The sequence below is a fragment of the Aotus nancymaae genome, unplaced genomic scaffold, assembly GCF_030222135.1.
Source record: "Aotus nancymaae isolate 86718 unplaced genomic scaffold, 86718_ANA_hifiasm-v0.15.2.pri h1tg000036l, whole genome shotgun sequence".
Taxonomy (NCBI): Eukaryota; Metazoa; Chordata; class Mammalia; order Primates; family Aotidae; genus Aotus; species Aotus nancymaae.
Genome location: NW_026988450.1, coordinates 46,724,709 through 46,846,604, shown reverse-complemented (window position 1 = coordinate 46,846,604; position 121,896 = coordinate 46,724,709). Strand labels below are relative to the sequence as shown.

Genomic DNA, 121,896 nt, shown 5'->3' with positions numbered 1-121,896 from the left:
CTGTTGACCAGGCTGGAGTGCAGTGGTGGAATCACAACTCACTGCAGCTGCAACCTTTCAGGCTCAGGTGTCTCCCATCTCAGCCTCCTGGGTAGCTGGGACCACAGGCACGCACCACACCTGGCTAATTTTTTTTTTTTTTGAAACAGAATTTCACTCTTGTTGCCCAGGCTGGAGTGTAATGGCATGATCTGGGCTCACCGAAACCTCCACACCTCCCCCACCGGGTTCAACAGATTCTCCTGCCTCAACTTTCCGAATAGCTGGGATTACAGGCACACACCACCAGGTGTGGTCAGGCTGGTCTTGAACTCCCGATCTCAGGTGATCCGCCTGCCTCAGCCTCCCAAAGTAATGGGATCACAGGTGTGAGCCACCACGCCCAGCGGAATGGAATTTTTTTCTAGTGGGCTCTTCTGTCAGTTATCTCTATGGAATTTGAGCTCCACTGAGTTGTTTTTAATAATCTGTTGCAGTCACTGGGGTGGGATTACAGCTGGCTTTAATTTTCCTTTTGTGCTTATTTTATTCTAGTAAATATGTTGTGAGTTCCTTCTATCTGCCAGACATGTGCCATGTACCAACAGAACAATAAGTAACACGTAGATTCTCTATGAGTTCATAATCTATTGGGGGACTATAGACAAGAAAAGCAGTAACCATAGACAGTAAGATATGCCTTGATTGGGGATGCTGAGGATGCCACGGGAGAACAGAAAATGAATGCCACCCAGGGCCAGGTGCGGTGGCTCATGCCTGTCATCCCAGCACTTTGGGAGGCCGAGGCGGGTGGATCACTTGAGGCCAGGAGTTCAAGACAAGCCTGGCCAAGCTGGCAAAACTCCGTCTCTACTAAAAATACAAAAATTAGCAGGACATGGTGGTACACAACTGTGGTCCCAGCTACTCAGGAGGCTGAGGTGGGAGAATCACTTGAACCAGGGAGGCAGACGTTCCAGTGAGCCGAGATCGTGATACTGTACTCCAGCCTGGGCGACAGAGCAAGACTTCATCTCAAAAAAAAAAAAGAATGCCACCCAGATTAGTAGGCCATAGGCTTCTAGAAGGAAGTCATTTTCAGATGGACACCAAAAGGATCTTTTTTCTTTTCTTTCTTTCTTTTTTTTTTTTTTCAGACGGAGTCTCACTCTGTTGCCCAGGCTGGAGTGCTGTGGTGTGGTCTTGGCTCACTGCAACCTCCTGGGTTCAAGCGATTCTCCTGCCTCAGCCTCTCAAGTAGCTGGGATTACAGGCCCCTGCCACCATGCCCAGCTATATTTTCTGTTCTTTCTTGCAATGCATTATTTATGTAATTTTATTAAAATCAGGTTTGCAATGTGTCCTGATGCCTGCTCATACCTGGATTTTCTATTAAGATATTTAAGTAAGTTTAACTCTCAGAGACACAGATGATACAGTGCATTAACTTCAACGGGGCAGAATAAAGCCTACACTCCCATGGGAAATGACTATTCTGTCTCTATTAGATAGGTGTGAAAACAGACAGCAATACTGGCTTTCTGGGGCAGGGGCAGGGAAGGCAGTTGGGTCATAAGGTGGTTCTATACTATTCCTCCAAGACAGTATAAATTATATTACTGTTCTGCTTACTTACTAGCCCGAATTATGCTTTAAATCTTAATATGTCTATTCTTCTCAACAAAGATAGACCAGTGCAGTTTAAAATGGTGCCCAATTTCCTCAAAAGGAAGTTGCTCCCCAATTAACACTGTAAAAGGCTCACCTCTGTTGATCCTTCTTCCTGCCTGAATACATTCTTTATAACAAGGAAAAGCTGATACTTGCAGAGCATTTTCCAGTCTAATTAAATGGGAAATTGACCACTTTACTTATGTAAAACGAACCTCAAGTTGAAGATCTACCCCACGTTTACAGTTTACACAGCTTTGCACAAACTGCTTTCCTTCTTGACATGTATTAAGTCAAATTAGTAGAAATTGATGGTTATTAACAAGAAGCAAGAAGTTATGTGTACAGAATTCTGAAATTCTAAATGTCTTAAAGATATGCATTAACCACTTTGATGTATTCAGTCTGCATTTTAAGTCCTCTGCCACTTACTATATGACTTTGGCCCAGTTATTTTTCTTTAAAAGCCTCAGTTTTCTCACCTGTAAAATGGGGATAGAGTTAATATATCTGAAGTGCTATGCAGCATGTCTGCATACAGAAAGGGCTCGGTAAATGGTAAATGTTACTCTACCTCATAAAAAGGTAGAAGCCACAGGTAAAGAAAGAGCAGCAAGGCAAAGAGGACCTGTGATCTTAAGTCAGGAAGATGAAAATGATGGGGAGGGCACCGACAGAGACACACTAAATCAACAGGAGCATATCTGGGCAAAAGGGAGGATAATTTTCCATTTGGGGCACAATGAATATAAAATGTCAACAGGTCATCAAGATAGAGAAGACTGCTAGGCACGGTAGCTCACATCTGTAATCCCAGCACATTGGGAGGTTGAGGCGGGTGGATCGCCTGAGTTTGGGAGTTCAAGACCACCCTGACCAACATGGAGAAACCCTGTCTCTCCTAAAAATACAAAATTAGCCAGGCATGGTGGCACATGCCTGAAATCCCAGCTACTTAGGAGGCTGAGGCAGGAGAATTGGTTGAACCTGGGAGGCAGAGGTTGTGGTGAGCCAAGATTGAGCCATTGCACTCCAGCCTGGCAACAAGAGCAAAACTCCCTCTCAAAAAAAAAAAAGAGAAGACTGGAATTTAGAGCTGCTATTGTTATTTACTGAAGGCAACTAAATGTAGGAAAGGTAAATTTAATAAAAGACCTATAGTTAAAAACAAGTCAAGGAACACCTGTGAAGTAAAATAGAGAAGGAGAGTAATTAGAAATGCATTCCTTGGTCGGATGTGGTGGCTCATGCCTGTAATCCCAACAGGCCAAGGCAAGAGGATCACTTGAGCCAAGGAGTTCAGGACCAGCCTGGGCCACATAGTGAGATCCTATCTCTGAATTTTTTTAAAAAAGAAAATAAAGAAAAGAATGTTTAAACATTGCTTTAGTTAAAATGAATAAAATGGGGGGCCGGGCACGGTGGCTCACACCTGTAATCCCAGCACTTTGGGAGGCCGAGGCGGGTGGATCACGAGGTCAAGAGATCGAGACCATCTTGGTCAACATGGTGAAACCCCGTCTCTACTAAAAATACAAAAAAATTATCTGGGCATGGTGGCGCGCCTGTAATCCCAGCTACTCGGGAGGCTGAGGCAGGAGAATTGCCTGAACCCAGGAGGCGGAGGTTGCTGTGAGCCGAGATCGCGCCATTGCACTCTAGCCTAGGTAACAAGAGCGAAACTCCATCTCAAAAAAAAAAAAAAAAATGAATAAAATAGACCAGGTGCAGTGGCTCACACCTGTAATCACAGCACTTTGGGAGGCTGAGGCAGGAGGATCACAAGGTCAGGAGTTTGAGACCAGCCTGACCAACATGGAGAAACCCCGTCTTTACTAAAAATATAAAATTAGTTGGCCGTGGTGGTGGGCACCTGTAATCCCAGCAACTCAGGACGCTGAGACAGGAGAATCTGTTGCACCCGTGAGGCGGATATTGTGGTGAGCCGAGATCACACCATTGCACTCCAGCCTGGGCGACAGAGCAAGACTCTGACTCAAAAAAAAAAAGAAAAGAAAAGTATAAAATGGACATCACACAAAGCCCACCACACCAGGTGCAAGGGGGGTCCCTGCCACATGTGACAAGATGGTCCTTTATGCTGTCGCTGGTCACAGAGAGCAGACACATTGTTCCTTGTCTTCTCCAAGCCAGGACTTTCCTTAGGCACAGGTGAAGCCTCATCTGCCCCTAAATAGGCCTAGCTTGGACATCCCCATCTAGGAGCCCAGGAATTGGAACGTGTCACTTGGATAGCAGGGGCTAAGACACCGCAGCCCAGACCTGTGACTAGCAAGTAGCAGCCAGGATGATGCCACACTCGGCCTTTCCTGAGAGAAACGCGGCTCCAACCCTCATTGCTGGTGAACTATGAGCAACCCACGCTGACTCTCACAGTGCCTTACAAAACTAACTTTGCTCTATCGAAGCAATATACCTGCTACGTGTTGACATACATCAAGGGACATAGAATTTTTATTTCCTGGGTTAAGAGGTTTCTGTCTTAATAAAAGCTGTGTTCACACTATTGATGACTTTAAAAAAAAAAAAACAAAACTATCTACTTCTGCTACTCCTGGTTTGGTGAAAGCCTGATTTTTTTTTTTTTTTTTGAGACAGAGTCTTACTCTGTTGCCAGGCTGGAGTACAGTGGCACTCAAACACTGCACGCAGCTCACTGCAACCTCCACCTCCCAGGTTTAAGTGATTCCCCTGCCTCAGCCTCCCAAATAGCTGGGACTACAGGCTACCACACCCAGCTACTTTTTTGTATTTTAGTAGAGACAGGGTTTCCCCATGTTGGCCAGACTGGTCTTGAACTCCTGACCTCAGGTGATCCACCCACCAGGGCCTCCCAAAGTGTTAGGATTAGAGGCGTGAGCCACCGCTCCTGGCTGTGACCTGATACCTCTTTTGTGAAGCGGCAGCTGAGGAGATGCTGGCCATGGCCAACAAAAAGCCCGAGGAAGGAGTCAAGATAAAGCAATGATCATATTATATAGAAGGTAGCAGGGCAGGATGGTTCTGTGGTGCAAGTTCGCTCCGTCACCCAGGCTGGAGTGCAGTGGTGCGAACTTGGCTCACTGCAACCTGTGTCTCCTGGCTTCAAGTGATTCTCTTGCCTCGGTCTCATGAGTAGCTGGGACTACAAGCACATACCACCACACCCGGCTAATTTTTGTATTTTTAATAGAGATGGGGTTTCACCATCTTGGCCAGGCTAGTATTGAACTCCTGACCTCTAGTAATCTGCCTGCCTCAGCCTCCCAAAGTACTAGGATTACAGGCATGAGCCACTGCGCCCAGCCTGTGGTGCAGTTTAAGAGGCATACACCACTTAGTAAACTAGTCCAGGTGCAATGGCTCATGCCTATAATCCCAGCACTTTGGGAGGCTGAAGTGGACAGATCACTTGAGGTCAGGAGTTCGAGACCAGCCTAGCCAACATGTTGAAATCCTGTCTCTACTAAAAATACAAAAATTAACCGGGCATGGTGGCATGTGCCTATAATCCCAGCCACTCGGGAGGCTGAGGCATGAGAATCGCTTGAACCTGGGCGGTGGAGGTTGCAGTGAGCAGAGATCACGCCATTGCACTCCATCCTGGGTGACAGAGTGAGACTCTGTCTCAAAACAAAAAACAAACAAAAAAACCCATAAAACAAAACAGAAAGAGGCATACACCTTAGCAAACTAATGGGAGCTTATTGTCTAGGACGGGGTTTGTCAATGAGGGAGATCAGATTCCAATTTGATAGGCAACCAATGAAACAGACACACTTGCACACTTGGAAATGGAGGATGAAGATACAATTGATGTGTTGCAGCAGCAAACAGGAGGCGTCTACTGAAAAGGGAACCTGCTTCTTTACTCCAGAACTCTGTTATTACAGACCAAGATTATATTCCCAATTAGAAAACTGCAACTTGGTTCCACCACATCCCGACTACTACCGTATAAGGGATCTCTACCGTATAGGTTTCCCTGTTTCATTTACCCCTTCCTCATTCCTTTACTGTACATAAACTGCTGCATGTGCACAAGCATTTTTTTTTTTTTTTTTTTTTTTTAATGAGACAGGCTTTTACTCTGTCACCCAGGCTGGAGTGCAATGGCACAATCTTGGCTCACTGCAACCTCCACCTCCCAGGCTCAAGCATTTCTCCCAGCTCAGCCTCCCGAGTAGCTGGGACTAGTAGGCTGCTCACCATAACCAGCTAATTTTTTGTATTTTCTGTCGAGATGAGGTTTCATCATGCTGCCTAAGCTAGTCTCGAACTCCTGAACTCAAGTGATCCACCCACCTCCCAAAATGCAGGGATGACAGGCATGGGACACCGCGCCCTGCCTGTTGTGTCTGTGCTTTTTTTTTTTTAACTAAACAGCCAATGGTATGTTTTGATTGACATCAAGTGGATATGGGATGGGGAAAAATACTGTTTCTGTGAAAATATACCCTTTCTCCATTAGAGGCATGCTCATTCAACTCTTTATATTCCAGTAAGTCACTTTGCTCTTGTTTTAACAGCAATGAAAACAAAAATCCTTGCATACCTTCTTCAACTGGAGAATTTTAATTGTAAACCCAATGACAATTTTATAACTTTTTTGTACATAGCTGTTACATGTAGGGCAATCTGTCTTTAAGTAGGGATAAATTACTCTAAAAAAAGAATCCTAAATAGTTTTCCCTTCAAGCCAAGTATCTTGTTGTTTAAATAAACTTCTTGTTTAAAAAAAAAATCTAAGTTTTAAGTGAAATAAAAGAAAACTTAAGTCTGTTGTGCTGTTTTAAGCCAAATTCTTCATTCTAAAGCAGCAGCTGCTCTTGCTGGTAAGGGTCACAGAGATGGGTATATGGTGCTAAGACTTTTTCTGGGTTGGCCAAGTGACAGCTTCTCGCCTGCTGTCGTGGTACTCCAGTCAGCAGAAGGCCTGCATGGGCTTCTGGGCAGAAGGTTGCAGATCTGGCTGGTTTCCACACCATGAGCCACTTAGCAGAAAACTTGGCCAGTGTGCAGAAACACTTTAAGCGATTCCATGGGTGTGGAGACATCCTTGCAATGCCTCCTTTTTCCTTTCCTTTTAAAACATGTATCTGAGCTGCCAAAAACCTTTTTAATATGGGCCATGGGCACTATTTTTGGTGTTTGTTAGGTCTGAATGGGGAAGCTTGAAAAGCCTTAGCCTGGGCTTCTGCTGGCAGTTCTTCTGCATGATTTGCTCTTTCAACACCTTGGCAAAGACACCTGCCCTCTCCCCTCCAGAACCTGAGACTGCCCATGTGACCAGCACCAATGCAGTTTAATGATATTTAAAACAGTTTCCAGACCAGCTGCAAAACCTAAACACATCTCGAAAAAACAAAAAGGGAAAATACATGCTTTTATAGTCTCATTAGTTTTCCTGTCACAAAAAAATGCTCACTTCGCACAGCAAGAGTTTCCTCAAATGATGAATAATTCAAATACAATACATCCGTCTATGGAGAAAACTTTAATGGTTACAGTTTATATAGATAGTCTATCGAGATCATTAATAATCAGTATTGTTGGTTAATGAACTGAGGGTAGAGAGGAAAGACAAACAGAATGAGATGTGGTTTGGTTAAGCAGTCAAACTACACAAATGTTAAGGACTAAAGTAAAAAATGGGGAGGGGGGCCGGGCGTGGTGGCTCACACCTATAATCCCAGCACCTTGGGAGGCTGAGGTGGGCACATCATGAGGTCAGGAATTCGAGACCCAGCTTGACCAACATGGTGAAACCCTTTCTTTACTAAAAATACAAAAATTAGCCGGGTGTGGTTGTGCACACATGTAATCCTAGCTACTCAGGAGGCTGAGCCAGGAGAATCACTTGAACCTGGGAGGCGGAGGTTGTTGCAGTGACCTGAGATTGTGCCACTGCACTCCAGGCTGGGCAACAGAGCAAGACTCCATCACAAAAACAACAACAAAGAGAACGGGAAGGGGGCAGACAGGCTCAGAGTAGGGGAACTTTCTTCTTTCTTTCTCATTTTTTTGAGGCAGAGTCTCACTCTGTCACCCAGGCTGGAGTGCAGTGGTGCGATCTTGGCTTGCTGCAACCTCGGCCTCCCAGGTGCAAACGATTCTCATGCCTCAGCCTCCTGAGTAGCTGGGATTAGAGGCGCGTGCCACCACACCCAGCAAATTTTTCTATTTTTTAGTAGAGACGGGGTTTCACCATGTTGGCCAGGCTAGTCTCGAACTCCTGACTTCAAATGACTCGCCAGCCTTGGCCTCCCAAAATACTGAGATTACAGGTGTGAACTACCATGCCTGGCTGGTTTTTTCATTCTTCAGGATGAAAGGAAGGGGGCAGGAACAAGGACATCAGACTCTGGAGGAGCCGCTGCACATAGTATTCATGTGGGAAGAGGGTGCAGGAAGGAGAAGGACTATAGGCCTTAAGACTCTTTTATATAACTTGGCATCCTGGAAATCTGACTAGCTTGTTCAATGGAAGCTGTTTCTAGCTAGGGTGGACAGACCATAATTTAAGTCAGAGGGTGTATGTGTTTTCCTCTTCCTTCTACCCCAGCAAACAGACTTGAAAAGCTGAGGGAATAACTGTTTGTTTCTCCGTGGACAACAAAATAGGAAAAAGGGGCTAGATATCAAAATGGATTTGAAATACATTGAAGAGGCATTCATCTGGATTAGCAATGAGACAAATAGATACAGTGAACTGCTAAGGCACGTAATGTGCTCTGCTAGGTCGTTTTAATCCAACATCACAACCTTCCCATAGTGGAGACAATTCCTTACTCTGCAGAGATAAATATGGAGGCAGCTTTTGACCTTAGCCTGGGTTATGCGACCAGTTAGGAAAAGCCAGCACCACCACCATAAGGGATCTCTACACGAAGGGATATCTGAGTCTATGGTGCTATTTGAGTGCTGCATGAACAAGATCAGCAGTCTTGTTTCCTGTCCGAGAACCCTACGTGGACTCTCAAAATCAGCACTTCCTTCCATTTGATCATGCATCATTTTTTTTTTTTCCAGAGATGGAATCTGGCTCTGTTGCCCAGGCTGGAGTGTGATGGTGCAATTTCAGCTCACTGCAACCTCCACCTCCTGGGTTCAAATTATTCTCCTGCCTCAGCTTCCCAACTAGCTGAGATTACAGGTATGTACGACCATGTCCAGATAATTTTTGTATTTTTAGTAGAAACGGGGTTTTGCCATGTTGGTCGGTCGGACTGGTCTTGAACACCTGACCTCAGGTGATACACACTCCTCAGCCTACCAAAGTGTTGGGATTACAGGCGTGAGCCACTGAGGCTTACCTGACCATGTACCATTTTTCATACTGCAAAAATGATTAGGCAAAGAGCTATAAAATCATGGTGAACAACATACAATTAACTGTGATTTCCTATGTGCCTTCCCCAGGGATCATGAACTACCTGATAGGCCTTTCCCATTCTTTGTTTTGAGACGAGGTCTCAGTCTGTCACCCAGGCTGGAGTGCAAGTAACATAAACATGGCCACAGTTCACTGCAGCCTCAACCTCCTGGACTCAAGCTGTCCTCCCATCTGAGCCTCCTGAGTAGCTGAGACTACAGGAACATGCCATCGGGCCCAGCTAATTTTTACACTTTGCATAGAGATGAAGTCTCACTACGTTGGCCAGGCTGGTCTCTAACTCCTGGGCTCAAGTGATCCTCTTGCCTTGTTCTTCCAAGATGTTGGGATTATGGGCATGAGTCACTGCCCCAGCAACCTCTCCATTCCCAATAACTCATGTGTTTAACTCTTGAATGCCAATGAGATACACCAAAAAATAAAAAATAACTTAGGCTGATTCCTTGGGATAAAAATCCTCCTTACCTCTCTTATTTTAATCTCCCTTGGAATGTAGCAAAATCTTAACTGCTTATTAAAAGTGCATGTGGACATAAAGCAATCATATGCAAAACAGCTGAACACATGGTTAGGAATGCTGGAAGCTCAAGTCTGTTTGTCCTCCATTCCTCTTGACCTAAGATGCTGATTTTATCAGCACTGGGATATTAAAAACACTGTGTGTAAATCAAACCATAAAGCCTACTCCTTAGGCTGAACTGTGTGCATCTACCTGGCCACATGTGGGGGGAAAGGTCCTCAGACACAATCAGCAGAGTCACAAGGTCATCTTGGATGTGGGCGAATCTCTTTTTAATTGCAAAAGACTTCATTTATAGCACATTCAATAATGAACCAACAGGAGAGTTGCTGACTTTGGAATATGTGAATATATAAAAATCCCTTGCAGTTCAGGTAGTCAAGACAATAAGCGCATACAAGGAAAGCAACCTTCATTTTTCTGAAAACGTTGACATTTTAAAAGGTCACTAGGTAGACTTGGAAGTTTAAAGCGGTAGGATGTACCTTGGAGGGAAAGGAGGAGGAAAACCCTTTTCCATGTTGTCAGGCAAATGTATATCAAATATATCCCAATTCTGCTTGGTAAAGTCAGCTGGATGACCTCCTTGAACCAGGCTAGGGCAGAACACTTAGTGAAAGCGGGCCCTGGGTCGGGATGTGAATCCAGGAGAGGAGCACCAGACCCCATGCAGCGCCAAACACACCCATCCCACCCTCTAACACAGACGAGGCACATCGCCCCATGTCCCTGGACCCGGATGCACGAGACAGTCATCAGATGGTTACTGCTCCCACGGACTAGCGCTTTCTAATGGTCTTGATTTAGGCCATGGAGAAAAATCCCCTACCACCAACTGCAAACCGTCATTGAACTTAAGTCATAAGGGATACTATGGGGCAAATTCTTGTAATACATATGTAAGGACTTCTATTTACCTAATTAGAACAATGATTACACAATTGACATTCCTGTTTTCATAAGGTTTGTTCTCTACACTGGAATGGCTTAAGAAAAAGTGGTCTACTTTTGCTTTTATTTTACACTTTCAAAATAGAGGGAGTAGAGAGAAAAAGTGTGACTAACTGCCTAACGTTGGAGCCCAGCAGTTAGAAAAGCGAACTTCTCTGACTCTGGGTCCATCAGATTTGGGGGAAGTTTCAGTGCCTGGGGAAGGTTAGTGAAGCCCGTTACACCCCGAATCCTACAGAAATAATTCTACAGCTCATCTATCACAGTGTTCTAGTAAAGCATATGTTGAAAAGTACAGGTTTCAACCTAACATCTAAATTTTTAAAAGTAGCATTTCAGCAACAAACAAGCTCAGAGAGCTCATTGCAAAGTGAATAACAGAACTACTGCTCAGATGTCAAAAAAGTCAAGCTGCTGCCCTCAGCTCCGCTTAGGCAGACACATAAGGTGGCGGCGGCTCCTTGGCAGCACCATTCACAGTGGCATCATCATACGGGGGTAGCAGCACCTGAGAAGAAAGAGGGACGGTAAGTTAGGGTTTAAAGAGCACGCACGTGCCCCGAGGTTTAGCTGTCACTGAACTTTTATGCAACTAAACACGTTCCACAACTTGTACCAAGTTCAGTTTTCTAGTAAGTGGATACACTTCATTAAAAGACTTTCTGAAACCTGCAAGAAATAAATGGAGAGAGACTCTCAAGCCTGAGTTTTTCTAACCTTGACCATGCGTACCTGGATGGCCAGAGGGCTTTGACTCTAGGAATAAAGAAATGGTCATGGCTTTGAAGAGGAAAAAGGACCCCTAGGTGAGTGTGTCAGTGTGCACACACAAATACGACAGGCACTTGACTGACCACCAGCAAACACTCATGGTGAGAGCTGCAAAGTGTAGTGAAAACACCAAGCTTTTGGTATCAGCCTGGACTCAAAGCCTGGGTCAGTCATACGTTATCAGCGTAGCCTTGGGTAAGTTACTTAACATCAGTTTCCGTGACTATGAAATAGGGATACCTGAGAGTTAGCGGTCTATACACTGGCTGATTTGGGCTTTCTTGGAGTAGAAAATGGAATATAGAATAGAATATCAACTCAATATAATCACCCTTCATTCAGTAAACTAACATTTATTATGCATCTAGTACAAAACAATCATGTGGGTACAAGATAATTAAGATAAAAGATAGTCCCTGACCTTTAGGAGTTCAGAGATGAGAAGACAAAGTAAAACCTCACCTACCTCAAGTGATTGGTGGAAAGGGAAAGACTAGTCAGAAACAAAACCACACTTGGTTAGATTTTCTATTAGGGATATCACTTATGCTCAAAGTGGTATTCATCAATTTCATGAATTTTCATTTATCTGTCCCTTTAGCTCCTACAAGAACAACACTAAAATTTTAAGTTTCTGTTTCAAGTTTCTGTCACATTGCACTCTCGCAAACACACACACACACCCCTCCTCTCTAGCTCTACACACTTCATTACTGCTCTTCTCCCAGTCTTGGAGCTCCTGTGGGGCTGAAGCTGGGTCTCACTTCCCTGAGGGTGGTCCAGTGCCTATTTGCCGAGTGACAGAAGTGCCATTTAGGCTGGCCCCTGAAAAGCCTGTATGGTTCCTTCAGCCAACTAGACAGGGGGCATCTGTATTAGCTGGGGTCCAATCAGAACACAGAAGCCACACAGTGATGTGAATGAAGTTTAATGAAGAATTATTAACAGGGGACTGAGGAACAGCGAACTGACTAACGGGGGAAAGAGAGCACTAATGGTATGAGGATTGAAGGAGGGCACTCAGGGAAGGAACGTGCTAGGACGGAGGTCCCCGAGGCTGGGCTGAGACATGGCTGGGGAAGGTGTGGCTGAAGCCCACTGGATGTGGAGAAGCCTCTGGCTGAACCAGGTGTGCACAGAAGCATCCGCAGGAAGCCACCTGAGAGGCAGTGGGTGCTGGCAGGTCTGTTATGAAAAGGTGCTGCCACTGCTGTCCCCACTTGCACTGGGCCCTGGGGGGCACTGCCAACAAGGTCCGAACACCACAGAGGCACACAGGAACGGGAGATGGGCTTCCTCCTCCAGTGACCCCTGCTGGCCTGGCTGAACAGGGTCATGAGGTAAAGGAGAAGCATTCGCAAGGCCCAGCCCAAGTCAAGCTAAATGAGACTCTAGAACTGTGATGCAAGAAGCAGATAAACGGCCAGCAACACACAGGCAAAGGTAATGCACTAGAGTCACACCCGGCAGCAGCTCCCCAGCCTTTGTTCCTGAAAGGGGTAGTGGCCTTTGCCTATACGCGAAATACTTTATACATCCGGTATTACCCAAGGTACAGACGCTGGGGTAATGTTCAGCATTGCCCACGTGGAAAAGGAATGGAGTAGGCAAGATACGCTCAGGACAGAACACACGCCTGAGGCAGGGAAGCACAACAGGAAACAACGCCCAACAAACCAGCACCCACTGAGCACCTACGTGTCCAGGGCACTCAGTCACAGCGACTCGAGCCTGAAGGCATGTCTCTGCCTGCTCAGGGACCTGCAGTCTAACAGAAGGCAGACACAGTAAGACTCAACATGAGCCACGTGTGGATATTGACAAGATATTAACCAAGGAGACAGGGATGACCAATATAGGCTGCAGAGTCAAGGAAGCGTGCTAAGTAGGATGAGAAGGAGGTTAGCTGGTGTGGTGTGGCGTAAGGAGGATGACATTCCAGTGGGGAATTAAGAGGAAAGCACATGACCAGGCACTTTCTGGGAACTGCAAGGGGTCTGCTACAGTGAACACTGAAGGGAGAATGTGGCGAGATGAAGCTGGAAAGACAGGCGAGGGTCAGCAAGTGAAGAGAGCCTCACGGACGAGCTTGACGAGTTCTAGCCAGTATCTAACAACAGCATCTCCACTAGCAGTTCCACAGGGTCAGCTTGAGCTGAGGGAAGAAAAAAGTATTCTCTAAAACTAAGCAACAGCTCTCTTCTCTGCGTCTGCTTATTTGAGTTTAGGACTGAGCCTCCAGCGCACATACATGTGTGTACATTAGATACAGCAACTTGATAACAAGTGGAAACAGCTGTGTCCAGCACCAGAAATATTAAATTTAGCATGACTGAGCTTCAGCAAAAATGCTCCATCACTGCGTTAAACAATTAACTGACTCATATACTTACTATTAGATAAATTATCCTAAAACACAGTAGAGCTACTTAAATGTTTAACACATAGAAATGGGGTCTTCCCTGTTGCCCAGGCTGGTCTAGAACTCAAGTGATCCTCCCACCTCAGCTTCCCAAAGTGTTGGGATTACAGGCGTGAACCACCTTGCCTAGCCTTTAAAGCCACTTAAAAGGTAAAAATCAGCCATCATAACCCACCATTTTTTTCTGAGCAAAATACAATATTCAAATTTAAATCTCCAAAATGTTCACAGAACATAAAATATTCTTAAAAAGAAAAAAAAAGGTGCTGCAAATCTGCCTTTTGTCAAAATAAAATTTTCACATTTCATTTGGCAGTCTGTCACTATTTCTTGTTACTCATCTTCAAACTAAAGTTTCATTTTAAATCAATACTTTAACATCTTTTTTTTTTTTTTTTTGGGACAGAGCCTCCTGAGTAGCTGTGATTACAAGCATGCGCCACCATGACTGGCTAATTTTTGTAAATTGTTGTAGTTTTAGTAGAGATGGGGTTTCACCACATTCCCCAGGCTGGTCCCCAACTCCTGACCTCAGGTGATCCGCCCTCCTCAGCCTCCCAAAGTTCTGGGATTACAGGCGTGGGCCACTGTACCCAGCCAATACTTTAACATCTTGATAGTCTTTTCTTTCAAATATTCTATTGCCTTGACCCTTAATCCAAAGCTCAAGAGGCCTGGAGAAGAATTTCTCCTTTCATGGAAGTTTCTGACACCCTCCCTTGTTTTCACTTTTCCTTCAACATGTACTAAATACTGATTGCAAAATATTCTCCAGATGACGCCTTTGGACTAGTTTCAAAAGGTCTCCACGTGGAATTGGTTTTAAATCCTTGTAGGGGCAGCATCATCTTTTTATCTAAGTGATGCTGATACTAGTCATGATATAAAAGAAGGGCTGGTGAAGGAAGCATTGCCACAGTTTCCACTGCAGTCTGTTGACTAAAAGCACTTGCTATTTCTCTTTACTACAAGGAACTGTAAAGTACTCCAAAATCTGAGAAAATAACTATAGGATCAATGAACACAGAATGTGCCCACTAAGATGCCATATAGCTAGGAGCAGTGGCTCACACCTGAAATCCCAGCACTTTAGGAGGCAGAGGCAGGCAGATCACTTGTGGTCAGGAGTTTGAGACCAGCCTGGCTAACATGGTAAAACCCTGTTTCTACTAAAAATACAAAAACTTAGCTGGGCATGGTGGCGAGTGCCTATATTCCCAGCTACTCAGGAGGCTGAGGCAGGAGAATCACTTAAACCTGGGAGGCAGAGGTTGCAGTGAGCTGAGATTGCACCATTGCACTCCAGCTTGGGCAACAAGAGCAAAACTCTGTCTCGGGGGGGAAAAAAAAGATGCCATATAAGAAAACTGGCGACAACTCTATTGTTTCGACATTTGTGGAAGCTGGTGTTACTTAAAACCATTCTTTTTAATTTTGTTTTTAAAAACTTAATCATTCACAATCAATGACCAAAAATAGTCTCCAAGAACTAAGAATATAGGTCATGTCCTACTTCTGAAGTCACTTCCTGACAAGCAGCAGCTACTCAAGGGGCATCTAGATCAACATACTCATGAGCTTAATACCAAACCACAGACTGCTTTAGGTCAAGCAATGCTCAATACAATCAAATTCTAATCTAAGTTCAGTTTCTCGGAGTTGATCTTAACATGAGTTCAGTTATGGAATGGCTGGATGACAGTGGAACTCTCTTCCACACAAAAGGGAAAATCCCTCTTGCTAATGACCTCAGACGTTCATTAGAAAGACCACCCTCTATCTATACATAATGCCTCTTCTATTGAAGTTGTCACGCTAGCTGACAGCCTGCTAGTGGGAAAGAAACTCATCATTCATTTCATTTCAACTCAACAGAGCTTCAGAGTATTATCAGAGGTAACTTCATTCTCCTCAGTTACATCAACATATACAACAGTTGGGGGGAGAAATAAGTCAAAGTCAAAGGTTGCAAAACCTGACATCCTAGAATAAAAGTGATTCTAACTAAAAAATCCACAAGATATTAATAAGTTGGGGGAACCGGCTGGGTTCATGCCTGTAATCCCAGGAGTCTGGGAGGTTGAGTCAGGTGGGTGTATGTTTGAGCTCATGAGTTCGAGACCACCCTGGGCAAAACAGCAAGACTCCATCTCTATTTAAATTGTAAAACACTTTTGGGAAAACGAATTCACTCCATCAAATAATAATAAATGACAACATGCTCAGGAGGAAAGAACTATTTACTGGTAAAAATAGAAAATATTTGGAAACTATGGTTGGAACTGGACTTTTACTGTAATATTAGTTAAGTCACAAAAGGCTTATTTGGAATTCTACAGTTGCTAACATTCCATTTCCCAAAGTATGAAGTTCAAGTTACACAAGGGTCTTCAGACATTCAGAAAATGTTAAAAGATATGATTGTGTTAGTGTGGTAGCTCACACCTGTAACTCCAACACTTTGGGACGCCAAAGCAGGAGGACTCCTTGAGCTCAGGAGTTCCAGACCAGTGGGGACAATATAGCAAGACCCTGTCTCTACAAAAAATACAAAAATTAACCTCAAGAGGCTGAGGTGGGAGAATTGTTTGAGCCCAAGGGGTTGAGGCTGCAATGAACCATGATTGTACCACTGCTCTCCAACCTGGGTGACAGAGCAAGACCCTGTATCAAAAAAAGAAAGACAAATAAAGAGATGCTGATTGTGATCATGGAGTCTTGGGGATCCACAAATGGACTGCAAGGAATCTATGAGCCCCCTGAAATTGCAGGCCAAATTTTCCATCTACATGTTTATTTTCCCAGGGAGGGTGTTTTCATCAGACTTTCAAAGAACCCCCTTGGAGTTTTCATCAGACTTTCAAAGAACTACCTTGGAGAGTCTGAGGTCTAACACTGGGTGTGGGGGCAGTATAAAGCACAAGGTAATTGCACCGAAAGTCTGTGGTCCCCCACATCCTGATAAGGGTGAGGTAAAGCTATAACAAAATCAATGCCCAGATGACAACTGTGTGGGCCCTCATCTGGCCTGGAACAGGGTGAGGCAAAGCTTCAGGAAAGAGAACTGACAAAGTGTCTTACAGAATCAAACCTTTGGAAAATAATATTAATAGGTAACTGACAGCTCTGAGAGCCACCTAGAAAAGTCTAGGGCTAGGTAAAAGGTAAAAAAAAAAAATCTTAGGATCAACTCTCGATCCAAGATGGCTGGTTAGGTGCAGCTCAGGATTGCAGGTCTGAGTGAAAGTGCAGAGGGTGAGTGGACGCCGCATTTCCAGATGGATTTTTATTGCCCACAGACCAGGAGATTCCCAGGCGGAGGAACCCCACGGGTCGCCAGGGCGGCTGTTTTGGCCAGCGCGGCTGTTTTGCCTGCTCCCCGGCACAGCGGTTCCCAGTGCAGAGTAAACGGGACTGTGTCCCCACTTAGCCAGCAAGGGGAGCTGAAACAGGGAGCCAGGCCAGGAGATTCCCGGGCAAAAAAGTGCCACGAATCTCAGAGCCACGGTTTCAGCTGGTGCAGTGGGTTGCCACACAGGAAATCACACAGATCCCAATGCCTATTCAACAGGCGACCAGGACACCTGGTAGAGAGCCGACCGTTCAACCAAAAAACAAAAGGCTCTGAGGCAGGGAGCCAGGTGATCAGGCCAGCTGATCCCACCCCCACAAAAACAAAAACAAAAAAACAGCAATTGGAAACGCTCTGGGTTGAGGCTTTCACAGCAAGCACAGCTGAACCCAGGACGGTCCAGCTCTGTGGGGGAAGGGCGTCCGCCATTACCGAGGCACTCCACCACTACGGAGGCAGTCTGCCATTCCTGAGGCAGCCTGCAGTTGCCAAGGCAACCCGCCATTACAGAAAGAGTCCGTCATTAAAGAGGCGGGCCACCGTTGCTGAGGCAGTTCTAACTACACCCATATAAACAGGACTGCAGGGAAGTTCACATGGCAGCTGGGCGGAGCCCACAGCAGCTCAGCAAAGCCTCTGCAGGCAGATAGTGACTAGGCTGCCTCCTTGTGGGCAGGGCCGCCCTGAAGAAAAAAAAAAAAAGGCAGTAGCACAGCGGAAACTCATAAAGCCCTAACTCCCCGGGACAGAACACCTGGAAAAAAAAAAGGGGGTTATGAGTTCTGTTGCTGCAGACTTAAACTTACCTGCAGAGCAGCTCTGAATGAACAACAGGGCTCACAGCTCAGCACTTGAGCTACTATAAAGGACAGACTATTTCCTCAAGCAGCTCCCTGACTGACATTTGGCAGGTATCCTTCTGGGACAAAGCAGAAGAAGAAACTGGTAGCAACCTTTACTGTTCGGCAGCTGCTGCAAGTGATCCCCAGGCAAGCAGGGCCTGGAGTGAACCTCAGCAGTCCTACAGCAGAGGGGCCAGACAGTTAAAAGGAAAACTAAGAAACAGAAATAACTTCATCATCAACAAACAGGATGGCCACTCAGAGACCCAATCAGAAAGTCAACAACTACAAAGTCGACATGTGGATAAATCCACAAAGATGGGAAGAAACCAGTGCAAAAAGGATAAAAACACCTGAAACCAGAACACCTCTCCTCCTACAAGGGGTCACAACTCCTCACCAGCAAGGGAACAAGACTGGATGAAGAATGAGTGCAATGAAATGACAGAATCAGCTTTCAGAAAGTGGGTAATAAGAAACTTCTGTGAGCTAAAAGAACATGTTCTAACCCAATGCAAAGAAACTAAGAACCTTGAAAAAACATTTGACGAAATGCTAACAAGAATGGACAACTTAGAGAGGAATATAAGTGAATTGATGGAGCTGAAAAACACAACACAAGAACTTCGCAAAGCATGCACAAGTTTCAACAGCCGAATTAACCAAGCAGAAGAAAGGATATCAGAAGTCGAAGATCAACTCAATGAAATAAAATGAAAAGGCAAGATTAGAGAAAACAGAGTAAAAAGGAATGAACAAAATCAACAAGAAATATGGGACTATGTGAAAAGACCTAATCTCCGTTTGATAGGTGTACCTGAATGTGACGAAGAGAATGAATCCAAGCTGGAAAATACTCTTCAGGATATTATCCAGGAAAACTTCCCCAACATAGCAAAGCAGGCCAATATTCAAGTCCAGGAAATACAGAGTACACCACAAAGATATTCCTCAAGAAGACCAACCCCAAGGCACATAATCGTCAGATTCACCAGGGTTGAAATGAAGGAGAAAATGCTAAGGGCAGCCAGAGAGAAAGGTGGGGTTACCCACAAAGGGAAGCCCACCAGACTCACAGCAGATCTCTCAGCAGAAACCCTACAAGCCAGAAGAGAGTGGAGGCCGATATTCAACATCCTTAAAGAAAAGAACTTTCAACCCAAAATTTCATATCCAGTCAAACTAAGCTTCACAAGTGAAGGAAAAATAAAATCCTTTGTGAACAAGCAAGTACTCAGAGATTTCATCACCACCAGACCTGCTTTACAAGAGCTCCTGAAAGAGGCACTACACATAGAAAAGAACAATCAGTACCAGCCACTCCAAAAACATACCAAATGGTAAAGAGCATCAACACAATGAAGAATCTGCATCAACCAATGGGCAAAACAGCCGGCTAGCATCAAAATGGCGGTATCAAATTCACACATAACAATATTAACCCTAAACGTAAATGGACTAAATGCCCCAATCAAAAGACACAGACTGGCAAATTGGATAAAAAGACAAAACCCATCAGTGTGCTGTATCCAGGAAACCCATCTCACATGCAAGGATACACAAAGGCTCAAAATAAAGGGATGGAAGAAGATTTACCAAGCAAATGGAGAGCAAAAAAAAAGCAGGAGCTGCAATTCTCATCTCTGATAAAATAGACTTTAAAGCAACAAAGATCAAAAGAGACAAAGAAGGACATTACATAATGGTAAAAGGATCAATGCAACAAGAAGAGCTAATGATCCTAAATATATAGGCACCTAATACAGGAGAACCCAGATACATAAAGCAAGTTCTTAACGATGTACAAAGAGACTTAGACTGCCACACAATAATAGTGGGAGACTTTAACACTCCACTGTCAATATTAGACAGATCAACGAGACAGAAAATTAACAAGGATATCCAGGACTTGAACTCAGACCTGGACCAAGCAAACCTAATAGACATTTACAGAACTCTCCACCCCAAATCCACAGAATATACATTCTTCTCAGCACCACATCACACCTACTCTAAAATTGACCACATAATTGGAAGTAAATCACTCCTCAGCAAATGCAAAAGAATGGAAACCATAACAAACAGTCTCTCAGACCACAGTGCAATCAAATTAGAACTCAGAATTCAGAAACCAACCCAGAACCGCACAGCTTCATGGAAACTGAACAACTTTCTCTTGAATGTTGACTGGATAAACAATGAAATGAAGGCAGAAATAAAGATGTTCTTTGAAACCAACGAGAACGAAGACACCACATACCAGAATCTCTGGGACACATTTAAAGCAGTCTCTAGAGGAAAATATACAGCAATAAGTGCCCACATGAGAAGAAAGGAGAGATCTAAAATTGACATCCTATCGTCAAAATTGAAAGAGCTAGAGGAGCAAGATAAAAAAAACTCAAAACCTAGCAGAAGACAAGAAATAACTAAGATCAGAGCAGAACTGAAGGAGATAGAGACACGAAAAACCCTTCAAAAAAACCAGTAAATCCAGGAGCTGGTTTTTTGAAAAGATTAACAAAATAGACAGACCACTAGCCAGATTAATAAAAAAGAAAAGAGAGAATAACCAAATAGATGCAATAAAAAATGATAAAGGGGATATCACCACAGATTCCACAGAAATTCAAAACATCATCAGAGATTATTACAAACAACTCTATGCACATAAAATAGAAAACCTGGAAGAAATGGATAAATTCCTGGACACTTGCCTCCTCCCAAGCCTAAACCAAGAAGAAGTCGAAACCCTGAATAGACCAATAACAAGGTCTGAAGTCGAGGCAGCAATTAAGAGCCTACCACCCAAAAAAAGCCCAGGTCTAGATGGGTTCACAGCCGAATTCTACCAGACATACAAAGAGAAGCTGGTACCATTCCTTCTGAAACCATTCCAAATAATCCATAAAGAGGGAATCCTTCCCAAATCATTTTATGAGACCAACATCATCCTCATACCAAAACCCGGCAGAGACTCAACAAGAAAAGAAAACTTCAGGCCAATATCCATGATGAACATAGATGCAAAAATCTTCAATAAAATACTGGCAAGCCGATTGCAACAGCACATCAAAAAGCTTATCCACCATCATCAAGTAGGATTCATCCCAGGGATGCAAGGCTGGTTCAACATATGCAAGTCTATAAATGTAATTCACCACATAAACAGAACCAAAGACAAAAACCACATGATTATCTCAATTGATGCAGAGAAGGCCTTCGACAAAATTCAACAGCACTTTATGATAAAAACCCTCAATAAACTAGGTATTGATGGAATGTATCTCAAAATAATAAAAGCTATTTATGACAAACCGACAGCCAAGATCATACTGAATGGGCAAAAACTGGAAGCATTCCCTTTGAAATCTGGCACTAGACAAGGATGCCCTCTCTCACCACTCCTATTCAATATAATACTGAAAGTTCTAGCCAGAGCAATCAGGCAAGAAAAAGAAAGAAAGGGTATTCAATTAGGAAAGGAGGAAGCCAAATTGTCTCTATTTGCAGACGACATGATTGTATATCTAGAAGACCCCATCATCTCAGCCCAAAATCTCCTGAAACTGATAAGCAACTTCAGCAAAGTCTCAGGATACAAAATCAATGTGCAAAAATCACAAGCATTCCTATACACCAATAACAGACTTAAAGAGAGCCAAATCAAGAACGAACTGCCATTCACAATTGCTACAAAGAGAATAAAATACCTAGGAATACAACTAACAAGGAACGTAAAGGACCTCTTCAAGGAGAACTACAAACCACTGCTCAACGAAATAAGAGAGGACACAAACAGATGGAGAAATATTCCATGTTCATGGTTAGGAAGAATCAATATCGTGAAAGTGGCCATACTCCCCAAAGTAATATACAGATTCAATGCTATCCCCATCAAGCTACCAATGACCTTCTTCACAGAACTGGAAAAAACCACCTTAAACTTCATTTGGAACCAAAAGAGAGCCCGCATAGCCAAGTCAATTCTAAGCAAAAAGAACAAAGCGGGAGGCATCACACTACGGGACATCAAACTATACTACAAGGCTACAGTAATCAAAACAGCATGGTACTGGTGCTAAAACAGAGATATAGACCAATGGAACAGAACAGAGGCCTCGGAGGCAACACAACATATCTACAACCATCCGATCTTTGACAAACCTGACAAAAACAAGCAATGGGGAAAGGATTCCCTGTTCAATAAGTGGTGTTGGGAAAACTGGCTAGCCATATGCAGAAAGCAGAAGCTGGACCCCTTCCTGACACCTTACACTACAGTTAACTCCAGATGGATTAAAGACTTAAACATAAGACCTAATAACATAAAAACTCTAGAAGAAAACCTAGGCAAAACATTCAGGACATAGGCGTAGGCAAGGACTTCATGACCAAAACACCAAAAGCATTGGCAACAAAAGCCAAAATAGACAAATGGGACCTAATCAAACTCCACAGCTTCTGCACAGCAAAAGAAACAGTCAGTAGAGTGAATCGGCAACCAACAGAATGGGAAAAAATTTTTGCAGCTTACCCATCTGACAAAGAGCTGATATCCAGAATTTACAAAGAACTAAAACAGATTTACAAGAAAAAAATAAACAAGCCCATTCAAAAGTGGGCGAAGGATATGAACAGATACTTTACAAAAGAAGACATACAAGAGGCCAACAAACATATGAAAAAATGCTCATTATCACTGGTCATTAGAGAAATGCAAATCAAAACTACATTGAGATACCATCTCACGCCAGTTAGAATGGCGATCATTAAAAAATCTGGAGACAACAGATGCTGGAGAGGATGTGGAGAAATAGGAACACTTTTACACTGTTGGTGGGAGTGTGAATTAGTTCACCCATTGTGGAAGACAGTGTGGCGATTCCTCAAGGATCTAGAAATAGAAATTTCATTTGACCCAGCAATCCCATTACTGGGTATATATCCAAAGGATTATAAATTGTTCTACTATAAGGACATATGCACACAAATGTTCATGGCAGCACAGTTTACAATAGCAAAGACCTGGAACCAACCAAAATGCCCATCGATGATAGACTGGACAGGGAAAATGTGGCACATATACACCACGGAATATTATGCAGCCATCAAAAACGATGAGCTCACATCCTTTGTAGGGACATGGATGAACCTGGAAACTATCATTCTCAGCAAACTGACACAAGAACACAAAATCAAACACCGTGTGTTCTCACTCATAGGTGGATGTTGAACAATGAGAACACATGGACACAGGGAGGGGAGCACTATACACTGGGGTCTGTTGGGGGGAAATAGGGGAGGGACGGCATGGGGTGGGGAGTTGGGGAGAGATAGCATGGGGAGAAATGCCACATATAGGTGAAGGGGAAGAAGGCAGCAAATCACACTGCCACATATGCACCTATGCAACAATCTTGCATGTTCTTCACATGTACCCCAAAACCTAAAATGCAATTAAAAAAAAATCTTAGGATCGAAAAAAAACAAGGCAAATGATGGTCTTGGAAAATCGAGAGTTGTATGAGGAAGGAAATGTACACTACAGAGCTCTGTGCTGAACGATATTCACATATTCACAGAGGCAAAGTAAGCACTAGCTGATGACGCAGGCAAAGCATGAGAAGAAACGAAACGAGGAGTATAACGCAGCAGAGAAAATGAGAAGAATGAGAGTTACATCCTATTCAAAAGGCATCTCACATTGATCATGAGCAACTAGCAGGGGAGACTATTTTAAACTATGGAGGTAAGTACAGAAGAAATGTGTGAAAGAGTTTTCTGCTGGGGTGAAAAAGTGGAGGATGGGGGAAGGAGTGACGGGCAATTAAAAAACAAATCTTTTGATTCTATGATTTTTAGGGATGGGTGTGCAATACAGTGTTAAAAGCAACATTTTTTTCTTTTTCTTTTTTTTGAGACAGAGTCTTGCCCTGTAACCCAGGCTGGAGTGTAGTGGCATGGTATCGGCTCACTGTAACCTCTGCCCTTGGGGTTCAAGCAATTCTCCTGCCTCAGCCTCCTGAGTAGCTGGGATTACAAGCACCCACCACCACACCTGGCTAATTTTTGTATTTTTAGTAGAGATGGGGTTTCACCATGTTGATCAGGCTGGTCTCGAACTCCTGATCTCTTAATCCACCCGTCTCGGCCTCCCAAAGTGCTGGGATTACAGGGGTGAGCCACTGTGCCCAGCCTAAGTATCATTAATAAATGTATTTATGTGGCTCACACCTGTAATTCCAGCACTTTGGGAGGCCAATCACCTGAGGTAGGGAGTTCAAGACCAGCCTGGCCAACACGGCAAAACCCCATCTCTACTAAAATTACAAAAGTTAGCCAGGCGTGGTGGCAGGTGCCTGTAATCCCAGGTACTGGGGAGTCTAAGGCAGGAGAACTGATTGAAACCCAGGGGCAGAGGTTGCAGTGAGCCAAGACTGTGCCACTTCACTCCAGCCTGAGCAAACAAGCAAGACGGTGCCTCAAAAAAAAAAAAAAAAAAAATTTAAATTGGTTATACCACACTTGCCTATTTTGATGTGAGATTCCTTTACTCAAGCCAAACAGGAAAGGAGAGGTAAGTATACAACATCTGGGCTTATCTTTATGATATCTGGTTGAAGTAGCTCACACCTCTAATCCCAGCACTTTGGGAGGCCAAGGCAAGCGGATCACCTAAGATCAGAAGTTCAAGACCAGCCTGGCCAACATGGTGAAACCCCATCTGTACAAAACTACAAAAATTTTGGTATATGCCTGTAATCCCAGCAACTCAGGAGGCTGAGGCAGGAGAATCGCTTGAACCCAGGAGGCAGAGGTCACAGCAAGCCAATATTGTGCCACTGAACTCCAGCCTGGGCAACAAGAGTGAAATTCTGTCTCAAAAAATAATAGTAAGATATCTAGAATAAGCCGGGTGCGGTGGCTCACACCTATAATCCCAGCACTTTGGGAGGCTAAGGCGGATAGATCAAGAAGTCAGAGGTTCGAGACCAGCCTGACCAACATGACGAAACCCCATCTCTACTTAAAAATACAAAAATTAACTGGATGTGATGGCAGGCACCTGTAATCCCAGCTACTTGGGAGTCTGAGGCAGGAGAATTGGGAGGCGGAGGTTGCGGTGAGTTGAGAGTATGCTATTGCACTCCAGCCTGGGTGACAGAGCAAGACTCCCTCTCAAAAAAAAAAAAAAAGATATCTAGAATAAGGTTTCCAAACTTTTTGAATGCCCCCACCTATGATATACACTATAAGTAAGTACAGACACACAACTCTGTATTTTTTATTCGAAGGTATACATTTTTGTACATCTTAACATCTCAGAATTTTGGCTGTGCCTTGTAACTGACAGCACCTCACAGTTAGAAGCACCTAAAATAAGTGCTATTGACAACTGGTAACATCTTGTATTCAACGAATCTAAGACACCAGGAGATGAGAATATAAACACACTTTGGGGAGTTCTAATGAGAAACTCTCCTCTCACTTGAGTAAGGAATCATTTCCAGAGGCAAACAAGACAGAGGTTGATTGTATCCTCAATTTACTGTAAAACTACTGTTTTCTTCACTTCATAATAGGAGGGAGTCTATTAAAATGTAAGGAATCTTAATTCTCAGCAAAGGAGCTATCCAAATTATTTGATACAGATTGTACCCAAAATATAGAATTCACATTGCAAATATTTTCAATTGACTCCAAAAATTAGAAAATACCAAAATAATAGTGGCCCAAACGGAGTTAAAATGGTTCTGCACACTTAAGTATTATAATAGTTAAGTAAATACTGGATATTTAAATATTGAGGAAATGGAATAAGCAGTGCGCTATCACCTCGGTAACCCTAACAAAGGCATCCCAGCAGCTGCCTCTCCATGTTCCCGAAGCCCGAATGCGCTACGCCACCTGCTGTACATGACAACAACCGTTCCAGGGGACTCCAATCCCACCATGCCCAGCTGCTGACGCAAAACGTTGGCTGGAAAAGGAGGGGTGCAGGGACTGCTCAGAACCTTGGATATCACACTCCCATTTCACCTGACTCCCCACCCCACATCCTTCCCTGCCACCTCCCTTGCAGTAATGAAAAGGGAAATACATTCCCAGAAACCTTTCCTAAACTGTAAAAAGATAAAATTCCATGCCTCATTTGTCCCTAGAGTAAAATCAATATGGACTCTGAGGCACCTTATTAAATAAGTTCTGTGTGTGTTTTATAGTAAAATGGTTCACAACGAAAACCAAGTTTATTTCAAGTTCCAGAACTTTAAGTTTCAAACATCCATGTGTTGATCTGACTGCTCCAAATGTCTTCTCTAACACACTGGGATCCCCCAGACGCAAAGCCTCCTGACGTTTACAAGGGCTCATGTAGTTTTCTCTAATGTTGCTCTGGGATGAAATAATTGGAAAGTTAGACGGCTCGGAGATAATTTCCAGCAGACCAGATTTTTTAAAATTTTATTGTTGGAAGAATGTTATGCAGAAGTAAAGAAATGGGAGCCGAGTTAACATCACATGCTGTCAGCTTGAACCTCAGAATCACAGCCAAGGAAAAGGTTTTGGGAGAAGAATCTCAGGGGCATGTAGTCCAATCTCACCCACGATGCTCTGATACCGGAACCAATAGGTAAGTCTGTCTGAAGCTGTGTGCGTGTATGACAACGTGGGGAAACGGAGGGGCTGGGAGGTGGGAGGCGGGACTGTGGAGCACAACTATATAGATAAGAAAGCTGCCCTGGTATGCAAAATTTACATACATTTACTTACTTACTTACCCTCCCTGGTTCAAGCGATTCTCCTGCCTCAGATTCTCCTGCCTCAGCCGTAGCTGGGATTACAGGCGCCCACAACCACACCCAGCTAATTTTTTGTAATTTTAGTAGAGACGGGGTTTCACCATGTTGGTCAGGCTGGTCTTGAACGCCTGACCTCATGATCCACCCACCTCGGCCTCCCAAAGTGCTGGGATAACAGGTGTGAGCCACCACACCTGGCCGCAAAATTGACTTTTAACTTTTCTTTTTCTTCCAACTCTTTTCTCTGAGTCACCCGCCCCTGCCTTCTACTGTGTGAAAAGTTAAAAACTAGCAAACAAACAAAATCCAGAAAACCCCACTGCTTTTAAAGTTTGTGACAGTACTCAAGAACTGCCTAAATGAACAAGTGCCCACATGTTTCACTCCGCATCCTGGGCAATACAGCCAAACACTGCAGTGAGAACATGTGGCCCCAGCTGCAGTCCCACCTAGACAACAGGAGGAGGTGAGTGGGTCAGAACAGCCTGCAGCCAGGCTGCTAAGGTGGTAGTCCCCCTCCTGCCACTCAAGTAGAAGGGTGACCTGAGGAAGTTACCCTCTTGGTGCCTCAGTTTCCTCTTTTGCAACACAGAAATAGGACCTAGTATGTGAAGGACTCTTGTGTGACTGAGTTAATCTATGTAAAGCACTCGGCACAGGGCCTGGTGGGCAGCACCCCCACATGTCTGTGGAGAAACCTACGATACAAACGCTAGAGCAGGGAGGTCTAAGAGATGCAGAGAGGAGCGGAGTATCACTGCAGTCACTCAGCCCTCGCTGGATGGCACCAGTGGGCACACTGTTGAGGAGGGCAGGACATCAAAAGGTGGCTGGAGGTCGGGCCCAGTGGCTCACACCTGTAATCCCAGCACTTTGGGAGGCTGAGGGAGGCAGATCACCTGACGTCAGGAGTTTGAGACCAGCCTGACCAACATGAAGAAACCCCATCTCTACTAAAAATACAAAATTAGCCGGACGTGGTGGTGCATGCCTGTAATTCCAGCTACTTGGGAGGCTGAGGCAGGAGAATCGCTTGAACTCAGGAGGTGTAGGTTGTGGTGAGCCAAGATCACGCCATTGCACTCCAGCCTGAACAATAGAAGCAAAACTCCATCTCAAAAGGAGATGGCTGGGTCAGATGACGTTCAAGGTGTTACCCTACCCTGCAAGTGCATGATTATATATGTTAAGTGATAGTCACACACAAGACAGCTCCTGTCACTCCAGCTCCCTCAATGATCAACTATTAACTACCTCCGACAGCTCTCCCACCTGCCCGCCTCACTCTCCGCACTCTTGCCCTGGGCCACACCTTCACCGCCTCTGAAAACAGTCTCCTAGTGCTCTCTCAGCTTATTTGGGATTTTACCAAATCTATTCCATATCAACCTGTCACTTTTATTTTGGGCTTTTAAAATCAAAAGAAAAGAAAATGCTTGGAGAGATTACATTACTAAATTACAAGGAAAAAGTGATACCTAAAATTGAGATATTGGTAATTAGATCTCTCTTCTATATTACAGTAGTCAGTAGGCAAGAAGCCTGAAAGGCAATAATGATGGGCTAGAGTTTCAAACTCTTCCAGTCCAATTCCTGAAGAATCTTCTTGCTCTCCTTGCTCCCCTCACTGTCCCCTGGGCCCTCTGCTTCATTTACACAGATGTCAGTGGTAAAACTCTGTCTCTTTGTGAGCTGTTTTAATGTGCATGAATTTGGTGTCTACGAGACTGAAAGGCATGTTAAATTAATAGCCAACCTAGTAATCACTCTTAGGCAAAGCCTTCTTCAAACCGTTTTAGAAAGTTAATTATGACTTTCATGATGTGAAAAAAATAAACATTATGCAGTCAAGAACTTGTTTCTAACCATATCCAACCTATACTAGGAAGTAATAACCTGCTATTAAAAGTGGCAGGAGTGCATTGGGAGGCCGAGTTGGGCGGATCACCTGAGGTCAGGAGTTTGAGACCAGCATGGCCAACATGATGAAACCTGGTCTCTACTAAACATACAAAAATTAGCCAGGGGTGGTGGTGTGCACCTGTAGTCCCAGCTACTCAGAGGCTGAGACAGGAGAACAGTGTGAACTCAGGAGGCGGAGGCTGCAGTGAGCTAAGAACACACCAAGGCACGCCAGACTGGGCAACAGAGTGAGACTCTTATCTCCAAAAAAAAAAAAAAAATGTGGCAGGAGGGAAAACATCAAATTTTTCATGCACAATTTTTGAAAGTCATTGCGACCACTGCTAAATCTGACTCTATTCCCATTCTCCTTAGTCAGGCAACACCTTGTTCTGTGGTTTTTGACAGCCCAGGGTCAGCCTTAATTAATCTCAGGTGCCTCAAAGATAATTTATTGGGAGATGGATACTGGGAAGATAATCTGGCCTTTGCCCCAGTCACCACTCACCTTATATGTATGTATATAAATATATATATATTTTTTCTATTTATTTTCTGAAACCAAAGCAGCCACACTCACCTTTTTTCAACTGCGTTTTTCAAGGAGTTAGACTCAAAAGAAGGCCCCTATGTATTGAAGGGGTCTTTGAATTCAAGGTGGAATTGAATTGTTTTCATTTTTGAAGTCAAAACAATACGTTTGCACGTAATGTTAATCTGGATAAGCGCCTACAATATGACATGGCATAATAAATACCATGAAGTTAAAAATTTTCTGTTTTTCCCTAAATAGGAATTTTCCTGTATTACCCAAGACTATGATTCTTTTATCCAGAATCAGAATTCTTATACTATGTTGGCTAAATATCAATCTCACTGCTTTTTCAGCACCACAATTCCAGAGGAATCAGATTCCCTATCTTTAGATTTAACATAATACTGAAGAAGATAATTAATAGCAGTAATAGTAAAAACAAACCTTATAATTTGTACTTGCTATATAATAAATTTTGCTGTGTAGTGTATTGTTCAATAGAAAACCTAACCCCCAACTCTGCTTAAAATTAACTAATTCCCTGTAAAACCTGCCTTATCTATTCTCCTCACATTCTCAGCAAAGTTCCCAGGCATCTCAAGACTCCAGTTTTTCTTGCTGACCAGCTGCAAGGTCACAGGGCAAGATAACACCCAAATACTGTACAGTGCATTTCTAAAAACGCTATTTTTCAAATATACATCACAAGACATGTTACAAATTACTTAACTGTTCTTTGTTCTGGCTTCTGTAAACCTATTAGTGGCTACATCATCCTGGATGTATAAAAAGTACCCCATTTTCTTTATCGGGGCTCCACCTTGGGATGCTAATCTGCTGAGCCATTGGCCACCTTAATAAAATCCTCCTGTTTCACCCATTGGTCTCTCCAGTCTCCTGGATATTCTATAACAATATTGAATGTTACCATTATGTAGGCCTTTTATTAGTGTTAGTAAATAAGGTTGCACAGGTTTAAGAAACAGTTTTAGAAACGTTAATTTGTGTCCAGGCACAGGTAGCTCACGCCAGTAATCCCGGCACTTTGGGAGGTCAAGGCAGGTAGATCATCTGAGGTCAGGAGTTCGAGAACAGCCTGACCAATATGGTAAAACCTCATCTCTATTAAAAATACAAAAATTAGCCGGGCATGGTGGTGGCATGCCTGTAGTCCCAGCTACTTGGGGCTGGAGAATTGCTTGAACCTGGGAGGCGGAGGTGGCAGTGAGCAGAGATCGTGCCTCTGTACTCCAGCCTGACAGAGCAAGACTCAAACAAAACAAAAACAACCCAAAAAAACTTAATTTGCATAAAATTAAGTTACCATAATCTACATCAGCAGTCCTCAACTTTCTGGCACCAGGGACTGGTTTCATCGAAGACAAGTTTTCCAAGAGGTTGTTTGGGAGAGGGTGTGATGCTAGTTTCAAGATGAAACTGTTCCACCTCACATCAAGCATTAGCTTCTCACAAGGAGCATGCAGCCTAGATCCTCCCATGTGCGATTCACGATACGGTCTGTGCTCCTATGAGAATCTAATGCTGCCACTAATCTGATAGGTGGTGCTCAGGTTGTAATGCTCGCTGGCCCACCGCTCACCTCCTGCTGTGAGGGGGCCCGGGACTTGGGGACCCCTGATCTATACGATTTGTATTTAAATGTTTTTCCTTTTATGGCCAAATTTTGGTAGCAGTAGAGAGTGTGGTATTACACAATATACACCCACCATGTCATTTCCATAACACTTCCCTAAGAGAAAGGGTGTTCCAAGGCACTGCTGAGGCCCCAGGGAGCTGCAGGGACTCAAAGGGCACCTTGGTATACTTTAAATGTTCAAGGAAAATGTGCCAGTGCCTGTTAGGTACTGTTCTAAGGACTACCATTAAGTCATTTGGAGATGATTACTCAATAAAATGAATAGCTACATATTTATTTCAAAGGCCTAGGGTGCTGGGGGGCAGTTGTCAGGGGATGACTCTAAAGCATCATAAACAGAGTTTGTGACCTTCTGTGTTAGGCATTTCTTTCAAAACATGTGGTTTGGTTTAGCTGGGAAACTGGAGGAGACATTAACCCAGGGAATGACCTCCGATATCTAATAACTCTTCTTTATCCTCCCTCTGAGAAGAATCTGGGAAAGAACACATATGGATAATAATATGCATACTGTTTTAGAGAAGAGGAGAAAAAAGCACTTTTTCTACCAGCAAAAGCCCCAGTATCTTTCCACAGAGGTCAACCCGAAACTATTCAGCCTGGGAGAAAAGCTATCTGGCTTAATATTTAAAAGTAAGTGAAAGCAAGGCATGACACGTTACTATATAACTGTAGATTCCCAGCAAAGATGTGAACAAAAGACAAACACTATTACACATGGTGAGGTTCTTCACATAGCTATGGAGACCAGGGAAAATGAGATCTAGATCATTCCAACCCCCATTAGAATCTCGGGGGAGACTTCAGTAACTTTGGTTTTCTTAATTGATAATACTAACATTAACTGCTTTAGTTCTAAGCAATCTTTAAACATGCAGAGCCCTGCTTTAAAAAGCCAAAACCGAAACAAAAAGCCTGTCCTCTAACCCTAGAAATCCAGATTATGGTCTCCAGAGGTCATTTCTTATGAAACATAGGCAGGGCTGCCCGGAGAAATGGTTCGTTCCAGGCCTGGGGCAAGAAATAGACAAGATGAGCCTAGAGCATCTTGTCATACCAGACAGTAAGAAAGTGATCATAGACTGGCCAGCACAGTGGCTCACGCCTGTAATCCCAGCACTTTGGGAGGCTGGATCATGAGGTCAGGAGTTTGAGACCAGCCTGACCAATGGTGAAACCCCCATCTCTACTAAAAATACAAAAATAGCTGGGTGTGGTGGCATGCGCCTGTAGTCCCAGCTACAAGGGAGGCTGAGGCAGGAGAATCACTTGAACCCGGGAGGTGGAGGTTGCAGTGAGCTGAGATCATGACGCTACACCTCCAACAAGCAGCAGACACCAACTGGGTCTATCTACCTGGAGACAGAGTCAGATCCCACAGGTTAAGGGCTCAATCCGCAAAAGTGTCCCCTCCCCACTCTGACACACTGCAAGTCTGGGCCTCAGGAGCTTCTGACCAACTAGCCTTCAAGTTAAGGTTCCCATGACATTTTGGACTCTTTGGATCCGATTACTTTGCTACAGCAGCTCACAGAACTCAGAGAAACCATTACTAAGGTTTACTGGTTTATTATAAAGGACACTGCAAGGGATACAGATGAAGAGATTTGTAGTTATGGGGGAAGGGCATGGAGTTTCCATGCCTTTCCTGGGTGTACCACCCTCAAGGAACCTGGAGGTTCCTAAGGATGGTCAGCTTTCCTTCCCTGAGGGTATGAGGCTGGACTGTCTCTAGGCAAGGTCTTAAGACCCACAGTTAGAAAGAAAGGGAGAGATTAGAATCCTGCCTTAGGGTAGGAGTTAAGTCAGAGATTCCTTAGGCCCTGACACACCTAGGGTGATAACCAAAGACTAACAATGGCTATGAAGTTGTGAGCCAGGAACTGTGGATGAAACCCCTTTCCTAACACCACAATATCAAAACAAGCACCTGCAATATGGGCATTATTCTCTGCTCTGAGATACTTCTAAAAGATGGTGGCTTTATAAGCCCTATGTGCCATGAAACTTACAAAGAGGTTCTGATGTGTTTTGTTTCACAACTTCATTGGTTCCTCAAACTTAAAAATCTCAAACCTTGCTTATATTTTTCATTAGTTCAGTAGGACACTAATTATGGAGTTGTTTTTTTTTTTTTTTTTTTTTAAAGAAAAAGCAGGAGGGCTGGGTATGGTGGCTCACACCTGTAATCCAAGCACTTTGGAAGCCAAGGCGGGCGGATCACCTGAGGTCGGGAGTTCAGGACCAGCCTGACCAACATGGTGAAACCCCATCTCTAAAAAAAATAAGTAAATAAAATAAATAAAAAATACAAAGCAGGAAAAAAAATATAGATAGCTAAACACCAAACAATTTGCCTTCTGCAAAAGTTAATGGGTAAAACAGGCTGGCCACGGTGTCTCGCCTATAATCCTAGCACTTTGGGAGGCCATGGCAGGTAGATCATCTGAGGTCAGGAGTTTGAGACCAACCTGGCCAAATTGGCAAAAGCCTGTCTTTACTAAAAATACAAAAATTAGCCAGGCATGGTGGCAGACACCTATAATCCCAGCTACTCGGCAGGTTGAGGCAGGAGAGAATCACTTGAATCGGCGGGGGCATGGGTGGGGGTCATGGAGGAGGTTGCAGTGAGCCGAGTTCACGCCACTTCAGTCCAGCCTGGGCGAAACTCAAAAACAGTTAATGGGTAAAATGAACAAACAAAAATACCTGACAACTTAGAGTAAAGGGGAAAAATTCCTAAACCAGTAATTTAATCAAAATCACACCAAAAATTTTGAGCAGATATTTCTTTGAAGAGAGTTATAGACCCAGGAGTGATTTTTTAAAGGGGTTGAATAGAACACGTGATTACTGTAATTAATACACAGAATTCTGCAGACTCCTAAAACGAGCCTCCTCAGCATCTGGGTATGCCAGGTTTTGTGCATCTGGTCACGGCTGTCTATTAAACCATTGCTCATGCATATTTGATTGAACTCAAGAAATGGAAATGTGTGGTGAGCATACAGGAAAACTGTTCATGCATAACATGCTTTAAAAATCCCACAGAGTTCTCAGTAATACAGCATCTTACACTCATATATTTAATACAAAGTCTGTAATTGTTTTATTCTCATTTATACACAAGAAAGTAAAGTGAGGAATAGGCTGGATGATTTTGGTAAGGTTAGAGTGAGCAAGTCACCAGAAAAAACAAAAACACAAAACTCTGCTCTAGTATAAATGTGACCTCCTACCATTTGTGTTCCTTTCACATGTCCAGTCCATTCCGTCCTGTCTGATCCTATCCATTTTGACCCACCCATCCTGTCCCATGCCACACAGTGACAAGTCATCCATTGCCATCATTTTCGCTAACCTCGCATGGAGCACTTTCTGGTACTGAGCATGACATCAGTCCTGTACTGAAAACAGTTACGACGGAGACACCCTGAGGACTTAGACCTTCATCTTACCATGAACCAGAAAATTTCAAGATAATTTACATAAAGTCTGTATGTTTTCATGGACTCTTCCAGTGAAGACACATTTTCAAAGATCTTTTATGACAGGTTTGTAATTTTAAAGTATGAACAACTAGTAGCAGAACAGAGATCATCTAAATTCTTTTACTAAGAATACATACATAGGGTAAGTTATGAAGACATAATAACCTTGTAGTTTTTTTACCTACCTGTAAACATCGCATCTCAGTTTATCTTCACATATAAAGTGAGATAACATAATGTCATACAATGCAGAAGCGATATCTAGAATTATATACCATGGTTTAATAATGCAAGTTTAAGATACATAATTATGGTAAGGTACATTTACTATCTATCTGTAATATGTTTTAAAATAAACCAGAGTTGAGCCATCTACATGTTAATGTCTTGTAAGAAAAACAAAATACATTTCATTTCACTTTAAAGTTAAATGAATGTTTTGATAACGAAGATGAATCTTTTGATAACTAAGCAGCTCATGAGTATGTCTCAATAACAATGAAAATATAGCAGACACTAGAAACATTTAAAGATCATCATACAGTAGAGGTGTGGGCGAGATCTCTACCGTAAGGGACATCATACCTACCGTATTGTCATTACTGGTAACGTAAACCAGGACATCGGAGGAGTTCCTGCCATTGATGTATCGGTAGCAGTTCCAAACACAGCTAATCAAGTAACCCTGAAAATGAGGAGTGATCATCAGATTTTTAATTTTCAAACTGCAGGTAATTTCAAATACCACACAGATAAAGCCATATTATAAAACTTTTATTGACATAAGCAATAAATTCACATACTATAACAACACTACTAAACCAAAGTCCTTAAAAGTACAAATGTTGGGTATACTAACTTCCTGGCACTGTGCTAGCGGAGCCGTATTCTATCACACCAATGGGGGTGTCCGGGTGGTACTGCGGGAAGGTGGCAGGGAGAGGGGTTGAGAGTTGAACAAGAAATTTCTAAGACTAGGTGTCTGGAAAGAACGAGCACACAACTATCATTTATTGCTCCTGAATTCACAGAACCATCGAATGTATTAATCCATTTATCACCATACTTTAACTGCTTCTTTGGAAATTTTTATTCTACATGATTATCTGCAATTTTATTACACAACCAATTTTTGTTTTTAAAATTTCATAGCATATAAATTTATCTCAGTCAATAAAATTCACTAAAACATTTCCCTTTTATTAATGAAATATCCGACAAAGATACTTAAAAATAATTACCAAAATAAACACTGCTTAGAAATAAAACATGAGTTCATGGGAGATGCTTAAGCTATGAACTCTGTACTTTCATTCTGTCATTTGTAATTGGATTATCTAAATACCTAAACATTAAAATTCTCTGATTAAAAGAAGTTTAAACATACAGAGATACTAGATTGCTAAAATCCAGGAAATACACTGCTTATGAGAATGTAAAATGGTTGTAGCCACTCTAGAAAAGTCCAGCAGTTCCTCAAAAGGTTAAACAGAGTTACAACACGACCTAGCAATTCCACTACTAGGTATTACATATATAGTACATATATATACACACACACACACACACACACACATAAATATAATATACATATATATACACATATATATATAATATACATATATATACACACACACATAAATATATAATACACATATATATATTATATATCCAAGAAAATGAAAATATACATCCACACAAAACTTGAACGTTCACAGCAGCATGATTCATAAAAACCAAAAAGTAGAAGCAACCCAAATGCGCCTCAACTGATGAATGGATAGACAAAATGTGGCACCACCTATACAATGCAGTATAATAGCAATAAAATAAAGGGGTCGGGTACGGTGGCTCACACCTGTAATCCCAGCACTTTTGGAGGCTAAGGTGGGTGGATCGCTTAAGCCCAGGAGTTCTAGACCAGCCTGGCCAGCATAGTGAAATCCCGTCTCTAATGAAAATACAATAATGAGCCAGGCATGTCTGTAATCCCAGCTACTTGGGAGGCTGAGGAAGGAGAATCAATTGAACCCTGGAGGCAGAGATTGCAGTGAGCCAAGATCGTGCCACTGCACCTCACTCCAGCCTGGGTGACAGAGACAGACTCCGTCTCAAAAAAGAAATAATAAAGTAAAAAAGACAACATATTGTATCTGCATGAAATGCCCAGAATAGGCATTCTCAAGGGTCTTTGCAAGGCTATATGCATTCACTTACTACACACTCCGAAGGGGGAAAAATGTTGACCTGCTGTCTTTAAAAGCCCAGGTACTTCTTTCATTGACCTGATTTCTTATTTAACACTTCTGCAATATTGATTAGAACTATTTAGTGTATTTCCCAAATTAACTGGCACTGATATAGTCTTCCCATCATCTATCTGCAGAGTTAGGTGGTAAGCACTATCCTTTTCTGTCAGGACAGAGCAAAGCTGACAAGTGTCTTGTTTGGGGGCTTCAAAGAATCGTTGTGGTGGTAACACTTATCACAGAATAAGAGCAAATTTTGGTGATGAGAGGCATTAATCCAGCAAACTGATACATGAAACCAAAACATGCATACCCCTACTTAAAACTAACAATTACTGAGATTTAGCCAGGCGAGGTGGTTCATACCTATAATCCCAGCACTTTGGGAGGAGGCGACAGGGGAATCACTTGAGCCCAGGAGTTCCAGAGCAGCCTGGGCAACATGGCAAAACCTCATCTTTAATAAAAATGGAAAAATTCACCTGGGTGTGGTAGTGTGTGCCTACAGTACCAGCTACTACTGGCCAGGTGGGAGGATCACCAGAGCCCAGGACACAGAGGTGGCAGTGAGCTGAGATCGCACCAGGCCACTTCTCTCCAGCCTGGGGCACAGAGGGAGACCCTCTCTTGAGAAAAATAAAAATAAAAAAATAAACTAATAATTACTGAGTCTCTACGTGCAAGGCATCAGTTTAGTGCCTGGAGGGATGTAAAAATGAAGGCACTGGCCAGGGCCCGCTGGCTCACACTTAGAATCCAAACACTGAGGGAGGCTGAGGCAGGAGAATTACTTGAGGCCAAAAGTTTGAGACCAGCCTGGATGACATTAGTGAGACCCCCTCATCCATAAAATATTACATAATATATAAGAAAAATACATAAAATAAAATTTTATCACACGCGTACACATTTCTCCCAGGTTGGAGACATTGCTGTGAACAATTTGTATGGTGTCATTTATGAGATAATATTTGTGTTTTGCAATTTATAAAAGCAATATAGGGCAGGTTTTTCTTATTCACTACCAAACCCCAGTACTAGAATAGAGCCTGCCACATGACAGCTTCTTAATAAATATTTGCTGAATAAATGTATAATGCACCTTCCCATCCATTATCTCAGTCATGCTGCAGAATGTTTTATTAATTAGTATTGCTATTTAATAAATAAAGAAACCAAGGCTCTGCCCGCAAACCTAAAGGTAGTACTCATAACACTGAAAAATAACTAAAAGAGTATAACTAAATGCTTGAGGGGATGGACACCTAATTTTCCATGATATGATTATTCTGCACTGTATCAAAATATCACATGTACTCCATAAATATATACGCCTACTATGTACCCACAAAAATTTTAAAAAATTAAGTGCATTCAAAAATATCTTTTAATGTCTATATTAATATATTAATATTATATTTTATTTTGCTATGGTTTTGCTAATTTAGACTATATGACTAGTAATGATGAACATGGTTATACCTTTATAAATAAATAAATACATAAATAAATAAATAAAATAAAAGTCATAGTGATAGAAGCCAACCCTAGGTCCTCTGACTCAAAGTCTGATGTGGGCATTTCAAGTAAGTTCAAGTGAAACTATTTAAAAGATTTTAAAAGCCTGTTTAAAGATAACTGGGCCAGGCATGGTGTTTCACATCTGAAACCCCAGCATTGTGGAAGGCCAAGGTGGGTGGATCATGAGATCAGGAGATTGAGACCATTCTGGCCAACATGGTGAAACCCCATTTCTACTAAAAATACAAAAGCTTAGGCTGTGAAACCCCGTCTCTACTAAAAATACAAAAAATTAGCCGGGTGTGGTGGTGTGCACCTGTAGTCCCAGCTACTCAGGAGGCTGAGATGGAAGGATGGAAAGATAGAAGGATGGAAGGAAGAAAGGAAGGAAAAAAAGAAAATTGGGGAGGTTATAGCTTCCAAGTTTCTGGTAGTGGCAGAGTTAGCTTGGTCAGACAAACCTTCCTGCAGCAAAGATTTTAAAAATCTAGAAAAATTGAGGCGGTCATGCAGGCAGCGGACACGGGAAGCCAGATTCCAGGCATCATGTACCACGAATTTAGTGGCTTCACACAGAAGTTGGTGGGAGCATGGGCTTCGGAGGTCTATAGCCCGCAGGGAAAGCCTGTGGTTTTCACAGAAGCACCACTTATCATATTTGCCACACCAACTAAACTGACCTCCGATTCCACAGCATAGGATTATGCCGGGAAAAACAAAGTTCCAGAGCTGCAGAATTTTTTCAGAATGCTGATGGTGTGCTCATCCACCCGAAATGAGGCCTGCCTGACCAAATGCTTTACCGACCACCATGGTGCTGACTGTAGGAGGGACCATCTCCTGCCTGATCGCCCTCTATGTGGCTTCGCAGTCCAAAAGCAAATGAGTTAGGCTGCAGAGGACTGGTTGTTTTTTGGCATAAACGCTTTGAATTTTCCTTTTCATTGTTAAATTAATTTAGTTTTTTATTTTTATTTCTTTTGAGATAGAGTCTTGCTCTTTCGCCCAGGCTGGAGTACAGTGGTGCAATCTTGGCTCAAGGCAAGCTCTGCCTCCTGGGTTCCAGTGATTCTCTTGCCTCAGCCTCCCGAGTAGTTGGGATTACAGGTGTCCACCACCACACCCAGCTAATTTTTGTATTTCTAGTAGACACAGGGTTTCACCCTGTTGGCCAGGCTGGTCTTGAACTCCTGACCTCGTGATCTGCCTGCCTCTGCCTCCCAAAGTTCTGGGATTATAGGCATGAACCACCACACCCAGCCTAATAAATTTTTTTTACTTGAATGGCTTAACATTTTTGCAAGAAAAATAGGAAGGTATGAGGATGATATTTTAGTTTGTTTATGAAAGGCATACGGCTTGCCAGAGTTCATTTGACAGTTAAAGCCATTGTTTAAAGAAATGGTGCAAGGCTGGGCACAGTGGTTCACTCCTATAATCCTAGCACTTTGGAAGGCCAAAGCAGGTGGATAGCCTGAGCTCAGGAGTTCAAGACCAGCTTTGACAACACAGTGAAACCCCATCTCTACTAAAATACAAAAAATTATCCAGGTGTAATGTGGGTCTGTAGTCCCAGCTACTCAGAAGCCTGAGGCAGAATAATTGCTTGAACCCAGGAGGCGGAGGTGGCAGTGAGCAGAGATTGTGCTACTGCACTCTAGCCTGGGTGACAGAGCAAGAATCTATCTCCAAAAGAAAAAAAAGAAATGGTGCTGTGTGTTTGTGCTCCTGATTTCTTTGGAGGTTGTGGATGAAGGTTACACACAGGCTCATTAATGTCAGTCTGTGCTGAGGACCGCCGGGACTTCAGGTTACGTCTTTGAGCACGGGGTACAGAAGCTTTTATGGATTGGGATGTGGCTGTGGAAAGAACACAGAAGCAAAGGCCATGCACATGAAATGAGGGGTTCGAGTTAGTAGTCACCTCTGGGATTTTTTCCATTTTGCAGCAAAATCTTAAAAGAATTTGTAGCCTGCCTCTATTCACTGGGCATTTCATTTCAAAGGGTTATTTGCCTCACCACCTATCTTCAGAGAAATCCTAATGTGTAATTGTGTGTATTTACTCCACCATGGGAGCAGAGAACACCTGTTTAGTGCTGTACTTTAGACTGGTGTCTGTTTTGTTAATGCAGTTGTGCCACAAACTCTCCTTTATCTTTTAAAAATGTTATAGCTTTAAATTACAAACATTTTGACTGTGGAATAAATACATGAATGAAAAAGAATCTAGAAAAATTACTCACACACATAAGTCATGGGAGAGTGACCAAAAACAGATAAAAGTCAAAAGGGAGTCTACCCTTCAAAGACAAACTACAATGAGTGAGATGTGACAGCCTGTGGCCTTTCTCCAGAGGGCACTGCCAGCTCTGCCTGCAGCCTGGATGGCAGGCAGCCCAAACCTGTGTGGGGCCAAATACCAGCCATGAAATTGGAGCAGAGGAGTGGGAGCTGCAAGGCTATAAGGCCCAATGTCCATGTGTAAAATTCACTCACATCCTTAACCACTGAAGGACACACAAAATCGTGGTACTTTATGATGGAAATTTTAGACTCAATTGATTTCATTTATTTATTTATGAGACACGGTCCCTGGCCAGGTGCGGTGGCTCATGCCTACAATCCTAGCACTTTGGGAGCAGAGGTGGGCAGATCACTTGAGGTCAGGAGTTTGAGACCAGCCTCACCAACATGATGAAACCCGGTCTCTACTAAAATACAAAAATTAGTTGGGTGTGGTGCTGCAAGCCTGTAATCCCAGCTACTTGGAAGGCTGAGGTTGCAGTGAGCCAAGATTCCACCACAGTACCCCAGCCTGGGTGAAAGAGTGAGACTCTGTCTCAAAAAAAAAAAAAAAAAAAGGCTGGGTGTGATAGCTCACGCCTGTAATCTCAGCACTTTGGGAGGCCAAGGCAGGTGGATCACGAGGTCAGAAGTTTAAGATCAGCCTGGCCAAGATGGTGAAACCCTGTCTCTACTAAAAATACAAAAATTAGCTGGGCATGGTGGCAAGCACCTATAATCCCACCTACTCGGGAGGCTGAGGCAGGCGAATTGCTTGAACCTTGGAGGTGGAGGTTGCAGTGAGACAAGATTGCGCCACTGCACCCCAGCCTGGGCAGCCTGAACAATAGAGAGACTCTGTCTCAAAAGAAAAAAAAAAAAAACCTGGGGTCTCACTGTTACTTGGGCTGGAGTGCCGCTGTCGTAGCACACTACAGCCTCACATACTGGACTCAAGGGATCCTCTCTCTTCAGTCTCCCAAAGTGTTGCCATCACAAGTGTGAGCCATCTCACCTGGCCAAATGATTTCCAATGAACCATTTTCTTTCTACTCCTTTTCATCATAGTACCTATATGAATTTTCTGCCTTAATGCAGCTTTCCAACATTTACTGAGGAATGATTTTTGAAGAATGAGGTAATTTTATGCCAAAATTAAGACAATGAAAGGCACTGAGATTTAAAAATTCAAAGTAGGCTCATCGCAGTGGCTCACACCTGTAATCCCAAAACTCTGGGAGACCAAGGCAGGAGGCAGCCTAGGCTACAAGGAGAGACCCTGCCTCACAAAAAATAAAAAAGAAACAAGAAAAGGAGACAACAGTTCAAAGCATAAAGAACCAGGGAGTTTTCTACCTTTTAGTAGCTCAAAAGCACAAGTTATCATGATGTTTTTACAAACAGACTGACCAAGATGAAAAAGAATTGACGCACTCCTGCTGGAAGTAGAAGTCATTTAACTTTGGGGGGCATCAATTTGACAACCTATCAAAGGCTTTCCAATCATCAATACCCTGATTTTAAGAAATTTACCTGAGGAAATAGATGCATAAATATATGGTTGTACTTAAATATATTCACTGCAGCCCTATTAAGTAAAAAAGTAAAAAAGTCTCAATGTTCAACAACAGGTAATTTATTAAATAATGATATTCATATAACGGATTGAGACAGAGCAATGTTCAGAAAATATTACACTTTAGCAAAACAATTACAAAAGAATATCTGTTACACAGACCTTATAATGGATGTTGCAGTATTATATACTGTGTAATGTATAACATTATGTTAACTTATCTCCGTCCAAATATATTTTGGACTCCTTGATCAAGCTGTGGAATTTTGGTTAGTGCTTTCCTCTAATGTAGACATAAAGAACTGTAATCTTAGGAAATCAAAGAGCAATTTGGATGTCCAAAGAAAGACAATGAACTGACCAAAGTTTGTTTACTTCTTTGGCATTCAGGAATACACTTAGTGTTTTTAGACTATAAGTAAAATCTTCATGCTTACCTTGAAAGTCAAGATAATGCTAATACACAGAAGAATAATAAGGACCAAACAGGTAGGATTCACTGACATGACATCATCTCTGTAGGGAAAATTAGGAGGCTGCAAAAGAAAAAGGCCTCATTAGCAAATCTCTTTCATCATTCCAGAGAGTATTCCTTGGGCAGCAATTCAGACATGCTTATCAGAAAGCAGCGGATTAAAGCAGACAGCTATTATTTAGGACCAGCACAAAAGTTCTAGCGTGACTCTGCCCTCCTACCACATACAAGTTAGAAGTCACCGGTCTGGATCCAGGGACATTTTGTATAGCCAGGGACCTCTGAAATGTGGATTCTCTGCAAGTTCTGAACTTTTTTTTTTTTTTGAGATGGAGTTTCTCTTTCTTGCCCAGCTCAGCTAGTTGGGAGATTGAGGTGAGCAAACCACTTGAGCCCCGGTGGTGGAGGTTGAAGTGAGACGAGATCATGCCCAGCTGCCTGGGCGACAGAGCTAGACCATGTCTCAGGAAAAAAGAAAAAAGACAGATGTGGATACATAAGCTTCCAAATACTTAAGAATTCTGTTTGGCTTCAGCTGCTGTCTATCTGGGCCTCATCTACACTTTTTTTTCTCTTCAGATGGAGTTTCACTCTGTAGCCCAGGCTAGAGTGCATGGCACAATCTTGGCTCCCAGCAACCTCCGCCTCCTGGGTTCGAGTGATTCCCTTGCCTCAGCCTCCCGAGTAGCTGGGACTACATGCATGCACCCCCACATGTGGCTAATTTTTCTGTATTTTTAGTAGAGATGGGGTTTCATCAGGTTGGTCAGGCTGGTTTTGAACTCCTGACCTCAAAAGATCCACCCACCTCAGACTCCCAAAGTGCTGGGATTATAGGCATGAGCCACCGTGCCCAGGCTAGTTCTGAACCATTCTAGAGGGTGTATGCAGGGCAAGGGACAGAAACCTATTAAAACGCTGTTTTCTTTGCAAAGAGCATTTTTGTTGATGGTACTCCCTTCAAGAGAGCATGTTCTCTTATAACTACCAAGTACTTCTGGGGTAGTGAGGGTGGGGGAATTAAGTCCTACCATCTGACCACAACACCAGGTCAAAGGGAACCTTTTTAGGAGGATCAAAGTCTGCTATTATGGTTAGAGGGAGTTGCCAGACTTTCCCCACAAAACACTCACACAGCATTGATCAACACCTATATCACTGGCCTAGGGAAGTGAATGGGAAGGCAGCCTACTGTGCTATCTCATCTTTTATCTCTTCTTCACCATTCAATACTATGTGTTTGGATTCCTCATGAGCAAGATTCCAAAACAAAGTTGTTTCCAATGTTGAGGAAGAACATGGAGAAAGCCCATGACTCCTGTGCTTGGCTCCTGCTCACCAGGGTGAACACCACCTAATGCTTTTCAGAGTCTCCTTTCACTTAGGACAAAATATCTAAGAAATAAAATTGACAATCTTTGTGATCAGATCATGCAATTTTATTCTTTTATTAAGAATTAAAGGCTGGGTGCAGTGGCTCACGCCTGAAATCCCAGCGCTTTAGGAGGCCGAGGTAGGTGGATCATGAGGTCAAGAATTCGAGAGCCTGGCCAACATGGTGAAAACCCCGTCTCTATTAAAAATAAAAAAAATTAGCCAGGTGTGCTGGTAGGCACCTGTAGTCCCAGATACTTGGGAGGCTGAGGCAAGAGAATTGCTTGAACCTGGGAGGTGGAGGTTGCAGTGAGCTGAGACTGCACCACAGCATTCCAGCCTGGGCAACAGAGAGAATCCACCTCAAATAAATAAATAAATAGGCTGAGCATAGTGGCTCACACCTATAATTTCGGCACTTTGGGAGACTGAGGCAGGCAGATTGCTTGAGTATAGGAGTTTGAGACCAGCCTGGACAACATAGTGAAACCCCATCTGTACTAAAAATACAAATTTAGCCAGGCATGGTGGCACATGTCTGTAGTCCAAACTACTTGGGAGGCTAACCGGGTAGGATCCCTTGAGCCCAGATGATTGAGGATGCAGGCCAGGTGTGGTGGCTCACGCCTGTAATCTCAGCACTTGGGAGTCTGAGGCAGGCAATCACCTGAGGTCAGGATTGAGACCAGCCTGGCCAACATGGCGAAACCCCATCTCTACTAAAAAAATATAAAAGATAGTGGAGCGTGGTAGTGGGTGTCTGTATTCCCAGCTATTCGGGAGGCAGTGGCAGGAGAATCACTTAAACCTGGGAAGCAGAGGTTGCAGTGAGCCGAGATTGTATCACTGAACTCCAGCCTGGGTGAAAAGAACGAGACTGTCTCAAAAAAAAAAAAAAAAGAAAGAAAGAAAGAAAGAAAAAAGAAGATTGAGGTTTCGGTAAGCCTAGGTCACACCACTGCACTCCAGCCTGGGTGACAGAGTGAGATCCTGTCCCCCCAACCCCAAAATAAGAATAAAATAACTTGGTATTGTTGAGAAATCACACTGTTCCTGTGTCTAAATTTTTTTTTTTTTTGAGATACAGTCTCGCTCTGTCACCCAGGCTGGAGTACAGTGGTACGATCTCAGCTCACTACAACCTCTGCCTCCCAGGTTCAAACCATTCTCCTGCCTCAGTCTCCCGAGTAGCTGGAACTACAGACTTCTGCCACCAGCCTGGCTAATTTTTGTATTTTTAGTAGCAACGGGTTTTTACCATATTGGCCAGGCTGGTCTCAAATTCCTGCCTCAAGGGATCCACCCACCTCCGCCTCCCAAAGTGCTGGGATTAGCCACCGAGCTGTGTCTAATTTTTTTTTTTTTTTTGAGACGGAGTTTCGCTGTCATTACCCAGGCTGGAGTGCAATGGCGCGATCTCGGCTCACCGCAACCTCTGCCTCCTGGATTCAGGCAATTCTGCCTCAGCCTCCCGAGTAGCTGGGACTACAGGCACACGCCACCATGCCCAGCTAATTTTTTGTATTTTTAGTAGAGACAGGGTTTCACCATGTTGACCAGGATGGTCTCGATCTCTTGACCTCGTGATCCACCCTCCTCGGCCTCCCAAAGTGCTGGGATTACAGGCTTGAGCCACTGCGCCCAGCCGTGTCTAATCTTTAAAAGAGATTAAAATGCAAGTATGTGGCCGGGAGTGGTGGCTCATACCTGTAATCCTAGCATTTTGGGAGGCTGATGCAGGTGGATCCCTTGAGGACAAGAGTTCAAGACTAGCCTGGCCAACATGGTGAAACCCCATCTCTACTGAAAATATAAAAATTAGCTGGGTGTGGTACCCAGCACCTGAAATCCCAGCACTCTGGGAGGCTGATGCGGGTGGATCCCTTGAGGCTAAAAGATTGAGACCAGCCTGGCCAAGATAGTAAAACCCCATCTCTACTAAAAATAGAAAAATTAGCCAGGCATGGTAGCAGGTGCCTGTAATCCCAGCTACTCGGGAGGCTGATGGAGGAGAATCGCTTGAACCAGGGAGGCAGAGGCTGCAATGAGCTGAGATCAATTGCATCCACTGCACTTCAGCCTGGGTAACAGAGCAAGACTCCATTTCAAAAAATAAAATAAAATAAAATAAAAATAAAAATAAAATAAAATAAAATTGGGCCAGGCACAGTGGCTCACACTTGTAATCCCAGCACTTTGGGAGGCTGAGGTGAGGGGATCACCTGAGGTCAGGAGTTTGAGACCAGCCTGGCTAACACGGTGAACCCTGTCTCTACTAAAGATATAAAAAATCAGCCAGGCATGGTGGCACGTGCCTGTAGTTACAGCTACTTGGGAGACTGAGGCAGGAGAATCGCTTGAACCAGGGAGGAGGAGGTTGCAGTGAGCCAAGTTTGCGTCACTGTACTCCAGACTGGGTGACAGAGCAAGACTCCATCTCAAAAAATAAAAATAAAGCTGGCCTGGTACAGTGATTACACCTATAATGCCAGCACTTTGGGAGGCCAAGGCTGGAGGATCACTTAAGTCCAGGAGTTTGAGACAAGCCTGGACAAGATGATGAAACCCCATCTCTACAAAACATACAGAACAACAACAATAACAACAAAATTCAGTTGGGCATGGTGGTGCATGCCTGTAGTGCCAGGTACTCAAGAGGTTGAGATGCGAGGATCACGTGAGCCTGGGAGGTCAATGCTGCAGTGCGCCATAATAACGCCACTGTGCTCCAGCCTGGGGGACAGAGACCCTGTCTCAAAATAAGTAAATAAAGTTATAGAGGTATTCCAATCTCATAATCACTATAAGCTTCTTAATATCCAGACACTAATATTCACTCATATGGTCACAAAGGACATTCAACCATAAACTAGTCCCAAAATGATGCTTGGGAAAGAAGGGATTCTAGGGTCAAATGAATTTGGGAACTAGTGTAAAGCAGAGGCACACTTTCTTTTGATTTTTCTTTGTTTTTGAGACGAGGCTTCGCTCTATTGCCCAGGCTGGAGCGCAGTGGCATGATCTTGGCTCACTGCAGCCTCCAACTCCCAGGTTCAAGCAATTCTCCTGCCTCAGCCTCCTGAGCAGATGGGATTACAGGCATGTGCCACCTCTCCCAGCTAATTATTTTGTTTGTTTTTGAGCACAATTCCACTTTCTTTCTTTTTTTTTTTTTTTTTTAAAGGCTAGTCAAGTGAAGCAGTGGAAGTGGAGAAGGAACAAAGAAATCTGTAACTGGTTCTGATCAATTAGTTGTAAACACCACTGCACTCGGACCAGCCGAGTTCCACTTTCAATACACTAACAGAGGCAAAAAGCTATCCTTTGTTGATAACTGATAAAACTACATTTTACCAAAACAAGACTCTTAGTAACTAGACTATAATTTAGGTAGGCACATCAAACACCACCATCACTGCCACCAATAATAACCCCGGCCCTCAAAAATTTCTTATCAGGCCAGGCACAGTGGCTCAGGCCTGTAATCCCAGCATTTTGGAAGGCTGAAGTGGGTGGATCACCTGAGGTCAGGAGTTTGAGACCAGCCCGACCAACTAAAAATACAAAATTGGCCAGGTATGTTAGTGCATGCCCGTAATTCCAGCCTCTTGGGAGGCTGAGACAGGAGAATCGTTCAAACCCAGGAGACAGAGGTTGCAGTGAGCTGAGATCGCGTCACTGTACTCCAGTCTGGGTGGCAAGAGCAAGACCCCATCTAAAAAATAAATCACTAAATAAATAAATAATTCTATCAGTAACTCAGCTGCAAGCTAAAAACCCTGAAATTAATGTCTGTGTCTCTCTATAACTCTACATTCCTTACTTAACCAGCTTTCCCTAATGAAAAGAAGCAGTAAGTAAGAGGCCCACATACCAGTTGTCGTATGTATTCCTGAATGGAGTTTGGATAAACAAGCACAGTGATTGCAACCAAGGTGTTCAGGGCAAAATCAAAGATCTGGTAACAGAAGAATGGGATAATCCAGGCTGCGTGTTGCTAAAAAGAACAGAAAACAGAAAGTTAATGTGTTCAATATTATAAAATATTATTTTGTTAAATTCAAAGAAATATTTTATTACTCTGAAAGGAAATGGAAAAATTGAAATTCGTTAACCCAGATCACGATGGAAACTGGCATGACAAATATAAGCAGTCAACAAACAAGCTTCAATGAACATTTCCAGGAGGGGGGATGCGGTGGCTCACACCAGTAATCCCAACATTTTGGGAGGCTGAGGTGGGTGGATCACTTGAGGTCAGGAGTTTGAGACCATCCCGGCCAACATGGTAAAATCACATCTCTACCAAAAAACGCAAAAATCAGCAAGGTGTGGTGGTGCGCACCTGTAGTCCCAGCTACTCTAGAGGCTGAGGTGGGAGAATCGCTTGAACCTGGGAGGCGGAGGTTGCAGTGAGCTGAGATTGTGCCACTCCACTCCAGCCTGTGTGACAGAGTGAGACCCTGTCTCCAAAAAAACAAAATAAAAACAAAAAAACAAAAAACATTTCCAGAACTATAATACTGATTTTATTGCTTTTCCTAGTACCATCTAATACAAGTGAGAGATTTAAACGTTATTCAGAGATTCTTATAGAAAGCTGGAAAGTCACTTCTTTCTTACTATAGATAGCAGCACAGATGAAACAAGTAAGAGACTGAGGAAAAGGCCAGCATCTTACTGCAAGCTGCTTACCTTGTATGCTCCGTAAGTAGCCATAGCACATATCAGAATCATGAGAAGAGAAATCGCAATGGCAATGCACATGTCTGCCAAAAGATTAAAAAGAAATTTTTAAAAAAGGCAATCGGTAGTGGATCCACTGTCTGAATACTTTCAGTCTCTTCCCAAAGGTATTTTGTAAATAAACTAGTATAAATTTAGTAAAAACTTTATATTAAGTAAGAGATTATTTCAAAATAGAGAAAAGGATACTGGTTTACAGGTATTTTTTAATGTTTGATCTTCTCGTCCTCTAAATTATATAAATAATGATTAGGTATTACTTTATAGATATATAGTTGTCTAACTTCTATTTTATAAACTCATGTGTGCCTCAAAACTCTAATAAAAGTCTTCACAGATTCCCATCTTATTTAAAATAAAACCTCCACTTCTTATCAAGGCCTTGATGTTCCGATTTCAGAGCATGTCTACCTCTCTAATTTCGCCCCACCTTGTCCTACTCTCTCGCTCACTATAAGATAGCCATACCATCTAATTCATTTTATTTAATTTTTATCTATCTATCTATCCATTTATCTATCTATTTATTTATTGAGATGGAGTCTCACTCAGTCGCCCAGGCTGGAATGCAGTGGTACAACATTGGCTCAATACAACCTCCACCTCCCAGGCTCAAGTGAGTCTCCCACATCAGCCCCCTAACTAGCTGAGACTACAGGTGTGCTCCACCACGCCCAGCTAATTTTTGTATTTTTGGTAGAGACAAGGTTTCACCATGTTGGCCAGGTGGGTCGTGAACTTCTGATCTCAAGTGATCTGCCAGCCTCAGCCTCCCAAAGTGTCGGGATTATAGGCATGAGCCACCACGCCCAGGCTTCTTTTTTTCTTTAGTCAGTCTCTGATAAATAAGGGGTGTTGTTCTGTCTCCCAAGCTGGAGTTGCAGTGGGGTGATCATGGCTCACTGCAGCCTCCATTGCCTGGGCATTGCTACTATGCGATTACAGACATGAGCCACTGAATCCGGCCAAACATTTCTTAAAACAACTTGGCAGGTACACAAGTGCTTGTAGCACCATTAGTTGCTACAGGTAATAAATATTTTATAAATATTCTTTTATACCTACTCAATATTTAATAAGAAATAATTCTATAAAAATGAACTCCAAACCACTGGGTTTTTTAAACTGCTTTTCTTAGATCTGGCAGAACAAATTATTGTTAATGAGAAAAATAATATTGGTTTTCATTGTGCATGCAACGTTTCTAAATAAAAGCTTTGAATATTTTCAACATAAAGATCTAGAGGGGAAAAAATGATCCTTATACTAAATCTCTGCTAAATTGCAAATCACATCCTGATTTCAAAAACATTAAAATGTAAACAATAATATGCATTGGAGAAGCAGCTGGTGACGAACAGAGCAGGAAAAGAGGAATACTGGACACCAGAGCTGATCTAGCTCCTGCTCAGCCAGTGGCAAATAGGCTTAGTGCATCTGTGATGGTTAATACGGAGTGTCAACTTGCCTGGATTGAAAGATGCAAAATATTGTTCCTGGGTGTGCCTGTGAGGGTGCTGTCAAAGGAGATGAACAATTCAGTCAGCGGACTGGGAGACACAGACCCACCCTCAATCTGGGTGGGCATCATCTAATCAGCTGCCAGCCGAGCTAGAATAAAGCAGGCAGGAGAAGACGGACAAGCAGACTTGCCGAGTCTTCTGCCCCTTCATCTTTCTACTGTGCTGGATGCTTCCTGCCCTCTAACATCAGATGCCAAATTCTTCAGCTTTCAGACTCTTGGACTTACACCAGTGGTTTGCTGGCGCTCTCAGGTCTTTGGCCACAGACTGAAGGCCACGTTGTCGGCTTCCCTACTTTTATGGTTTTGGGACTCAGACTGATCCATCACTGGCTTCCTTACTCCTCAACTGGTAGACGGCCTATCATGGGACTTTACCTTGTGATCGTGTGAGTCAATTCTCCTTAATAAACTCCCTTAAATATATCCCATTAGTGCTGTCCCTCTAGAGAACCCTAATACAGCATCCTAAGATTTCAGTAAGACATTTAGCAGAGCTTTTTATAGTATTCTTGTAGGCTAAGTAGGGAAATGTACACCAAGTAAACAGTTTGGTTAGGTGGAACGTCAAGATAAGTAGTGGAGTGGCTCAACCAGCTGGCTTCCAGTGCTGTTCCAAATCCACTCTTCAACACCCTGTTCTCTGCCCCAGGCAGTGATCTGTGTGGGCTCTCGACATACAGCTCCTCTGCCCTCCACCCTCTGGGGAGGGAATGAGATCAGATGACGGAAGAGAGTGAGGGTGCCTTCCACTCTCAGCTCGTCTTGGGTTGGTGATAGACCTAGTCCAAATGTCGCTGCTCCTCACAAAGAGGTTAAATCTAGGTGGCTTTCTCATTCCCAGCTCCAGTAACTATGGCCTTCCAAGATTATCCAAGTGACTTTACCATCTCTAGTGGTCTTCTCATACATACAAAGGTATACCTTTGCAAAAAATCTTCTTGAAAATAATCATCCAGGCCGAGCGTGAGCCAGTGGCTCACGCCTGTAATCCCAGCACTCTGGGGCCAAGGCAGGCAGATCACTTGAGGTCAGGAGTTCAAGACCAGCCTGGTCAACATCATGAAACCCCATCTCTACTAAAAACACAAAAATTAGCTGGGCATGGTGGGGCACATCTGTAATTCCAGCTACTCAGGAGGCCAAGGTAGGAGAATCACTTGAACCTGGGAGGTGGAGGTTGCAATGAGCCAAGATGGCAACACTGTACTCCAGCCTGGGTGACAGAGTGAGACTTTAACTCAAAAAAAAAAAAAAAATCCAAATAATTCATTGAATTATCCTTTTAAAAAAAGTCAAGATGTAGAGTATGCTCCCTTTTGAACCATCTGATTTAAAAGAAACAATTGAAAGAATAGGAGGGAGGATGGATGGAAATACAGAGCCAGGCCAGGCATGGTGCTCATTCCTGCAATCCCAGTACTTTTGGAGGCCAAGGTGGATGATCACTTGAGCCTAGGAGTTCAAGACCAACCTGAGCAACACAGCAAAACCTCATCTCTACTAAAAATACAAAAATTAGCCAGGTGTGGTGGTGCGCACCTATGGTCCCAGCTACTTGGGAGGCAGAGGTGGGAGAAATGCTTGAGCCCAGGAGGCAGATGCTGCAGTGAGCCAAGACTGTGCCAGTGCACTCCAGCCTGGGCGACAGAGCAAGATCCTGTCTCAAAAAATAAAATAAAAAAGTCATGAAAATAAAGGGCCAGGGTGGTTCCCCTGGCTCAGCTTCCCCTGCTGCTGTAGTTCTATTTCCTCAAGGTCGTCAGGATCTTTGTGCACAAGCTGGCAAGCTGTGCAGACTGCCAAGGTAGTTATGGCATGTGAATAGAGAGCAGGTAGGCAGCCCAGCGCTCTTTCCATGCCAGGGATCAGGGAGCTTTAGTTTGTGATGCTGAGCGCCATCAGGAAAGCCGGCCCTCCTCAGGCTCATCGTTCATTTTTCGTTGCTGTTTCCTATTTCTCAGTTTTTATTATCAAAAATTTCAAACCTACACATGCATATGTAAGCATACACACAGAAGTACAATGAACTCTCATCACCTTTTGCTTACGTTGTTTCATCTGTGATTGCTTCATTTTTGCCCATTCTACCATTGGTGGAAATCTGGATCGTTTCCAACTTTTGGCTATTAGAAATAAAGCTCCTATGACCACTTTTATACATGGCTGACAATGGATTTATGAAGCACCGATTTCTTTAGGGCGTATGTCTAGGGCTGGGTTATATGGCGCTCACTCTTGGAGTGTACATATATCAAGGAATGGAATGCAGGGCCATAATGTAGATGTATATTTAGCTTTAGTTTTCCAAAGTGGTTGACATGATTTACATTCCCAGCCATAAATGGAGAGTTCCAGTTGTTTGGCATCAACACCAATAGGTTTTTGTCAACTGTGTTAATGCTGGTCATTTTCAAGGGGCACAGTAATTTACTACTGTGGTTGTAATTTGCAATTCCCTGAAACTTATATGTGGAGAATACTCTTAGGGATATCTTCTTTTGGAGGTGTCTGTCTTTCTCTTATTGATTTCACCCAGAACCATTTATTGAAAAGATCATCCTTTCTCCAGTAAATGCAGTGGTGTCTTTAGCCTAAATTAGGTGACTGTACATATAAGTAGCCATCATTTTTTGACAACTTATCTGGCCATTCTTTCTTCAGGCTAACTTTGTCTGCCCAGGGAAGAAAGTAAGTTTGACTAGAAAGACAAATCTGCCACAAAATTAATTAGAAATTAATCTGAATGAACTGCTGTTTGATATTATGCATAGCACAGACACCTGAGGTTATAACTCTTTGCCAAACAGAATTTCACAAATAAAATTCCATGAAATCTACCTCTACTCAAAGCTATGAGTGTGTAACATGATATGCCACACATACATGCTTTCCAATCATTACTCTTTGAGCTTCTGAGTCACTGGACTGAACTACCTTTTCTTTAACTTTTTATTCTAAAGTCATTTTAGACATATAGGAAAGTTACAAACACAGCAGAATTCTCAAAAAAACTTTTTTAAAGCTATTTCCTTGTATTTTCTTTTTTTATTCCAGTAGATTCTCCTATATGCCTTGTTTTAATATAAACAGGAATTTAGCTTTCTTCTACCAGATCATGGGGGAAAAAAATCATATGTAAAATTAGTGAGAAAGAGTTGTGCTCTGTCTAGCTGAATAAAATCTTCAGACAGCTGTCACCACTGCAAAAAGATATCAAGATAAAATTGCTATATTAACTTTCATAATTTTTTTTGTTTTTTTGAGACAGGGTCCGGCTCTGTCGCCTGGGCTGGTGTGCAGTGGCACAATCTCGGCTCACTACAACGTCTGTCCCCAGGCTCAAGCAATCTTCCCCCATCAGCCTCCTGAGTAGCTGGGATTACAGACATGCACCACCACACCCAACAAATTTCTGTATTTTTAGTTGAGCAGGGTTTCGCCATGTTGCCCAGGCTGATCTCAAACTCCCAAGCGCAAGCAATCCACCCACTTCAGCCTCCCAAAGTGCTGGGATTATAGGTATGAGCCACTGCGCCTGGTCTAACATTTCTTATTCTCTCTATTCTGAATGACCCCCATTACTCGTATGAATTCTTCCAGAAAGAATAATGAGTTTAATTAATGTTAAATTAATGTCACTCTGCTTTCTTTCACCTCAGATTAAAGCTACACAATTCCAGTAGCAGGAGTCCCTTTCTTAGTAATTGAAGTTAGGAAAAGAAGTTGTAAATGCTAATGCTATGGTTCTGTCTGGATTGAATAGTAACACAGCATGCCTTATTCTCATCACCAGAGATTAAGCTGGGTAATGACTATCTGACATCACAGGCTAAATTTAGCTAACTTGAAAGGCTTGCTGGTACTTAAGACTTTAAAATATTAAGGCCAGGCGTCGTGGCTCAAGCCTGTAATCCCAGCACTTTGGGAGGCCGAGGTGGGTGGATCACCTGAGGTCAGAAGTTCGAAACCACCCTGACCAACAAGGTGAAACCCTGTCTCTTAAAAAAAAAGAAGACTTTAAAATAGTAATTGTTTTACAATGTCCTGGATGTTAATTCCAGTGCATTTGTGGTATCTCTTGTATTTTATATGTATGAAAGGATTGAATGGTTTGTAATTACTTTCTTTTTTTTTCCCCAGAGTCTTCCTCTGTCGCCCAGGATGGAGTATAGTGGCGTGATCTCAGCTCACTGCAGCCTCTGCCTCTCAGATTAAAGCAATTCTCCTGCCTCAGCCTCCCAAGTACCTGGGACCACAGGCACGTGCCACCATGTTCAAACAATTTTTGTATTTTGAGTAGAGACAGGGTTTTGCCATGTTGGCCAGGCTGGTCTTGAACCCCTGACCTCAAGTGATTTGCTGGCCTTGGCCTCCCAAAGTGCTGGGATTACAAGTATAAGGTACCACACCCAGCCTGTAATTACTTTCTATCATTTAAATCACGTGGTTGACTGGGTGGGGTGGCTCATATCTGTAATCCCAGCACTTTGGGAGGCCAAGGCAGGGAGATCACGAGGTCAAGAAATCGAGACCATCATGGCCAACATGGTGAAAACTCCATCTCTACTAAAATTAAAAAAAAATAAATTAGCTGGGTGTATAGTCCCAGCTACAGGGAGGCTGAGGCAGGGGTTCAATCACTTGAACCCAGAAGGCCAAGGTTGCAGTGAGCCGAGATAGCGCCACTGCACTCCAGACAGAGGACAGGGCAAGACTCTATCTCAAAAAAAAAAAAAAAAAAATCAGGTGGTTATAAAATGAGTCACCTTTGCTCCAGTTCCCAACAAGTTCCTCATCTCCATCTGAGATCACCTCAGCCCAGAACTTCTTATTCACACCACTATCAACATTTTTGTCAAAGCCATTCAACAAGTCTCTAGGAAGTTCCAAACTTTCCCACATTTTTTTTTGAGATGGAGCCTCGCTCTGTCACCCAGGCTGGAGTGTAGTGGCTCGATATCCGCTTACTGCAACTTCTGCCTCCCAGGCTCATCGCATCCTCTGTCCCCGGGGTTCAAGCAATTCTCCAGCCTCAGCCTCCTGAGTAGCTGGGATTACAGGTGTGCATCACCACGCCCAGCTAATTTTTGTATTTTTAGTAAGGACAGGATTTCACCATGTTGGCCAGGCTGGTCTCGAACCCCTGACTTCGTGATCCACCCACCTCAGCTTCCCAATGTGCTGGGATTACAGATATGAGCCACCTCGCCTGGCCACTTTCCCACATTTTGCTATCTTCTTCCGAACCCTCCAAACTGCTCCAACTCAGTTCCAAAGTCACTTCCACATTTTCAGATATCTTTTCAGTAACACCCCGCTCTACTGGTACCAATTTACCGTATTAGTCCATTTACACGGGGCTGATAAAGACACACCCAAGACTGAGGAAGAGGTTTAACTGGACTTACAGTTCCACTTGGCTGGGGAGGCCTCAGAATCATGGCAGAGGGTGAAAAGCATTCCTTCCATGGAGGTGACAAGAAAGAATGAGGCGAAACAAAAGCGGAAACTCCTGATAAACCTATGAGATCTCGTGAGACTTATTCATTATCACAAGAATAGCAAAGGAAAGACCAGCTCCCATGATTCAATTACCTCCACGTGGGTCCCTCACACAATATAGGGGAATTCTGGGAGATACAATTCAAGTTGAGATTTGGGTGGGAACACGCCAAACCTATCAGTCCCTAACAACTGTGCTCAGCTAGTTACTGAAATTAAAGTCTAGTTTTGCCCCCCAGGTCTGTTCCTACCTCCTGACTCCCGACTTTCTCAGCTCAGTAAAGATGCAGGTCATCTCCTCAAGCTGGAAAGCGGAAGTTATCTTTGATTACTCCGTTTCCTTCACTGCCCAAACCAGCAAATTCTGCCAAATCCCTCCCTGTTCTCTATCCCCAGTACAGCCTACGTGGTATCCCCAATACCACTCTCCCAGCCTCTGTGCTCACACACACAGTCCCCCAAATGCACCCTCCACTCAGCAACAAAAGGGATCTTAAATGCACACATCAATTTATGCATTTAGTTAAAACCACTGAACAGCTTTTTCTCACTTGGAGAAACAGAGCCCTCACCATGTCTTTCGAATGCTTCCTATCTAGCTCTAAAACTGCGTGCTGAGCCACTCTCTCCCTCCCCTCTTATTTGCTCTAACACTTTTTACGAAAAACTCATTTGAAGTTGTCCAAAGCCAATGAGAAATAAATCTGTACTATCTTCTGTTTGAGATTATGCACAGCACTGCCCCTCTCCTTTGCCATGGACTCAGCATGCTTATGATTATAAAATGATTAGGCTGCAGTGATCTTGAAGCTGGGAGCCTAGCTTCCTCCCTACTTACCCCCCACATCCACACCCCTGTACGTATTTCCTTTCACTGGAAAAAATCCTAAATTCTCCCAAATAATCTGCAACATCATTTCTAGAATGGGAAAGAATCACCTCCTAGAATAGACATAAATACTGAAACATAATAGAAGACACAAGGAGATAAGCACGAGCTTTTCAACTTCCTTCCTGCCATTTATACCTCTTCCTCTCAAAAAAGGCCAAAAGGCCCACGGTAGAAAGTCTAAGACAATGCAATAGTTTTTTAAATGAGTAAGTTAACATGAGAGGAAAAAAGATCTTATTTAGACTCTTGCACCTAGAAGACAGTCAGAACATGGGACGCACACAAGTATTTATTGATTTGTGATGACAGGAAGTTACATATCAGCTCAAATGGGCTCACGAGTCAATATTTGTAATTTAATAGGAAGTACTGGAGTCAGATTCCCTGCCCTTGAAAATACCAAAATATCTACTACTTACTGGCATCGTCCATGAACTCAAAGTCACCGCCCAGTTCAGAACTTGAAAAGTGATACTGGGCCGGGCGCGGTGGCTCAAGCCTGTAATCCCTGCACTTTGGGAGGCCGAGGCGGGTGGATCACGAGGTCAAGAGATCGAGACCATCCTGGTCAATACGGTGAAACCCCGTCTCCACTAATACAAAAAAAAATTAGCTGGGCATGGTGGCGCATGCCTGTAGTCCCAGCTACTCAGGAGGCTGAGGCAGGAGAATTGCCTGAACCCAGGAGGCGGTTGCGGTGAGCCGAGATCGTGCCATTGCACTCCAGCCTGGGTAACAAGAGTGAAACTCTGTCTCAAAAAAAAAAAAAAAAGAAAAGAAAAGTGATACTGATCCGGATCAGCCAGGGCACTCAATAAAATCAACAGTACCATGGCATTGATGATCTGCATTAAGAAAAAAAAAGAATTTAACTCTAGGATGCGGTCCTTATCAAAGAAAATTACACTGACCACATGGAGTCAGGTTGGTCACTGGCAACTTCCTCAGTGGCTTGACTCTCAACACTAAGCCGCACCCATGGAGGGAGCAGACAAACATTCCCAAGGCAGGAATCCTGCCAGCCCATTCAGTTGCAGCCAAGCGCACAAGGCTTGGAGTGAACACAACAGCGGGATTTTACCTCGTTCTCCCCTGGCCCAGGCACCACAGAGCAGGGAACACACACACACACAGGCAGCAGCCCTGGCGCCAGTGGTTGGAAAAAGCACAAAAACTTTCCAGTTAGTCAACTACGGTCTGGAGCTAAAGGTGAGTAACCTCCAACTTGTCTCAGTTCATCAAACATTTTTCACAGCTTTGAACCAGTGGAGCTTTGGGAACTTTGAAGCCATCTAGGAAGCAGTTTCAGAGAATGAATGCAAAGCTACATAGTGGATCCTGCATCATCACTCCCGCAACAGCCCAAGTAATTCCCTTTCCAGGCCAGGCCAACTTCTGTCTTCTGGATACTGCCCTTGGCTACTTTAAACTCAGCTCCTCTAAATGAGAATCATCTTTAACATCTCCTACCTCTGCTCCTCCTTGTTTGTTCTCTAGCTTAAAAAGTGGCCTTGCTATTAATAATTAATAAAAAACATTCAGGCACTAAGCTAAGTGTTTTATGTGGAATTTCTCTAAAGCCCCGCAATAACCTAATGAAGTGGGTACTAAATTATTCCCATTTATACATAGCAAACTGAGGCTCAGAGGTTTAAAAACGCTGCCCAGGAACAAATAGCTACCAAGCTGTAGAGATGGGATTTGAATCCAGGAATCTAGTTCCAAAGCCTAATCTCTACAAGTCTCCTGTCCATACATGAAACTTCATCATCTGAGTTTACCATCTTCATCCTGCACACCCAAACAACTGCAAAACACTGACCATCCTACCTACCTCTTCATTTCTATTTCCTTTATTCTTCCTGTCATTGCTGAATAATACACAGCGTATGGGGCTAGGGTAGCAAGGATCACAGAGTTTAAGTGAGGCATCAGCTAAGAGTGGGTTGTTGTTTGTTAAGAGACAAGGTGTTGGCCAGGCGTGGTGGCTCACACCTGTAATCCCAGCACTTTGGGAGGCTGAGGCAGGTGGATCACGAGGTCAGGAGTTCAAGACCAGCCTGGGCAAGATACTGAAACCCTGTCTCTACTAAAACAAATACAAAAATTAGCCGGGTGTGGTGGCACGTGCCTGTAGTCCCAGCTACAGGAGGCTGAGGCAGGAAAATCACTTGAACCTGGTAGGCAGAGGTTGCAGTGAGCTGAGACCATGCCATTGCACCCCAGACTGGGTGACAGAGTGAGACTCCATCTCAAAAACAAACAAAAAACCAGGAAGACTACCCTCTCCTCTCAGCACAGAAGGTACACTCCTTAGTATGGCATCCCCTGCCCTCATAGCAAGGCCCCATCCACCTCTTCAGCCTCACACTCTGCAAGGACACCTAGACCCCCACCTCCCTCAACTCTCCATGACTGGGTTTGGATCCCTGTTTCCCCTGGCTAGACCCGGCATGCCATCCCGCTGGAAGCTGTCTAATGCCTGCTTGTTTTTAACACTCAGGTTGGGGCCCCTGGGAGAGTTTGCTGCCTCCTGGACCCCGTTGCTCCGGCTGAGCGTGAACTCTTTTTCTAGGTCTTTCTTCCCAGTACCCTGTGCATTTATCTCATCGTTCTCTCCCACACAGCCAGCTCTTATCCTTTTTCAGGTCTCAGAAAAGACCCGTGAACAAAACTCATTGAGTCTGATTTAGCATGGCAGTGCCCCTAAGAGTCCTGTTCTCCCTAGTTGTTCTGCGCCCGGCGCAATGTCGGCCTGGCTTCCAGTGGGCCATTTGAAGGAACGAATGATGAATGAATGATTTGCCCAACCCTTCCATTACGAGGCTGGAGGTCGTGGTTAGGGCTCATCACTACGCAGGACAAGGACCCCGGGTGGCACTACTCTCGCTGCGTCGGCAGGGGGCGCTGCACAGCTGCGGAGCGGAGTGGCTGAGACGAGGGGCGTCCGGCAGAGGCCGGGGGCCCAGTGTGGTGGGCGGGGTGTCCCGCCCGCCTGTGGACCCCACGCAGTAACTGCGAAAATGTCGCTTTCACTTTGGTCGGAGCTGGAGGTGGCGGGGCGGTCCCAAAACGGCTGCAGCCGGGCACCCCTGGAGTTAATCCGAAAGCTCCACAAGCCCCGCGGGCCGGCCGGGCCGCACGTGTCACCGAGAAGCTGATGTAAAGAGAGACAGAGAGAGAAAGAAAGCAAGAGACCAGAGTCCCGGGAAAGTCCTGCCGCGCCTCGAGACAGTTATAAAATGGTGGCCCCCTGGGTCAGCCTTGCAGCCACTGCCCTCACCTGCCCCGGCCACAGGTCTGCATCCAGCAGCTCGGCCAGTGTCCCTGCAGTACTGGTCCAGCATGTGTCCAGCGCGCAGTGAAAACCAAGCCGGCCCGGGCTCCCGCTCGCTCGGTGCGGAGGGGCGGCTGCCTGGGAAGAGCGGGTAGAAACTCGGGTCTGCCTAAGGAGAGACTGGAACAGCAGCAGACATCTCCTGTAAAGAGGAATAAATAGGGATCTCGACATGCGCTAAATAGGGCAAGTCTCTTTTCATCTCCAAACAGCCTGATGAGCTATCATTATGCCCACTCATAGAGGAGAAACTGAGGCCCAGCGTGGGAGATTTCCTGCCTTCCTGCCTAGGGTCCCTCAGCTACAAATAGAAGGCAGATCCTAGCCAGCTCTAAAGTCAGGCTTGGCCAGGTGCAATGGCTCACACCTGTAATCCCAGCACTTTGGGAGGCCGAGGCGGGCGAATCACCTGAGGTCAGGAGTTCAAGACCAGCCTGGCCAACATGGCAAAACCCCATCTCTACTAAAAAATACGAAAATTAGCCGAGTGTGGTGGTAGGTTCCTGTAATCCCATCTACTGGAGGCTGAGGCAGGGAGAACTGCTTGAACCCTGAGGCAGAGGTTGCAATGCCACTGCCCTCCAGCCTGGGCCACAGAGCGAGACTCCATCTTAAAAAAACAACAACCAAAAAAGTCAGGCTTTCTCACCCCTCTGTTTTTAAAACACTGGGTCCCGAGTCTGACACAGCCACTTCACCATCTGGTCTGGGTTTCCCTGATCAAAACATGGAGGCTTTCTCTGGGTGAGCTCAGGGTTCAACACCCTTGTCCAAGCTCATCCCCAGACCTTCACAGGGAGCAGGCTTCTAGCCCTAGAATAGAGTGGTGCTTTGTAATAACTTGAGTGATTTCTCAGGGGTTGAAGGAAAAGTGCTGGAAACGGGTGGAGGGAGGATGTCTTTGGATTAGGGAGTGCCAAGCAGAAAAGGATGGGCAAAGGTGGCCAGAATGGAGGAAAGGTGGTGCAGGGAGCCCATCCAGGCTGAAGCTCCTCTTCCTGCCCCTTCCCTTCCCTTCCAGGCCTCCTCCTTGTGGCCACCCTGGTCCTCCTGGACCACCTCAGTTTGGCCAGAAACCTCCCCGTGGCCACCCCAGGCCCAGGAATGTTCCTGTGCCTTCACCACTCCCAAACCCTGCTAAGGGCCATCAGCAACATCCTCCAGAAGGTCAGCTTTTCCCGTCCTTTTCACTGTGCACCTGCACCCTCCCTGAGGAAGGGGCCTCTGGTCCTATCCTCTGGCACCTGATGGAACCGCAGAGAAATCGCGGAAGTTCATTAGTAGCTGTCAACAGCAGGAGAGGGAACTTTACAAATGGCCCAAGTATTTAGAGAGTCCTGGTAAAATTGTGTCTCCAGAGAAAGTAAGAGTAGTAATCAATTATACTGATTGATTTTGGCTGTGTCTACACAGAGTAAAGTGGATATTTACAGTGTTCCTGTAGCCTGCCAACAAAGAGAGAATTGTGTCAGGTCCACACGGTTTATCTGACGCCACTGATCAATCCCAGAAATAGTTACTTGGGTCCATACTCTGTGTTGGGGGGGCAGGGGGTATGAAGATGAAGTAGCCTTGTCCCTCCTGCTACCCACGAGCTTCTGCTTGGTGACACAGGTCCTCCTCGGAGCAACACATACCAGGGAGGACTCTGACAGCGCACAGGGTGTCGGGGGCCGGTGAGAGCAGCACGTCTGCCGGGGTCTCTTGGCCTGCAAGAGGGTCCCAATACCTGGAAGAGAGAGTGCGCGGAAGAAAAGACAGGACAGCTAGAGTCTGGAGGGCTGGCCAGGCAGTTCCCAATTAGCAATGCCTAAAACCAGCAACTTTATTGTACACAGAATTAGTATATATATCTTTTTCTACCTCATTTTACAGGAACATTCTTTGCCCCACCTCATTTACATAAGCATTCTTAGTCCCATCTCAATTATCAGAACAGATGCCATTATCTTAATAAAGGGAAGAGAGAGCCATCCGGCTACAAGCTTAGGCAGCGGAAAACACACAATGGGTACAATCAAGTCACACAATGGGTACAATCAAGTCACGCAGGTGGGTCTCATTATCAGGGTGAGGAAACCTATAGTTAAAATGTTAATAATCTATGCAAGTCATCAGAGAGGCGATAGACCCATTAACTTTGCAAATAGCAGTCACAGGAACAAGCACGGACCCATCAATAGAGGGTAAACAAAGTCATAAAACTAGCCCAGAGCAGGTACTTCAAGAAACAATGCCTAGTAAAACCACACAGCCTTCACCCAGCCTTTAGGTCAGTGGACCAGAAATAGGCTTCTGCCAACTCAAACGTCTATTAAATCTCTCTTTCACTGGTCTCGACTGCCTCCAGGGGGTGGGAAACGTGTCCGGGCTCAAGCTCCATTATGGCGGGGACACTGAGTGGTCTCAACGCTGGAGCAATGCCCACAACAGGGAGCCTTCATTTTCTAGGGAAGAGTTACCTAATTTTATTTACAGCTCTGTTCATTTTTTTTTTTTTTTTTTGAGACGGAGTTTCGCTCTTGTTACCCAGGCTGGAGTGCAATGGTGCGATCTCGGCTCACCGCAACCTCTGCCTCCTGGGTTCAAGCAATTCTCCTGCCTCAGCCTCCCAAGTAGCTGGGACTACAGGCATGTGCCACCATGCCCAGCTAATTTTTGTATTTTTAGTAGAGACGGGGTTTCACCATGTTGACCAGTATGGTCTCGATCTCCTGACCTCGTGATCCACCCGCCTCTGCCTCACAAAGTGCTGGGATTACAGGCGTGAGCCACCGCGCCTGGCCCTCTGTTCATTTTTTTTAGGTTTCATATTTTAATGCAAAAAACATTGCCTTTAAAAACTGCTCCAATAGTTATTGCTGCAAAGACTAAATGCTAGTGTTTTTAAAAGATGTCCTCTGCCTGTATGCTCTCTAGGAAATCTTTCTTGAGTATTTTCTAACTTGTTGCCTTATGAATCTTAAAATAAGCTCAATGCCAGCCGGGCACAGTGGCTCACGCCTATAATCCCAGCACTTTGGGAGGCCAAGGCAGGTGGATCACGAGGTCAAGAGATCAAGACCATCCTGGTCAATATGGTGAAACCCTGTCTCTACTAAAAATACAAAAATTAGCTGGGCATGGTGGCACATGCCCGTAGTCCCAGCTACTCGGGAGGCTGAGGCAGGAGAATTGCTTGAACCCAGGAGGCAGAGGTTGCGGTGAGCCAAGATCGCGCCATTGCACTCCAGCCTGGGTAACAAGAGCGAAACCCCGTCTCAAAAAAAAAAAAAAAAAAAAACATGCTGGCAGTTATTGACAAGCTGATGCAGGTAAGACTTCATTCTATCAGTGAGAGCACCTTTTTCATGCTTTTCAGCTGGGGTCCTCAAGGAAGAGGTATAAAATCACCTCTTCCTGGATTAGTATAGGCCTGAAATCACCCCCCAACCTTTTTTTTTTCTTTTGAGACTGAGTTTTGCTGTTGTTGCGCAGTCTGGAGTGCAGTTGCACAATCTCGGCTCACTGTAACCTCAGCCTCCCAGGTTCAAGTGATTCTCCTGCCTCAGCCTCCTGAGTAGCTGGGATTACAGGCATGCACCACCACGCCCGGCTAATTTTGAATTTTTAGTAGAGATGGGGTTTCTCCACGTTGGTCAGACTGGTCTCAAACTCCCCACCTAGGGTGATATGTCTGCCTTGGCCTCCCAAAGGACTGGGATTACAGGCATGAGCCACCGCGCCAGGTCATTCCTCAATCTTTTTTTTTTTTTTTTTTTTGTTCCCCCACTCTTTTAAAGGCCTGACAGAACTACTTTCAAGGAGACAGCCTCGAGGGTGCCCTCTATAGGGAGCACAGCTGTGAGCAGATCACAGACTCCAGATTACATTAAGAAAAGCAAGGCCGGGCGCGGTGGCTCAAGCCTGTAATCCAAGCACTTTGGGAGGCTGAGGCGGGTGGATCACGAGGTCAAGAGATCGAGACCATCCTGGTCAACATGGTGAAACCCCATCTCTACTAAAAATACAAAAAATTAGCTGGACATAGTGGCGCGTGCCTGTAATCCCAGCTACTCAGGAGGCTGAGGCAGGAGAATTGCCTGAACCCAGGAGGCGGATGTTGCGGTGAGCTGAGATCGCGCCATTGCACTCCAGCCTGGGTAACAAGAGCAAAACTCCATCGCAAAAAAAAAAAAAAAAAAAAAGAAAAGCAAACTCTAGGCTGGGCGCAGTTGCTCACGCCTGTAATCCCAGCACTTTGGGAGGCTGAGGAGGGTGGATCATGAGGTCAAGAGATTGAGACCATCCTCGCTAACATGGTGAAACCCCATCTCTACTAAAAATACAACCACACGCCTGTAGTCCCAGCTACTTAGGTGGCTGAGGAAGGATAATCACTTGAACCCAGGAGGTGGAGGTTGCAGTGAGCCAAGATTGTGCCACTGCACTCAAGCCTGGTTAGAGAGTGAGACTCCATCTCAAAAAAAAAAAAGAAAACCAGACTTCAAAGTGTTGATTCTGTGGTATGTTCCACACTCTATAAATGTTTGTGTGCATTTTCTTACATCAGCCTCAAAACAACCACATGGGTCTGCACAAAGGAAGGAACCAAACCTTAAGAGAGTTAAACCACTTGTCTGAGGCTCTGCCTCTTAAAACCTTCAAGAGGATTTCACTACACTTACCTTCTCACTCACCTCTTAAGGCTCCAGGATGTGCATGCAGGGGGCCAGCATGCATATCTACAAATATTTCTGGGAAAACAAGCAGGATTGGTGCCTGATTATGACCCATTGTGAACCAAATTAAAGAATGACCTACCATCTGGGGCATCTATAACGTTATTCATAGGCATGAACTTGCTTTGTAATGTTCTGAATCACCATAACACGGATGCAAGTATAAAACAGACATATTCACATAAGACAGGGTGATTGCCTTGGTGACTAGGACATGGGATAAAAATATGGTGGCAGAAAGGGCCGGGCGCGGTGGCTCACGCCTGTAATCCCAGCACTTTGGGAGGCCGAGGTGGGCGGATCACCTCAGGTCAGGAGTTTGAGACCAGCCTGGCCAACATGGTGAAACCCCGACTCTACTAAAAAGACAAAAACTAGCCAGGTGTGGCGGTGGGTGCCTGTAATCCCAACTACTCAGGAGGCTGAGGCAGGAAAATTGCTTGAACCCAGGAGGTGGAGGTTGCAGTGAGCTGAGATCACACCACTGCACTCCAGCCTGAGCAACAGAGGGAGACTCCATCTCAAAAAAAAAAAAAAAAAAAAAAAGCCACACCGGTGATCTGGCTCAGTAAGAGAGCAGTCATGTCATGTCACTCTGGTACTTGAGACAGGGCTGGAAACATTGAGCCTTCTGGGCCTTCTCGGGCACTGAAACATGGGTCATGGGGACCACTGGGTCACGCCAGAATGCTCAACAGGCAAAGAGGGGAAGGGAGAAAGCAGAGCCCAGGGAGGGCTGGAGGGGGCTGTTCCTGATCTTGATCCAGGAAACCACAGTGAACCTATCTTGGTTTTCAAGCACTTCTCTTTCTGTGTGTGTGTGGATGGATGTAGCACATTGTTATAACCAAGCTCAAAACAATGCAAAACTTTGATTACATATGTTGTTACCATGGTTAACAAATGCAGTGTTCCTTCTGAGAACGCTTAGTAATACAGAGAGAGGTTTTGCATTTAGAGTTCTATTTAGACTTTTTATTCCTTAAAACACGTAAAAGTACATAAACACCTCAAAATGTTATCAGAAGTCAAAGCATCATGATCTCTCTGGATGCTTTTCAGACGTGGCAGGTGAGCATTCTGAACCCCCCAGCCAGCTTTGTCTGGAGAGCTACTGAGGTTTTCTACTATCTAGTCTTGGGATACTGAAACCTCAAGAGATTGGAAATGAATGCAATTCTCACCCACCTGGCAATGTTGGTATGCGAGCTCAAGGGTGGTCTCATCCTATTGGAAAAGTTCTTTTTTTCTTTCACCATGGAATCATTTACTCTCGGGATTGGGGAAGAGTGCCACTCAGAAGTAGCTTAAACTTCCTTCTCTTCTTCTTCTTCTTTTTTTTTTTTTCAGTAGAGACAGGATTTTTGTCCTCTAGGTTGCAGCACAGTGGCAAATTATAGCTCACTGTACCCTGGAACTCCTGGGCTCAAGGAGTCCTCAAGCCTCCCAAGCAGCTAGGAGTACAGCTGCATGCCACTTCTCAAAGGAGAGAGACTCGCCACAGAGAACAGTGGGCCCTACTGGCTTTTGTTAACTGGTGAAATGGTTTTGTTGGTCCATACAGATACTGCTACTCTATGGACAAACAAAACCATTTCACCAATTAAATTAGTCGCCCCTCATCATGAATGTGGTGATTAACAACTTGGATATATTTTGTTTAAACTATTTTTTTTTTTTTTTTTTGAGATGGAGTTTCGCTCTTGTTACCCAGGCTGGAGTGCAATGGAGTGATCTCGGCTCACCGCAACCTCCGCCTCCTGGATTCACGCAATTCTCCTGCCTCAGCCTCCCAAGTAGCTGGGACTACAGGCACGCGCCATGCCCAGCTAATTTTTTGTATTTTTAGTAGAGACGGGGTTTCACCATGTTGACCAGGATGGTCTCGATCTCTTGACCTCGTGATCCACCCGCCTCGGCCTCCCAAAGTGCTGAGATTACAGGCATGAGCCACCGCGCCCGGCCCTTGTTTAAACTATTTTAAAGAATATCTAAATTATGGATGAAGGGAAGAAAATTAACCTTCCTTTTGACACTGCTCCTGTGTCTTCTTTGTGTCATTATTTACTTACAAGTCTTTTTTGGGGGGCGGGGGACAGTCTTGCTCTAGCCCCTAGGCTGGAGTGCAGTGGCGTGATCTCGGCTCACTGAAACCTCCGCCTCCTAGGTTCAAGCAATTCTCCTGCCTCAGCCTCCCCAGTAGCTGGGATTACAGGTGCCTGCCACCATGCCCAGCTAATTTTTGTACATAAAAACTATTGCCTGCCTCAGCCTCCTGAGCATCTGGGATTACAGGCACCTGCCACCATGCCCAGCTAATTTTTGTACTTTTAGTAGAGACAGGGTTTCACCATGTTGGGCAGGCTGGTCTTGAATTCCTGGCCTCAGGTGATCTGCCCGCCTCAGCCTCCTAAAAGGTTGGGATTACAGGCGTGGGCCACCATGCCCAGCCACAAGTCATATTTTAAAGCATCCTAGGTCAGGTACAGTGGCTCACACCTGTAATCCCAGCACTTTGGGAGGCCGAGGCAGGCAGATCACGAGATCAGGAGATAGAGACCATCCTGGCCAACATGGTGAAATCCCGTTTCTACTAAAAATACAAAAATTCGCTGAGTGTGGTGTAATCTCAGCTACTCTGGAGGCTGAGACAGGAGAATCGCTTGATCCCGGGAGTCAGACATTGCAGTGAGCTGAGATTGTTCCACTGCACCCCAGCCAGGTGATAGAATGAGACTCTGTCTCAAAACAAACAAACAAACAAACAAACAAACAAAACCATCCTATTCCTTAGTTGTTATTCCGTTGGTTTTAACCCCAGCTCCCTGGTGCTTGAACCTCCAGCTTCACCCTGGAGCCCACAGGTGGATTTACATCTAATATGTGCAATCCTGATATAAATCCCCAGGGAGGAAGCCTGGAGTTAGCCACCTGTACTCTGTGCAATGCCATTCTTACTGTTGCTTTCACCTCTGGCAGGAGTTTCCTTTTCACAAGGGAGAAAGGCCTATGGATTTATAGCAGTGTTTTATTTTCCAGCAAGCTTAGAAATCTACAAAATGGTTCTGCTTCTTATAAAAACCGCTGCAGAGAGGGGCTTGGGCTCCTTCTAGAGTGTTTAATTTTTCCTTAGCATAGAAGTCACTTGTGAAAGGAACTCTTACCTGGAACCTGCATTGGAAAAGCATTCAAAAGTAGGGATGTTCTGGTGGAGTCACTGATGGGAGAGGCTTTTGTGGGGTTACTGAGGAGCTCTGTGGAGCGCCTGACCTGCTCCTGGCAGGACAGCTTGGAAACCAGCAGATGAAGTGATTGCTTGGAGCTGTGGTCCAGGAGTGCGTTTCTGAGACATTTGCAACCTAGTGGGAAGTAAACCACTTTCCCATCAGCCGTAGTGTGTTTTGTTGGCACGATGTTTCTGAAGGGATAGTAACCACATAATCCCAAGCCAAAGATATTTAAATTACTTTAAATCAAGAGCCTTGTGAATTTTGGATTTCCCTACTAAAAGCATGTATAATTATTTTGAGCCAAACATGTGATATTTAACTTTTCAACTTTTATTTTTGTATTTGAGAATAATTCTCCTTTCAAAGACTAAAGACTTTCTTGTTTATTCCTAGATTAGAAGCTGAGCCAGGGATGAGGGGTACTGAAAGGGCATAGCCAGTCCTATTGGCGGGACCCTGGGACCCAGGGGCCGTTTCTCCTCTAAGGCTCCCCACTAGGAAGCTGCACTCACCTGCTCTGCGGCTTGGGGCGGGGGTTGGGGGGTGGGGGGCGGTAGGTCTTAGCTCTGTAGCTGCGGGCTGGTGCTTGCGCTGAGAATAGCCGCTGGAGGGGCTCGCATGCCCAGCGCTGCACCGCGAGTCGACCAACCGCTGACAGGTGGGACGACTGGGTCGACAGGGAGACTCGGTTCGCTTTTGTAGCCGTGGCTGGGGGCAGCCCGGGCTCCCTGAACCAAGCGCGCGCGCGGGCAGCCGCCCTGCCCCTGTGCACCGACCCGCCAGCGCGCAGCCTGGTGAGCGCACTTGTGCGCCTTGGGATCAACTGGGCTGCTTGTTGGGAGAATCGGCTTGGTGACAACAGGGCCGGAGCTTCTCTTAAGTCAAAGGGTGTTATGCTTTGAATGGGTCTCCCTCAAAACAATTCAATATGTATTAGAGGTGTAGCCTTCAGGAGGTGAGGGCTCAGCACTTGTCAGTGTCTCAGTGTTCTTGTAAAAGAGTTTGAGGGAGGGAGTTTGGTCTCTTTTGTGGTCTGTAAGAAATACATTCCTGGGTTTGTTGTTGTTGTTGTTGTTTTTACAAATTACCCAGTCTTGGGTATTTTGTTATTACAGCACATCAAGATTGACACAAAGGGCTAGCACCATTCTGGACAGGACAGAAAGCTCCTGTCACCCTGATTGGAGGTGGACACTCCTGCAGCTGGACTTTTTTCACTTGGAGACTACAAGACCCACAGGCGTTCCCTTATTCTCTTCTTGGGATCTGTAAATCTCCTGAAATACTATGCCATGTTTTACATCTAAATGCAAGTGCCTGGAATGAGGGACAAAAGCTTTTATCCAATTCAACATCTGTGACACCCCCCACTGCCCACTCCCCAACCCCACTCCGCCCCTCCAACCCTCACCAAACCTGTAAAAATGATTAATTAAACCAGCAGTACCCAAACTTGGCTGCACATTCATCACCCAGGGAGTTTTGTTTTGTTTTGTTTTTCTGAGATGGAGCCTTGCTCTGTCGCCCAGGCTGGAGTTCAGTGGTGTGATCTCTGCTCACTGCAACTCCCACCTCCCAGATTCAAGTGATTCTCCTGCCTCAGCCTCCTGAGAAGCTGGGATTACAGGCACACACCACCACGCCCAACTGATATTTGTATTTTTAGTAGAGATGGGGTTTCACCGTGTTGGTCAGACTGGTCTCCAACACCTGACTTCTTGATACACTTGCCTCAGCCTCCCAAAGTGCTGTGATTACAGGCGTGAGCCACCATGCCCGGCCAATCCAGGGAGTTTTTAAAAGCTGGAAGCCCCAAGTGGAAGCCCAGGTCACTTAACTCAGTGGGATGGGACCCCAGCCATTAGTGTTTTGAAAGATTCACAGGTGATTCCAGTGTATAGGAAAGTGTGGGCACCACTGCCATCACTGAACACTATATGATTTTACATTTTTTCAGCTAGACCGTTTGCTTCTCTGCTTTTTTCATGAGGTGGTGGGTGTCACAGTATCTAGCCCAGCTCTGAGATGCACTACGTATTTGCTGCATGAAGGAGGCAAAGGCAGAGAACAGGATAGGGCATGTAACTTGCAGGCCCCTCTTTGCTGTGTCCAAAATTCTCCCTGGGCTGAAATACCACTGACCTCATGTAAATGGCTTCATGTAATGTCTGAAGCCAAGGAGGAAAATGTGTCATTACTCCCTGATGGGACATCTGTCTTTTAGTCTCTCCAGAATGCACCTACCTGTGTCACTGTGGCTCAGAGGTCTGGGATGGCATTTGGGTATGCACCATAAGAGTCATCACCCCTGTGGTTCCAACACCTGTGAGTCCAGCACTGGGACGGATACCTCATATTCTGCAATAGATCTGGCCTGGTGCTATCCTGGGCCATGTTCTCTTGTTGAACATGATCACGAACAATTTTCCACAACACTGTTAGACAAGACTCCTCTGTGACCAGGATGGATCTAGACCAGAATAAGACCACTCCAGCATCATATCTGAAAACAGACAAAGCATAAACATTGTTCAACCCACAAATATAGCAGTTGTTTTGACTAATAGAACTGTCTGCTGCTTCATTGCCAATTGTAGCTTTTATTTTGAGACAGCATCTCGCTCTGTCAGCCAGACTGGAGTACAGTGGCAAAATGACTTCCTGCAACCTTGGCCTCCTGGGCTCAAGCAATCCTCCTACCCCAGCCTTCTGAGTATCTGGGATCATGGCACATGCCACAACACCTGGCTGATTTAAAAAAAAAAAAATTGTGATGGCTGGGTGCAGTGACTCATGCCTGAAATCCCAGCACTTTGGGAGGCCAAGGGGGGCGGATCATGAGTTCAGGAAGTCAAGATCATCCTGGCTAACACAGTGAAACCCTGTCTCTGCTAAAAGTACAAAAAATTAGCCAGGCGCGGTGGCATGCACCTGTAATTCCAGCTACTTGGAGGCCAAGGCAGCAGAATTGCTTGAACCCGAAAGGCAGAGGTTGCAGTCGGCCAAGATTGCACCACTTCACTCCAGCCTGGGAAACAGTGAGACTCCGTCTCAAAAAATAAAAATGTTTTTTCTGGAGATAGGTTCTTTCTACATTGCTCAGGCTGGTCTCAAACTCTTGGGCTCAAGCAGTTCTCCCACCTCAGCCTCCTGAAGTGCTGGGATTACAGGCCTGGGCCACCACACCCAGCCTAATTACAGCTTTAGACCTGGTGTAGTCTGCTTGCCCTGTGGGTAAGATTTATGAGGATATACATTCATAGAATTGCCAGTTTCCTGACCCTATCCAACTCAGAAAAAAGCTATGCTTTCTTAAACTTCTCCCAAAGAAGGTAACAAAAACCCAGATCCTTTAGTAACATTTTCTAACATCCTCTTACTGAGACACCCCCAGGTTTCCCATTGTTTGCATTTTTCCTCTTTTCAATGATAATTCAACTCAACTTTCTTAACTATAGGTGTGTTCCTAGTGGTTTCCGACTGGAGAGCATTGACAAATTATCTTATTTACATATCCCAACACCAGTGCAAGAAAAGTATTACGCCCCCTTCCCACAGGAGCTCACTGAGGTTCTTTTAGGTTACGCAGCTCACACAGGGCTGCGGGGCTTTAAAGTGAAGAGCTAGGGTTCATTTTCACATAGTTTTGTTGGAAGACAAGCTAGCATGTTGCTTACTTACATTAACTTTAGCTGCTAGACTAGCGGAGCTCCAACCCAACACTGCCTTTTCTGGCTGTAGGAACTTGAGGAAGTCATGTAACATTTCTCAACTTCCTTACCTAATAAAAGTGTTACTGGCCAGGCGCGGTGGCTCAAGCCTGTAATCCCAGCACTTTGGGAGGCTGAGGCGGGTGGATCACGAGGTCAGGATTTCAAGATCAGCCTGGGCAATATGGTGAAACCCTGTCTCTATTAAAAATGTAAAAATTAGCCCGTTGTGGTGGCACGTGGCTGTAGTCCCAGCTATTTGGGAGGCTGAGGCAGAAGAATCACTTGAACCTGGGAGACAGAGGTTGCAATGAGTTGAGATTGCGTCACTGCACTCCAGCTCAGGTGACAGAGCATGACTTTCTCAAAAAAAAAAAAAGATACCTAGAGAAAACAAAACACTAGTTTTTTTAAAAAGAAGCACCATATTTTCCAGCCATATATGAAAATAATTCTAACTCCTTGGTGATTAATAGATAATTTCATTTTAAAAATGTTTCTCTTGGCTGGACATGGGGGCTTATGTACTGCCTGCACTCCCAGTACTTCGGGAGGCTAAGGGAGGAGGAGGAGGAGGCCAGGAGTTCAAGACCAGCCTGGGCAACATAGTGAGATCTTGTCTCTAAGAAAAAAAAAACTTTTTTTGAGTCGAAGTCTTGGTTTGTCACCCAGGCTGGAGTACAGTGGTGAGATCTTGGTTCACTGCAACCTCCACTTCCTGGGTTCAAGTGATTCTCCTGCCTCAGCCCCCAGAATAGCTGGAACTACAGGTGCTGGCCACCAAGCTTGGCTCATTTTTGTTTTTGTTTTCCCTTTAATAGAGATGGGGTTTCATATTGGCCAGGCTGGTCTCAAACTCCTGACCTTGTGATCCGCCAGCCTTGTCCTCCCAAAGTACTGGGATTACAGGCCTTATACACCGTGCCCAGCCAGAAAAAAATTTAAAAGTAGTCAGGTGTAGTACCATGTGCCTGTAATCCCATCTATTCTAGAAGCCAATTGGGGAAGGACCATTTGAGCCCTGGAGGTCAAGGCTAAAGTGAGCCATAATGGCACCACTGCACTCCAGAGAGACAGTCTGTCTGAAAAAAAATAAAACAGACCAGGTGCAGTGGCTCACGTCTGTAAACCTGGCACTTTGGGAGGCCAAGGTGGGCAGATCATGAGATCAGGAGTTCAAGACCAGCCTGGCCAACATGGTGAAACTTTGTCTCTACTAAAAGTATAAAAATTTGCTGGTTGTGGTGGTGGGTACCTGTGATTCTAGCTACTTGGGAGGCTGAGGCAGGAGAATTGCTTCAACCCGGGAAGCGGAGGTTGCAGTGAGCTGAGATCATGCCACTACACTCCAGTCTGGGTGACAGAACAAAACTCCACTCCATCTCAAAACAAACAAAATATGCTTTGCTCTTCAGCTATAGTGTATTACTGAGTACTTTTAAAAGTCTAGCAAGATACTAGGAATAGCTACCCCTGAAGTGAGACTAGACTTCCACCTCTTTGTATCTTGTTCCCAATATGTTCATTTGACATGACGGAGAACTGCAGATGGTTGGTTTTTGTTTGTTGGTTTTTTTGAAACAAGATTTCACTCCATCACCCAGTCAGTGATGCAATCAGGACTCACTGAGCCTTCACCTCCCAGCTCAAGTGTCCTCCTACCTCGCCTCCCAAGTAGCTGGGACTACAGGTGTATGCCACCACACCCGGCCAATTTTTATGTTTCTATTTTTTGTAGAGATGAGGTCTCACCATGTTGCCCAGACTGGTCTCAAACTCCTGAGCTTAAGCACTCCTCCCGCCTGGGCCTACCAGGGTGCTGATATTATAGGCATGAGACATCACACAGCCTGATAGTTACTGATGAACTGAGGTAATGTGGGAAATAAGAAAAAGCAATCCATATTTAAACATTGTATTTTAAATTTGACACTCTTTTGGTGACTTTTCCTACATATATCTGTTGTTTTCTTTTTGTTTGTTTGTTTTGAGACGGAGTGCGGTGGTGCAAATCTTGGTTCACTGCAACCTCCGCCTCCCAGGTTCAAGTGATTCTCCTGCCTCGGCCTCCAGAGTACCTGGAACTACAGGTGCCTGCCACCAAGCTGGCCAGGCTGGTCTCGAACTCCTGACTTTCTGTTGCCTGGGCTGGAGTGCAATGGCACAATCTCGGCTCACTGCAACTTCTGCCTCCCAGGTTCAAGTGATTCTCCTGCCTCAACCTCCTGAGTATCTAGGATTCCAGTTGTGCGACACCATGCCAGGCTAATTTTATATATTTTTAGTAGAAACTAGGTTTTACCATGTTGGTTAGGCTGGTCTCGAACTCCTGACCTTGTGATCCGCCCTCCTAGGCCTCCCAAAGTGTTGTGATTATAGGTGTGAGCCATTGCGCCCGGCCTATTTTTGTTGTTGTTGTTTTTGAGATGGAGTCTTGCTCTTGCTGTGCAGTCTGGAATTCAATGGCACAATCTCGACTCACTGTAACATCCGAATCCTGGGCTCAAGCGATTTTCCTGACTCAGCCTCCTGAGTAGCTGAGATTACAGGTGCCCGCCACCATGCCTGGATAATTTTTGTATTTTTAGTAGAGATGGTGTTTCATCATGTAGGCCAGGCTGGTCTCGAACTCCTGACCTCAGGTGATCCGCCCACCTCAGCCTCCCAAAGTGCTGGGATTACAGGCATAAGCCACCATACCCAGCCTCACACATAGGTTTTTAAAAGCTCTTAACTCTTAGTATTATTTATTTATTGACTTATTTTTTGGAGACAGGGTCTCACTATCGCCCAGGCTGGAGTGCAGCGGCACAATCTCAGTTCACTGCAACCTCCTCTTCCTGGGTTCAAGTGATTATCCGGCCTCAGCCTCCTGAGTTACTGGGATAACAGGCACATGCCACGACGCTCAGCTAATTTTTATATTTTTTTAGTAGAGACTGGGTTTTGCCATATCAGCCAGGTTGGTCTGGACCTCCTGACCTCAAGTGATCCACCGACCTCAGCCTCCCAAAGTGTTGGGGTTACAGGCATGAGCCATGACCCCCGGCCCATTCCTGCTATCATTTACATTGTATTATTTTTCATTGCCAGACAATTAGGAAATTTACATTTGCAATTGATATTTAGCTTGGTTTGCAGTATAGCTTTCAGCTGTTCTTTATCTTGGACTAGGTTTCTCAAGTGTTGCTCAGAGAGAGTTGGCAATCATGGCTTAGAGTGCCTATGGGTTTGGCGCCAGATGGGCTGGGAGTAGGCATTGTCTGAATTAGATATTGGAGTTGATGACCCCTCACCCCCAGGCACCTTCTATTCAAATGATTTTAGTTAATGGGATAGTGACAACTCCTACGGAATCTGCATCTTTGCCTAGAGCACAGGGCAGAGTCAGCAATGAATGAATATTTACTGGCTGGCTGAGATTCCTGCAAAAGCCTAACTCTGCTACAAGATTCTCAGGTGAATGCCCATGATGACTTTAAAGTTCTTACACATCACAAACCCTATTCACATGTGCTACAGATAATTTTAAGAATTCAGGGCTGGACAGGTAGCTCACACCTGAAATTCTAGCACTTTGGGAGACCCAAGCAGGAAGATCGTTTGAGTACAGGAGTTTGAGACCAGCCTGGGCAACATAGGGAGACCCCCCCTTCCACACTCCGATCTCTACACACACACACACACACACACACACACAAATTAGCCAGGTTTGGTGACAGCGCCTGTAGTCCCAGCTGCTCAGGAAGCTAGGGTGGAAGGATCACTTGAACCTAGAAGGTCGAGGTTGCAGTGAGCCATGATTGTGCCACTGCACTCCAGTGAGCTATGATTATTCCACTGCACTCGAGTCTGGGCAACAGAGGGAGACCCTATGTCACATTCTAAATAAACTGTTGTATCTATGTCTTGCTATCAAATTCTTTTATTTGAACTCAGGACTCTTTTCATCAAATCCTGTATTTACACCATTGAAAAATAATTTATTTGATGGAATGAAACCACTGTGAGTCCCCTGTGGTTCGAGGATACAGCATCTTTTAACACAGGTGCTTGTCCTGTGCACCCGGGTCTCTGATTAAATAACAACCTGTCACTTAAGCCCTAGGGTCTGAGAAAAGAAGACAGTGTGAGCAGCTCTGATAGAGGATGAGCAGAAAGAAGTCAGAAATCTGAATAGGATCAACCCAGGCTCTGACCTTTCCAGAGCTTTCCCCCAGCTCTGCCCTGTCCCCCTCGTCCGTGCTGTGTCTCCTGGTGTCCCCCGACCCCCCAGTGACAGGGGTGCTGTGCACTCCCCTGTGGTTTATCCTCCACAGGAAATTCAGTCATTCCCAGGTTTGTTCTGTGTCACTGCAGTCTATTCTTCACAGAAACTGAGTTTCTATCTCACTGAGTGACCTCCATGTGCTCATGTAGCACTTAAGGCCTTTTCTGTCATAATCATGTTTTGATTATCCATTTAGTAGCATTTCCACAAGAAGAGTTTGAAATACTAACAGACTTAAGTAATACTTCCTCTGATTACGAAAATAATCTGGCCGGGTGCTGTGGCTCACGCGTGTAATCCCAGCACTTCGGAAGGCAGAGGCGGGCAGATCATGAGGTCAGGAGATTGAGACCATTCTGGCCAATATGGTGAGACCAGGTATCTACTAAAATAAAAAATAAAAATTAGCTGCGTGTGGTGGCACGCACCTGTAATCCTAGCTACTCAGGAGGCTGATGCAGGGAAATCACTTGAACCCGGGAGGTTGCAGTGAGTGGAGATCGCTCAACTACACTTCAGTCTGGTGACAGAGCAAGACTCTGTCTCAAAAATAAATAAATAAATAAATAAATAAATAAATAAATAAATAAATAAAAATTTTAGGCCAGATGCTGTGGCTCATGGCTGTAATCCCAACACTTTGGGAGGCCTAGGCGGGTGGATCATTTGAAGCCAGGAGTTCGAGACAAGCCTGGCCAACATGGTGAAACCTCGTCTCTACTAAAAATACAAAAATTAGCCATGTGTGGTGACACACACCTGTAATTCCAGCTACTTGGGAGGTCGAGGCAGGAACCTGGGTGGCAGAGGTTGAAGTGAGCCAGGACGGCCCCCATTGCACTCCAGCCTTGGTGGCAGTGAGTGAGACTCTGTTTAAAAAAAAAAAAAGAAGAAGAAGAAATAAAAGTAAACTTTTTTTTTTTTTAGAGATGGAGTTTCACTCTTGTTACCCAGGCTGGAGTGCAATGGCGCGATCTCGGCTCACTGCAACCTCCGCCTCCTGGGTTCAGGCAATTCTCCTGCCTCAGCCTCCTGAGTAGCTGGGATTACAGGCACGCACCACCATGCCCAGCTAATTTTTTGTATTTTTAGTAGAGACGGGGTTTCACCATGTTGACCAGGATGATCTCGATCTCTTGACCTCGTGATCCACCCGTCTCGGCCTCTCAAAGTGCTGGGATTACAGGTGTGAGCCACTGCGCCCGGCCCTAAACTTAGTTTTAGAATATTTGGAAAATCCAAGGAAAGCAGAAGGAAGAAAATAAAATTATCTGTTAGTTCCTGTCTGGGAGGAATTGTTAGGATTTTGTAGTAGACTCCTGTTGGATTTCTTTTTTTCGCTCTTGTTACCCAGGCTGGAGTGCAATGGCGCAATCTCGGCTCACCACAACCTCCACCTCCTCGGTTCAGGCAATTCTCCTGCCTCAGCCTCTCAAGTAGCTGGGATTACAGGCACGCGCCACCATGCCCAGCTAATTTTTTGTATTTTTTTTAGCAGAGACGGGGTTTCACCATGTTGACCAGGATGGTCTGGATCTCTTGACCTTGTGATCCACCCACCTCGGCCTCCCAAAGTGCTGGGATTACAGGCATGAGCCACCGCGCCCGGCTGGGATTTCTATTTAGTCATATGTAACAAGGCATACTTTACTAAGATGTGAATGTACTCCACATTTTGTTCTAATCTTCCTTTTTACCTTAATGTATTATCAGTATTTTAGCATATCAGTCATTTTTTTCTACCGTGTTTTGCTATTTTTTATTTATTTATTTTTCAAGACAGGATTTTACTCTGTCACCCAGGCTGGAATGCAGTGGCATAATCATAGCTCACTGCAGCCTCGAACTCCAGGGGTCAAATGATCCTCCCACTTCAGCCTCCCAAGTAGCTGGGACCACAGATGCATGTGGCCATGATCAGCTAATTTATTTAAAATTATTTTGTTGCAGAAAATTTTACCTGACAAGAAACCCAAGCGGCACTCAGGGAAGCAGAAGAACACACTTTATTACACCAGTAGGCCCAGAAAGGTTCACAACCAAAAGTCTGGACCCCGGCTAAGAAAAGTACACAGTTTTTATAGGTGAAGGGGCAGAAGTAACTCAGAACTTTAGACAACACAGCAGGTTTTAGACGATGCGGCAGTTTTCCTTAAGGTTTTTAGCTACTAAGCCATAAGCTGAGGTACAGAAGCAGAAAGAGGCAGTTAATAGCAGAAAAACCAGGGTAGTTTTAAAATAGGGAAGTTGCTGACTATGTGCTAACAAAATCCTGGGCAAAACTTCCACTTCAGTTTTGTAGAGACAGGATCTCTCTTTGTCACCTAGGCTGGTCTCAAACTCTTGGGCTCACGTAATTCTTCCACTGTGGCCTCCCAGCTTGCTGGGATTACAGGTGTAAGCCACTGTGCTTGGCCACATACCATGTTTTTAGAAGCTGTATATATTTATTTTATATGCTAGGGAATCGTAGATGTTTCATTATTGAAGAAGTGAATTAATGTGGAAAATAATAAAATATGATATATGTCTAAACACTTTATTTTAAATTTAAACAATAGGGTACATATACATTTTTATATATAAATATATATGTATATATATATAAATATATACATATATAAAATATATGTATATAAATATATACGTATAAATATATATAAATATATACATATATTTTTGTATATAAATATATATGTATATTTGAGATGGAGTCTCACTGTCACCCAGGCTGGAGTGCGGTGGCACAATCTCAGCTCACTGCAACCTCCACCTCACAGGTTCAAGTGATTCTCCTCCCTCAGCCTCCCAAGTAGCTGAGACTACAGATGCCTGTCACCACGCCAAGCTAATTTTTGTATTTTTAGTAAAGACTGGGTTTCACCATATTGGTCAGGCTGGTCAGGAACTCCTGACCTTGTGATCCACCCGCCTTGGCCTCCCAAAGTGAGGGGATTATAGGAGTGAGCCACCACAACCGGCCCTAAACAACAGCATATTCACTTTGCAATCTTTTTTTTTTTTTTTTTTTTTGAGATAAGAGTCTTAACTGCATCATTCAGGCTGGAGTGCATGAAGTGCAGTGGCGCAGTCTCGGGTGTGAATGCATCCTCAACCTTCTGGGCTGGAATGATCCTCCCAGTTTAGCCTCCCTACTAGATGGGACTACAGGTGTGAGCCACCTCACCCTGTCTCACTTTGCAATCTTTTGGCTACAGGTGTAAAGCCCATTCTTGGAGAGTGGGTCCACTTATTCCAGTTTCTTGTCTAAACCATCCTTGTAATATCCAGTTTTGATTTTTTTTTTTTTTTTTTTGAGACAGAGTCTCACTCTATTGCCAGACTGGAGTGCAGTGGCGCGATCCCAGCTCACTACAACTTCTGTTTTCCGGTTTCAAGCAATTCTCCTGCCTCAGCCTCCTGAGTAGCTGGGACAACAGGCACGCACCACCATGCCCGGCTAATTTTCTGTACTTTTAATAGAGACTGGGTTTCACCATGTTGGCCAGGATGGTCTCGATCTCTTGACTTCGTGATCCGCCCACCTCAGCCTCCTAAAGTGCTGGGATTACAGGTGTGAGCCACCGCGCCTGGCATCCAGTTTTGATTTCTATAGAATGGATGAATAAAGACAGAACGTAAAATATATATATATATTTTTAGATGGAGTTTTGCTCTTATCACCCAGACTGGAGTGCAGTGGAGAGAGATCTCAGCTCACTGCACAACCTCTGCCTCCTGGGTTCAAGTGATTCTCCTGCCTCAGCCTCCTGAGTAGCTGGGATTACAGACCCACACCACCACGCCTGGCTAATTTTTGCATTTTTAGTAGACACGAGGGTTTCACCATGTAGGCCAGGCTGTTCTCAAACTCTTGACCTTAGGTAGTCTGCCTCCCTTAGCTTTCCAAAGTGCTGGGATTACTGGCATGAGCCACAGCATCCAGCTGAGAAGGTAAAAGAACTTTAAAGACACTTAATACAACCTCCTAGATCAGGTGCAAATGTTTCCAGGCTAGGCCAGGTGTGGTGGCTCATACCTGTAATCCCAATACTTTGGGAGGCTGATGGGAGGATCGCTTGAGGCGAGGAGTTGGACGCCAGCCTGGTCAACAAAGCAAGACCCCCATCTTTATTTTTAAAGAAAGAAAAATGTCCAGCCTTTTTTTTTTTTTGATATGAAGTGTCGCTCTGTCTCCCAGGCTGGAGTGCAGTGGTGTGATCTCAGCTCACTGCAACTTCTGCCTCTGGGTTCCAGCAATACTGACGCAGCCTCCCAAGTATGTGGAACTACAGGCGTGTACCACCACGCCTGGCTAATATTTTTATTTTTTAAATTTTATTTTTTATCAAGGGAAAGTGTGAACGCAGTCCCTCACTACCACAAATTATGCAGTCGAGTTTCCCGCATTTGGGGAAATCACAGGGGTCAGCAGATCCGGAGTGCAATGGATGAGCTTCACCCTGGGAAAACCACCTTCGTGATCATGTATCTCCTCTGCCAGGTAATTTTTGTATTTTCAGTAGAGATGGGGTTTCACCATGTTGGCCAGGCTGGTCTCAAATTCCTGGCCTCAGGTTAACCACTCGCCTTGGCCTCCCAAAGTGCTGGAATTACAGGCACAAGCCACCATGCCCACCCTCACATATATTTGTTTTTCAAAGCTCTTCACTCTTGGTATTATTTATTTATTTATTGGAGATAGGCTGGAGTGCAGTGGCACAATCACAGCTTACTGCAAACTCCGCTTTCTGAGTTCAAGTGATTCTCGGGCCTCAGTCTCCTGAGTAAATGGGGTTATAGGTGCACTTTGGTAATTTTTGTAGTTTTTTTAGTAGAGACCAGGTTTCACCATGTTAGCCAGGCTGGCCTCAACCTCCTGATCTCAAGTGATCTGCCCATCTTGGCTTCCCAAAGTCCTGGGGCTACAGGCATGAGCCACCCTTCCCAGCCCATTCCTGCTATTATTTAAATTATATTTTTTTATCGTCAAACAATTTATGTTTGGAATTGATACTTAGTTTTACTTGTAGTGTAGCTTTCTGCTGTTATTTACCAGGGACTATGTTTCTAAAGTGTTACTCAGAGAGAATTGGCAACAATAGCTTAGAGTGCAAATGGGGTTGGTGCCAGAGGGCCTGGGGGTCAGCATTGTCTGAATTAGATACTGGAATTGATGACCCTTCACCTCCAGGTACCTTCTATTCAAATGATCATAGTTTATGGGCTCTTGACAACTACTAAGGAATCTGTATCTTTGTATATAGTCCGTGGCCCTGAAAAGAGTCATTGTTTAGTGAATATTTACTGGCTGGCTGAGATTTCTGTAAAAGCCTAACTCTGCTACAATGTTCTCAGGTGGATGTCAATTATTACTTTAAAGTTCACATACCGGTCACAAACTATTCACATGTGCTACAGATAATTTTTTTTTATTTTTTTATTTTTTATTTTTTTTTTTTTTTTTATGGTGCCAATTTAAATAGTTTTATTTAAGACATTGCATTTTCCACTTACAATACAGTGTTTATAAAGTGCAATGTTATTTCCTTCCTTCCCCTGTGCATATGTTCCATATTCAAGTATTGAGAATGCCCAGTAACTTACTATAGCAGCTGAACTTTTAAAAACTGCCACAGAATTCGCTACAAATTTAGGTCCTTCAATGTTTTACATGTGGAACAATGCTAAATCTATACTTGGGTTGGCTTAATCAACCTCTTCAATGGTGGGCCCTGAGGAAGCACCACCAGAGGGAGGAGCTCCACCACCAGGGAATCCCCCAGGCATTCCTCCTGGCATGCCTCCTGCACTCTGGTACAGCTTAGTGATGATGGGGTTGCAGACTTTCTCCAGCTCTTTTTGCTGATGTTCAAATTCTTCCTTCTCGGCAGTCTGATTCTTATCAAGCCAGTTGATAATTTCATTACACTTGTCCAGAATCTTCTGTTTGTCCTCATCGTTAATCTTGCCTTGAAGTTTCTCATCTTCGACAGTTGCTTTCATGTTGAATGCATAGGATTCAAGTGAATTCTTAGATGACACTTTGTCCCTCTGCTTCTCATCTTCAGCTTTGTACTTCTCAGCTTCCTGGACCATGCGTTCAATGTCTTCCTTGCTCAAACGGCCCTTGTCATTAGTGATAGTAATCTTGTTCTCTTTTCCTGTACTCTTGTCCACAGCAGACACATTGAGGATGCCATTGGCATCAATGTCAAAAGTGACTTCAATCTGAGGAACACCTCGGGGTGCAGGAGGTATGCCTGTGAGTTCAAACTTGCCAAGCAGGTTGTTATCTTTGGTCATGGCACGCTCACCTTCATAAACCTGAATAAGCACACCAGGCTGGTTGTCGGAATAGGTAGTGAAGGTCTGTGTCTGCTTGGTAGGAATGGTGGTATTACGCTTGATGAGGACGGTCATGACTCCACCAGCAGTTTCAATACCAAGGGAAAGAGGAGTGACATCCAAGAGCAGCAAATCTTGAACATTTTCAGACTTGTCTCCAGACAGGATGGCGGCCTGGACAGCTGCACCATAAGCAACAGCTTCATCAGGGTTGATGCTCTTATTCAGTTCTTTGCCATTGAAAAAGTCTTGGAGAAGCTTCTGAATCTTCGGGATGCGAGTAGAACCACCAACCAGGACAATATCATGAATCTGTGACTTGTCTAGTTTGGCATCTCGAAGGGCCTTCTCTACGGGATCCAGGGTTCCACGGAACAGGTCAGCATTCAACTCTTCAAATCGGGCACGGGTAATGGAGGTATAGAAGTCGATTCCTTCATAGAGAGAATCGATCTCAATACTGGCCTGGGTGCTGGAAGAGAGAGTACGCTTAGCACGCTCACAAGCAGTACGGAGGCGTCTTACAGCTCTCTTGTTCTCACTTATGTCCTTCTTATGCTTGCGCTTGAACTCAGCAATGAAATGGTTGACCATTCGGTTATCAAAATCTTCTCCACCCAAGTGGGTGTCTCCGGCTGTAGACTTGACCTCAAAGATTCCATCCTCAATAGTGAGGATTGACACATCAAAAGTGCCACCTCCCAGGTCAAAGATTAGCACGTTTCTTTCAGCTCCAACCTTTTTGTCTAAGCCGTAAGCAATAGCAGCAGCAGTTGGCTCATTAATAATTCTAAGTACATTGAGACCAGCAATAGTTCCAGCATCTTTGGTAGCCTGACGCTGAGAGTCATTAAAGTAAGCGGGCACTGTGACCACAGCATTGGTAACAGTCTTCCCAAGGTAGGCTTCTGCAATTTCCTTCATCTTTGTCAGAACCATAGAGGATACCTCCTCTGGATAGAAGCTTTTTGTCTCTCCCTTGTATTCTACTTGAACCTTGGGCCTGCCAGCATCATTCACCACCATAAAGGGCCAATGCTTCATATCAGACTGGACAACAGCATCATCAAATCTGCGTCCAATCAGACGTTTGGCATCAAAAACCGTGTTGGTAGGGTTCATTGCAACTTGATTCTTTGCGGCATCACCGATCAATCGTTCAGTGTCCGTAAAGGCTACATAGCTTGGAGTGGTTCGGTTTCCTTGATCATTGGCAATTATTTCTACTTTTCCGTGCTGGAAAACACCCACACAAGAGTAGGTGGTGCCAAGATCAATACCAACGGCAGGTCCCTTCGACATGGTTGCTGGCGTGTAGGCCTGGCCCCGACAACGAAGAAACCCACAATATTCCCGAGAGCTGCAGAGGAGTTCAATGAGCGCTACAGATAATTTTAAGAATTCAAGGCTGGGCTTGGTGGCTCACACCTGCAATTCCAGCATTTTGGGAGACACAAGCAGAAGATCTTTTGAGTCCTGGAGCTCCAGACTAGACTGGGCAACATAGGGAGACTTTATCTCCACAAAAAAAAAAAAAAAAAAAAAAAGGAAAAAGAAAAAAAAATTAGCGAAGTGTGGTGGCAGCACCTATATTCCCAGCTACTCAGGAAGCTAAGGTGGGAGGATCACTTGAACCTGGGAGGTGGAGGTTGCAGTGAGTCCTGATTATGCCACTGCACTCCAGTCTGGGCAACAGAGGGAGACCCTATGTCAAAAAGTAAATAAACTGTTGTATGTATGTCCTCCTATCAAAAATTGAACTTAGGACTCTTTTCATCAAATCCTGTATTTACACAATTGAAAAATAATATATTTGATGGAATGAAACCACCTTGAGTCCCCTGTGGTTCTAAGATGCAGCACCTTTTTTTTTTTTTTTTTTTTTTTTTTTTGAGACAGAGTCTCGCTTTGTCCACCAGGCTGGAGTTCAATGGCATGATCTCAGCTCACTGCAACCTCTGCTTCCCAGGTTCAAGCAATTCTTCTGCCTCAGCCTCCTGAAAACTGGGCACATGCCTCTATGCTCAGCTAATTTTTGTATTTTTATTAGAGATGGGGTTTCACCATATTGGCCAGGCTAGTCTTGAACTCCTGACCTCATGATCTGCCCACCTTGGCCACCAAAAGTACTGGGATTACAGGCGTGAGCCACTGAGTCCAGCCGATACAGCACCTTTTAACACAGGTGCTTGTCCTGTGCACCCTGGTCTCTGATTAAATAACAACATGTCACTTAAGCCCTAGGGTCTGAGAAAAGGAGACAGTGTGAGCAGCTCTGATAGAGGATGAGCAGAAAGAAGTCAGAAATCTGAACAGGATCAACCCAGGCTCTGATCTTTCCAGAGCTTCCCCCAGCTCTGCCCTGCCCCCCTCATCCGTGCTGTGTCTCCTGGTGTCCCCCGATCCCCGAGTGACAGGGGTGCTGTGCACTCCCCTGTGGTTTATCCTCCACAGGAAATTCAGTCATTCCCAGGTTTATTCTGTGTCACTGCAGTCTACTCTCCACAGAAACTTGAGTTTCTATCTTACTGAGTGACTTCCATGTGCTCATGTAGCACCAAAGGCCTTTTCTGTCACAATCATTTTTTTGATTATCAGTTTAGCAGCATTTCCACATGAAAAGTTGGAAAGACTAACAAAAACTTAAGTAATATTTCTTCTGATTATAAAAATAATCTTAGGCCAGATGCAGTGGCTCACGCCTGAAATCCTAACACTTTGGGAGTTGATGCCGGCAGATTACTTCAGGCCAGAAGTTCAACACCAGCCTGGCCAACATGGTGAAACTTCATCTCTACTAACATTATAAAAATTAGCTGGGGGTCGTGGTACATGCCTGTAATCCTAGCTACTTGGAAGGTTGATGCAGGAGAATCGCTTGAACCTGGGAGGAAGTGACTCAGTGAGCTGAGATCTCACCACTGCACTCCAGCCAGGGTGACATTAAGACTATTTTTTTAAAAGAAAGAAATAAAAATAAACTTAGTTTTAGAATATTTGGAAAATCCTTGGAAAGCAGAAGGAAGAAAATAAAATTGTCTGTTAGTTCATGTCTGGGAGGAATTGTTAGGATTTTATAGTAGACTCCTGTTGGATTTCTATTTACTCATAGGTAACAAAGGCATACTTTACTAAGATGTGAATGTACTGCACATTTTGTTCTAACCTGCCTTTTCACTTAATTGTATTATCAGTATTTTAGCATATCAGTCATTTTTTTCTATTGTGCTTTGTTTATTTTTTATTCATTTTTAATTTTTTTAAATTTTTTTATCTTTGTTTTAATTTAATTAATTTTTTAAATATTATTATACTTTAAGTTCTGGGGTACATTTGAGACAGAGTATTGCTCTGTTGCTTATGCTGCAGTGCACTGGGTATGATCTGGGCTCCCTGCAACCTCTGCCTCCCAGGTTCAAGTCATTCTTCTGCCGCAGCCTCTGGAGTAGCTGAACTACAGGCATCCACCATTATGCCTGACTAATTTTTGTGTTTTTAGTAGAGACATGGTTTCACCATGTTAGCCAGGCTGGTCTTGAACTCCTGACTTCAGATGATTCGCCTGCCTTGGCCTTCCAGAGTGCTGGACCGCGCCCAGCCTTATTATTATTATTATTATTTTGAGCCAGAATCTCACTCTGTCACCCAGGCTGGAGTGCAGTGGCATAATCATAGCTAACTACAGCCTCGAGCTCCTGGGCTCAAGTGATCCTCCCACTTCAGCCTCCCCAGTAGCTGGGACCACAGATGCATGCTGCCATGATTAGCTAATTTTCTTAAAATTGTTTTGTAGAGACAGGATCTCCCTATGTAGCCTAGGTTGGTCTCAAACTCTTGGGCTCACATAATCCTTCCACTGTGTCCTCCCAAAGTGCTAGAATTACGGGTGTGAGCCACTGTGCTGGCCTTGTATCATGTTTTAAGAAGCTGTTTATATTTATTTGATATGTTAGGGAATCATGGATGTTTAGTTATTGAGAAGTGAGTTAATATGGAAAATAATAAAATATGATATATGTCTAAACACTTTATTTTAAATTTAAACAGCAGTATGTTTATTCACTTTGCAATCTTTTGTCTTTTTTTTTTTTTTTTTTTGAGATAGAGTCTCACTCTGTCACTCAGGCTGGAGTGCATGAAGTGCAGTGGCGCAGTCTCAGGTGAATGCGTCCTCAACCTCCTGGGCTGGAATGATCCTCCCATCTCAGCTTCCCTAGTAGATGGGGCTACAGGTGCATTTTTTATTTTTTGTATATTTTATAGAGACGAGGTTTTGCCATGTGACCTAGGCTGGTCTCAAATCCTGGACTCAAGTGATCCACCCGCCTCAGCCTCCAAAAGTGCTGGAATAATAGGTGTGCGCCACCTCACCCTGTCTCACTTTGTCTCATCTTTTGGTTACAGGTGTAAAGCCCATTCTTGGAGAATGGGTCCACTTATTCCAGTTTCTTGTCTAAACCATCCTTGTAATATCCAGTTTTGATTTCTATAGAATGGATGAATAAAGACAGAATGTAAAAGACTTTTTTTTTTTGAGACGGAGTTTTGCTCTTGTCACCCAGGCTGGAGTGCAGTGGAGAGAGATCTCAGCTTATTGCACAACCTCTGCCTCCTGGGTTCAAGTGATTCTCCTGTCTCAGCCTCCTGAGTAGCTGGGATTACAGATGCACAACACCATGCCTGGCTAATTTTTTTTTTTTTTTGAGACGGAGTTTCGCTCTTGTTACCCAGGCTGGAGTGCAATGGCGCGATCTCGGCTCACCGCAACCTCCGCCTCCTGGGTTCAGGCAACTCTCCTGCCTCAGCCTCCTGCGTAGCTGGGATTACAGGCACGCACCACCATGCCCAGCTAATTTTTTGTATTAGTAGAGACGGGGTTTCACCATGTTGACCGAGATGGTCTCGATCTCTTGACCTCGTGATCCACCCACCTCGGCCTCCCAAAGTGCTGGGATTACAGGCTTGAGTCACCGCACCCGGCACCTGGCTAATTTTTGTATTTTTAGTAGAGATGGGAGTTTCGCCATGTTGGCCAGGCTGGTCTCAAACTCTTGACCTTGGGAGATCTGCCTCCCTTGGCTTTCCAAAGTGCTGGGATTACTGGCGTGAGCCACAGCATCCAGCTGAGAAGGTAAAAGAACTTTAAAGACACTTAATACAACCTCCTAGATCAGGTGCAAATGTTTCCAGGCTAGGCCAGGTGTGGTGGCTCATACCTGTAATCCCAACACTTTCAGAGGCTGATGGGAGGATCACTTGAGGCAAAGAGTTGGACACCAGCCTGGTCGACAAAGCAAGACCCTCATTTTTATTTTTAAAGAAAGAAAAATGTCTAGCCTTTTTTTTTTATTTTTTTTTTATATGGAGTCTCTCTCACTCTTTTGCCCAGGCTGGAATGCAGTGTTTTGATCTTGGCTCACTGCAACCTCTGCCTCCTGGATTCAAGCATTTTCTTGCCTCAGTCTCCCATGTATCTGGGATTGCACGTGTGCACCAACACACCCAGCTATTTTTTCTAGTTGTTTTTTTTTTTTTTTTTAAGTAGAGACAGGGTTTCACCATGTTGGCCAGGCTGGTCTCAAACTCCTGACCTCAAGTGAACCACCCACCTTGGCCTCCCAAAGTGCTGGGATTACAGGCATAAGACACCACGCCTGGCCTCCAGGCTTTTAATGACAAATACAACTGGCATAATGGGTGTTTAGAATGAACGTGGCTGAGTCTTAGGCAGCATGGTGTTGAATTTTTCACGCAGATGTACAGATTGTCCAAGAGTCCTGTCAACCACCAGTGTTTCATAGGAGAGTGGAGAATGTCAGTTAATTTGGTCAATCAGGTAGTGGAGTTAGGAGTGTCTGCCCTGTCCAGTGTGTGGGTGTGCCCAAAGTCATTATCCACTTTCTTGTGGCTGGACATTCCAGTGGTTTCTAGTTTAGTTTTCTCAGCAGTGCGTGATCATGATGATCCTTTGGATGAATTCCTGAAGGTATAATTGTGCTATGTATGTACTTAGATGTACATGCCCACACACGTACTATGTCTTTGAGACATACTGCCAGATAACCAAAAAGGTTGTGCCAGATTTCATCAGATTGAAGGAGAGTGTCCATTTTCATGTTCTCTTTTCAAAATTGAATTTGATGACAGGTTGAGTGTGGCGGTTCACGCCTATAAACCCAACACCTTGGGAGGCTGAAGCGGTAGGATCCCTTGAGCCAAGGAGTTCAAAGCCAGCTGGCAGCATAGGGAGACCCCCATGTCTCTAAAAATTAAAAAATATATATATTAGCCAGGCATGCTGGCACACACCTGTATGTAGTCCCAGCTACTCTGGAGGCTGAGGTGAGAGGATTGCTTTACCTCAGGAGTTTGAAGCTGCAGTGAGCCATGATTATACCACTCTATTATACCCTAGGTGATGGAGCAAGACCTTATCTCAAAGAAAATTTTTATTGGCCAGGCACAGTAGCTCACGCCTGTAATCTCAGTGCTTTGGGAGGCAGAGGCGGGTGGATCACCTGAGGTCAGGAGTTCGTTGACCAGCCTGGCCAACATGGTGAAACCCTGTCCCTACTAAAAATACTAAAAATTAGCTGGGCATGGTGGCACAGGCCTGTAATCACAGCTACTCAGGAGGCTGAGGCAGGAGAATCACTTGAAGCTGGGAGGTGGAGGTTGTGGTGAGCCAAGATCACACAGTTGTTGGCCTCCAGTCTGGGCAACAAGCGCAAAACTCTTTCTAAAAAAAAAAAAAAAAAAAAAAAAAAAAAAAAAAAAATTAAAATCCAAAAAAGAAAATAATTAGATGACAATTTAAAAATCTACAAAACAAGACTATACTTTCAGGGATTATTTCTTTTTCTTTTTTTTTTTTATAAGATGGGGTTTCACCATCACGGCCAGGCTGGTCTTGAAGTCCTGACCTCAGGTGATCCACCCACCTCAGCCTCCCAAAGTACTAGGATTACAGGCGTGAGCCACCGTGCCCGGCCTCAAGGATTATTTCTATAGTGTGTTACTAGAGAAGTTTCTCTGAATCTGTAGAGAAAAAAAATCTACAAAACGTGCTCAATTTGATAGGTGATATTTTAAATTGCATCTTTAGTTTGTATTTTTGATATACAAATGCTTATTTTTCTTTTTTTTTTTCGAGACGGAGTTTCGCTCTTGTTACCCAGGCTGGAGTGCAATGGCGCGATCTCGGCTCACCACAACTCCGCCTTCTGGGTTCTGGCAATTCTCCTGCCTCAGCCTCCTGAGTAGCTGGGATTACAGTCACGCGCCACCATGCCCAGCTAATTTTTTTGTATTTTTGGTAGAGATGGAGTTTTTTTTGTGTGTTTTTTTTTTTTTGAGATGGAGTTTCGCTCTTTTGTTACCCAGGTTGGAGTGCAATGGCACGATCTCGGCTCACCGCAACCTCCACCGCCTGGGTTCAGGCAATCCTCCTGCCTCAGCCTCCTGAGTAGCTGGGATTACAGGCACGCACCACCATGCCCAGCTAATTTTTTGTATTTTTAGTAGAGACGGGGTTTCACCATGTTGACCAGGATGGTCTGGATCTCTTGACCTCATGATCCACCCACCTCGGCCTCCCAAAGTGCTGGGATTACAGGTGTGAGCCACCACACCACCCCTCAAAGAGAACTTAAAAAAAAAAAATACCCCAAACAGTTAACAATAGTAATTCATTATTATTGTCACATAGGCAGTGTTCAGAGCCCACCTGTTGTCTCAAAATTGGCAGAGTTTGTTTGTATCAGGGTCTAAATTATTTTTCACTGGTTGCATGGGTATGCTATTTGGATGTACCCTCATTTAATCCATCCTGTTGATGGACAGTGAACTGAATGTAATTTATATAATGAAACCGTGTCCTTCCAAAGGGGTGGCGTTAGGAGGCGGGGCCTTTGGGAAGTTATTAGGAATGGACAAGGTTCTGAGGGCAGAGCCGCCACAATGAGATACATTGTCTTAAAGGAGGTCCCAGTGTAAAGTTTGTTCACTTTCTACCTTGTGAGGACTCAGCGAGGATCCAGCCTCAGCAACCAGAAAGCGGGCCATGATCTCTGACCTCTACCCTCCAGAATGGTGAGAAATAATGTTGTTTGTAAGTCACCATGGCTTTGGTGCTTTCCCAAAAAGACATCTAGGTTGTTTGCAATTGTTTGCATTTATTTATTTATTTATTTATTTATTTAATTTGAGACGGAGTTTCGCTCTTGTTACCCAGGCTGGAGTGCAATGGCGCGATCTCGGCTCACCGCAACCTCCTCCTCCTGGCTTCAGGCAATTCTCCTGCCTTAGCCTCCTGAGTAGCTGGGATTACAGGCACGCGCCACCATGCCCAGCTAATTTTTTGCATTTTTAGTAGAGACGGGGTTTCACCATGTTGACCAGGATGGTCTGGATCTCTTGACCTCGTGGTCCACCCACCTCGGCCTCCCAAAGTGCTGGGATTACAGGCATGAGCCACCGCGCCCGGCCTGTTTGCCTTTATTTAATCATATCTGTGATGAAAATACTAGAATTGGGTTTGGCTCTCATTTCCTGAGGTTGAACCTCCAGCTCGTGTTGCCCTAAAATTGTTGGCAGAGGAATTCCCACATGGGAGTGCCTTAGTCTCGTGAAAATGGGACTTGTTGGGACTCCAAAGAAGGAAGCACCAAGCTCCAGGGTGGTTGGTCCAGTGTTCATTAGGGGAACTTATGGTGGTGTAGCCTATGCTTGGATAGCCACCGAGAGAAAAGGATGTTGTGCTTGGGTATATCCCTGTCAAGGGTGTCATGGTATGGAGTTTATAGGAAAGATTCAGGTATTTGGCTCAGGGCCGGTGCCAGTTTCTTTCCGCATTTTGGGTAACAATTCTAATGTCTTTGTTTAGTGCCTGGGAATATTCACGGTCCCAGCTTGGGTTCAAGCCTGCACGAGAAATGAGCTGCCCAGGTCACAGAGCAGTCAAAGCACCTGGTGTTTCTTGGTCAGGACGGGAGAGAAAGTGGGAGAACTGGGGGACATCACAGCTCCTCTTGCCGGCTTCTAGGAGGTGGAGTTACAGGGTCACGAAGGAGGAAGGACTGGGAGGGTTGGGCAGGGTTGGGTTGGAGCTGGGCATCAGAGCCGGGATTGTCTCTGCTCACATCTCTGCAGGTCCAGCAGTGGAGGTTTTCCTTTGTATTTCTCTCAGTATGAAAGGGATGGAATGCAGTGGCTTATGGGTTCACAACTTAGGGTGTTTTATAAAATAGGTATTATCCTAGGAGACATTTGTGTTTTAATTGACTTAACGGTTCTTATCCAAAGCCTGGTCTGACTGTCCATTCATGTACAGTTTTTCTTTAGTTCTAAAAACAATGACATTCAGGAAAGTTTTAACATTTTGTAAATGTTGACCTTGTATGTAAGTTTATAGGTTATTATATATATATATATATTTGAGTGCTGTTATCAGTGAGTTTTTCCCCATTGTATTTTTGCATTGGTTATTATTGCTTTTGTGGATATTTGTCTATTTTTCTCAAGGATTCTTATGACTGTTAAAACCTAAATGTGAATGATCATATACTACAGAATGCACAGCTATTAAGTATAGCGCTCAGTGATTTTTAAAAACCTTCACACTGGCCGGGCGCGGTAGCTCAAGCCTGTAATCCCAGTACTTTGGGAGGCCGAGGCGGGCCGATCACGAGGTCAAGAGATCGAGACCATGGTGAAGCCCTGTCTCTACTAAAAAATACCAAAATTAGCTGGGCATGGTGGTGCGCACCTGTGGTCCCAGCTACTAGGGAGGCTGAGGCAGGAGAATTGCTTGGATCCGGGAAGGGGAGGTTGCAGTGAGCCGAGATCGCGCCACTGCACTCCAATCTGGCGTCTGGCAACAGAGCGAGACTCTGTCTCAAAATAAATAAATAAATAAAATAAAATAAATAAAAACCTTGCACACTTGTGTCTCTACCACCCAGGTGATGCTATAAACCATACAAGATCCTCCCGGGCAGTACCCTCCCTCGGATTCTCAGGCTCAATGTCAAACCTATAAGTAGTCAACTATGCTTACAACAGCAATACTTTGCTCACTGAACATGCCTCCTTTATCTGTTCTACTGTTTTTTGTTTGTTTGTTTGAGGCAGAGTCTCACTCTACCACCAGGCTGGTGTGCAGTGGTGCCTCCCAAAGTGCTGGGATTACAGGCATGAGCCACTGTGCCTGGCCTGTTCTTCTATTGTTTTTGTTCGTTTGTTTGTTTGTTTGATACGGAGTTTCACTCTTGTTACCCAGGCTGGAGTGCAATGGCATGATCTCGGCTCACCGCAGCCTCCGCCTCCTGGGTTCAGGCAATTCTCCTGCCTCAGCCTCCTGAGCAGCTGGGATTACAGGCACATGCCACCATGCCCAGCTAATTTTTTGTATTTTTAGTAGAAACAGGGTTTCAACATGTTGACCACGATGGTCTCGATTTCTTGACCTCGTGATCCACCCGCCTAGGCCTCCCAAAGTGCTGGGATTACAGGCGTGAGCCACTGCGCCCGGCTTTGTTCTTATATTGTTAAAGTTGAGTTTGATTATTTTCGATTTTTAGCAATGAGGACAAACTAGTTTTGAACACCTTGCCACAGGCTTTGACGTACATCTGTTTGTGCTCCTGTTGAGTGTTTAACAGGGCGGCACAGCAGGGTGGTAGGGCAAGTAGTGAGTCCATGGGGTCTCCCTCTCATGCTCAGCAGTTTTCCAGAGCACGCAGCATGTGGGAGCCTTTTCCTCCTCCTTGGTTACCTGCATGTGGTGTCACGTCACTGTATAACTGCTTTTAGCCATTTTATTTGGTGCACATTGGTTACATTGGGGTTTCGATTTGTCTTTCATGGTGATAAGCATGTTGAGCACTTTTTCTTGTGCTTGCTGGTTTTCAAATATCCTTTGTTGTCAGATGCCTGTTAGAGGCTCTTGTCCACTTAAAAGAATGGGTTGTTTGGAGGGGCTCAGTGGCTCACGCCTTGAGGTGTGATAGCTTGAGGTCAGGAGTTCACGACCAGCTGGTCAACACTGCATAGACCCCATGTTGTCTCTATAGCCTGGGCAACAGGTCTCATCTCTTTAAAAAGGGGGGGCTATTTGTCTTGATGTGGTGATTTGTAGGGCTTCTTTGTCTTATTTTGGACATACATCTGGGTCATGTCTACGTATTGCAAGTATGTCCTCCCAGTCTCTGGCTTGTTTTTTTTTTAATTTTTCAGGGTTTCTTTTGATGAAGAGGTTATTGATCTGCCTATTTCTATTGGAATATTGCTTCTGCACTAGTGTCTTCTTTTTTCTTCCATTCAAATTACACATTTGTTAGGGCTTTTTATATTGTTCTGTGTACCTTAGATTTTTTGTTTTGTTTTCTTGGTTTTTTGGTTTTTTGTTTTGAGACAAAGTCTTGGGCCAGGCGCGGTGGCTCATGCCTGTAATCCCAGCACTTTGGGAGGCCGAGGTGGGTGGATCACGAGGTCAAGAGATCGAGACCATCCTGGTCAACATGGTGAAACCCCGTCTCTACTAAAAATACAAAAAATTAGCTGGGCATGGTGGTGCATGCCTGTAATCCCAGCCACTCAGGAGGCTGAGGCAGGAGAATTGCCTGAACCCAGGAGGCGGAGGCTGCAGTGAGCCGTGATCGCGCCATTGCACTCCAGCCTGGGTAACAAGAGTGAAACTCCGCCTCAAAAAAAAAAAGGAGACAAAGTCTTCCTTTGTCGCCCAGGCTGGAGTGCAGTGACACACTGCAACCTCCACCTCCTGGGTTCAAGCAATTCTCCCTCAGCCTCCCAAGTATCTGGGATAACAGGCACCCACAACCACGTCTGGCTAATTTTGGTACTTTTTAGTAGAGACAGGGTTACACCGTGTTGGCCAGGCTGGTCTTGAACTCCTGACCTCAGGTGATTTGCCCACCTTGGCCTCCCAAAGTGCTGGAATTACAGGCATGAGCCACTGTGGCTGGCCTAAAAAATTATTTTTACAGAGACTGCATCTCATTCTGTTGCCTAGGCTGATCTTGAACTCCTGAAACCTGGATATTTTCTCTAGCTTTGTCTCATGTACAGCAGGTCCTCAAATAATTTTGTTATAACACTGATGAGAAAACAAATCCGCTGTCACCAGGGCCACAGCCACTGTCTGGGTTTTGTTTGCATGTTCTCCTCTTGTCTGAGTTTTCTTTTGGTACTCAAGTTTCCTTCCACATCCTACGCTGCACTCCTGAGGTGAATTGGTGGGTCTGTGGACACAGTCTCAGTGAGGGTGGGCATATGTGAGAGCGCCCTGCTATGGGATGGTGTGTTGGCCGGGATTGGTTTGCGTCCTGTGCCGCGAGCCGCAAGGATAGGCTCTGGCTACCTGAGACCCTGAAGTGGAATAAGCAAGTTGGAAAACCAATAAAAACAAACTACCATCAAATAAAAATTCCTAAAACATAAGATAATTATACAATTGCATGACAATAAACGATGTAGTTTGAAAACATCCAGTCATCATATTTGTGATCTTGACTGTATGGTGCGGTAGGAGGTGCTCCCTCCAATTGTGGCTTTACAAACATTTATTTTATATTTATGTATATATTCTTTGAGATGGAGTCTTGCTCTGTTACCCAGGCTGCAGTGCAGTGGCACAATCTTGGATCACTGCAGCCTCTGCCTCCTGGGTTCAAGCAATTCTCCTGTATCAGCCTCCCCAGTAGCTGGAACAATAAGTGCACGCCACCATGCCTGGCTAATTTTGCATTTTTTTTTCTTTTTTTGAGATGGACTTTTGCTCTTGTTACCCAGGCTGGAGTGCAATGCTGCGATCTTGGCTCACCGCAACCTCTACCTCCTGGGTTCAGGCAATTCTCCTGCCTCAGCCTCCTGAGTAGCTGGGATTACAGGCACACGCCACCATGCCCAGCTAATTTTTTGTATTTTTAGTAGAGACGGGGTTTCACCATGTTGACCAGGATGGTCTCAATCTCTTGACCTCGTGATCCACCTGCCTTGGCCTCCCAAAGTGCTGGGATTACAGGCGTGAGTCACCGCGCCTGGCTTAATTTTGTATTTTTAATAGAAATGGAGTTTCACCATATAGGTCATGCTGGTCTTGAACTCCTGACCTCAGGTGATCCACCCACCTCAGCCTCCCAAAATGCCGGGATTACAGGCCTGAGCCACCTCGCCCAGCCTACCACCACTACAATCTCTGTCACACACTCATTCATCACAACTTCAGTAACTGCCTTGTTTCTATTAATAGTCAGTGGATATATAGCTCATATTATTTCAATGTATAATGTTAGAAATATTTTGAATCTGTCTTTGGAAGTTTGCTGACATTTTGTGATCAGAAATATACTGGAGGAATTTAACTCTGGTTTATATTAATTAGCCTATGTTAAGATTCCTTTGTTATTTATAGGCTTGCATAAAGACACAGTTTCTATTAAGTGAGGATTTGCTGTACAGTTAATGTATTTTTGTTTTCCTCTGGTATTTCCTTTAGATGGCTTTTATGGTCTTAGTTCCTTTCTTGAAATTCTCAACCTTGAGCTTTAATAACTTGGACATATTAATGATAGATTTTTTTTTGGTTACTCCTGGAAACCCCATGTGTCTGTTTCTGTGGTTGTGCTTTTTGGTTATGACTTTTCATTCCTGTCTGCTTAGGAAGTTTTTCATTGTTGGATATTTTATTTTATTTATTTATTTATTTTTTGAGACAGAGTTTCGCTCCTTACCCAGGCTGGAGTGCAATGGCGCAATCGTGGCTCACCACAACCTCTGCCTCCTGGGTTCAAGTAATTCTCCTGCCTCAGCCTCCCGAGTAGCTGGGACTACAGGCTGTGCCACCATGCCCAGCTAATTTTTGTATTTTTAGTAGAGATGGGGTTTCACCATGTTGACCATGATGGTCTTGATCTCTTGACCTTGTGATCCACCCGCCTTGGCCTCCCAAAGTGCTGAGATTATAGGCATGAGCCACCATGCCCAGATGGATATTTTATTTTATTGAGGCAGAGTCTTGCTCTGTCACCCAGGCTGGAGTGCAGTGGTGTGATCTCGGCTCACTGCACCCTCTGCCTCCTGGGTTCAAGAGATTCTCCTGCCTCAGCCTCCCAAGTAGATGGGATTACAGGCGTGTGCCACCATGCCCAGCTAATTTTTGTATTTTTAGTAGAGATGAGGTTTCACCATGTTGGCCAAGCTGGTCACAAACAGGTCTTACTTTTAAGTATTGAATATATTTTGATTCCGTTTCTGTGTGTGGTGTGCGATAAGGGTCTAATTTCATTCTGCATGTGAATGTCCACTTTTCCCAACACCACTTATGATGAGACTGTCCTTTCCCCATTGTGTGCTTTTGCCACCTTTATCCAAACTTAGATGGCTATAAATGTGTGGCCTTATTTCTGGTCCTTGATTCTGTTCCTTTGGTCTATGTGGGGCTTCTCCTCTAAGCTCCCCAGGTTTCCTCGCAGGATTCAATGTGCAGTGGGCATCTCCCTCGGTTCCTTGCCACGTGGGTGCCCCCATGGGGGGCTCACATTATGGTAGCTGGCTTCCTCAGATAATGTGAGCATACACCAGTAAGACAGAAGTGATGGTCTGTTTCTTGAGACCTGATCTCACTTCTGCCAGACCCCATAGTTAGAAGCAAGTCAGTAGATCAGCCCATCAGTAGATCAGCTCTCACAAAGGGAGGGCTTTAGATGAGGCCATGAATTCTGATGGCAGGACAGTTGGGCCATCTTGGAGGTCTCCACACCTTACCTGCAGGAGTGGGATTTCTTTGAGGACTGCTTTCCTCAGGTGCCAAGAGAGCTACTGGCCACTCTAGGCTGGGGCTCTCACAGCTGAGCCCCACAGCAAACCTCCCCTCCAAGAGCCTCATGTTGGAACTGCCTGGGTCCATGGCCAGATAGAAAGATGCTTCTTGTCTGTGGGCTGTATTCATTCTGAAGTCTGAGCGAGTGTCTTAAGTGCCTACATGGGAGCTGCAAGAATGGGTTAAGCAGAGACCGTTCTCACCAGGAGAATCTGACTGCTGTGGAAGGGGGGCCAGGGGCTCCAGTGGGGCACAAACAGCTGAGGCACTGGCATCAGGTTCCCATCGATGAGGCAGTTGTATTTGTAGGGTTGGTCGGTCTCCTTTCCAGGGCTCTCCAGAATCTGTTTTGTTTTTTTTTTCCTTTTGTTGACATGGAGTCTCACTCTGGCCCAGGCTGGAGGGCAGCGGCACAATCTCAGCTTACTGCCACCTCCGTCTCCTGGGTTTCAGCAATTCTCCTGCCTCAGCCTCCCAAGTAGCTGAAACTACAGGCGTGCATCACCACACCTGGCTAATGTTTGTATTTTAGTAGAGACGGGGTTTTGCCATGTTGATCAGGCTGCTCTCAAACTCCTGACCTCAAATGATCTGCCCGCCTCAGCCTCCCAAAGTGCTGCAATTAAAGGTGCAAGCCACTGCACTCAGCCCCAAATCTGTTTCTCAGCTCCTTAAAATCACACCCAAAACTTGTATTGATAAACAGTGCATGTATTATGCATTTTAATTTACAATATTAGTGTTCTCTGCTTTATGCCCCAAATCTGTTTCTCAGCTTAAAATCACACCCAAAACTTGTGTATTGATTAAAGTGTATGTATTATGCATTTTAATTTGCAGTATTATTGTTTTCTGCTTTATAACATGGGATGTTTCTTCTAGTCATTAAGGGTATCCCTCAGTGAAGGTAGGTAGCTTTCCTCTTGGCTTTGCATACTTTTTTAGTATTACAATTATTCCTGGGTATTTTGCATTTGAATGGCTATTGTGAAAATGATTTATCTACCATGTTATTGGTCATATACAGAAAAGCTATTGATGCACTGTTTTTTCTATTGATGTTCATGGGGGCAAAGAGTGGTGAATTTGTGTCTTTCTGTTCCCTTGTCGAACTGGGTTCAGCCGTCACCAGGTGGCTTCAGCATTCCTGCCTGTCTCAGTGCTTCCGCCCTTTCACTAGTTAATCGTGGTGCTGGTTATGGAGCTGAGATGTACGCATAGGTAAAAACTTGTTCTGTTAGCGTGGGTGTTAACCTTATCAAGTCTGTTGCTGAGGCAGTGTGGCCAGTAATACGTGCAGATTTCTATCATGTCCATGTGTGACTTTGTCTCCAGTCCACCATTAGTAGGTGTTTTCAATTTGCCTGGTAACAAATATCTACAAATGAGGTTGGTTGTAATGTTCTTGTTCTGTGGCCTCATTTTCAGATTTTTGTGTCATTATTACACTTACTACTCTCCTCTTCCACAATGTTATTTGGCCCCCATCTTGGTGTTTTCTTACTTCTGTGCTGCAGCATCACCTGCATTTCAGCTAGGAAGCCCCTGCCTGGGGGCCAGATCCCCCCACCTCCTGTTCTTATGTATAGTTTTTTATTGGAATATTAATTTCATGTTAAAACTCAACCTCATTGATATGTTTAGGATCATCTTTGGCTACTTTCTTGCCAAAGTGGCCTAGCTGAGAACTTGTGATGAGGACCGGAGGCCCCTCAAGCCTGAAATATTTACGGAGCAGCCCTTTAAGGAGAAGTTTTTTCCACCCTCTGCTTGCCTCTCCCTCACCACTCCCAGCCCCTACCCCCGGGCCCTTTAGTCTAGACTGAAAGGCACTTGCTTCAGCACTTTTAGGCAACATTCCTGCCCTTACAGAGTTTATACTTAGGTGAGGGATATAGGCAATAAAGAGTAAGTAAAGTGTACAGTAAATAAGAAAATGTGAGAAGAGTCATGCCGGGAGTGGTGAGTGGGAGTGGGAGGCTGGCACTGAGGTGTTCCGGGTTTGTGCCCAGCCTGGCTGCTCTTCCACCTGTGTGCTGACCCCACCTTTCCTTTCACACAGGGACCTTCCAGAGTAATGGACTGTCTTCACACCTTTTCTCATCAGTGCCCTCCTTGGGGGCCTATGGATCCCCAGAGGAAGAGTCTTCTGAACTGAGCACACAGGCACAGTCACCACAGGGCCATGTGGCCAGGGGTTGAGTGGCTGGGAGGGGAAGCTGGAGTGGGAGCAGTGGAGGCAGGGTCGGCATGGCACCATCTCCTTTCTGCACAGTCTCTCTCTTGCTTAAGAGTTTGCACCTGTTGTGTGGGCAACCAATGCGACTTCAGGGTTATGAGAATTGTGGTCACTTGTGCATTTTTTTATTTAAAAAAATGGCAGTAATAGGACCTCCTTCCAGGGCTGCGACTGATTGCTGTGAGCAACAACATAATGGGATTTATAAACGTGAGTACAACAGCAGGCATCACTATATTCGTGCCTGGGCTGTGTGTGGGTGCACTGCATCTTCAGGCATTGTCCCTCTATGATGGGGCCCAACTTGTGGGGTTCCATTGAGGCAGGACTCGGCACCAGGCAGTGAGCAGATCCCGTTTCTGAGGTGTCTTCTGAATGTCCTACATGTTCTGCTGCCACAGGGATGAGGAGCAGCCTCGGCTCCACCTGTCTCCACCAGTGAGTAAAGCCAATTCCCTACCCAAGGCAGGGAACACCTCCCACCTGCAATCCCTGACTGTGTGCAGTTTACAAAGTGTTCCTTTATTCATAAGTTGTCATGATGAAAGAAGTCAGTAGCAAAATGACCCTCTTACAGAGTTATAAAATGGCGTTGTCATGGGGAACAATGATCTGCAGGGGACCTGGGGTCTGGCATGGCCTTGACGCTGAGCAAGTGAGAAGGCAGCTGTCCTTTGACAGCTACTATTTTGTTTGTCCAGCATGCAGGTAAGTTAGTGCCGTGAAGGTAAGTTACTCAAGTAGACCATGATGAGGGGCACTAATTGAAAAAGCAGCCGTGTGCTGAACTAAGAACTTGACAGATACTCATCCAGACCAATGTTCAGAGTCAGGGAGCATCCCCATGAGAAGTAGAGGAAGCTGAAGATGAGGAGCTGATCCCCTCACAGGTACAGTAGTCCCCTCTTATCCTCTGAAATGTGTTCTAAGGGTTGACATTATCCATCTGGCCTTATTAACACCCTGGCCTTTCTCACCTAGTCTTCATGACTCTGCCTAAAAATCCTGCCCCTACCCAACTGGCCATAACTTCCTGCCATGTCTACCTGTTCTTACTCACCTGGTTGTAATTTGCTGGCCTCAATCTCCCTTCAAAACCCAGCTGATTTTAACCACTAAGATTGATCCACCGCCTTATGAAGCTCCTGCCAGGCTCTTCTGCCCTTGCTCCCTGGCCTTGTCCACCTCATGGTACAACCTTGGCCAGCTCCCATCAGCCTTTCCCACCTGGCTTAACACTGTGGGCCTTAACCTCATGACCTAAACAACCTGGATTAGCCTGCTAGTTTTCCCGACTAGTCTTACCGATCATATGTGACCCACATGGCCCCCAGCCTTGGTTTATGCAATTATCCTATGCCATACTCATTTATTTTGTAATCTAACAAGCCTTAAGGACCTGGATTTACCTCCCTAGGTTTCTTCCCCTGGTTTCATCATCTCCCTGCCCTTTTTCCCCACATTTTACCCCCAACTCCATGCCCCAGCCCCAGCCCCATAATTAGACATCTTGCATTACCGACCTGGCCTTAACCTCACGACCTTCACAATCTGGATGACCACCACAGCTTACCCACCTGGCCTTGCCACCTCTCCTCAGCCTTTCATTCCAACTCACATGGCCTTAACCTTCTCACCTAGTTTGCCTAGTATTAATGTCTTGGCATTACCCAGGTGGAGTTAGCCACCTAGCTCTATTCAGGAGGACCTTAACTTACTGGCCTAAGTCACCCAGACTTTTTAGTCACTTGGCTTTTTGACCCGGTCCTAACCTCACAGTTTTGGCAACTTAGATTTACCCACCTGTTTTAGGAACCCCCTGGCCTCACTCATCCACTATGAATCTCCTGGTCTCATGCACCTAGCATACCCACCTGCCCTTACCCTTGTGCCATTAATGACCCATCCTTACCAACCCGAATCACCCAGCTGATCTTACCTCTCTAGCTTACCCAGTTGGCCTTCACGATTACTCTCAAGCTTCTAGTCTTCCTCAACTGTCCCAGCCCTACTGGCCTTAACGTGGTGTCATTATGCTCTGTCTCAGCCTTCAACTTTCCTTTCCTGGGGTTTTCACCTGGCGGCACTCTGAGTGGCTGCATTTGCCTAACCTTACCCAGTAGGCCTTCCCCACCCGACCTCATTAACCTTAGGGCCATACTCACCTGCCCTCTTCACATGCGTGGCATTAGCCAGCAAGATGTAATCTACTGGCCTCATACTTACCTGGTGTTTACCACCTAGTTTTATTCTGCTGGCCTTCACCTTCCTTATTGCCTTCCCCACACTTCTTGCCCACCTAATGTTAGCCTTGGATCATCATTTGTCTGGCTTGGAGAATTGTACTTAATCCAACTGGGTGTTTTTCTCATTGATTTCCCGGCCTGGGAATAGTCTTCTATTCCGCTGGATCTCAACACCTGGTTTTAACAACCTGACTGCACTCAGTAGAATTCTGCAAGCTCATTGGCTTCATCACCGTATCTCCTCTTCCTGATACTTAGGAATCTGGTGTTTATCTATCTTGCTTTATTAACCTCCTGGACATACTGAGAAGTCTTAATTTCCTGGTCTAAAACTCTTTCCCTTACCCACCTGGCTATTATTTCCCACTCACCATTATCCACCTGTTCTTGCCCACCTGGCTTGAATTTTCTGGCCTCGATCTCTGGTCAAGACCCATATGATCTTGCCTGTGAGGTCTTACTGCACTGCTGTTAATCCATGGTCTTACCCACCTCATTTTAGGGCCCTGGACATACCCCATCAGCTTCCCCACCTGGCCTAATCCTTATGGGCCTTAACCTCATGGCCTTAATAACCTAGATTCACCACCTAGCTTTTCCACCTAGTCTTACCAACCACACCTGACCCACACGGCCTTCACACTTGGTTAACACAATTGCCCCTGGCCTTCTGGTTTCATCTACCGGGACTTAAACCACTGGATTTACCTCCCTAGGTGTACTTCTCTGGACGTATCCCCTTGCTTCTATTCTCTGGATTTCCCATTGCTCCCCAACCCTTGGACTTAAGACACCTTGCATGAGCCACCTGAACTTACTCACCCGGCCTTAACCTCATGGCCTCACCAACCTGGATGACCAAGATAGCTTACTAACCTGGCATTCCCACCTAGCCTTAACCTTTCATTCTAACTCACATGGCCTTAACAGCCTGACCTAATCTGCCTAGCTTTGACCTCTTATCAGGGGGATACGTCCAGTGAAGGCAGCCACCTAGGAGCTCTGTTAAGGGGGCCTTAACTTATTAGCATTACCCACCAAGCCTATTCAATCGCTTGGCTTCCTGGCCTGGTCTTAACCTCAATTTTTAACCAACTTAGATTCACCCAGGCCCAGCCCAAGATTTACCCCCAACTCCCTGTCCCAGCCACAGCCCCAGCTCGTGCTTTATCTGCAACTCCATGTCCTAGCCCCAGCCCCAGCCCCAGGCCCAGCCCTAGCTTTACCCCCAACTCCCAGGCCCAGGCCCTTAATCCTACTGGGTGTTTTTTCTGTTGATTTCACAGCCTGGGGTTACTGAAATAGTCCTTTATTGAGCTGGATTTAGATACCTGGTTTTAACAACCTGGCCAAAGTCAGCCAACCTTATTTACCTGTTTGCATTAATCACCTGATTTATCCCCACGGTATGACAAATGACATTATCCTTCTGACCGTATCCCTTGCCCTACTCGCCCAGTCTTCATGACTTTGCTCAAAAATCCTGACCCTATCAGACTGGCCGTAACTTCCTGCCATTGTCCACGTGTTCTTACTGACCTGAATGTAATTTGCTGGCCTCAATCTCTAGGTCCAGGCCCAGGCCCAGGCCCAGGCCCAGGCCCAGCCCCATCCCCATACCCATCCCCATGTTTACCCCAAACTTCATGTCCCAGCCCCAGTCCCAGTGCTAGCTTTACCCAAAACTACATGGCCCAGGCCCAAGCCACCTCGAGCCCTAGCTTTACCCCCAACTCCATATCCAAGGCTAAGGCCCAGGCTCAGGTCTGGTCCCAGGCTGGGGCCAGGCCCCACCACATCACAAGCTTTACCCCCAATTCCATGGCCCAGGCCAAGGCCCAGCAATAGCCCCAGGTTACCCACAACTCCAGGTTCAGCCCCAGACCCATCCGAGCCCCAGCTTTACCCAAACTCCATGTCCCAGGCTCAGGCTTAGGCCCCAGCCCCAGCCCAAGCTTTACCTAAACTCCATGTCCCAGGCCCAGGCCCAGCTCTAGCCCTATCCCCATCCTCAGCTTTACCCCCAACTCCATGGCCCCGGCAAAGGCCCAGGCCCAGGTCCAGGCCTATCCCCAGATTCAACTCCATATCCCAGGCCAAGCCCCATCCTCAGCTTTACTCCCATCCCTAGCTTTACCCTCAACTCCATGTCCCAGTCCCAGCCCCAGCCCCAGCCGCAGCCACAGATTTACCCCCAACTCCATGTCCCAGCCACAGGCCCAGGCCCAGGCCCAGCCCTAACTTTACCACCATCTCTATTTCCCAGGCCCAGGCCCTTCATCCTACTGGGTGATTTCTCTGTTGATTTCACAGCATGGGGTTACTGAAATAGTCTTTATTGAGCTGGATTTAGATACCTGGTTTTAAAAACCTGACCAAAGTCAGCCAACCTTATTAACCTGTTTGCATTCATCACCTTATTTTATCCTCATAGTATGACAAACTTGACATTACCCATCTGGCCTTATTAACCTGCTTGCCCTACTCACCCAGTCTTCATGACTTTGCCTAAAAATCCTGGCCTTACCGGACTGGCCATGATTTCCTGCCATTGTCCACGTGTTCTTACTCACCTGGATGTAATTTGCTGGCCTCAATCTCCAGGCCCAGACCCAACCCCAGCTCCAGCCCCAGCCCCAGCTTTACCCCAACTCCATGTCCCAGGCTCAGGCCCAGGCCCAGCCCGATCCCCATCCTCAGCTTTACCCCCAACTCCATGTCTGAGGCGAAGGAGCAGGCTCAGGCCAAGCCCCAGCCCCAGATTTACCCCCACCTCCATATCCCAGTCATAGCCCCATCCCCAGCTTTACCCCCATCCCGAGCTTTACCCCAACTTCATTGCCCAGTCCAAGGCCAAGCCCCACCTTTACCCCCAGCTCCACGTCCCAGTCCCAGCCCCATCCGGAGCCGCAGGCACAGCTTCACCCCCAACTCCATGTCCCAGCCCCAGCCCCAGCCCCGGGCCCAGCCCTAGCTTTACCTCCATCTCCACTTCGCAGGCCCAGGCCATTAATCCGGCTGGATGGTTTCCCTGTTGATTTGACAATCTGGGGTTACTGAAATAGTCCTTTATTGAGCTGGATTTACATGCCTGGTTTTAACAACCTGACCAAACTCAGCCAACTTATTAACCTGTTTATATTCATCACCTTATTTTATCCTCATGGTATGACAAACTTGACATTATCCATCTGGCCTTATTAACCTCCTTGCCCTACTTGCCCAGTCTTCGTGACTTTGACTAAAAATCCTGGCCTCACCAGACTGGCCATAACTTCCAGCCTTTGTCCACATGTTCTTACTCTTACCTGGATGTAATTGGCTGGCTTCAATCTCCAGGCCCAGGCCCAGCCCCAGCCCCATCCCCATCTTTACGCCAAACTCCATGTCCCAGGCCCAGGCCCAGGCCCAGCCTCAGCCCCATGTCCCAGGCCCAGCGAGAGCCCCACCTTTAGCCCCAACCCCATGCCCAGACTCAGGCCCAGCCCCATCCCCAAGCCCAGCTTTACCCCCAACTCCATGTCCCAGGCCAAGGCCAAGATCAATGTCTAGCCGAAGCCCCAGCTTTATCCCCAACTCCATGTCCCAGGCCCAGGCTAAGGCCCAGCCTCAGCCTTACCCCTAGCCCCAGCTTTACCCCCAACTCTGTGTCCGAAGCCCAGGCTGAGCCCCAGCCCCAGCTCCAGATTTACCCCCAACTCCATGTCCCAGGCCTAGGCTAAGGACCAGCCCCAGCCTCAGCCCTAGCCCCAGCTTTACCCCCAACTCTGTGTCTGAGGCCCCGGCTGAGCCCCAGCCCCAGCTCCAAATTTACCCCCAACTCCATGTCTCAGGCCTAGGACCGGGCCCAGGCCCAGCCCCAGCTTTACCCACAACTGCATGTCCCAGTCCCAGGCCCAGCCCAATACCCAGGCCCAGCACCATTCCTAGCTTTAACCCCAACTCCATGTTGCAGGCCAAGGCCCTGACTCAGCCCCAGACCTAGCCTAATCCCACCTCCATGGCCCTGACCCAGGCCCAAACCTAGGCTGAGCCCCAGATTTACTCCCAACTCCATGTCCCAGGTCCAGGCCCAGGGCAAGGCTAAGGCCCGCCTCAGCCCAGCTCTACCCCCAGCTCCATGGCCCAGGCCCATCCCCCACCCCAGCCCCAGCCTCAGCTTTACCCCCAACTCCATTGCCCAGGCCCAGCCCTGGCTTTAACCTCATTTCCACGTCGCAGGCCCACGCCATTAATCCTACTGAGTGATTTCTCTGTTGATTTCACAGCCTGGGGTTAATGAAATAGTCCCTTATTGAGCTGGATTTAGATACCTGGTTTCAACTACCTGGCCAAACTCAGCCAACCTTTATAACCTGTTGGCATTCATCACCTTATTATATTCTCATGGTATGATGAACTTGACATTATCCATCTGGCCTTATGAACCAATTTGCCCTACTCACCCAGTTTTCGTGACTTTGCCTAGAATCCTGGCTTTAGCTGACTGGCCATAACTTCCTGCCATTGTCCACGTGTTCTTACTCACCTGGATGTAATGCACTGGCCTCAATCTCCAGGCCCAGGCCCAGGCCCAGCCTCAGCCCCAGCCCCAGCCCCATCTTTACCCCAAACTCCATGTCCCAGCCCCAGCCCATTTCCCATATTTACTTCAAACTCCATGTCCCAGCCCCAGCCCCAGCCCCATCTTTACCCCAAACTCCATGTCCCAGTCCCAGCCCCAGCCCCATGTTTACCCCAAACTCCATGTCCCAGCCCCAGCCCAATTCCCATGTTTACCCCAAACTCCATGTCCCAGCCCCAGCCCAATTCCCATATTTACCTCAAACTCCATGTCCCAGCTACAGCCCCAACCCTTGGTTTACTCCCAAACCCATGCCCCAGCCCCAGCCCCAGCCCCAGCCCTAGCTTTATCCCCAACTCCATGTCCTAGCCCCAGCCCCAGCCCCAGGCCCAGCCCTAGCTTTACCCTCAGCTCCATGTCCCATGCCCAGGACCTTAATCCTACTGGGTGGTTTTCCTCTTGATTTCCCAGCCTGGGGTTACTGAAATAGTCCTTTACTGAGCTGGGTTTAGATACCTGGTTTTAACAACCTGGCCAAAGTCAGCCAACCTTATTAACATGTTTGCCTTCATGACCTTATTTTATCCTCATGGTATGATGAACTTGACATTACCCATCTGGCCTTATTAACCTCTTTGCCCTACTCGCCCAGTCTTCATGACTTTGACTAGAAATCCTGGCCTCACCAGACTGGCCATAACTTCCTGCCATTGTCCACATGTTCTTACTCTTACCTGGATGTAATTGGCAGGCCTCAATCTCCAGGCCCATCTTTAACCCAAAGTCCATGTCCCAGCCCCAACCTCAGTCCTAGCTTTACCAGGAACTCTGATGCAGGTGCAGGTGCAGGCCCCAGCCCCAGCCCTACTGCCAGCTTTACCCCCAACTCCATGTCCCAGGCCCAGGTCCAAACCCAGGCCCAGCGAGAGCCCCAACCCTCAACCCCATGCCCAGGCTAAGGCCCAGCCCCATCCACAGCCCCAGGTTTACCCCCAACTCCATGTCCCAGGCCCAGGCCTGGCCCCAGCCCCTGCCCTAGCTTTACCCCCAACTCCATGTCCCAGGCCAAGGCCAAGGTCTAGCCGAAGCCCCAGCTTTACCCCCAACTCCATGTCCCAGGCCCAGGCTAAGGCCCAGCCCCAGACTCAGCCCCAGACCCTGCCCTCGCCCCAGCTTTACCCCTAACTCCATATCTGAGGCCCAGGCTGAACCCCAGCCCCAGCTCCAGATTTACCCCCACCTCCATGCCCCAGGCCCAGGCCAAGGCCCAGGCACAGCCCCAGCCCTAGCTTTATTCCAACGTTATGTCCCAGGCCCAGGCCGAGCCCCAGCTTTACCACAAAATCCATGTCCCAGATCCAGGCCCAGGCCTAGGGCAAGGCTAAGGCCCTGCCTCAGCCCTAGCTCTACCCACAACTCCATGGCCCAGGACCAGGTCCAGGCCCAAGCCCAGGCCCAGCGAGAGCCCCAGCTTTACTCCCATCCCCAAGCCCAGGCTCAGGCCCAGCCCCATCCCCAAGCCCAGCTTTACCCCCAACTCCATGTCCCAGGCCCAGGCCCAGGCCCAGCCCCAGCTTCAGCCTCAGCCTCAGCCTCAGCCTCAAACCCAGCCCCTGCCCAAGCCCCAGCTTTACCCTCAACTCTATGTCCGAGGCCCAGGCTGAGCCCCAGCCTCAGCTGTAGATTTACCCCGAACTCCATGTCTCAGGCCTAGGCCGAGTCTCAGGCCTAGGCTGGGCCCCAAGCCCAGCCCTGGCCCCAACCCCAGCCCCACCTTTACCCCCAACTCTGTGTCCCAGTCCTAGGCCCAGGCCAAAACTCAGGCCCAGCGGCAGCCCAAGGTTTATCCCCAACTGCATGTTGCAGGCCCAGGCCCGGGCCAAGGCCTGAGCTCAGCCCCAGACCTAGCCTAATTCCACCTCCATGGCCTGGGCCCAGGTCCAAACCTAGGCCCAGCGCCAGATTTACCCCCAACTCTATGTCCCAGGCACAGGACCAGGCCAAGGCCAAGGACCAAGCCCAGCACCAGCCCTAGCTTTACCCTAACTTTATGTCCCAGGCCCAGGCCCAGCTTTACCCCAAAATCCATGTCCCAGGCCCGGGCCCCAGTCCAGTCCCGGCCCCAACTTTACCCCCACCTCCATGTCCCAGATCAAGGCACAGGCCCAGGGCAAGGCTAAGGCCCTGCCTCAGCCCTAGCTCTACGCCCAACTCCATGACCCAGGCCCAGGCCCAGGCCCAGGCCAACCTATTTCCCCAACTCTATGTCCCAGCCCTAGCCCCAGCCCTAGCTTTACCCCCAACTCCATTGCCCAGCCCCAGCCTCCACCCCAGCCCCAGCCCCAGTCTCAGCTTTACCCCCAACTCCATGTCCCAGGCCCAGGCCAAGGTCCAGGCCCTGCCCCAGCTCTAACTTTACCCCAACTCCATTGCCCAGCCCCAGACCTAGGCCCAGCCCCAGGCCCAGCCCCAGGCCCAGCCCCAGGCCCAGCCCCAGCCCCAGGCCCAGGCCCAGCCCTAGCTTTAACCTAGTCTCCACCTCCCAGGCCCAGGCCCTTAATCCTACTGGGTGGTTTCTCTGTTGATTTCACAGCCTGGGGTTAATGAAATAGTCCCTTATTGAGCTGGATTTAGATACCTGGTTTCAACTACCTGGCCAAACTCAGCCAACCTTTATAACCTGTTGGCATTCATCACCTTATTGCATCCTCATGGTATGAGGAACTTGCCATTACCCATCTGGCCTTATTAACCTATTTGCCCTACTTGCCCAGTCTTTATGACTTTGCCTAAAATCCTGGCCTTACCAGACTGGAAATAATTTCCTTCCATTGTCCATGTGTTTTTACTCACCTGGATGTAATACGCTGCCCTCAATCTCCAGGCCCAGGCCCAGGCCCAGGCCCAGGCCCGGCCCAATCTTTACCCCAAACTCCATGTCCCAGCCCCAGCCTCAGTCCTACATTTTACACTCAACTCCATGGTGGAGGCGCAGACCCAGTCCCAGCCCCAGCCCCACCCCTAGCCTACCTTTACCCCTAAATCCATGTCACAGGCTCAGGCCCAGCCCCAGCACCAGTGCCAGCTTTACCCCCAACTCTATGTCCTAGGCCCAGGCCCAGGCCCAGCTGCAGGCCTAGCTTTACCCCAACTCCATGTCCCAGGCCCAGGTCCAGGCCCAGGCCCAGTGAGAGCCCCAGCTTTACCCCCAACCCCATGCCCAGGCTCAGGCCCAGGCTCAGGCCCAGCCCCATCCCCAAGCCCAGCTTTACCCCCAACTCCACGTCTCAGACCCAGGGCCAGGCCAAGGCCCAGGCCCCAGCCCCTGCCCTAGCTTTACCCCCAACTCCATGTCCCAGGCTCAGGCTAAGGCCTAGCCCCAGCCTCAGCCTCAGCCCCAGCTGCTGCCCTATCCCCAGATTTACCCCCAACTCTTTGTCCCATTCCCAGTCTCAGGCCAAAACCCAAGCCCAGCCCCATCCCTAGCTTTAAACCCAACTCCATGTTGCAGGCCCAGGCCCAGGCCAAGGTCCTGGCTCCTCCCCAGACCTAACCTAATCCCACCTCCATGGCCTGGGCCCAGGCCCAAACCTAGGCCCAGACCCAGATTTACCCCCAACTCCATGTCCCAGGCCCAGGCTCAGGGCAAGGCTAAGACCCTCCCTCAGCCCTAGCTCTACCCCCAACCCCATGGACCAGGCCCAGGCCTAGTCCCAGTTATTTCCACGATTCCATGTCCCAGGCCTAGTGCCAGCTTTACCCCCAACTCTGTGGCCTAGGCCCAGGCCCAGGCCCAGGCCCAGCTGCAGGCCTAGCTTTATCCCAACTCCATGTCCCAGGCCCAGGCTCAGGCCCAGCCCCATCCCCAAGACCAGCTTCACCCCCGAACTCCATGTCCCAGACCCAGACCCGGCCCCAGCTCATGCCCTAGCTTTACCCACAACTCCATGTCCCAGTCCCAGGCCCAGGCCAAGGCCAAGATCTAGCCGAAGCCCCAGCTTTACCCCCAACTCCATATCTGAGGCCTAGGCTGAGCCCCAGCCCCAGCTCCAGATTTACCCCCAACTCCATGTCTTAGACCTAGGCCCAGGCCCAGGCCCAGCCCCAGCCCCAGCCCCAGCCCCAGCCCCAGCTTTACCCCCAACTCTATGTCCCAATTCCAGGCCCAGCCCAAAACCCAGGCCCCACCCCAGTCCCAGCTTTACCCACAACTCCATGTCCCAGGCCAAAACCCAGGCCCAGCCCCATCCCTAGCTTTAACCCCAACTCCATGTTGCAGGCCCAGGCCCAAGCCCTGACTCAGCCCCAGACCTAGCCTACTCTCACCTCCATGGCCCAGGCCCAGGCCCAGGCCCAGGACCAGCCCCAGTCCCAGTCCCAGGCCCAAACCTAGGCCGATCCCCAGATTTATCCCCAGCTCCATGTCCCAGGCCCAGGACCAAGTCAAGGCCTAGGCACAGCCCCAGCCCTAGCTTTACCTGAACTTTATGTCCCAGGCCCAAGCCCAGCTTTACCCCAAAATCCATGTTCCAGGCCCAGGCCCAGGCCCAGCCCCAGCCCCAACTTTACCCCCAACTCCATGTCCCAGATCCAAGCCCAGGCCGAGGGCAAGGTTAAGGCCCTGCCTCAGCCCTAGCTCTATCCCCAACTTCATGGCCCAGGTCCAGGCCCAGGCCCAGCCCCAGCCCCAGCCCCAGTCCCAGTCCCAGGCCCAAACCTAGGCCGATCCCCAGATTTATCCCCAGCTCCATGTCCCAGGCCCAGGACCAAGTCAAGGCCTAGGCACAGCCCCAGCCCTAGCTTTACCTGAACTTTATGTCCCAGGCCCAAGCCCAGCTTTACCCCAAAATCCATGTTCCAGGCCCAGGCCCAGGCCCAGCCCCAGCCCCAACTTTACCCCCAACTCCATGTCCCAGATCCAAGCCCAGGCCGAGGGCAAGGTTAAGGCCCTGCCTCAGCCCTAGCTCTATCCCCAACTTCATGGCCCAGGTCCAGGCCCAGGCCCAGCCCCAGCCCCAGCCCCCGGACTGTACCCAGCCCCAGCTTTACCCCCAACTCCATGTCACAGGCCCAGATCCAGACCCAGACCCAGACCCAGATCCAGATGCAGACCTGGCCCCAGCCCTAAGTTTACCCCCAACTCCGTGTCCCAGGCCCAGGCCCAGACCCAGACCCGGCCCCAACCCTAAGTTTACCCCCAACTCCATGTCCCAGGCCCAGCCCCAGTCCCAGCCCCAGCTTTACCCTCAACTCCATGTCCCAGGCCCAACTCTATGACCCAGGTCCAGACCCAGCTCCAGCCCTAGCTTTACCCCCAACTCCATGTCTTAGGTCCAGGCACAGGCCCAACGCCAGCCACACCCCCAACTCCAAGTCCCAAGCCAAGGCCTGGGCACAGGCACAGGCCCAGGCCCAGCCCCAGCTTTAAACCCAACTCCATGTCTTAGGCCCAGGCCAAAACCCACGCCCAGGCCCAGGCGTAGGCTAAGGCCTAGGTCCAGCCCCAGACCCACCCACAGATTTACCCCCAACTCCATGTCCCAGGCCCAGGCCCAGGCCACCTGCCTTCCGAAGCTCCTGCCACTGCTCCCATGCCCTTACCATGTTACCTTACACACCTCATTTTACAGCTCTGGCCCAACCTCGATGACCTTCCCCGGAGGATATAACGCTATGGGTATTAACCTCATGGCCTTAGAAACCTGTATTTGCCACCTAGTTTTCCCCCCTTACTGATCCCAGCCCCAGCCCTAGGTTTACCCCCAACTCCATGTCCCAGACCCAGGACCAGGCCAAGGCCCAGGCCTATCCCCAGTTTGACCCCAAATGCCATGTCCCAACCCCAGCCCCAGGCCCAGGTTCAGTCCCAGGCCCAGGGCCAGGCCTAGCCCCAGCCCTAGATTTACCACAAATTCCATGTCCCAGGCCCAGGCCCAGCCCCAGCCCCAGCTCCATCCCCAACTTTACCCCAACTGCATGTCCAAGCCCCTGCCCCAACACTGGGATTACCTCCAACTCAATGACCCAGGCCCTGGCATAGGCCCAGGCCCAGCCACAGCTTTACCCCCAACTCCGCGTCCCAGCCCCAGCCCCAGCCCCAGCCCCAGCCCCAGCCCCAGCTCCAGCCCCAGCCCCAGCCCCAGCTCTAGATTTAGCCAACTCCATGACCCAGGCCCAGGCTCTTAATCTTACTGGGTGGTTTCTCTGTTGATTTCACAGCCTGGGGTTACTGAAATAGTCCTTTACTGAGCTGGATTTAGATACCTGGTTTTAACAACCTGGCCAAACTCAGCCAACCTTATTAACCTGTTTACATTCATCACCTTATTTTATCCTCATGGTATGACAAACTTGACATTATCCATCTGGCCTTATTAACCTCCTTGCCCTACTTGCCCAGTCTTCATGACTTTGACTAAAAATCCTGGCCTCACCAGACTGGCCATAACTCCCTGCCGTTGTCCACATATTCTTACTCACCTGGATGTAATTGGCTGGCCTCAATCTCCAGGCCAAGGCCCAGCCCCATCCCCATGTTTACCCCAAACTCCATGTCCCAGCCCCAGCCCCAGCCCTAGGTTTACCCCCAACTCCATGGCCCAGGCCCAGGTCCGGGCCCAGCCCCATCTATTTCCCTGACTCTATGTCCCAGGCCCAGGACCAGGCCCAGAGCCAGGCCCAGCCCCAGCCCTAGCCTCAGCCTCAGCCTCAGCTTTACCCCCAACGCCATGTCCCAGGCTCAGGCCAAGTTCCAGGCCCTGCCCCAGCCGCAGCTTTACCCCTAACTCCATTGCCCAGCCCCAGCCCCAGCCCTAGGCTCAGGCCCTGACCCAGGCCTAGCCCTAGATTTAACCTCATCTCCACATCCCAGGCCCAGGCCATTAATCCTACTGGGTGATTTCTCTGTGGATTTCACAGCCTGGGGTTAACGAAATAGTCCCTTATTGAGCTGGATTTAGATACCTGGTTTCAACTACCTGGCCAAACTCAGCCAACCTTTTTAACCTGTTGGCATTCATCACCTTATTTTATCTGAATGGTATGATGAACTTGATATTACTCATTTGGCCTTACTAACCTATTTGCCCTACTCACCCAGTCTTCATGACTTTGCCTAAAATCCTGGTCTTACCAGACTGGCCACAACTTCCTGCCATTATCTATGTGTTCTTACTCACCTGGATGTAATCTGCTGGCCTGAATCTCCATCTCCAGCCCCAGCCCAATCCCCATCCCAACCTTTACCCCAAACTCCATGTCCCAGCCCCAGCCTCAGTACTACCTTTACCCATAACTCCATGGTGCAGGCGCAGGCCCAGCCCAAACTCTGGCCCTAGCTTTACCCCCAAATCCATGTCACAGGCCCAGGCCCAGCCCCAGCCTGAGCCCCAATGTCAGCTTTAAACTCAACTCTATGTCCTAGGCCTAGGCCCAGGCCCAGCTGCAGGCCTACCTTTACCCCAACTCCATGTCCCAGGCCCAAGTCCAGGCCCAAGTCCAGGCCCAGGCCCAGGCCCAGCGAGAGCCCAGCTTTACCCCCAACCCCATGACGAGGCTCAGTCCCAGCCCCATCCCCAAGCCCAGCTTTATCCCCAACTCCATGTCCCAGGCCCAGGTCTAACCCCTGCCCCTGCCCTAGCTTTACCCCCTACTCCATGTCCCAGTCCCAGTCCCAGGCCCAGGCCAAGGCCAAGGTCTATCCAAAGCCCCAGCTTTACCCTCAACTCCATGTCCCAGGCCCAGGCTAAGGCCCAGCCCCAGCCTCAGCCCCAGCCCCTGACCTAGCCACGGCTTAACCCCCAACACTATGTCCAAGGCCCAGGCTGAGCCCCAGCCCCAGCTCCAGATTTACCCCCAACTCCATGTCTCAGGCCTAGGCCTGGGCCCAGGCCTAGCCCCAGCCCCAGATTTACCCCCAACTCTGTCCCAGTGCCAGGCCCAGGCCAAAACCCAGGCCCAGCCCCATCCCTAGCTTTAACCCCAACTCCATGTTGCAGGCCCAGGTCCAGGCCAAGGCCCTGGCTCAGCCCCAGACCTAGCCTAATCCCACCTCATAGCCCGGGCCCAAACCTAGGCCCAGCCCGAGCCCCAGATTTATCCCCAAATCCATGTACCAGGCCCAGGACCAGGCCAAGGCCAAGGCCCAGGCACTGCCCCAGCCCTAGCTTTACTCCAACTTTATGGCCCAGGCCCAGCTTTACCCCAAAATCCATGGCCCAGGCCCAGGCCCAGGCTCAGCCCATGCCCCAACTTTACCCCCAACTCCATGTCCCAGTCCCAGGCCCAGGCCAAGGCCAAGGTGTAGCCAAAACCCCAGCTCTACCCCCCAAATCCATGTCCCAGGCCCAGGCTAAGGCCCAGCCTCAGCCTCGGCCCCAGCCCCTGCCCTAACCCCAGCTTTACCCCTAACTCTATGTCCGAGGCCCAGGCTGAGCCCCAGCCACACCTGCAGATTTACCCCCAACTTCATGTCTCAGGCCTAGGCCCAGGCCCAGCCTCAGCCCCAGCTTTACCCCCAACTCTATGTCTCAGTCCCAGGCCCAGGCCAAAACCCAGGCCTAGCCTCATCCCTAGCATTAACCCCAACTCCATGTTGCAGGCCCAGGCCCACGCCAAGGCACTGGCTCAGCCCCACACCTAGCCTAATCCCACCTCCATGGACCGGGCCCAGGCCTAAACCTAGCTCCAGCCCCAGATTTACCCCCAACTCCATGTCCCAGGCCCAGGACCAGGCCAAGGCCAAGGTCCAGGCACAGCCCCAGCCCTAGCATTACCCCAACTATATGTCCCAGGCCCAGGCCCAGCTTTACCTGAAAATCAATGTCCCAGTCCCAGGCCCAGGCCTGGGCCCAGCCCGAGCCCCAACTTTACCCACAGCTTCATGTCCCAGATCCAGGCCCAGGCATAGGGCAAGGCTAAGGACCGGCCTCAGCCCTAGCTCTACCCCCAACTACATGGCCCAGGCCCAGGCCTAGCCCCACCTATTTCCCCAACTCTATCTTCCAGTCCCAGGATCAGTTCCAGGGCCAGGCCCAGCCCCCACCCCATCCCCAGCCTAAGCTTTACCCCCAACTCCATTGCCCAGAAGCAGACCCAGACCCAGACCCAGACCCAGCCCCTGGCCCAGGCCCAGCCCTAGCTTTAACCTCATCTCCATGTCCCAGGCCCAGGCCGTTAATCCTACTGGGTGGTTTCTCTGTTGATTTCACAGCCTGGGGTTAATGAAATAGTCCCTTATTGAGCTGGATTTAGATACCTGGTTTCAACTACCTGGCCAAACTCAGCCAACCTTTTTAACCTGTTGGCATTCATCACCTTATTTTATCCTCATGGTATCATGAACTTGACATTACCCATCTGGCCTTATGAACCAATTTGCCCTACTCACCCAGTCTTCGTGACTTTGCCTAGAATCCTGACCTTACCGGACTGGCCATAACTTCCTGCCATTGTCCATGTATTCTTACTCACCTGGAAGTAATGCACTGGCCTCAATCTCCAGGCCGAGGCCCAGGCCCAGCCCCATCTTTACCCCAAGCTCCATGTCCCAGCCCCAGCCCAATTCCCATATTTACCCTAAACTCCATGTCCTAGCCCCAGCCCCAGCCCTCGGTTTACTCCCAACCCCATGTCCCAGCCCCAGCCCCAGCCCCAGTCCCAGCACCAGGGCCTGGCCCAGCTCCAGCCCTAGCTTTATCCCCAACTCCATGGCCCAGGCCAAGTCCCAGCTCCAGCTCCAGCTCTAGCTTTACCCCAAACTCCATGTCCTAGCCCCAGCCCCAGCCCCAGGCCCAGCCCTAGCTTTACCCCCAACTCCCAGGCCCAGGCCCTTAATCCTACTGGGTGGTTTTCCTCTTGATTTCCCAGCCTGGGGTTACTGAAATAGTCCTTTACTGAGCTGGGTTTAGATACCTGGTTTTAACAACCTGACCAAAGTCAGCCAACCTTATTAATCTGTTTGCATTCACAACCTTGTTTTATCCTCATGGTATGACGAACTTGACATTATGCATCTGGCCTTATTAACCTCCTTGTCCTACTTGCCCAGTCTTCATGACTTTGACTAAAAATCCTGGCCTCACCAGACTGGCCATAACTTCCTGCCATTGTCCACATGTTCTTACTCTTACCTGGATGTAATTGGCTGTCCTCAATCTCCAGGCCCAGCCCCAGCCTCAGCCCCAGCCCCATCTTTACCCCAAACTTCATGTCCCAGCCCCAGCCTCGGTCCTAGCTTTACCAGGAACTCCATGGTGCAGCCACAGGCCCAGGCCCAGGCCCAGGCCCAGGCCCACCCAGCCCCAGACCCAGCCCCAGCCCTAGCCCTAGCTTGACCCCTAAATCCATGTCCCAGGCCCAGGCCGAGCCCCAGCCCCTGCCGTAGCTTTATTCCCAACTCCATGTCCCAGTCCCAGGTCCCGGCCAAGGCCAAGGTCTAGCTGAAGCCCCAGCTTTATCCACAACTCCATGTCCCAGGACCAGGCTAAGGCCCAGCCCCAGACTCAGCCCCAGCCCCTGCCCTATCACCAGCTTTACCCCCAAATCCATATCCAAGGCCCAGGCTGAGCCCCAGCCCCAGCTCCAGATTTACCCCCAACTCCATGTCTCAGGCCTAGGCCCGGGCCCAGCCCCAGCCCCAGCTTTACCCCCAACTCTATGTCCCAGTCCCATGTCCAACCCAAAACCCAGCCCCAGACCCATCCCTAGCTTTAACCCCAACTCCATGTTGCAGGCCCAGGCTCAGGCCAAGGCCCTGGCTGAGCCCCAGACCTAGTCTAATCCCACCTCCTGGCCCAGGCCCAGGCCCAGGCCCAGGCTCAGGCTGAGGCTGAGGCCCAGGACAAGGCTAAGGCCCTGCCTCAGCCCTAGCCCTACCCCCAACTCCATGGCCCAGACCCATGCCCAAACCTAGGCCTAGCCCCAGATTTACCCCCAACTCCATATCCCAGGCCCAGGCCCAGGCCAAGGCCCAGGCACAGCCCCAGCCCTAACTTTACCCCAACTTTATGTCCTAGTCCTAGGCCCAGCTTTACCCCAAAATCCATGTCCCAGGCCCAGGCCCAGCCCCGGCCCCAACTTTACCCCCAGCTCCATGTCCCAGATCCAAGCCCAGGCCCAGGGAAAGGCTAAGGCCCTGCCTCAGCTCTAGCTCTACCTGCAACTCCATGGCCCGGGCCCAGGCCCAGGCCCAGGTCCAGGCCCAGGCCCAGCCCCAGCCCGAGCCCCACCTATTTCCCCAACTCTATGTACCAGGGCCAGGCCCAGGCCCAGGCGCAGCCCTAGCCCAAGCCTCAGCTTTACCCCCAGCTCCACGTCCCAGGCCCAGGCCAAGGTCCAGGCCCTGCCCCAGCCCTAGCTTTACCTGCAACTTCATTGCCCAGCCCCAGCCTCTGCCCCAGCCCCAGGCCTAGCCCCAGCCCCAGCCCCAGCCCCAGCCCCAGTCTCAGCTTTATTCCTAATTCCATGTCCCAGGCTGAGCCCAAGGTCCAGGCCCTGCCCCAGCTCTAACTTTGCCCCAACTCCATTGCCCAGCCCCAGCCTGAGCCCCAGGCCCAGCCCCAGCCCCAGCCCCAGCCCCAGCCCCAGGCCCAGCCCTAGCTTTAACCTCATCTCCATGTCCCAGGCCCAGGCCGTTAATCCTACTGGGTGGTTTCTCTGTTGATTTCACAGCCTGGGGTTAGTGAAATAGTCCCTTATTGAGCTGGATTTAGATACCTGGTTTCAACTACCTGGCCAAACTCAGCCAACCTTTTTAACCTGTTGGCATTCATCACCTTATTTTATCCTCATGGTATCATGAACTTGACATTACCCATCTGGCCTTATGAACCAATTTGCCCTACTCACCCAGTCTTCGTGACTTTGCCTAGAATCCTGACCTTACCGGACTGGCCATAACTTCCTGCCATTGTCCATGTATTCTTACTCACCTGGAAGTAATGCACTGGCCTCAATCTCCAGGCCGAGGCCCAGGCCCAGCCCCATCTTTACCCCAAGCTCCATGTCCCAGCCCCAGCCCAATTCCCATCTTTACCCTAAACTCCATGTCCTAGCCCCAGCCCCAGCCCTCGGTTTACTCCCAACCCCATGTCCCAGCCCCAGCCCCAGCCCCAGTCCCAGCACCAGGGCCTGGCCCAGCTCCAGCCCTAGCTTTATCCCCAACTCCATGGCCCAGGCCAAGTCCCAGCTCCAGCTCCAGCTCTAGCTTTACCCCAAACTCCATGTCCTAGCCCCAGCCCCAGCCCCAGGCCCAGCCCTAGCTTTACCCCCAACTCCCAGGCCCAGGCCCTTAATCCTACTGGGTGGTTTTCCTCTTGATTTCCCAGCCTGGGTTTACTGAAATAGTCCTTTACTGAGCTGGGTTTAGATACCTGGTTTTAACAACCTGGCCAAAGTCAGCCAACCTTATTAATCTGTTTGCATTCACAACCTTATTTTATCCTCATGGTATGACGAACTTGACATTATGCATCTGGCCTTATTAACCTCCTTGCCCTACTTGCCCAGTCTTCATGACTTTGACTAAAAATCCTGGCCTCACCAGACTGGCCATAACTTCCTGCCATTGTCCACATGTTCTTACTCTTACCTGGATGTAATTGGCTGTCCTCAATCTCCAGGCCCAGCCCCAGCCTCAGCCCCAGCCCCATCTTTACCCCAAACTTCATGTCCCAGCCCCAGCCTCGGTCCTAGCTTTACCAGGAACTCCATGGTGCAGCCACAGGCCCAGGCCCAGGCCCAGGCCCACCCAGCCCCAGACCCAGCCCCAGCCCTAGCCCTAGCTTGACCCCTAAATCCATGTCCCAGGCCCAGGCCGAGCCCCAGCCCCTGCCGTAGCTTTATTCCCAACTCCATGTCCCAGTCCCAGGTCCCGGCCAAGGCCAAGGTCTAGCTGAAGCCCCAGCTTTATCCACAACTCCATGTCCCAGGACCAGGCTAAGGCCCAGCCCCAGACTCAGCCCCAGCCCCTGCCCTATCACCAGCTTTACCCCCAAATCCATATCCAAGGCCCAGGCTGAGCCCCAGCCCCAGCTCCAGATTTACCCCCAACTCCATGTCTCAGGCCTAGGCCCGGGCCCAGCCCCAGCCCCAGCTTTACCCCCAACTCTATGTCCCAGTCCCATGTCCAACCCAAAACCCAGCCCCAGACCCATCCCTAGCTTTAACCCCAACTCCATGTTGCAGGCCCAGGCTCAGGCCAAGGCCCTGGCTGAGCCCCAGACCTAGTCTAATCCCACCTCCTGGCCCAGGCCCAGGCCCAGACCCAGGCTCAGGCCGAGGCTGAGGCCCAGGACAAGGCTAAGGCCCTGCCTCAACCCTGGCCGTACCCCCAACTCCATGGCCCAGACCCATGCCCAAACCTAGGCCTAGCCCCAGATTTACCCCCAACTCCATATCCCAGGCCCAGGCCCAGGCCAAGGCCCAGGCACAGCCCCAGCCCTAACTTTACCCCAACTTTATGTCCTAGTCCTAGGCCCAGCTTTACCCCAAAATCCATGTCCCAGGCCCAGGCCCAGCCCCGGCCCCAACTTTACCCCCAGCTCCATGTCCCAGATCCAAGCCCAGGCCCAGGGAAAGGCTAAGGCCCTGCCTCAGCTCTAGCTCTACCTGCAACTCCATGGCCCGGGCCCAGGCCCAGGCCCAGGTCCAGGCCCAGGCCCAGCCCCAGCCCCAGCTCCACCTATTTCCCCAACTCTATGTACCAGGGCCAGGCCCAGGCCCAGGCCCAGCCCTAGCCCAAGCCTCAGCTTTACCCCCAACTCCACGTCCCAGGCCCAGGCCAAGGTCCAGGCCCTGCCCCAGCCCTAGCTTTACCTGCAACTTCATTGCCCAGCCCCAGCCTCTGCCCCAGCCCCAGGCCTAGCCCCAGCCCCAGCCCCAGCCCCAGCCCCAGTCTCAGCTTTATTCCTAACTCCATGTCCCAGGCTGAGCCCAAGGTCCAGGCCCTGCCCCAGCTCTAACTTTGCCCCAACTCCATTGCCCAGCCCCAGCCTGAGCCCCAGGCCCAGCCCCAGCCCCAGCCCCAGCCCCAGCCCCAGGCCCAGCCCTAGCTTTAACCTCATCTCCATGTCCCAGGCCCAGGCCGTTAATCCTACTGGGTGGTTTCTCTGTTGATTTCACAGCCTGGGGTTAGTGAAATAGTCCCTTATTGAGCTGGATTTAGATACCTGGTTTCAACTACCTGGCCAAACTCAGCCAACCTTTTTAACCTGTTGGCATTCATCACCTTATTTTATCCTCATGGTATCATGAACTTGACATTACCCATCTGGCCTTATGAACCAATTTGCCCTACTCACCCAGTCTTCGTGACTTTGCCTAGAATCCTGACCTTACCGGACTGGCCATAACTTCCTGCCATTGTCCATGTATTCTTACTCACCTGGAAGTAATGCACTGGCCTCAATCTCCAGGCCGAGGCCCAGGCCCAGCCCCATCTTTACCCTAAACTCCATGTCCTAGCCCCAGCCCCAGCCCTCGGTTTACTCCCAACCCCATGTCCCAGCCCCAGCCCCAGCCCCAGCCCCAATCCCAGCACCAGGGCCTGGCCCAGCTCCAGCCCTAGCTTTATCCCCAACTCCATGGCCCAGGCCAAGTCCCAGCTCCAGCTCCAGCTCTAGCTTTACCCCAAACTCCATGTCCTAGCCCCAGCCCCAGCCCCAGGCCCAGCCCTAGCTTTACCCCCAACTCCCAGGCCCAGGCCCTTAATCCTACTGGGTGGTTTTCCTCTTGATTTCCCAGCCTGGGGTTACTGAAATAGTCCTTTACTGAGCTGGGTTTAGATACCTGGTTTTAACAACCTGGCCAAAGTCAGCCAACCTTATTAATCTGTTTGCATTCACAACCTTGTTTTATCCTCATGGTATGACGAACTTGACATTATGCATCTGGCCTTATTAACCTCCTTGTCCTACTTGCCCAGTCTTCATGACTTTGACTAAAAATCCTGGCCTCACCAGACTGGCCATAACTTCCTGCCATTGTCCACATGTTCTTACTCTTACCTGGATGTAATTGGCTGTCCTCAATCTCCAGGCCCAGCCCCAGCCTCAGCCCCAGCCCCATCTTTACCCCAAACTTCATGTCCCAGCCCCAGCCTCGGTCCTAGCTTTACCAGGAAGTCCATGGTGCAGCCACAGGCCCAGGCCCAGGCCCAGGCCCAGGCCCACCCAGCCCCAGACCCAGCCCCAGACCCAGCCCCAGACCCAGCCCTAGCCCTAGCTTGACCCCTAAATCCATGTCCCAGGCCCAGGCCGAGCCCCAGCCCCTGCCGTAGCTTTATTCCCAACTCCATATCCCAGTCCCAGGTCCCGGCCAAGGCCAAGGTCTAGCTGAAGCCCCAGCTTTATCCACAACTCCACGTCCCAGGACCAGGCTAAGGCCCAGCCCCAGACTCAGCCCCAGCCCCTGCCCTATCACCAGCTTTACCCCCAAATCCATATCCAAGGCCCAGGCTGAGCCCCAGCCCCAGCTCCAGATTTACCCCCAACTCCATGTCTCAGGCCTAGGCCCGGGCCCAGCCCCAGCCCCAGCTTTACCCCCAACTCTATGTCCCAGTCCCATGTCCACCCCAAAACCCAGCCCCAGACCCATCCCTAGCTTTAACCCCAACTCCATGTTGCAGGCCCAGGCTCAGGCCAAGGCCCTGGCTGAGCCCCAGACCTAGTCTAATCCCACCTCCTGGTCGAGGCCCAGGCCCAGGCCGAGGCTGAGGCCGAGGACAAGGCTAAGGCCCTGCCTCAGTCCTAGCCCTACCCCCAACTCCATGGCCCAGACCCATGCCCAAACCTAGGCCTAGCCCCAGATTTACCCCCAACTCCATATCCCAGGCCCAGGCCCAGGCCAAGGCCCAGGCACAGCCCCAGCCCTAACTTTACCCCAACTTTATGTCCTAGTCCTAGGCCCAGCTTTACCCCAAAATCCATGTCCCAGGCCCAGGCCCAGCCCCGGCC

At 47.0% G+C, this 121,896-nt stretch overlaps 2 protein-coding genes, 1 non-coding gene and 2 pseudogenes across 4 annotated transcripts; 2 read left to right on the top strand and 3 right to left on the bottom strand.

The window, feature by feature from the left end:
• Nucleotides 1-4,594: 4,594 nt before the first annotated feature.
• LOC105719646 (small ubiquitin-related modifier 2-like) lies at nucleotides 4,595-5,501 on the top strand (annotated as a pseudogene).
• Nucleotides 5,502-10,928: 5,427 nt separating this feature from the next.
• Nucleotides 10,929-56,904, bottom strand: LOC135277975 (lysosomal-associated transmembrane protein 4B-like). Of its 2 annotated transcripts, none has more exons than XM_064384126.1 (6): nucleotides 56,859-56,904; nucleotides 48,470-48,543; nucleotides 47,649-47,771; nucleotides 42,363-42,461; nucleotides 34,883-34,978; nucleotides 10,929-11,025 (listed from the first exon to the last, which is right to left on the bottom strand). In XM_064384126.1, the coding sequence occupies exons 1-6, from the start codon at nucleotides 56,869-56,871 to the stop codon at nucleotides 10,948-10,950; spliced, it is 483 nt and encodes a 160-aa protein (XP_064240196.1). In that variant the 5' UTR covers nucleotides 56,872-56,904; the 3' UTR covers nucleotides 10,929-10,947. The 2 variants fall into 2 exon arrangements, with proteins under 2 accessions (XP_064240196.1, XP_064240197.1); XM_064384127.1 differs by lacking the exon at nucleotides 56,859-56,904 and adding an exon at nucleotides 55,454-55,499.
• LOC105719645 (cytochrome c oxidase subunit 7A-related protein, mitochondrial-like) lies at nucleotides 38,610-38,949 on the top strand (annotated as a pseudogene).
• A 23,152-nt stretch (nucleotides 56,905-80,056) lies between the features above and the next one.
• On the bottom strand, nucleotides 80,057-80,219 carry LOC135278200 (U1 spliceosomal RNA). The gene has a single exon (XR_010345749.1). It is a non-coding gene; the product is annotated as a U1 spliceosomal RNA (small nuclear RNA).
• A 960-nt stretch (nucleotides 80,220-81,179) lies between these two features.
• LOC135278038 (heat shock cognate 71 kDa protein) lies at nucleotides 81,180-83,435 on the bottom strand. The gene has a single exon (XM_064384439.1). It carries the CDS (start codon nucleotides 83,355-83,357, stop codon nucleotides 81,417-81,419), a length of 1,941 nt encoding a protein of 646 aa, XP_064240509.1. The 5' UTR covers nucleotides 83,358-83,435; the 3' UTR covers nucleotides 81,180-81,416.
• Between the last annotated feature and the right edge of the window lie 38,461 nt (nucleotides 83,436-121,896).

Bases quoted from the DNA above. Each gene is read 5' to 3' on its own strand.
- LOC135277975 (XM_064384126.1), bottom strand. The intron at 47,772-48,469 runs GTAAGCAGCTTG...TGTTCTTTTTAG, and splicing joins CTACTTACGGAGCATACAAG to CAACACGCAGCCTGGATTAT. The intron at 11,026-34,882 runs GTAGGTATGATG...CTTTCTTCTCAG, and splicing joins TTACCAGTAATGACAATACG to GTGCTGCTACCCCCGTATGA.
- LOC135278038 (XM_064384439.1), bottom strand. From the start codon at position 83,357: ATGTCGAAGGGACCTGCCGTTGGTATTGATCTTGGCACCACCTACTCT.